At 40.3% G+C, this 144,179-nt stretch overlaps 3 protein-coding genes across 4 annotated transcripts in view; 1 reads left to right on the top strand and 2 right to left on the bottom strand.

The window, feature by feature from the left end:
- LOC139371483 (synapsin-2-like) overlaps positions 1 to 39,444 on the top strand; it is a 218,542-nt gene extending 179,098 nt beyond the window's left edge. Inside the window, 3 exon segments of the mRNA XM_071111936.1 lie at positions 140 to 191; positions 31,372 to 32,776; positions 37,898 to 39,444. Coding sequence (XP_070968037.1) covers positions 140 to 191; positions 31,372 to 32,776; positions 37,898 to 38,054 — 1,614 coding nt within the window. The 3' untranslated portion in view covers positions 38,055 to 39,444.
- Positions 39,445 to 44,678: 5,234 nt separating this feature from the next.
- Positions 44,679 to 108,630, bottom strand: LOC139371482 (E3 ubiquitin-protein ligase makorin-2-like). Of its 2 annotated transcripts, XM_071111934.1 has the most exons (9): positions 108,516 to 108,622; positions 96,973 to 97,704; positions 90,905 to 91,033; positions 90,583 to 90,773; positions 74,544 to 74,863; positions 74,106 to 74,311; positions 73,539 to 73,649; positions 66,332 to 66,476; positions 44,679 to 46,018 (listed from the first exon to the last, which is right to left on the bottom strand). In XM_071111934.1, the coding sequence occupies exons 2-9, from the start codon at positions 97,284 to 97,286 to the stop codon at positions 45,860 to 45,862; spliced, it is 1,575 nt and encodes a 524-aa protein (XP_070968035.1). In that variant the 5' UTR covers positions 97,287 to 97,704; positions 108,516 to 108,622; the 3' UTR covers positions 44,679 to 45,859. The 2 variants fall into 2 exon arrangements, with proteins under 2 accessions (XP_070968035.1, XP_070968036.1); XM_071111935.1 differs by lacking the exon at positions 96,973 to 97,704 and having other exon boundaries at positions 108,516 to 108,630.
- Positions 108,631 to 110,686: 2,056 nt separating this feature from the next.
- LOC139371481 (ISY1 splicing factor homolog) lies at positions 110,687 to 142,679 on the bottom strand. The gene is made up of 10 exons (XM_071111933.1): positions 142,543 to 142,679; positions 138,969 to 138,991; positions 130,563 to 130,614; positions 130,306 to 130,414; positions 130,098 to 130,210; positions 118,107 to 118,224; positions 117,886 to 118,008; positions 111,972 to 112,084; positions 111,728 to 111,820; positions 110,687 to 111,169 (listed from the first exon to the last, which is right to left on the bottom strand). Exons 1-10 carry the CDS (start codon positions 142,543 to 142,545, stop codon positions 111,062 to 111,064), a joined length of 855 nt encoding a protein of 284 aa, XP_070968034.1. The 5' UTR covers positions 142,546 to 142,679; the 3' UTR covers positions 110,687 to 111,061.
- Between the last annotated feature and the right edge of the window lie 1,500 nt (positions 142,680 to 144,179).

The raw sequence follows: 144,179 nt of genomic DNA, 5'->3' as shown, positions 1-144,179 counted from the left end.
ACTATGCCCGTGCTACCTGATACCTGAGCTATTCCACCATGTAACTATACCTGTGCTACCTGTTACCTGAGCTATTCCACCATGTAACTATACCCGTGCTACCTGTCATGATGTATGTCTATGTCTCTGTCTGTTTCAGAGGGAAGTGGCAGAGCCAACCAAGAACCCCGGACAGTGGCGCCAATCTCAAGGTTGTTTACATTACATCCTAGACCGTAATGGTGTTACTGTAGAAACCAGTCAGGTTCAGGCCAAGTGATTGGCCAGTTAGAAATCTCAGGCTGGCCTCCTGAGTGGCACAGTGGTCAAATGAACTGCATCGCAGTGCTTGAGGCATCACTACAGACCGGGTTTGATCCCAGGCTGGCCATGACCGGGAGACCTATGAGGCGGCGCACAATTGGCCCAGCGTCGCCCTGGTTAGGCGATGGTTTGGCCGGCTGGGATGTCCTTGTCCTGTCGGGCTCTAGCGACTCCTTGCGGCGGGCCAGACGCATGCAAGCTGACTTCAGTCACCAGGTGTACGTGTTTCCTGCGACACATTGGTAAGCTGGCTTGCGGTTTAAGCGAGGAGTGTGTAAAGAAGTAGTGCGGCTTGGCAGGGTCGTGTTTCGGAGGACGCACGCAAAAGTGCACTGTATACTGTATGTAACTGTTATGAATTTTGTATTGTCAATTTGTTGTCTACTGTATTAAAACCACCACTTTAAACATGTACATGTTACTGCAACAAAATGTCCCCATGGGGATTATAAGCAAAGTAAAGAAAGAGCCATAAATGTTTAAGCCATCTGAAATATTTCTATGAGAATTAGAAAACAACGTACATTTAGTTTTTCCTGCATTTAAGTACCAATTTTAAATCAACCAGGATTTGATCAATCCGATTTCAGCCCCAACATAGCCTGGTCAGCGATAAGGGCAATAGCGTACATAGCAGTGTAATCTGCATACAGATGAATGTTACAGGTTTTTGCAGATAGACTGACATTATTTTTCTAATTAGTAAAGAGGACAGGTCCCAAAATCGATCCCTGCAAGACACCTTTAGTAATATTGAGGTAACTTCATTTGACACCATCAGATTGCACACATTGTGCCTTATCTGACAGACAGTTCCCAAACCACTTGCAAGAAACCTGTTGGAGGCCCATTTCAGACAACCTTTGAATGAGTAGGGGATGGTCGACAGTATCAAAAGCCTTGGATAGGTTTATAAATATGTCAGCACAGTGATTCCTATGATCTAAGCAATTTAATACAACATTTAAGACAAGCATAGCAGCTGAAACAGTGCTATGTCCAGGTCTAAAACCAGACTGGTGCACATTAAGAATATCATTTGAAGTTTAAAAAGTTCCTAGCTGAGAGTTTGCCAGTGTTTCTAATATTTTTGCAATGCATGATAGTTTAGACATCGGATGGTTGTTATCTCGGTCAGATGGACCCCCACTTTATAAAGGGGAGGATATGTTCCAACTTCCAGATCATGGATAGCATCAGTAGCCATTGTTAAATAAAAATGTGGGTCAAAGGTTATACAATGAGGGGGCAGAAAGCTGCAGTAGAAAGAGATCAAGCAAATCAGCTCCTGTGGATTTTTTTGCATAACTTTTTTGCAATTGAAATGTTTCAAACGGAAAAAAGAGTGAGTGGAGGGGCATTATTCTCAACTATCTTTTTAGCAGTGAATAAAGGACTTCCTAGTGGAACTTGAGGTATTTTCAGAAACCATTCTTTCAAACAGATGGCCAGCTGAGGAAAAATGGTTATCAAAAATACCACAAATGAGGAGGGGAGTTTATTTATCAAAGATTTGACCACTTTCAAGAATTGAACTGGATTTCCACCACTCTCAGATACACAATTCAATCTGTCAATCTAGCCTTAGCCCAAGCTAAATGTCTTACCTTAATATCTTATATGGATCATGCTTATCTACATGTCTTAAATTAATGACGGACTGTCGTTTCTCTTTGCTTATTTGAGCTGTTCTTGCTATAATTCCACAAATGTACTTTTATGAAGGCACACCTGTTAATAATGTAAATGCATTCCAGATGACTACCTCATGAAGCTGGTTGAGAGAATGCCAAGAGTATGCAAAGCTGTCATCAAGGCAAAGGGTGGCTGTTTGAAGAATCTCAAATATAAAATATATTTTGATTTGTGTAACACTTTTTTGGTTGCTACATGATTCCATATGTGTTATTTCATAGTTTTGAAGTCTTCACTATTATTCTACAATGTGGTAAAACTTTTTACTGGTAGTGTACATAGTACAGTAATACATACAATAATACGTAGTACCGTAATACATTAATTAATACAAAGTACAGTAAAACATAGTACAGTACAACGGCTGGCCATGCCTTCCTCCTGGCTTCTCCAACCTCGGCCAACAGCTCCACCCCCCCCCCCCCCGCAGCTACTCGCCCAAGCCTCTCCAGGTTCTCCTTTACCCAGATCAAGATAGCAGATGTTCTGAAAGAGCTGCAAAACCTGGACCCGTACAAATCAGCTGGGCTTGACAATCTGGACCCTCTATTTCTGAAACTATCCGCCGCCATTGTCGCAACCCCTATTACCAGCCTGTTCAACCTCTCTTTCATATCGTCTGAGATCCCCAAGGATTGGAAAGCTGTCGCAGTCATCCCCCTCTTCAAAGGGGGAGACACCCTGGACCCAAACTGTTACAGACCTATATCCATCCTGCCCAGCCTATCTAAGGTCTTCGAAAGCCAAGTCAACAAACAGGTCACTGACCATCTCGAATCCCACCGTACCTTCTCTGCTGTGCAATCTGGTTTCCGAGCCGGTCACGGGTGCACCTCAGCAACGCTCAAGGTACTAAACGATATCATAACTGCCATCGATAAAAGACAGTACTGTGCAGCCGTCTTCATCGACCTTGCCAAGGCTTTCGACTCTGTCAATCACCATATTCTTATCGGCAGACTCAGTAGCCTCGGTGTTTCTGATGACTGCCTTGCCTGTTTCACCAACTAATTTGCAGACAGAGTTCAGTGTGTCAAATCGGAGGGCATGCTGTCCGGTCCTCTGGCAGTCTCTATGGGGGTGCCACAGGGTTCAATTCTCGGGCCGACTCTTTTCTCTGTATATATCAATGATGTTGCTCTTGCTGCGGGCGATTCCCTGATCCACCTCTACACAGACGATACCATTCTGTATACTTCCGACCCGTCCTTGGACACTGTGCTATCTAACCTCCAAACGAGCTTCAATGCCATACAACACTCCTTCCGTGGCCTCCAACTGCTCTTAAACGCTAGTAAAACCAAATGCATGCTTTTCAACCATTCGCTGCCTGCACCCGCACGCCCGACTAGCATCACCACCCTGGATGGTTCCGACCTAGAATATGTGGACATCTATAAGTACCTAGGTGTCTGGCTAGACTGTAAACTCTCCTTCCAGACTCATATCAAACATCTCCAATCTAAAATCAAATCTAGAGTCGGCTTTCTATTCCGCAACAAAGCCTCCTTCACTCACGCCGCCAAACTTACCCTAGTAAAACTGACTATCCTACCGATCCTCGACTTCGGCGATGTCATCTACAAAATAGCTTCCAATACTCTACTCAGTAAACTGGATGCAGTTTATCACAGTGCCATCCGTTTTGTTACTAAAGCACCTTATACCACCCACCACTGCGACATGTATGCTCTAGTCGGCTGGCCCTCGCTACATATTCGTCGCCAGACCCACTGGCTCCAGGTCATCTACAAGTCCATGCTAGGTAAAGCTCCGCCTTATCTCAGTTCACTGGTCACGATGGCAACACCCACCCGTAGCACGCGCTCCAGCAGGTGTATCTCACTGATCATCCCTAAAGCCAACACGTCATTTGGCCGCCTTTCGTTCCAGTTTTCTGCTGCCTGTGACTGGAACGAATTGCAAAAATCGCTGAAGTTGGAGACTTTTATCTCCCTCACCAACTTCAAACATCTGATATCTGAGCAGCTAACCGATCGCTGCAGCTGTACATAGTCTATCGGTAAATAGCCCACCCAATTTTACCTACCTCATCCCCATACTGTTTATATTTATTTACTTTTCTGCTCTTTTGCACACCAATATCTCTACCTGTACATGACCATCTGATCATTTATCACTCCAGTGTTAATCTGCAAAATTGTAATTATATAGACTGTCTTTTTTTTCTACTGTGTTATTGACTTGTTAATTGTTTACTCCATGTGTAACTCTGTGTTGTCTGTTCACACTGCTATGCTTTATCTTGGCCAGGTCGCAGTTGTAAATGAGAACTTGTTCTCAACTAGCCTACCTGGTTAAATAAAGGTGAAATAAAAAAATAAAAAAATAAAAAAATAAAGTTAAACACAATATAATACATAGTACAGTAATACATAGTACAGTAGTACATACAACAATACATTGTACTGTAACACAGTACAGTAATACATAGTACATTTATATATAAAGTAATACATAGTACAGTTAAACATAGTAGAGTAATACATATAATAATACATAGTACCGTAATATGTAATAGATACTACAGTAATACATACAGTAATATATAGTACAGTAAAAAATAGTATGATAATAAATACAGTAATACATAGTACAGTAATACATAAATTAACATATGGTACAGAAATGAATAGTAGAGAAATACATACAATAATACGTAGTACAATAATTCTTACAGTAATACATAATACAGTAAAACAAACAGTAATACATACAGTAATTCATACTGTAGTAATACATAGTAGAGTAATACACACAATAGTAATACATACAGTAACACATAGTAGAGTAATACATACAGTAATACATAGTAAAGTAATACATACAGTAATACACAGTAGAGTAATACATACATAGTACTACATACAGTAATACAAAGTACAGTAATAAAGAGTACAGTAATACAAACATTAATACATACTACTAGCAATACATAGTACAATAATAAATACAGTCAAATATAGTGGTATATGGTAATACATAGTACCTTAGTACATACGTTAATTCATAGTACAGTAATATATATAATAATACATATTACTGTAATACGTGCAGTCATGCGTAGTACAACAATACATATTACATTACTACATACAGCAGTACATAGTACAGTAAAACATACAGTCGTGGCCAAAAGTTTTGAGAATGACACAAATATTAATTTCCACAAAGTCTGCTGCTTCAGTGTCTAGATATTTTTGTCAGATGTTACTATGGAATACTGAAGTATAATCACAAGCATTTCATAAGTGTCAAAGGCTATTATTGACAATTACATGAAGTTGATGCAATATTTGTAGTGTTGACCCTTCTTTTTCAAGACCACTGCAATCCGCCCTGGCATGCTGTCAATTAACTTCTGGGCCACATCCTGACTGATGGCAGCCCAGTCTTGCATAATCAATGCTTGGAGTTCAGAATTTGTGGGGTTTTGTTTGTCCACCCGCCTCTTGAGGATTGACCACAAGTTCTCAATGGGATTGAGGTCTGGGGAGTTTCCTGGCCATGGTCCCAAAATCTCGATGTTTTGTTCCCCCGAGCCACTTAGTTATCACTTTTGCCTTATGGCAAGGTGCTCCATCATGCTGGAAAAGGCATTGTTCGTCACCAAACTGTTCCTGGACGGTTGGGAGAAGTTGCTCTCGGAGGATGTGTTGATACCATTCTTTATTCATGGATGTGTTCTTAGGCAACACTGTGAGTGAGCCCACTCCCTTGGCTGAGAAGCAACCCCACACATGAATGGTCTCAGGATGCTTTACTGTTGGCATGACACAGGACTGATGGTAGCGCTCACCTTGTCTTCTCCGGACAAGATTTTTTACGGATGCCCCTAACAATCGAAAAGGGGATTCATCAGAGAAAATGACTTTACCCCAGTCCTCAGCAGTCCAATCCCTGTACCTTTTGCAGAATATCAGTCTCCCTGATGTTTTTCCTGGAGAGAAGTGGCTTCTTTGCTGCCCTTCTTGACACCAGGCCATCCTCCAAAAGTCTAATTCATAGTACAGTAATACATAGTCAGTAATACATATTGTAATACATAGTAGAGCAAAACAAATAGCAATACATAGTAAAGTTACACATACAGTAATACATTGTACAGTAATTCTTAGTACAGTAATACATACAGAAATACATGTTAGGGTAATACATAGTACTGTAATACATTTTACAGTAATACATTGTACAGTAATACATAGTAGAGTAATACATACTTTAATATATAGTGCAGTAATACATACAGTAATACATACAGTAATACATAGTACAGTAATACATAGTGCAGTAATACATACAGTAATACATACAGTAATACATAGTACAGTAATACATAGTGCAGTAATACATACAGTAATACATAGTGCAGTAATACATACAGTAATACATAGTGCAGTAATACATACAGTAATACATAGTGCAGTAATACATAGTGCAGTAATACATACAGTAATACATAGTGTAGTAATACATAGTGCAGTAATACATACAGTAATACATAGTGCAGTAATACATAGTGCAGTAATACATACAGTAATACATAGTGCAGTAATACATACAGTAATACATACAGTAATACATAGTGCAGTAATACATAGTGCAGTAATACATAGTGCAGTAATACATAGTGCAGTAATACATACAGTAATACATAGTGCAGTAATACATAGTGCAGTAATACATAGTGCAGTAATACATAGTGCAGTAATACATACAGTAATACATACAGTAATACATAGTGCAGTAATACATAGTGCAGTAATACATAGTGCAGTAATACATAGTGCAGTAATACATACAGTAATACATAGTGCAGTAATACATACAGTAATACATAGTGCAGTAATACATACAGTAATACATAGTGCAGTAATACATAGTACAGTAATACATAGTGCAGTAATACATAGTACAGTAATACATAGTACAGTAATACATAGTACAGTAATACATAGTGCAGTAATACATACAGTAATACATAGTACAGTAATACATAGTACAGTAATACATAGTGCAGTAATACATACAGTAATACATAGTACAGTAATACATAGTGCAGTAATACATAGTGCAGTAATACATAGTACAGTAATACATAGTGCAGTAATACATAGTACAGTAATACATAGTGCAGTAATACATACAGTAATACATAGTACAGTAATACATAGTACAGTAATACATAGTGCAGTAATACATACAGTAATACATAGTACAGTAATACATAGTGCAGTAATACATACAGTAATACATAGTGCAGTAATACATACAGTAATACATAGTGTAGTAATACATACAGTAATACATAGTGCAGTAATACATACAGTAATACATAGTGCAGTAATACATACAGTAATACATAGTGCAGTAATACATAGTACATAAATACATAGTACAGTAATACATAGTGCAGTAATACATAGTGCAGTAATACATAGTACAGTAATACATAGTGCAGTAATACATAGTACAGTAATACATAGTACAGTAATACATAGTACAGTAATACATAGTGCAGTAATACATACAGTAATACATAGTGCAGTAATACATACAGTAATACATGCAGTAATACATAGTGTAGTAATACATGCAGTAATACATAGTGTAGTAATACATACAGTAATACATGCAGTAATACATACAGTAATACATACAGTAATACATAGTGCAGTAATACATACAGTAATACATAGTGTAGTAATACATACAGTAATACATGCAGTAATACATAGTGTAGTAATACATACAGTAATACATAGTGCAGTAATACATAGTACAGTAATACATACAGTAATACATAGTAAAGTAATACACACAGTAATACGTAATACATTAATACATAGTACATTAATAAATAGTACAGTAACACATAGTGCAGTAATACATAGTGCAGTAATACATAGTGTAGTAATACATACAGTAATACATAGTGCAGTAATACATAGTACAGTAATACATACAGTAATACATAGTAAAGTAATACACACAGTAATATGTAATACATTAATACATAGTACATTAATAAATAGTACAGTAACACATAGTGCAGTAATACATAGTGTAGTAATACATAGTGCAGTAATACATAGTACAATAATTCATAGTATTTATAGTACATAAATACATAGTACAGTAATACATAGTGCAGTAATACATACAGTAATACATAGTGTAGTAATACATAGTGCAGTAATACATAATTATAGTAAAACAAATAGTAATACATAGTAAAGTTACACATACAGTAATACATACAGTAATGCTTAATAATACATATAGAAATACATGTTAGTAATACATAGTACTGTAATACATAGTACAGTAATACATTTTACAGTAATACATAATACATAGTACAGTAACACATAGTGCAGTAATACATACAGTAATACATAGTGCAGTAATACATAGTGCAGTAATACATAGTGTAGTAATACATAGTGCAGTAATACATACAGTAATACATAGTGCAGTAATACATAGTGCAGTAATACATACAGTAATACATAGTGTAGTAATACATAGTGCAGTAATACATACAGTAATACATAGTACAGTAATACATAGTACAGTAATACATAGTGCAGTAATACATAGTGCAGTAATACATAGTGCAGTAATACATAGTGCAGTAATACATAGTGCAGTAATACATACAGTAATACATAGTACAGTAATACATAGTACAGTAATACAGTAATACATAGTGCAGTAATACATAGTGCAGTAATACATACAGTAATACATAGTGCAGTAATACATACAGTAATACATAGTGCAGTAATACATACAGTAATACATAGTGCAGTAATACATACAGTAATACATAGTGCAGTAATACATACAGTAATACATAGTGCAGTAATACATACAGTAATACATAGTGCAGTAATACATACAGTAATACATGCAGTAATACATACAGTAATACATAGTGCAGTAATACATACAGTAATACATAGTGCAGTAATACATAGTAATACATAGTGCAGTAATACATAGTGCAGTAGTAATACATAGTGCAGTAATACATACAGTAATACATAGTGCAGTAATACATAGTGCAGTAATACATAGTGCAGTAATACATAGTGCAGTAATACATACAGTAATACATACAGTAATACATAGTGCAGTAATACATAGTGCAGTAATACATAGTGCAGTAATACATAGTGCAGTAATACATACAGTAATACATAGGTATAGTAATACATAGTGTAGTAATACATAGTGCAGTAATACATACAGTAATACATAGTACAGTAATACATACAGTAATACATAGTACAGTAATACATACAGTAATACATAGTGCAGTAATACATAGTACAGTAATACATAGTGCAGTAATACATACAGTAATACATAGTGCAGTAATACATACAGTAATACATAGTGCAGTAATACATACAGTAATACATAGTGCAGTAATACATACAGTAATACATAGTGCAGTAATACATAGTGCAGTAATACATACAGTAATACATAGTGCAGTAATACATAGTGCAGTAATACATAGTGCAGTAATACATAGTGCAGTAATACATACAGTAATACATAGTGCAGTAATACATAGTGCAGTAATACATAGTGCAGTAATACATAGTGCAGTAATACATAGTGCAGTAATACATACAGTAATACATACAGTAATACATAGTGCAGTAATACATAGTGCAGTAATACATAGTGCAGTAATACATAGTGCAGTAATACATACAGTAATACATGGTATAGTAATACATAGTGTAGTAATACATAGTGCAGTAATACATACAGTAATACATAGTGCAGTAATACATACAGTAATACATAGTGTAGTAATACATACAGTAATACATAGTGTAGTAATACATAGTAACACAGTGCAGTAATACATAGTAGACAGTAATACATACAGTAATACATAGTGTAGTAATACATAGTGCATAGTACAGTAATACATACAGTAATACATAGTGCAGTAATACATACAGTAATACATAGTGTAGTAATACATAGTGCAGTAATACATACAGTAATACATAGTGCAGTAATACATAGTGCAGTAATACATACAGTAATACATACAGTAATACATAGTGCAGTAATACATAGTACAGTAATACATACAGTAATACATAGTACAGTAATACATACAGTAATACATAGTGCAGTAATACATAGTACAGTAATACATAGTGCAGTAATACATAGTAGAGTAATACATACAGTAATACATAGTACAGTAATACATACAGTAATACATAGTACAGTAATACATACAGTAATACATAGTGCAGTAATACATACAGTAATACATAGTGCAGTAATACATAGTGTAGTAATACATACAGTAATACATAGTGCAGTAATACATACAGTAATACATAGTACAGTAATACATACAGTAATACATAGTGCAGTAATACATACAGTAATACATAGTACAGTAATACATACAGTAATACATAGTACAGTAATACATACAGTAATACATAGTGCAGTAATACATACAGTAATACATGCAGTAATACATAGTGTAGTAATACATACAGTAATACATAGTGCAGTAATACATAGTGCAGTAATACATACAGTAATACATAGTGCAGTAATACATACAGTAATACATACAGTAATACATAGTGCAGTAATACATAGTACAGTAATACATAGTACAGTAATACATAGTGCAGTAATACATAGTACAGTAATACATAGTACAGTAATACATAGTACAGTAATACATACAGTAATACATAGTGCAGTAATACATACAGTAATACATAGTACAGTAATACATAGTACAGTAATACATAGTACAGTAATACATAGTACAGTAATACATACAGTAATACATAGTGCAGTAATACATACAGTAATACATAGTACAGTAATACATACAGTAATACATAGTACAGTAATACATACAGTAATACATAGTGCAGTAATACATAGTGCAGTAATACATAGTGCAGTAATACATAGTGCAGTAATACATACAGTAATACATAGTGCAGTAATACATAGTGCAGTAATACATAGTGCAGTAATACATAGTGCAGTAATACATACAGTAATACATGGTATAGTAATACATAGTGTAGTAATACATAGTGCAGTAATACATACAGTAATACATAGTGCAGTAATACATACAGTAATACATAGTGTAGTAATACATACAGTAATACATAGTGTAGTAATACATAGTGCAGTAATACATACAGTAATACATAGTGTAGTAATACATAGTGCAGTAATACATACAGTAATACATAGTGCAGTAATACATACAGTAATACATAGTGTAGTAATACATAGTGCAGTAATACATACAGTAATACATAGTGCAGTAATACATAGTGCAGTAATACATACAGTAATACATAGTGCAGTAATACATAGTGCAGTAATACATAGTGTAGTAATACATAGTGCAGTAATACATACAGTAATACATAGTGCAGTAATACATAGTGCAGTAATACATACAGTAATACATAGTGTAGTAATACATAGTGCAGTAATACATACAGTAATACATAGTGCAGTAATACATAGTGCAGTAATACATAGTGCAGTAATACATAGTGCAGTAATACATAGTGCAGTAATACATACAGTAATACATACAGTAATACATAGTGCAGTAATACATAGTGCAGTAATACATAGTGCAGTAATACATAGTGCAGTAATACATACAGTAATACATAGTGCAGTAATACATAGTACAGTAATACATAGTGCAGTAATACATACAGTAATACATAGTGCAGTAATACATACAGTAATACATAGTGCAGTAATACATACAGTAATACATAGTGCAGTAATACATACAGTAATACATAGTGCAGTAATACATAGTGCAGTAATACATAGTGCAGTAATACATAGTGCAGTAATACATACAGTAATACATAGTGCAGTAATACATAGTGCAGTAATACATAGTGCAGTAATACATAGTGCAGTAATACATACAGTAATACATACAGTAATACATAGTGCAGTAATACATAGTACAGTAATACATAGTGCAGTAATACATAGTGCAGTAATACATACAGTAATACATGGTACAGTAATACATAGTGTAGTAATACATAGTGCAGTAATACATACAGTAATACATAGTGCAGTAATACATACAGTAATACATAGTGCAGTAATACATACAGTAATACATAGTGCAGTAATACATAGTACAGTAATACATAGTGCAGTAATACATACAGTAATACATAGTGCAGTAATACATACAGTAATACATAGTGCAGTAATACATACAGTAATACATAGTGCAGTAATACATACAGTAATACATAGTGCAGTAATACATAGTGCAGTAATACATACAGTAATACATAGTGCAGTAATACATAGTGCAGTAATACATAGTGCAGTAATACATAGTAATACATACAGTAATACATAGTGCAGTAATACATAGTGCAGTAATACATAGTGCAGTAATACATAGTGCAGTAATACATAGTAATACATACAGTAATACATAGTGCAGTAATACATAGTGCAGTAATACATAGTGCAGTAATACATAGTGCAGTAATACATAGTGCAGTAATACATACAGTAATACATAGTGCAGTAATACATAGTGCAGTAATACAGTAATACATAGTGCAGTATAGTAATACATAGTGTAGTAATACATAGTGCAGTAATACATACAGTAATACATAGTGCAGTAATACATACAGTAATACATAGTGTAGTAATACATACAGTAATACATAGTGTAGTAATACATAGTGCAGTAATACATACAGTAATACATAGTGTAGTAATACATAGTGCAGTAATACATACAGTAATACATAGTGCAGTAATACATACAGTAATACATACAGTAATACATAGTAATACATAGTAGTAATACATAGTGCAGTAATACATACAGTAATACAGTAATACATAGTGCAGTAATACATAGTGCAGTAATACATAGTGCAGTAATACATAGTGCAGTAATACATACAGTAATACATAGTGCAGTAATACATAGTACAGTAATACATAGTGCAGTAATACATAGTGTAGTAATACATAGTAATACAGTAATACATACAGTAATACATAGTGCAGTAATACATACAGTAATACATAGTGCAGTAATACATACAGTAATACATAGTGCAGTAATACATAGTGTAGTAATACATACAGTAATACATAGTGCAGTAATACATACAGTAATACATAGTGCAGTAATACATACAGTAATACATAGTGCAGTAATACATAGTGTAGTAATACATACAGTAATACATAGTGCAGTAATACATACAGTAATACATAGTGCAGTAATACATACAGTAATACATAGTGCAGTAATACATACAGTAATACATAGTGCAGTAATACATACAGTAATACATAGTGCAGTAATACATACAGTAATACATAGTGCAGTAATACATACAGTAATACATAGTGCAGTAATACATAGTGTAGTAATACATACAGTAATACATAGTGCAGTAATACATAGTGCAGTAATACATACAGTAATACATAGTGCAGTAATACATACAGTAATACATACAGTAATACATAGTGCAGTAATACATAGTGCAGTAATACATACAGTAATACATAGTGCAGTAATACATACAGTAATACATGCAGTAATACATAGTGTAGTAATACATACAGTAATACATAGTGTAGTAATACATACAGTAATACATAGTGCAGTAATACATAGTGCAGTAATACATACAGTAATACATAGTGCAGTAATACATACAGTAATACATAGTGCAGTAATACATACAGTAATACATAGTGCAGTAATACATAGTGCAGTAATACATACAGTAATACATAGTGCAGTAATACATACAGTAATACATGCAGTAATACATAGTGTAGTAATACATACAGTAATACATAGTGCAGTAATACATAGTACAGTAATACATAGTAAAGTAATACACACAGTAATATGTAGTACATTAATACATAGTACATTAATAAATAGTACAGTAACACATAGTGCAGTAATACATAGTGCAGTAATACATAGTGCAGTAATACATAGTACAATAATTCATAGTATTTAGAGTACATAAATACATAGTACAGTAATACATAGTGCAGTAATACATGGTACAGTACTACATATAATAACACATAGTGCAGTAATACAAATTATAGTAAAACAAATAGTAATACATAGTAAAGTTACACATACAGTAATACAATGTACAGTAATGCTTAATAATACATATAGAAATACATGTTAGGGTAATACATAGTACTGTAATTCATAGTACAGTAATACATTTTACAGTAATACATTGTACAGCAATACATACAGTAATACATAGTACAGTAACACATAGTGCAGTAATACATATTACAGTAATTCATAGTACTGTAATACATAGTACATAAATACATAGTACAGTAATACATAGTGCAGTAATACATGGTACAGTACTACATATAATAACACTTAGTGCATAGTATAGTAATACATACAGTAATACATTGTATAGTAATACATACAGTAATACATAGTATAGTAATACATACAGTAATACATAGTATAGTAATACATACAGTAATACATAGTAGAGTATTACATACAGTAATACATAGTGCTGTAATACATATAGTAAAATATAGGACAGTAATACATACAGTAGTACATATTGCAGTAATACATACAGTAGTACATAGTAGAGTAATACATAGTGCAGTAATACATAGTGCAGTAATACATACAGTAATACATAGTGTAGTAATACATAGTGCAGTAATACATACAGTAATACATAGTGTAGTAATACATACAGTAATACATAGTGTAGTAATACATACAGTAACACAGTGCAGTAATACATACAGTAATACATAGTGCAGTAATACATAGTGCAGTAATACATAGTGCAGTAATACATAGTGCAGTAATACATACAGTAATACATGGTATAGTAATACATAGTGTAGTAATACATAGTGCAGTAATACATACAGTAATACATAGTGCAGTAATACATACAGTAATACATAGTGTAGTAATACATACAGTAATACATAGTGTAGTAATACATAGTGCAGTAATACATACAGTAATACATAGTGTAGTAATACATAGTGCAGTAATACATACAGTAATACATAGTGCAGTAATACATACAGTAATACATAGTGTAGTAATACATAGTGCAGTAATACATACAGTAATACATAGTGCAGTAATACATAGTGCAGTAATACATACAGTAATACATACAGTAATACATAGTGCAGTAATACATAGTGCAGTAATACATAGTGCAGTAATACATAGTGCAGTAATACATACAGTAATACATAGTGCAGTAATACATAGTACAGTAATACATAGTGCAGTAATACATAGTGTAGTAATACATACAGTAATACATAGTGTAGTAATACATACAGTAATACATAGTGCAGTAATACATACAGTAATACATAGTGCAGTAATACATACAGTAATACATAGTGCAGTAATACATAGTGTAGTAATACATACAGTAATACATAGTGCAGTAATACATACAGTAATACATAGTGCAGTAATACATACAGTAATACATAGTGCAGTAATACATACAGTAATACATAGTGCAGTAATACATACAGTAATACATAGTGCAGTAATACATACAGTAATACATAGTGCAGTAATACATACAGTAATACATAGTGCAGTAATACATAGTGTAGTAATACATACAGTAATACATAGTGCAGTAATACATAGTGCAGTAATACATACAGTAATACATAGTGCAGTAATACATACAGTAATACATACAGTAATACATAGTGCAGTAATACATAGTGCAGTAATACATACAGTAATACATAGTGCAGTAATACATACAGTAATACATGCAGTAATACATAGTGTAGTAATACATACAGTAATACATAGTGTAGTAATACATACAGTAATACATAGTGCAGTAATACATAGTGCAGTAATACATAGTACAGTAATACATAGTGCAGTAATACATACAGTAATACATAGTGCAGTAATACATACAGTAATACATAGTGCAGTAATACATACAGTAATACATAGTGCAGTAATACATACAGTAATACATAGTGCAGTAATACATAGTGCAGTAATACATAGTGCAGTAATACATAGTGCAGTAATACATACAGTAATACATAGTGCAGTAATACATAGTGCAGTAATACATAGTGCAGTAATACATAGTGCAGTAATACATACAGTAATACATGGTATAGTAATACATAGTGTAGTAATACATAGTGCAGTAATACATACAGTAATACATAGTGCAGTAATACATACAGTAATACATAGTGTAGTAATACATACAGTAATACATAGTGTAGTAATACATAGTGCAGTAATACATACAGTAATACATAGTGTAGTAATACATAGTGCAGTAATACATACAGTAATACATAGTGCAGTAATACATACAGTAATACATAGTGTAGTAATACATAGTGCAGTAATACATACAGTAATACATAGTGCAGTAATACATAGTGCAGTAATACATACAGTAATACATAGTGCAGTAATACATAGTGCAGTAATACATAGTGTAGTAATACATAGTGCAGTAATACATACAGTAATACATGCAGTAATACATAGTGCAGTAATACATACAGTAATACATAGTGTAGTAATACATAGTACAGTAATACATACAGTAATACATAGTACAGTAATACATACAGTAATACATAGTGCAGTAATACATAGTGCAGTAATACATAGTACAGTAATACATACAGTAATACATAGTACAGTAATACATACAGTAATACATAGTGCAGTAATACATAGTGCAGTAATACATAGTGCAGTAATACATACAGTAATACATAGTGCAGTAATACATAGTACAGTAATACATAGTGCAGTAATACATACAGTAATACATAGTGCAGTAATACATACAGTAATACATAGTGCAGTAATACATACAGTAATACATAGTAATACAGTAATACATACAGTAATACATAGTGCAGTAATACATAGTGCAGTAATACATAGTGCAGTAATACATAGTGCAGTAATACATACAGTAATACATAGTAATACATAGTGCAGTAATACATAGTGCAGTAATACATAGTGCAGTAATACATAGTGCAGTAATACATACAGTAATACATACAGTAATACATAGTGCAGTAATACATAGTGCAGTAATACATAGTGCAGTAATACATAGTGCAGTAATACATACAGTAATACATGGTATAGTAATACATAGTGTAGTAATACATAGTGCAGTAATACATACAGTAATACATAGTGCAGTAATACATACAGTAATACATAGTGCAGTAATACATACAGTAATACATAGTGCAGTAATACATAGTACAGTAATACATAGTGCAGTAATACATACAGTAATACATAGTGCAGTAATACATACAGTAATACATAGTGCAGTAATACATACAGTAATACATAGTGCAGTAATACATACAGTAATACATAGTGCAGTAATACATAGTGCAGTAATACATACAGTAATACATAGTGCAGTAATACATAGTGCAGTAATACATAGTGCAGTAATACATAGTGCAGTAATACATACAGTAATACATAGTGCAGTAATACATAGTGCAGTAATACATAGTGCAGTAATACATAGTGCAGTAATACATAGTGCAGTAATACATACAGTAATACATACAGTAATACATAGTGCAGTAATACATAGTGCAGTAATACATAGTGCAGTAATACATAGTGCAGTAATACATACAGTAATACATAGTATAGTAATACATAGTGTAGTAATACATAGTGCAGTAATACATACAGTAATACATAGTGCAGTAATACATACAGTAATACATAGTGTAGTAATACATACAGTAATACATAGTGTAGTAATACATAGTGCAGTAATACATACAGTAATACATAGTGTAGTAATACATAGTGCAGTAATACATACAGTAATACATAGTGCAGTAATACATACAGTAATACATAGTGTAGTAATACATAGTGCAGTAATACATAGTACAGTAATACATAGTGCAGTAATACATAGTGCAGTAATACATACAGTAATACATACAGTAATACATAGTGCAGTAATACATAGTGCAGTAATACATAGTGCAGTAATACATAGTGCAGTAATACATACAGTAATACATAGTGCAGTAATACATAGTACAGTAATACATAGTGCAGTAATACATAGTGTAGTAATACATACAGTAATACATAGTGTAGTAATACATACAGTAATACATAGTGCAGTAATACATACAGTAATACATAGTGCAGTAATACATACAGTAATACATAGTGCAGTAATACATAGTGTAGTAATACATACAGTAATACATAGTGCAGTAATACATACAGTAATACATAGTGCAGTAATACATACAGTAATACATAGTGCAGTAATACATACAGTAATACATAGTGCAGTAATACATACAGTAATACATAGTGCAGTAATACATACAGTAATACATAGTGCAGTAATACATACAGTAATACATAGTGCAGTAATACATAGTGTAGTAATACATACAGTAATACATAGTGCAGTAATACATAGTGCAGTAATACATACAGTAATACATAGTGCAGTAATACATACAGTAATACATACAGTAATACATAGTGCAGTAATACATAGTGCAGTAATACATACAGTAATACATAGTGCAGTAATACATACAGTAATACATGCAGTAATACATAGTGTAGTAATACATACAGTAATACATAGTGTAGTAATACATACAGTAATACATAGTGCAGTAATACATAGTGCAGTAATACATACAGTAATACATAGTGCAGTAATACATACAGTAATACATAGTGCAGTAATACATACAGTAATACATAGTGCAGTAATACATAGTGCAGTAATACATACAGTAATACATAGTGCAGTAATACATACAGTAATACATGCAGTAATACATAGTGTAGTAATACATACAGTAATACATAGTGCAGTAATACATAGTACAGTAATACATAGTAAAGTAATACACACAGTAATATGTAGTACATTAATACATAGTACATTAATAAATAGTACAGTAACACATAGTGCAGTAATACATAGTGCAGTAATACATAGTGCAGTAATACATAGTACAATAATTCATAGTATTTAGAGTACATAAATACATAGTACAGTAATACATAGTGCAGTAATACATGGTACAGTACTACATATAATAACACATAGTGCAGTAATACAAATTATAGTAAAACAAATAGTAATACATAGTAAAGTTACACATACAGTAATACAATGTACAGTAATGCTTAATAATACATATAGAAATACATGTTAGGGTAATACATAGTACTGTAATTCATAGTACAGTAATACATTTTACAGTAATACATTGTACAGCAATACATACAGTAATACATAGTACAGTAACACATAGTGCAGTAATACATATTACAGTAATTCATAGTACTGTAATACATAGTACATAAATACATAGTACAGTAATACATAGTGCAGTAATACATGGTACAGTACTACATATAATAACACTTAGTGCATAGTATAGTAATACATACAGTAATACATTGTATAGTAATACATACAGTAATACATAGTATAGTAATACATACAGTAATACATAGTATAGTAATACATACAGTAATACATAGTAGAGTATTACATACAGTAATACATAGTGCTGTAATACATATAGTAAAATATAGGACAGTAATACATACAGTAGTACATATTGCAGTAATACATACAGTAGTACATAGTAGAGTAATACATAGTGCAGTAATACATAGTGCAGTAATACATACAGTAATACATAGTGTAGTAATACATAGTGCAGTAATACATACAGTAATACATAGTGTAGTAATACATACAGTAATACATAGTGTAGTAATACATACAGTAACACAGTGCAGTAATACATACAGTAATACATAGTGCAGTAATACATAGTGCAGTAATACATAGTGCAGTAATACATAGTGCAGTAATACATAGTGTAGTAATACATAGTGTAGTAATACATACAGTAACACAGTGCAGTAATACATACAGTAATACATAGTACAGTAATACATAGTGCAGTAATACATAGTGCAGTAATACATAGTGCAGTAATACATAGTGTAGTAATACATAGTAGAGTAATACATACAGTAATACATAGTGCAGTAATACATAGTGCAGTAATACATAGTGCAGTAATACATACAGTAATACATACAGTAATACATAGTGCAGTAATACATAGTGTAGTAATACATAGTACAGTAATACATAGTAGAGTAATACATACAGTAACACAGTGCAGTAATACATAGTAGAGTAATACATACAGTAATACATAGTAGAGTAATACATACAGTAATACATAGTGCAGTAATACATAGTAGAGTAAAACATGCAGTAATACATATTAGAGTAATACATACAGTAATACATAGTCGAGTAATACATAGTACAGTAATACATAGTGCAGTAATACATAGTACAGTAATACATACAGTAATACATAGTGCAGTAATACATACAGTAATACATAGTGTAGTAATACATAGTGCAGTAATACATACAGTAATACATAGTGCAGTAATACATAGTGCAGTAATACATAGTGCAGTAATACATAGTGCAGTAATACATACAGTAATACATACAGTAATACATAGTGTAGTAATACATAGTGCAGTAATACATACAGTAATACATAGTGTAGTAATACATAGTGCAGTAATACATACAGTAATACATAGTGCAGTAATACATAGTGCAGTAATACATAGTGCAGTAATACATAGTGCAGTAATACATACAGTAATACATACAGTAATACATACAGTAATACATAGTGCAGTAATACATAGTGTAGTAATACATAGTGCAGTAATACATACAGTAATACATAGTGCAGTAATACATACAGTAATACATACAGTAATACATAGTGCAATAATACATAGTGCAGTAATACATAGTGCAGTAATACATAGTGTAGTAATACATACAGTAATACATAGTGCAGTAATACATACAGTAATACATAGTGCAGTAATACATAGTGCAGTAATACATAGTGCAGTAATACATACAGTAATACATAGTGCAGTAATACATAGTACAGTAATACATAGTGCAGTAATACATACAGTAATACATAGTGCAGTAATACATACAGTAATACATAGTGCAGTAATACATACAGTAATACATAGTGCAGTAATACATACAGTAATACATAGTGCAGTAATACATAGTGCAGTAATACATAGTGCAGTAATACATAGTGCAGTAATACATACAGTAATACATAGTGCAGTAATACATAGTGCAGTAATACATAGTGCAGTAATACATAGTGCAGTAATACATACAGTAATACATGGTATAGTAATACATAGTGTAGTAATACATAGTGCAGTAATACATACAGTAATACATAGTGCAGTAATACATACAGTAATACATAGTGTAGTAATACATACAGTAATACATAGTGTAGTAATACATAGTGCAGTAATACATACAGTAATACATAGTGTAGTAATACATAGTGCAGTAATACATACAGTAATACATAGTGCAGTAATACATACAGTAATACATAGTGTAGTAATACATAGTGCAGTAATACATACAGTAATACATAGTGCAGTAATACATAGTGCAGTAATACATACAGTAATACATAGTGCAGTAATACATAGTGCAGTAATACATAGTGTAGTAATACATAGTGCAGTAATACATACAGTAATACATAGTGCAGTAATACATAGTGCAGTAATACATACAGTAATACATAGTGTAGTAATACATAGTGCAGTAATACATACAGTAATACATAGTGCAGTAATACATAGTGCAGTAATACATAGTGCAGTAATACATAGTGCAGTAATACATAGTGCAGTAATACATACAGTAATACATACAGTAATACATAGTGCAGTAATACATAGTGCAGTAATACATAGTGCAGTAATACATAGTGCAGTAATACATACAGTAATACATAGTGCAGTAATACATACAGTAATACATAGTGCAGTAATACATACAGTAATACATAGTGCAGTAATACATACAGTAATACATAGTGCAGTAATACATACAGTAATACATAGTGCAGTAATACATAGTGCAGTAATACATAGTGCAGTAATACATAGTGCAGTAATACATACAGTAATACATAGTGCAGTAATACATAGTGCAGTAATACATAGTGCAGTAATACATAGTGCAGTAATACATACAGTAATACATACAGTAATACATAGTGCAGTAATACATAGTGCAGTAATACATAGTGCAGTAATACATAGTGCAGTAATACATACAGTAATACATGGTATAGTAATACATAGTGTAGTAATACATAGTGCAGTAATACATACAGTAATACATAGTGCAGTAATACATACAGTAATACATAGTGCAGTAATACATACAGTAATACATAGTGCAGTAATACATAGTACAGTAATACATAGTGCAGTAATACATACAGTAATACATAGTGCAGTAATACATACAGTAATACATAGTGCAGTAATACATACAGTAATACATAGTGCAGTAATACATACAGTAATACATAGTGCAGTAATACATAGTGCAGTAATACATAGTGCAGTAATACATAGTGCAGTAATACATACAGTAATACATAGTGCAGTAATACATAGTGCAGTAATACATAGTGCAGTAATACATAGTGCAGTAATACATAGTGCAGTAATACATAGTGCAGTAATACATACAGTAATACATACAGTAATACATAGTGCAGTAATACATAGTGCAGTAATACATAGTGCAGTAATACATAGTGCAGTAATACATACAGTAATACATGGTATAGTAATACATAGTGTAGTAATACATAGTGCAGTAATACATACAGTAATACATAGTGCAGTAATACATACAGTAATACATAGTGTAGTAATACATACAGTAATACATAGTGTAGTAATACATAGTGCAGTAATACATACAGTAATACATAGTGTAGTAATACATACAGTAATACATAGTGTAGTAATACATACAGTAATACATAGTGCAGTAATACATAGTGCAGTAATACATACAGTAATACATAGTGCAGTAATACATACAGTAATACATAGTGCAGTAATACATAGTGCAGTAATACATAGTGCAGTAATACATACAGTAATACATAGTGTAGTAATACATACAGTAATACATAGTGTAGTAATACATAGTGCAGTAATACATACAGTAATACATAGTGTAGTAATACATAGTGCAGTAATACATACAGTAATACATAGTGCAGTAATACATACAGTAATACATAGTGTAGTAATACATAGTGCAGTAATACATAGTGCAGTAATACATACAGTAATACATACAGTAATACATAGTGCAGTAATACATAGTGCAGTAATACATAGTGCAGTAATACATAGTGCAGTAATACATACAGTAATACATAGTGCAGTAATACATAGTACAGTAATACATAGTGCAGTAATACATAGTGTAGTAATACATACAGTAATACATAGTGTAGTAATACATACAGTAATACATAGTGCAGTAATACATACAGTAATACATAGTGCAGTAATACATACAGTAATACATAGTGCAGTAATACATAGTGTAGTAATACATACAGTAATACATAGTGCAGTAATACATACAGTAATACATAGTGCAGTAATACATACAGTAATACATAGTGCAGTAATACATACAGTAATACATAGTGCAGTAATACATACAGTAATACATAGTGCAGTAATACATACAGTAATACATAGTGCAGTAATACATAGTGTAGTAATACATACAGTAATACATAGTGCAGTAATACATAGTGCAGTAATACATACAGTAATACATAGTGCAGTAATACATACAGTAATACATACAGTAATACATAGTGCAGTAATACATAGTGCAGTAATACATACAGTAATACATAGTGCAGTAATACATACAGTAATACATGCAGTAATACATAGTGTAGTAATACATACAGTAATACATAGTGTAGTAATACATACAGTAATACATAGTGCAGTAATACATAGTGCAGTAATACATACAGTAATACATAGTGCAGTAATACATACAGTAATACATAGTGCAGTAATACATACAGTAATACATAGTGCAGTAATACATAGTGCAGTAATACATACAGTAATACATAGTGCAGTAATACATACAGTAATACATGCAGTAATACATAGTGTAGTAATACATACAGTAATACATAGTGCAGTAATACATAGTACAGTAATACATAGTAAAGTAATACACACAGTAATATGTAGTACATTAATACATAGTACATTAATAAATAGTACAGTAACACATAGTGCAGTAATACATAGTGCAGTAATACATAGTGCAGTAATACATAGTACAATAATTCATAGTATTTAGAGTACATAAATACATAGTACAGTAATACATAGTGCAGTAATACATGGTACAGTACTACATATAATAACACATAGTGCAGTAATACAAATTATAGTAAAACAAATAGTAATACATAGTAAAGTTACACATACAGTAATACAATGTACAGTAATGCTTAATAATACATATAGAAATACATGTTAGGGTAATACATAGTACTGTAATTCATAGTACAGTAATACATTTTACAGTAATACATTGTACAGCAATACATACAGTAATACATAGTACAGTAACACATACTGCAGTAATACATATTACAGTAATTCATAGTACTGTAATACATAGTACATAAATACATAGTACAGTAATACATAGTGCAGTAATACATGGTACAGTACTACATATAATAACACTTAGTGCATAGTATAGTAATACATACAGTAATACATTGTATAGTAATACATACAGTAATACATAGTATAGTAATACATACAGTAATACATAGTATAGTAATACATACAGTAATACATAGTAGAGTATTACATACAGTAATACATAGTGCTGTAATACATATAGTAAAATATAGGACAGTAATACATACAGTAGTACATATTGCAGTAATACATACAGTAGTACATAGTAGAGTAATACATAGTACAGTAATACATAGTAGAGTAATACATACAGTAACACAGTGCAGTAATACATAGTAGAGTAATACATACAGTAATACATAGTGCAGTAATACATAGTGCAGTAATACATACAGTAATACATAGTGTAGTAATACATAGTGCAGTAATACATACAGTAATACATAGTGTAGTAATACATACAGTAATACATAGTGTAGTAATACATACAGTAACACAGTGCAGTAATACATACAGTAATACATAGTGCAGTAATACATAGTGCAGTAATACATAGTGCAGTAATACATAGTGCAGTAATACATAGTGTAGTAATACATAGTAGAGTAATACATACAGTAATACATAGTGCAGTAATACATAGTGCAGTAATACATAGTGCAGTAATACATACAGTAATACATACAGTAATACATAGTGCAGTAATACATAGTGTAGTAATACATAGTACAGTAATACATAGTAGAGTAATACATACAGTAACACAGTGCAGTAATACATAGTAGAGTAATACATACAGTAATACATAGTAGAGTAATACATACAGTAATACATAGTGCAGTAATACATAGTAGAGTAAAACATGCAGTAATACATATTAGAGTAATACATACAGTAATACATAGTCGAGTAATACATAGTACAGTAATACATAGTGCAGTAATACATAGTACAGTAATACATACAGTAATACATAGTGCAGTAATACATACAGTAATACATAGTGTAGTAATACATAGTGCAGTAATACATACAGTAATACATAGTGCAGTAATACATAGTGCAGTAATACATAGTGCAGTAATACATAGTGCAGTAATACATAGTGCAGTAATACATACAGTAATACATAGTGTAGTAATACATAGTGCAGTAATACATACAGTAATACATAGTGCAGTAATACATAGTGCAGTAATACATAGTGCAGTAATACATAGTGCAGTAATACATACAGTAATACATACAGTAATACATACAGTAATACATAGTGCAGTAATACATAGTGTAGTAATACATAGTGCAGTAATACATACAGTAATACATAGTGCAGTAATACATACAGTAATACATACAGTAATACATAGTGCAGTAATACATAGTGCAGTAATACATACAGTAATACATAGTGCAGTAATACATACAGTAATACATACAGTAATACATAGTGCAGTAATACATAGTGCAGTAATACATACAGTAATACATAGTGCAGTAATACATACAGTAATACATAGTGCAGTAATACATACAGTAACACAGTGCAGTAATACATACAGTAATACATAGTGCAGTAATACATAGTGCAGTAATACATAGTGCAGTAATACATAGTGCAGTAATACATACAGTAATACATAGTGCAGTAATACATACAGTAATACATAGTGCAGTAATACATAGTGCAGTAATACATACTTCAGTAATACATAGTGCAGTAATACATAGTGCAGTAATACATAGTGCAGTAATACATACAGTAATACATACAGTAATACATAGTGCAGTAATACATAGTGCAGTAATACATAGTGCAGTAATACATAGTGCAGTAATACATACAGTAATACATAGTGCAGTAATACATAGTGCAGTAATACATACAGTAATACATAGTGCAGTAATACATACAGTAATACATAGTGCAGTAATACATAGTGTAGTAATACATACAGTAATACATAGTGCAGTAATACATAGTGCAGTAATACATACAGTAGTACATAGTGCAGTAATACATACAGTAATACATACAGTAATACATAGTGCAGTAATACATAGTGCAGTAATACATACAGTAATACATAGTGCAGTAATACATACAGTAATACATGCAGTAATACATAGTGTAGTAATACATACAGTAATACATAGTGTAGTAATACATACAGTAATACATAGTGCAGTAATACATAGTGCAGTAATACATACAGTAATACATAGTGCAGTAATACATACAGTAATACATAGTGCAGTAATACATACAGTAATACATAGTGCAGTAATACATAGTGCAGTAATACATACAGTAATACATAGTGCAGTAATACATACAGTAATACATGCAGTAATACATAGTGTAGTAATACATACAGTAATACATAGTGCAGTAATGCATAGTACAGTAATACATAGTAAAGTAATACACACAGTAATATGTAGTACATTAATACATAGTACATTAATAAATAGTACAGTAACACATAGTGCAGTAATACATAGTGCAGTAATACATAGTGCAGTAATACATAGTACAATAATTCATAGTATTTAGAGTACATAAATACATAGTACAGTAATACATAGTGCAGTAATACATGGTACAGTACTACATATAATAACACATAGTGCAGTAATACAAATTATAGTAAAACAAATAGTAATACATAGTAAAGTTACACATACAGTAATACAATGTACAGTAATGCTTAATAATACATATAGAAATACATGTTAGGGTAATACATAGTACTGTAATTCATAGTACAGTAATACATTTTACAGTAATACATTGTACAGCAATACATACAGTAATACATAGTACAGTAACACATAGTGCAGTAATACATATTACAGTAATTCATAGTACTGTAATACATAGTACATAAATACATAGTACAGTAATACATAGTGCAGTAATACATGGTACAGTACTACATATAATAACACTTAGTGCATAGTATAGTAATACATACAGTAATACATTGTATAGTAATACATACAGTAATACATAGTATAGTAATACATACAGTAATACATAGTATAGTAATACATACAGTAATACATAGTAGAGTATTACATACAATAATACATAGTGCTGTAATACATATAGTAAAATATAGGACAGTAATACATACAGTAGTACATATTGCAGTAATACATACAGTAGTACATAGTAGAGTAATACATAGTACAGTAATACATAGTAGAGTAATACATACAGTAACACAGTGCAGTAATACATAGTAGAGTAATACATACAGTAATACATAGTGCAGTAATACATAGTGCAGTAATACATACAGTAATACATAGTGTAGTAATACATAGTGCAGTAATACATACAGTAATACATAGTGTAGTAATACATACAGTAATACATAGTGTAGTAATACATACAGTAACACAGTGCAGTAATACATACAGTAATACATAGTGCAGTAATACATAGTGCAGTAATACATAGTGCAGTAATACATAGTGCAGTAATACATAGTGTAGTAATACATATTAGAGTAATACATACAGTAATACATAGTGCAGTAATACATAGTGCAGTAATACATAGTGCAGTAATACATACAGTAATACATACAGTAATACATAGTGCAGTAATACATACAGTAATACATAGTACAGTAATACATAGTAGAGTAATACATACAGTAACACAGTGCAGTAATACATAGTAGAGTAATACATACAGTAATACATAGTAGAGTAATACATACAGTAATACATAGTGCAGTAATACATAGTAGACATAGTAAAACATGCAGTAATACATATTAGAGTAATACATGCAGTAATACATAGTACAGTAATACATACAGTAATACATAGTGCAGTAATACATACAGTAATACATACAGTAATACATAGTGCAGTAATACATACAGTAATACATAGTGTAGTAATACATAGTGCAGTAATACATACAGTAATACATAGTGCAGTAATACATAGTGCAGTAATACATAGTGCAGTAATACATAGTGCAGTAATACATAGTGCAGTAATACATACAGTAATACATAGTGTAGTAATACATAGTGCAGTAATACATACAGTAATACATAGTGCAGTAATACATAGTGCAGTAATACATAGTGCAGTAATACATAGTGCAGTAATACATACAGTAATACATACAGTAATACATACAGTAATACATAGTGCAGTAATACATAGTGTAGTAATACATAGTGCAGTAATACATACAGTAATACATAGTGCAGTAATACATACAGTAATACATACAGTAATACATAGTGCAGTAATACATAGTGCAGTAATACATACAGTAATACATAGTGCAGTAATACATACAGTAATACATACAGTAATACATAGTGCAGTAATACATAGTGCAGTAATACATACAGTAATACATAGTGCAGTAATACATACAGTAATACATAGTGCAGTAATACATACAGTAACACAGTGCAGTAATACATACAGTAATACATAGTGCAGTAATACATAGTGCAGTAATACATAGTGCAGTAATACATAGTGCAGTAATACATACAGTAATACATAGTGCAGTAATACATACAGTAATACATAGTGCAGTAATACATAGTGCAGTAATACATAGTGCAGTAATACATAGTGCAGTAATACATAGTGCAGTAATACATACAGTAATACATACAGTAATACATAGTGCAGTAATACATAGTGCAGTAATACATAGTGCAGTAATACATACAGTAATACATACAGTAATACATAGTGCAGTAATACATAGTGCAGTAATACATAGTGCAGTAATACATAGTGTAGTAATACATAGTGCAGTAATACATACAGTAATACATAGTGCAGTAATACATACAGTAATACATAGTGCAGTAATACATAGTGCAGTAATACATACAGTAATACATAGTGCAGTAATACATACAGTAATACATAGTGCAGTAATACATACAGTAATACATAGTGCAGTAATACATACAGTAATACATAGTGCAGTAATACATACAGTAATACATAGTGCAGTAATACATAGTGCAGTAATACATAGTGCAGTAATACATAGTGCAGTAATACATAGTGTAGTAATACATACAGTAATACATAGTGCAGTAATACATAGTGTAGTAATACATACAGTAATACATAGTGCAGTAATACATAGTGCAGTAATACATAGTGCAGTAATACATACAGTAATACATACAGTAATACATAGTGCAGTAATACATAGTGTAGTAATACATAGTACAGTAATACATAGTAGAGTAATACATACAGTAACACAGTGCAGTAATACATAGTAGAGTAATACATACAGTAATACATAGTAGAGTAATACATACAGTAATACATAGTGCAGTAATACATAGTAGAGTAAAACATGCAGTAATACATATTAGAGTAATACATACAGTAATACATAGTCGAGTAATACATAGTACAGTAATACATAGTACAGTAATATATTGTACAGTAATACAGTGTACAGTAATACATACAGTAATACATGGTATAGTAAGTAATACATTGTACAGTAATACATAGTACAGTAATGTAGACCACATATTATGCTCTGCTCCTTCATCTCAGTTGATGAGACATATTTTCAGATGAATTATAGTTTGATTCTCTGCTTGTGTTTATACATTGCAGACATAAATTGGAATATTACGGTATGTCTGTTCAACCTCCCCAAGTTCTCCCATGTCACCCCGCTCCTTGTACACTCTACTGGCTTCCAGTTGATGCTCTCATTCACTTTAGAACCTGTAGCTGCAATACTTTTTATATGAGTATACTACATATGGAATGTATAAAGATATAATCTACTACATATAGAACTACATAGAATACAACATATAGAAGAGGTTACATATACGATATTCAACACATTATCCCACATCTCCCTGCATAAAACCACATTATGTTTTTTCATGTATCTGTTGGTGTAAATTATGTTTTAATGATGTCTTTAAGTCTTATTTGAGTCACAAGCAACCATTGGGATGTTTATGACATACATTGATGAACATAAGACTATTGATCCCATAGGGCAGGCTAACCACCATGTTGATCTGGTCAATCCTCCTGTTATGTTGATCCACACCACGACCTGCAGGCTCCCCCTGCTGGAGACACCACAACCTGCAGGCTCCCCCTGCTGGAGACACCACAACCTGCAGGCTCCCCCTGCTGGAGACACCACAACCTGCAGGCTGCCCCTGCTGGAGACACCAGAACCTGCAGGCTCCCCCTGCTGGAGATACTAGAACCTTCAGCCTCTAACCCTCTTAACCCTCCAACACATTGACTCTATTCCCTTGCTGAGACCAGTGATGTCTGCCTGTCTGTTTGCCTGTCTGTCTGCCTGTCTGCCTGTCTGTCTGCCTGTCTGTCTCCATACACTTGATTTAGAAAGATTTTAAACAAAATCTTTTTGGTTTTTGTTAGGGTTTTTCTTTATTTTGTGTTTTGTATTGTATTTTCCAGTATGTATTATAACATGATACTGTTCTGTGTCCTACATTTAGGGGGTGCCGTGCAGGCCCAGCTCACTCAGCCACAGAGTGTGGAGCCTCCAGCAGAGTTGGCCGCCAAGGTGTCCCCTCCGCCAAAGCCAGCACCCCCTCTAGTTTTAAGAGCGGCCACCATCCCCATTCAAAAGCAAGCCTCCACTCCAGTGGCAAAACCATACTCTGCTCCAGTCTCTAGGCCATTCCCTGCCCCAGTGCAAAAGCAATCCTCTTCCCCTCCACCAAAGCCACCCCCTCCTGCGGTGGTAAAGACGACCTCTGCTCAAGTACCAAAGCCTATCCCTTCCCCGGTGCAAAAGCCTGCTCCAGCTCCAGCTCCAGCCCTTGCCCCAGCCCATGTCTCAGCCCCAGTCCTATCCCCAAACCTGGCCACTGTATCAGTCCCTGCTCCTGTCTCACCCCCAGCACCAGCTCCAGCCCCAGCCCGTGTCTCTGCCCCAGTCCTATCCCCAAACCTGGCCACTGTCTCAGTCCCTGCTCCTGTCTCACCCCCAGCACCAGCACCAGCTCCAGCCCCAGCCTGTGTCTCAGCCCCAGTCCTATCCCCAATCCTGGCCCCTGTCTCAGTCCCTGCCCCTGTCTCACCCCCAGCCCCAGCTGCTGCCCCTGTCTCAGCTCCAACCTCCAGCCTAGCAGCCGCCTTACTCCCAGTCCTATCCCCGACCCCTTCTCCTGTCTCACCCCCAGTTCCACCCCCTGCCTCACACCCAACCCCTGCCCCCACTACACAGCAGCCCAAGCCCCAGCCTCAGGTGTCTCCATCAGCAGCCCCTCCCCCAGGAAAGCCAGCAGAGCTGCCCCCTCTGCCTCCCAAGCCCAAGCCTATACCTCCTATACGCCGCAACTCCAAGCCCCTGATACAGCCCAAACCACAGACCCCCCTTCCACCCCTTGGCCTGAAGCCCAGTCCTGATGCTGTGTTTTCATCCAGAGCGCCAGGCCAGTCCCTGTCCCCAAAGAGGTCCCCTGGGAGGGTGCAGTCCCCTTTCTTGCCCCAGTCTCCAGCTAAAGCTCAGCCACCAACGGTCCTTTCCCCAGACTTTCACCCAGACCCTACCCCTATTATGATGCCCATGTCCTCCACTGGCACTGCCATGGCACCTGAGCCTGCTCCAGAGCCTACTCCAGTCTCAGTTTCAGCCTCATTCCCATCCCCATTCTCATCCCCAGTCTCAGCCTCATCCCCAGCTCCAGTCTCAGCCTCATCCCCAGCCCCAGTCTCAGCCCCAGTCTCAGCCCCAGTCTCAGCCTCATCCCCAGCTCCAGTCTCAGCCTCATTCGCAGCCCCAGTCTCAGCCCCAGTCTCAGCCTCATCCCCACTACCAGTCTCAGCCCCAGAATCAGCTAAAGCTGAACCTCTGGTTGAAGAACCACCAGCACCCAAGGGCCATCCACTGCTGAAGTAAGAGCTTTAGCTACATTAAACAAAAATGGTGACATGGTGATAATGTTGTCAGAGCCATTACCCTGATGTACTGTGTGTTTGTTCTAGTAAGCTTTAGGGTTAGATTTAAGGTCAGGTTTAATGTGATGTCTCTGCAGTAAGTCCCTGACCAGGCTAGCTTTAGGGTTTAAGGTCAGGATTAATGTGATGTCTCTGTCTCTGCAGTAAGTCCCTGACCAGGTTAGCTTTAGGGTTTAAGGTCAGGATTAATGTGATGTCTCTGTCTCTGCAGTAAGCCCCTGACCAGGTTAGCTTTAGGGTTTAAGGTCAGGATTAATGTGATGTCTCTGTCTCTGCAGTAAATCCCAGTCCCTAACCAGGTTAACTTTAGGGTTAGGGTTTAAGGTCAGGTTTAATGTGATGTCTCTGTCTTTGCAGCAAATCCCTGACCAGGTTAGCTTCAGGGTTTAAGGTCAGGTTTAACGTGATGTCTCTGTCTCAGCAGTAAATCTCAGTCCCTGACCAGGTTAGCTTCAGGGTTTAAGGTCAGGTTTAACGTGATGTCTCTGTCTCAGCAGTAAATCTCAGTCCCTGACCAGGTTAGCTTTAGGGTCCTCTATGGGCTCGATGTCCCTATACTGGGACGGTTGTTGATAACGTGCGCTAATGTGACTAGAATGACGTTGTAACAACAAACTTTCCAGGACATAGGCGTATCTTATATTGGCAGAAAGCTTCAATTCTTGTTAATCTAACTTCAGTGTCCAATTTACAGTAGCTATTACAGTGAAAACATACCATACTATTGTTTGAGGAGAGTGCAAAACAACAAAACACTTTAATCACGGCAACTGGTTTGATACATTCACCTCTGAAGGTAAATAATGTACTGACATTCAGTAATCTTGCTCTTTGTCATCTTGAGGGTCCCAGAAATAAAATGTAGCATAGTTTTGTTGATAAAATCTATTTTTATTTTCAAATGTAGGAACTGGGTTCTACAGTTTGAACCCCCTCTGGCTCCACAACCACCCCGTCCGGCCATCTATAGTTGAAGTCGGAAGTTTATTTACACTTAGGTTGGAGTCATTAAAACTCGTTTATCAACCACTCCACAAATTTCAATCAATCAATCAATCAAATTTATTTTATATAGCCCTTCGTACATCAGCTGATATCTCAAAGTGCTGTACAGAAACCCAGCCTAAAACCCCAAACAGCAAGCAATGCAGGTGAAGAAGCACGGTGGCTAGGAAAAACTCCCTAGAAAGGCCAAAACCTAGGAAGAAACCTAGAGAGGAACCAGGCTATGTGGGGTGGCCAGTCCTCTTCTGGCTGTGCCGGGTGGAGATTATAACAAAACATGGTCAAGATGTTCAAATGTTCATAAATGACCAGCATGGTCGAATAATAATAAGGCAGAATAGTTGAAACTGGAGCAGCAGCACAGTCAGGTGGACTGGGGACAGCAAGGAGTCATCATGTCAGGTATTCCTGGGGCATGGTCCTAGGGCTCAGGTCCTCCGAGAGAGAGAAAGAAAGAGAGAATTAGAGAGAGCATATGTGGGATGGCCAGTCCTCTTCTGGCTGTGCCGGGTGGAGATTATAACAGAACATGGCCAAGATGTTCAAATGTTCATAAATGATCAGCATGGTCGAATAATAATAAGGCAGAACAGTTGAAACTGGAGCAGCAGCACAGCCAGGTGGACTGGGGACAGCAAGGAGTCATCATGTCAGGTAGTCCTGGGGCATGGTCCTAGGGCTCAGGTCCTCCGAGAGAGAGAAAGAGAGAAGGAGAGAATTAGAGAACGCACACTTAGATTCGAATAGGACAGGAGAAGTACTCCAGATATAACAAACTGACCCTAGCCCCCCGACACATAAACTACTGCAGCATAAATACTGGAGGCTGAGACAGGAGGGGTCAGGAGACACTGTGGCCCACTCCGAGGACACCCCCGGACAGGGCCAAACAGGAAGGATATAACCCCACCCACTTTGCCAAAGCACAGCCCCCACACCACTAGAGGGATATCTTCAACCACCAACTTACCATCCTGAGACAAGGCTGAGTATAGCCCACAAAGACCTCCGCCACGGCACAACTTAAGGGGGGGGGGGGGGGGGGGGGGGCGCCAACCCAGACAGGATGACCACATCAGTGACTCAACCCACTCAGGTGACGCACCTCCTCCAGGGACGGCATGAGAGAGCCCCAGTAAAGCCAGTGACTCAGCCCCTGTAATAGGGTTAGAGGCAGAGAATCCCAGTGGAAAGAGGGGAACCGGCCAGGCAGAGACAGCAAGGGTGGTTCGTTGCTCCAGAGCCTTTCCGTTCACCCTCCCACTCCTGGGCCAGACTACACTCAATCATATGACCCACTGAAGAGATGAGTCTTCAGTAGAGACTTAAAGGTTGAGACCGAGTTTGCGTCTCTGACATGGGTAGGCAGACCGTTCCATAAAAATGGAGCTCTATAGGAGAAAGCCCTGCCTCCAGCTGTTTGCTTAAAAATTCTAGGGACAATTAGGAGGCCTGCGTCTTGTGACCGTAGCGTACGTGTAGGTATGTACGGCAGGACCAAATCAGAGAGATAGATAGGAGCAAGCCCATGTAATGCTTTGTAGGTTAGCAGTAAAACCTTGAAATCAGCCCTTGCTTTGACAGGAAGCCAGTGTAGAGAGGCTAGCACTGGAGTAATATGATCAAATTTTTTGGTTCTAGTCAGGATTCTAGCAGCCGTATTTAGCACCAACTGAAGTTTATTTAGTGCTTTATCCGGGTAGCCGGAAAGTAGAGCATTGCAGTAGTCTAACCTGGAAGTGACAAAAGCATGGATTAATTTTTCTGCATCATTTTTGGACAGAAAGTTCCTGATTTTTGCAATGTTACGTAGATGGAAAAAAGCTGTCCTTGAAATGGTCTTGATATGTTCTTCAAAAGAGAGATCAGGGTCCAGAGTAACGCCGAGGTCCTTCACAGTTTTATTTGAGACGACTGTACAACCATTAAGATTAATTTCTTGATAATAAATTTCTTGATAATAACTATAGTTTTAGCAAGTCGGTTAGGACATCTACTTTGTGCATGACACAAGTAATTTTTCCAACAATTGTTTACAGACAGATTATTTCACTTATAATTCACTGTATCACAATTCCAGTGGGTCAGAAGTTTACATACACTAAGTTGACTGCGCCTTTAAACAGCTTAGAAAATTCCAGAAAATTATGTCATGACTTTAGAAGCTTCTGATTTACATAATTTGAGTCAATTGGAGGTGTACCTGTGGATGTATTTAAAGGCCTACCTTCAAACTCAGTGCATCTTTGCTTGACATCATGGGAAAATCAAAAGAAATCAGCCAAGACCTAAAAAAAATGTAGACCTACACAAGTCTGGTTCATCATTGGGAGCAACTTTAAAACGCCTGAAGGCACCACGTTCATCTGTACAAACAATAGTACGCAAGTATAAACACCATGGGACCACGCAGCCGTCATACCACTCAGGAAGGAGACGCATTTTGTCTCTCAGAGATTAACATACTTTGGTGCAAAAAGTGCAAATCAATCCCAGAACAACAGCAAAAGACCTTGTGAAGATGCTGGAGGAAACGGGTACAAAAGTATCTATATCCACAGTAAAGCGAGTCCTATATCGACATAACCTGAAAGGCCGCTCAGGAAGGAAGAAGCCACTGCTCCAAATCCGCCATAAAAAGTCAGACTACAGTTTGCAACTGCACATGGGGACAAAGGAAAAATGTCCTCTGGTCTGATGAAACAAAAATAAAACTGTTTGGCCATAATGACCATCGTTATGTTAGAATGAAAAAGAGGGAGGCTTGCAAGCTGAAGAACACCATCCCAACTGTGAAGCACGGGGGTGGCAGCATCATGTTGTGGGGGTGCTTTGCTGCAGGAGGGACTGGTGCACTTCACAAAATAGATGGCTTCATGAGGACGGAAAATTATGTGGATATATTGAAGCAACATCTCAAGACATCAGTCAGGAAGTTAAAGCTTGGTCGCAAATGGGTCTTCCAAATGGACAATGACCCCAAGCATACTTCCAAAGTTGTGGCAAAATGGCTTAAGGACAACAAAGTCAAAGTATTGGAGTGGCCATCACAAATCCCTGACCTCAATCCTATAGAACATTTGTGGGCAGAACTGAAAAGGCGAATGAGAGCAAGGAGGCCTACAAACCTGACTCAGTTACACCAGCTCTGTCAGGAGGAATGGGCCAAAATTCACCCAACTTATTGTGGGAAGCTTGTTGAGGGCTACGTGAAACGTTTGACCCAAGTTAAACAATTTAAAGACAATGCACCAAATACAAATTGAGTGTATGTAAACTTCTGACCCACTGGAAATGTGATGAAATAAGTAAAAGTTGAAATAAATCATTCTCTCTACTATTATTCTGATATTTCACATTCTTAAAATAAAGTGGTGATCCTAACTAATCTAAAACAGGGAATTTTTACTCTGATTAAATGTCAGGAATTGTGAAAAACTCAGTTTAAATGTGTTTGACTAAGGTGTATGTAAACTTCCAACTTCACCTGTAGATGTGTGAACGTCAGTGTATAAGCTAATGATCCATCATGTATGACATTCCTGGGAGTGTGTAAACTTAAATGTTGTATTACCATAGGATTCTTGTATGCTCTCTGTAGTTATGTAGTTGAAAATGTATCAATTGACAAATTCGGCACATTTGGGCAGACTTGATGCAAAATACTGTGAAACTATGCACACACCCCGCTAAATTGCGCAAAACCAGTATTATATTATGGCCTTTCTCTTGCATTTCAAAGATGATGAAAATAATAATAATAGAAAACGCATGTTTTTTTGTTTGTATTATCTTTTACCAGATCTAATGTGTTATATTCTCCTACATTCATTTCACATTTCCACAAACTTCAAAGTGTTTCCATTCAAAGGTTTAATGTGATGTCTCTGCGGTAAGTCCCAGTCTCTGACCAGGTTAGCTTTAGTGTTAGAGTTTAAAGTCAGGTTTAATGTGATGTCTCTGTCTCTGCAGTAAATACCAGTCCCTGGCCAGGTTAGGAGTTAAGGTTAGGAGTTATTGTTAGGGTTAACGGTATGTCTCTGTCTGTTTCAGTAAGTCCCAGTCCCTGACCAATGCATTCAGCGCGTTGGGAGATGCGTCGTTCTTCCGCTCCAGCTCGACCAGCTCCTCTGCGGGTGGAGAGGACGAAGCCAAGGCCGAGACCATCCGGAACATCCGCAAGTCCTTCGCCAGCCTATTCTCCGATTAGTCCTCTCCCACATGCTCTAGGATTGGCAGATGACTTCATTGACATAAACGTGACCCAGTCTGAGATTAACTGTGTGTAACTGTATAACTCCCAAGTCCCGCCTCCATCCCCTGCCTCTCTGTGTCTCTGAGGACTCAATTGGCAAGTTGAGTGTGATGATGTCAAAGTGCCAGCTACCTGTAACTACCTGTAGCTAGCTACCTGTGTGAAGCTTGGCCCTCGGTCAGTGTGTGAGGAGGAGGAGATATATATGATGGTCTAATGCATGAAGATGACGGCTCCATCAGTAGGTGTTGTGGAGCAGAATGGATGTTTGTGTTGAGTTGATGTTACCCATTGCCTCTAGATGTTGTAGCCTTAATGTGATGATGTGTTTTATTACAGATTCGTGACTGTGAGTGGTGACCCCTGACTCCTGTATCACCATTTGTACTTCCTGTGTAGTACAAATGTCTGCAGTACGTTCTTCATCATTAACAGTTGTTCAATAATAATACCTCTGTTGTGGCTGTTGACCACAGTCACTCATACATACAAGTATACCTTTCCTTTAATCAGTCAAACTTCTCCTTTAAGGTGTCAGACCCCTCCTTTAATCAGTCAGACGCCTCCTTTAGTCAGTCAGACCTCTCCTTTAATCAATCAGACCCCTCCTTTAATCAGTCAAACCTCTCCTTTAATCAGTCAAACCCCTCCTTTAATCTGTCAAACCTCTATTTAATCAGTCAGACCGCTCCTTTAACTTGGTTAGACCCCTCCTTTAATCAGTCAGACCCCTCCTTTAGTCAGTCAGACCCTTCCTTTAATCAGTCAGACCCCTCCTTTAATCTGTCAAACCTCTCCTTTAAGGTGTCAGACCCCTCCTTTAATCAGTCAGACCCCTCCTTTAATCAGTCAGACCCCTCCTTTAGTCAGTCAGACCCCTCCTTTAATCAGTCAGACCCCTCCTTTAGTCACTCAGACCCCTCCTTTAGTCAGTCAGACCTCTCCTTTAGTCAGTCAGACCCCTCCTTTAATCAATCAGACCCCTTCTTTAAGGTGTCAACACCAGAACCGGTCAGTTTCAATAACGTTTCAGATCATCTGTCCTGTAAACACCTTTGTGTCCAGCAGTTCTACCAACCTGTCAGTTTATATCAACTATATCAACAGCCATCTAACATGTTATATTGTTTAATTGATGCTTTGTAAATGTTGTATTGTACCGTTACTGTATGTGAGTCATCCAGGAGTTTATTTTGTAATAATGAATCATTGATAATGTATTGAAGGTTCCTGTACTGTTTTATTTGTCTGTATGCAGTACTGCCTTGCATGACCAATATGACCCAGTGACCCTTGGTACCATAGTAATGTTACCTGTACATAAATGATAATAAATAAAGATGTGGTAAATCGTTCCACTAATGTATCTGTATTATTGACTCCTCCATTTACAATGACTAACTTGTTCTGTTATAAATGGATAAATGCAGCTGTTCTTTTTGTCCAGAAGGTGGTGGAAGGGACCATTAATGTGATATATTGTGGTAGATATCTCTATGACTGATATATTGTGGTAGATATCTCTACGACTGATATATTGTGGTAGATATCTCTATGACTGATATATTGTGGTAGATATCTCTATGACTGATATATTGTGGTAGATATCTCTACGACTGATATATTGTGGTAGATATCTCTATGACTGATATATTGTGGTAGATATCTCTACGACTGATATATTGTGGTAGATATCTCTATGACTGATATATTGTGGTAGATATCTCTATGACTGATATATTGTGGTAGATATCTCTACAACTGATATATTGTGGTAGATATCTCTATGACTGATATATTGTGGTAGATATCTCTACGACTATATATTGTGGTAGATATCTCTATGACTATATATTGTGGTAGATATCTCTATGACTGATATATTGTGGTAGATATCTCTATGACTGATATATTGTGGTAGATATATTGTGGTAGATATCTCTATGACTGATATATTGTGGTAGATATCTCTACGACTGATATATTGTGGTAGATATCTCTATGACTGATATATTGTGGTAGATATCTCGATGACCGATATACTGTGGTAGATATCTCTTTCGGATGGGACGTTAAACAGGTGTCCTGACTCTGTGGTCACCAAAGGTCCCATGGCACTTATCGTAAGAGTAGGGTTGTTAACTCCGGTGTCCTGGCTAAATTCCCAAACTGGACTTGATACGATCCTGGCCACCTAATCATCCCCAGCTTACAATTGGCTCATTCATCCCTTCTCCCAATCACTGGCCACTTTAATAACTGGATCACCTGTCACTTTAAACAATGCCACTTTAAATAATGCCACTTGAATAATGTTTACATATCTTACATTACTCATATCATATGTATATACTGTATTTTATACCATCTATTGCACCTTGCCTATGCTGCTCGGCCATCGCTCATCCATATATTTATATATACATATTCTCATTCACCCCTTTAGATTTGTGTGTATTAGGTAGTTGTTGGGGAATTGTTAGATTACTTTTTAGATATTACTGCACTGTCGGAACTAGAAGCACAAGCGTATCGCTACACTCGCATTAACATCTGCTAACCATGTGTATGTGACCAATACAATTTGATTTGAAGAGCCCTCACTGCTGCTTGATCAACCTATTTTTCCAACTTAATTGAGGAGAATAAGAAAAATCCGAAATGTATTTTTGATACTGTTGCAAAGCTAACTAAAAAGCAACATTCCCCAAGAGAGGATGTCTTTCTCTTCAGCAGTGATGAATTCATGAACTTCTTTGACGAAAAGATCATGATCATCAGAAAACAAATGATGGATTCCTCTTTGAATCTGTCTTTCTCCTGTCTATAACCCCTAACCCTAACCCTAACCCCCCTAACCCCAACCCCCCTAACCCCTAACTCCCCTAACCCTAACACTAAACCTAACCCAAATGACGGACTCCTCTTTGAATCTGTCTTTCTCCTGTCTATAACCCATAACCCTAACCCCCCTAACCCCAACCCCCCTAACCCCTAACTCCCCTAACCCTAACACTAAACCTAACCCAAATGACGGACTCCTCTTTGAATCTGTCTTTCTCCTGTCTATAACCCCTAACCCTAACCCTAACCCCCCTAACCCCAACCCCCCTAACCCCTAACTCCCCTAACCCTAACACTAAACCTAACCCAAATGACAGACTCCTCTTTGAATCTGTCTTTCTCATGTCTATAACCACTAACCCTAACCCCCCTAACCTCAACCCCCCTAACCCCTAACTCCCCTAACCCTAACACTAAACCTAACCCAAATGACGGACTCCTCTTTGAATCTGTCTTTCTCCTGTCTATAACCCTAACCCCTAACCGTAACCCCTAACCCCCCTAACCCCAACCCCCCTAACCCCTAACTCCCCTAACCCTAACACTAAACCTAACCCAAATGACGGACTCCTCTTTGAATCTGTCTATTTCTCTTGTCTATAACCCTAACCCCCCCTAACCTAACCCTAACCCCTAACCCCTAACCCTAACCCCCTAACCCTAAACCCAAATGACGGACTCCTCTTTGAATCTGTCTATTTCTCCAAAGTTCCGTTGTCCTGAGTCTGCACGAATCAAATCAAATTGTATTGGTCACATACACATAGTTAGCAGATGTTGATGCGAGTGTATCGAAATGCTTGTGCTTGTAGTTCTGACCGTGCAGTAATATCTAACAAGTAAGCTAACAATTTCACAACAACTACCTTATACACACAAGTGTAAGGAATGAATAAGAATATGTCCATATAAATATATGGATGAGCGCTGGCCGAACGACATAGGCAAGATGCAGTAGATGGTATAGAATACAGTATATACATATGAGATGAGTAATGTAGAGTATTTAAACATTATATAAAGTGGCATTGTTCCGTTGTCCTGAGTCTGCACAACACTGCCAGGACCTAGAATCAATGGACTCACTCAAGTTTTTTAATCCTATGTCTCTTGACACATTCATAAAAATAGTCATGGCCTCTAAACCTTCAAGCTGGACCCTTTTCCAATTAAACTACTGAAAGAGCGGTTTCCTGTGCTTGGCCCCCCTATGTTGAACATAATAAACGGCTCCCTATCCACCTGATGTGTACCAAACTCACTAAAAGTGGCAGTAATAAAGCCTCTATCTTGAAAAAGCCAAACCTTGACCCGGAAAATGTAATAAACTAACGGCCTATATCGAATCTCCCATTCCTCTCAAAGATTTTAGAAAAAGCTACCTTCCTGAAGACACACATTGTATATGAAACCGTTCAGTCTGGTTTAGACCCCATCATAGCACTGAGACTGCACTCGTGAAGTTGGTAAATTACCTTTTAATGGTGTCAGACCAAGGCTCTGCACCTGTCCTCATGCTCCTAGACCTTAGTGCTGCATTTGACACCATCGAGCACCACATTCTTTTGGAGAGATTGCAAACCCTAATTGGTCTATACGGACATGTTCTGGCGTGGTTTAGATCTTATCTGTCGGAAAGATATCAGTTTGTCTCTGTGGACGGTTTGTCCTCTGACAAATCAATTGTAAGTGTCGGTGTTCCTCAAGGTTCTGTTTTAGGACCACTTTTGTTTTCACTATATATTTTACCTCTTGGTGATGTCATTCAGAAACATAACGTTAACTTTTGCGGACGATCCACATCTGTAGAGAGACGCAGACTTGGTCTCGACCTTTATTGAAGACTCATCTCTTCAGTAGGTCCTATGATTGAGTGTAGTCTGGCCCAGGGGTGCGAAGGTGAAAAGAAAGGCACTGGAGCGACGAACCGCCCTTGCTGTTTTCTGCCTGGCAGGTTCCCTTCTATCCACTGGGATTATCTGCCTCTGACCCTATTATGGGGGCTGAGTCACTGGCTTACTGGTGCTCTTCCATGCTGCCCGCAGGAGGGGTGCCGGGTTGGCATACAGGAAGATCGTGCCGTGGGGGAGAGCTTCCTGGGTTATACTAAGCCTTGTCTCAGGGTAATACGTTGGTGGTTTGCGGATATACCTCTAGTGTTGTGGGGTCTGTGCTTTTACCTGAGCCCTGGGACCATGCCTCAGGACTACCTGGCCTGATGACTCATTTGCTGTCCCCAGTCCACCTGGCCGCGCTGTTGCTCCAGTTTCACCTGCTTTTCCTGCGGCTATGGAACTCTGACCTGTTCACTGGACGTGCTACCTTTTCCCGGACCTGCTGTTTCCGACTCTCTCTCTCTACACCTTACCTGCTGTCTCGAACTCTGAATGCTCGGCTATGAAAAGCCAACTGACATTTACTCTTGAGGTACCTGTTGCACCCTCGACAACCTTTGTAATTATTATTATTTGACCTTGCTGGTCATCTATTAATTTTTGAACATCTTGGCCATGTACTGTTATATTCTCAACCCAGCACAGCCAGAAGAGGACTGGCCAACCCTCAAAGCCCTTTTCCTCTCTAGGTTTTTTCTAGGGAGTTTTTCCAAGCCACCGTGCTTCGACATCTGCATTGCCTGCTTTTTGCCATTTTAGGATGGGTTTCTGTATGGCACTTTGTGACATCGACTGATGTGAAAAGGGCTTTATAAAAACATTTGATTGATTGGACACATGATGCACCTGAGTTCAATTGCAAGCCTCATAGCAAAGGGTTTGAATACTTGTGTAAATAAATAAATACATATTTCTAAAAACCTATTTTCACTTTGTCATTATGGGGTATTGTGTGTAGATTAAATTAATTGTTTTCCTCATTAATCCATTTTGAATAAGGCTGTAATATAACCAAATGTAGAAAAGGTCAAGGGGTCTGAATACTTTCAGAATGCACTGTAAATGTATGTTGGTATTACTGACGGTGGCTCGCAATAATGTCTAATATTTAACATGACACAAATTGTAAAATAAAACTGAGAAAGGTATATAATTAAAACATTCTGAAGTGTCAACTTGGCATGTTGGGCCCTACAGAAACCTATAGCTTGGGTTCAGCCCTACAGAAGCCAATAGCTTGGAGTCGGCCCACAGAAGAATAAGAATAACGACACAGCTATGTATAGCCTACTTCACTATGGAAAAGGAGTCACAATACATGTCATGTTGATAGGACTTTCAGTTTGCTTCCAAATAACTGGTTTCACATTCATCTCTAGGGATCATAAGGAAAACTCATGTAAAACAATGAATGTGTATTTACAAACCCCTTCTCCAAACAGATGACTCATTTACCTAGCTCTTATCAATAGATCTCATCAATTTATAAATTACAATGCATGGAGAATGCTATTTCTATCAGGAAAAAGGAGATGCTTTTCCCACTTGGAAACGGAAGGTTCGCTCCACCGTATTCATGGTTTCCTCGCGCGTAGGGGGGGAATTAATAGCAATTATAGCATTACTATAGCAACACCTTCATTTCTTAGATATCCACCCAGAACAATTAGCAGGTGAATAGCATGCTATCGTCAAAAACTACGACACACCCACCCACACCATTCCAGCCGTACAACCAGGGTTGTGAACCGCAGGATATAAAGCAGTACTATATTGTCTGGCCTCAATCTATACATTAACCCCTATGTTAAAGGGAGGTGAAATAACACTCATATTCCTCTGCTGTCAAACATTTTCTTTATTGAATGAATGGACTGCTGCTATTGAACTTCTTTTTGGAAATAATCATTCAAACTGAAAAGAAATTGGATAAATAAAAGCCAACATAGTGATTCTGATTTCCCATAGAATATACATTAAACACGGTAGTATAATATTATCTAACACTATAGTTTAGTCTCCCCAGGCAGCTTCACTCAATACATTAGATAATAGAGACGACTACTGGTAGGAGCTCATTCCTCTGCAACTCTACAGGCTGACTGATAGATCACCCAGGGTCTGCTTTATTCTCTTACTATAGATGAATGATGTAGGATAATAAGGTCAACATCATAATTTTATACCATTAAAAGGATAAAGTCACTAAACCTCATAATGTGAGCATCCATCAACACTAAATAGTTCCTATAGAAGGAACTAGTTGCAACGTAAATGTAAAAGCCTCTAAATGAACACACCATACCTTCATGGACAACGAGTATGTAACAGACTTGGGGCTCTATTCAATCCGTATTGTGGAAGTTCAGCGTTACAGCGGGATTTAAATTTAAAGCCAATGTTACTGCGTCAGCAGAGACCGCATTCACAGTGAACACTGAATATGTCGACTCAATCGAAAATGAAAGTAATTCCTATCACTTCAGCAATCCAGCTTGAATAGAGCCCCTGGGTGCATTGATTTGAATTCCACGTTTTGTTTCTTTTAAAAATGTCTATATGTGATCTAACTGTAACACATGTTGTGGCCTGGCTGAGAGGCTGTCTGATCTATCTATACAACCTCAAACTGATTCTATAGATCCAATGAAAAGAAAGTAAAGGCATTTCACTGTACTTGAAAACTATGACCTTATGGTTCATTCTATAGATGTCTACCCCATTCATATAAAAAGCCTTCTAGAGATAAATTATCTAAAACATTTCTGGAAAATATAGCAGCTTCTCTAACAGAACCATTACAGCTCTATGTACAGATTTACTATGTTATTTTCCACACAAATGTACCATGAGTAAAAATATCATTTAAAAAAAGCCTGAAACCATCAACATGAAAGGCTTACTAGTGAGTACATTTTATTGTCCAGTGTCGTATGTATGTTTGCAATTTGATATGAGCCGTTGGTCAAAGGGCTGGGGCTAGGCCTGGATAACGGGTAGTTAGGGCCCCAGGTTGAGGGCTCAGGGCTGGGCAGACACTGCACTGCTCTCCTCCCCTCCTGGACCAGACATCTGCATGAAGAGTTCTCTCAGTTCGCTGACCTCATCTTCCTGCGGCTGGGCAACACTGCGCTGCTCGCGCTCCTCGATGAAGTCCCACAGACGGACAGAGTTCAGGAACTACAAGACAACACAGGAGAAATCACACCAACTACTTTAATTTTTGTACCGGTTTAGTATTAGCATCATGTTAGTGTTGTATAGAGGTTCAGTATTAGCAATGGGCCCCCGAGTGGCGCAGCGGTCCAAGGCAATGTATATCAGTGCTAGAGGCGCCACTAACGACCCTGGTTCGATTTCAGGGTGTATCACAACCGGCCGTGATTGAGGGCCCAGCGTCATCCAGGTTAGGGTTTGGCCGGTGTAGGCAGTCATTGTTCTTGACTGACTTGCCTAGTTAAATAAAGTTTAAATGGGGGACAAAATGGCGCCGTAGAGAGAACACGGTGTTTCAGCGAGCTCTTGTGGCATTCGTAAATTTATATTTTTACATTAATCTCATAGCTTGAAAAAGTGGTAGAATTGGCTAAATAAGTTACCATATAATGAGTCTTGACGGCTATTTCGCAAAAATATCCGACAACATGCCCAACAGAACTACTAAGAAGTCGACCAAAACCACCACCCCTGTGGATGTGCATGCCATTCAGCTGAACTACAGAGGGTTGTGAAACGTGTTGTTGAGGCGGAAGGAAGAATTGATGCAGTGGAAACTTCAACTACATCTATGGACGCTAAGATAAAAGCACTTGAGAAACAGGTGCGCGAAATGGCGGAGCACATTGACGACTTGGATAATCGAGGACACAGATGCAATATTCGTGTTGTGGGACTCCCGGAAAATTCTGAAGGGACACGTTCAGTAAAATTCTTTGAGGAATGGATCCCTGGCTACCTACAAATGGACACTAAGGCTGGTCGTGTGAAGCTGGACAGAGCCCATCGCTCTCAAGCACCGATACCCGGTCCCAATCAGCGCCCACGGCCGGTGGTTATAAAGTTCCACAACTTCACCGACAAGCAGCGCGTCATGGACGCGGCTAGAAACATCGGCTCTGATGGTAGTCAACGTAAAAGTCCTAAGGTTTTATTCTTCAATGATTATTCCACTGCGGTTGTACGAAGACGCAAAGCGTTTGATGAGGCGAAGGCTCGACTCAGGAGAATGAAGATGGACTACGCACTGTTGTACCCGGCCACATTGAAGATTATGGTCAACGGATCGCCTAAAAAGCTCTACACACCTGAAGAGGCTGCTGCGTTTATTGACTCTCTCGGGTAAATAACTTTTAAGCTGCACCTCCGCAGCATTGGATAACTTTGTTTATTTTTGGTTGAATCTGATCATGAAACAGTGGTGGGAGTCCTCACGTACTCCGGCTCAGTGATATTTGTATCTTTATTATTTTTCTTGCTAAAGTAATAGCCGCTATAGCTCAGGCTGAGATATGTGTGAATCCATATTGGTGCCCAGGCTTGGTTTTAGGTGGAAGAGCCTCAATCTTCTTCTATTGAGTTTTCTTTTCCATACATATAAAGGATGAGGCTATGGAGCGGCGATGCAGACTTAAGAGTCTACATTGGAGAGTTGAAATCCCCTGCATGTTAGCTAGTGGGAAAACCCCCTTTTGGATCTTTACATGTTTAATTTTTGGGTTTAGTATAGTTCGAGTTCAGGGTTCATATCGTTTGTTTATGCTCAGGGAGATAGAGGAGAGTTCAACACATGGAAAAAGGTACCACCCCACTTTTACAATGGGATCCAGCCTGGATATTGAATGGTCAAGATACAATGGCAGGTAACGGACTGCGTGTATGTACATGGAACATTAGAGGGAGCCATAACCCCATTAAGAGGAAGAAGGTACTGTCTTGTTTGAAAAAATAAAATATTGATATTGCCCTGTTGCAAGAAACTCATTTGGATGATAAGGAGCACCTGGAATTACAACAAGGGGGGTTTGGTCAAGTGTTTTTCTCATCATTTACATCCAGAAGTAGAGGGGTAACAATTCTGGTGAAAAATAACTTACCACTTAAGGTCTTGAATTGTGTGAAAGATAAATTTGGTCGCTTTGTTATAATTAATGGTACTTTACAAGGGCAGAACATTTCTATAATGAATATTTACTTCCCCCCTGCTCACCCCCCTGATTTCCTCACTAAGGTATTTCTAGACTTTTCAGAATTAAACTCGGACACTGCAGTGGTTGGAGGAGATTTTAACTGCTTGTTGAACCCCCTTATTGATAGGTTTCCCAGTGGTATAGCTTCACTCTCTCCTCAAGCTAAGTCACTTAAAGCTATTTGTGATGATCTGGGGTATGCTGATGTCTGGAGAGCTTTTCATCCCTCCAACAGAGAGTTCACTTTTTTCTCTGCACCTCATGGATGTCAGACTAGAATAGATTATTTTTTTATGCCCAGGACGTCTCTGCAGTCTGTTTTATCCGCTAGGATAGGAAGCATAGTCATATCTGATCATGCTGAGGTGATCCTGGACATAAAACTCAACGGGGCATTCAATCGGTCAAGACATTGGAGGTTGAACACAACCATTCTTAAAGACCATACATTCACATCATATTTTATTTCAGAGTTTAAAGCATTTTTCTCTATTAACTCTCAATCAACAGATAACCCCTCGCTCCTTTGGGAGACCTGTAAAGCGTATGCCAGGGGTCTGATTATGTCATACACCGCTACTAAGAGATGGAAAAAGCGTGAAAAGCAATAAATGTTAGAGGGTGAATTAGGAACTAAAGAGAAGGACTACATTAAAACGCCCACTCCTGCCCGATTAAAGGAAATATCAGTCATTAGATCAACGTTAGACTCTCTCCTAACACAGGACGCTGAAAAGAAAATGAGATTTGTCAGGCAAAAGCTATATGAACATGGCGATAAGCCAGGAAAGTACTTGGCATACTTAGCTAAAAAGAGAGCTGACTCTCAGTCAATTGCTACTATACTGATTCTGATGGTAATCATTTATATGAAAATAAATTGATAAGTGACTCATTTAAGACATTTTATACAAACCTTTATGCCTCAGAACTGCCAAATGATGCACCCAAATTAATGGAAAACTTATTTTGTAAGATTGAGCTCCCTACTATCTCCAAAGAGCAGAGGTCCCTCCTTAATGCCCCTATTACCAAGGAAGAGATCATGTTCGCAATTAAGAATCTGGAAAATGGTAAGGCCCCAGGACCAGACGGGTTTTGTAGTGAGTTCTATAAAGAGTTCCATGGCCTGATCCTTGAGCCACTGCGTGATATGTTTAATCACTCATTTTCAAATGACCAACTCCCTCAAACGCTGAGAGAAGCCAACATTTCACTTATTCTCAAAAAGGGAAAATGTCCAGTCTTGTTCCTCGTACAGACCAATTTCCCTTCTCAATGTGGATAGAAAATTGCTTTCTAAAATTCTAGCCACAAGATTAGAGGACTCACTGCCACTAATTGTGAAAGGAGACCAAACTGGCTTCATTAAGGGCCGTAAGTCATGCAACAATGTCAGGCGGCTTCTTAATGTAATTCAAGCCTACCAACAAAGTGCTGTGGATGGTCTTGTGCTCTCCCTAGATGCTGAGAAAGCATTTGATCGTGTGGAGTGGTCTTACCTATTATTTGCTCTAAATAAATTTGGTCTGGGTGACAACTTTATAAAATGGGTGAAAGTTTTATATGATGATCCTCAGGCTGCTGTCCTTACTAATGGGCTAAGGTCAAATAGCTTCTCTATACACAGATGTACCAGACAGGGCTGTCCTTTATCCCCCCTCCTCTTTGCACTCGTTATGGAACCACTGGCCGAGGCCATCAGGGCAACGCCTGCTATACAGGGGCTGCTCATTGGTGATGTTCACCATAAAATAAGCTTGTATGCTGATGATGTCCTGATATTAATCTCTAGTCCCGAGACTTCAATTACATCTCTTATTAATATTATTGAATTATTCAGCGAATTCTCAGGCTACAAGATTAACCTAACTAAGTCAGAGGCTATGCCACTTGGTAGCCTACACTCTGTACCTAATACTTCTCCCCCCTTCCCTTTTAAATGGTCTCCCTCAGGTTTCATGTATCTGGGTATATTTGTAACTCCTAAATTCCAGCAAATGTACAAAGCCAATTTTGTTCCCTTGTTTGATACAATAAGACAGGATCTGGAGCGCTGGAACTCTCTCCCGATTTCTTGGTTGGGTAGGATATCCCTCTTGAAAATGAACATTTTACCTAGACTACTTTACCCAATCCAAATGATCCCAGTATTACTCTCCAATAAGGTAATAAAGGATGTAAATGGATGGCTAAGTTCCTTTATATGGAGTAAACGCAAGCCAAGACTTAAGATGGCAATATTGCAGCTGCCAAGTTCTATGGGCGGCTTGGACCTGCCCAATATCAGGTTCTATCAATGGTGTGCCCACCTTTGTTATATTTCTGACTGGATCACAAATGATGACTCCTCTATTTGGTTAGACATTGAGACTTCTCTTTCAAAATACCCCTTACAGGATCTTTTATTTTTCAGAAGTTTCAAGTCTGTAGAAGATCACTGCAATAATCCCGTTACACTTAACACACTCAAAGTATGGAGGTCAGTTCAACGCTTCCTGGAAAGGTCCAAACTAACCTCTGCTCTTACCCCAATTCTTAACAACCCAGATTTCAGTCCAGGATTGCTGGATGCTGGCTTTAACTTTTGGCTTAATAAGGGCATACGCAGGCTAAATGACTTATTTGCTGATAAAATTTTGTTGTCATTTGAGCAGATGGTCGAGAAATATCAACTCCCAAAACAGGACTTTTTCCACTTACTACAAGTAAGACATTATATTCTGAAGAGCACCACCTTAATTGGTAACCCTGATGTATCTGTCATTGAAATAATGCTTTTTTTCCCACAAAGGAAAATGTCTGTAAGTCTGTTTTATGATACTTTAAGGTCCTTTTCTGCTGTAAACACAGAGGGTGAAACAAGTGTGGGAGAAAGAATTGTCTGTTACTATTGACGAAGAGATGTGGGAGGACATTTGGAGATATGCAAAAACAATATCTATATGTAATCGTACTAGAGCAATCCAATTAAGAATAATACACAGATTGCATATATCCCCAAATCGCAGACATGCTTTTAGCCCCACTTCCCCTCAGTGTCTTAAATGCAAAACTGATACAGGCACCCTAACACATTGTTTATGGTCATGTACCAAAATACAAAGATACTGGTCTGGTGTTCTGCAAGAAATTGAAAAGACCCTAGGGGTTGATCTAGAATTGGACCCAGTTTCTTTACTGTTAGGTCTCCCTAGTAGGCATGTTACTTCTGTGGGTAAAAGGAGGCTTTACAACATCCTTACCTTCTCAGCGAGGAAAAACATCCTTTTACAGTGGATTAGTGATAAGGTTCCTTCTATTAAAGATTGGCATAAGATACTATTTGAATGGGTGCCTCTGGAATATCTGACATGTACATTGCATTCTAAAACAGACCAGTTCTACAAAGTATGGGAACCTTATCTAAATTACCTAGAACCTGAGGTATCAGCTATTATGCTGCAAGGATTCTCGTAGAATGGCGGGGATCTATGTATTTCAGAACTACACTGTACGTTCCATGTGTGGACCCTAACCTCTTGGTTTAAACTGAGCTTTTTTTGTTTAATTTCTGTTTGTAAGTTTGTTTAAAATGTATGTATTGAGAGACGCAATGATGGTGATGGGGTGAGAGAAGCACCGAGCGGGAAGAGGAAAATGGTGTAAATATGTATGGGTGTGTATGTGTGTGTGTGCGTATGTGTGTGTATATGCATGAGTGTATGTATGCATATGTATGGGTGTGTGTATGTATGTATATACAGTGCCTTGCGAAATTATTCGGCCCCCTTGAACTTTGCGACCTTTTGCCACATTTCAGGCTTCAAACATAAAGATATAAAACTGTATTTTTTTGTGAAGAATCAACAACAAGTGGGACACAATCATGAAGTGGAACGACATTTATTGGATATTTCAAACTTTTTTAACAAATCAAAAACTGAAAAATTGGCCGTGCAAAATTATTCAGCCCTTTACTTTCAGTGCAGCAAACTCTCTCCAGAAGTTCAGTGAGGATCTCTGAATGATCCAATGTTGACCTAAATGACTAATGATGATAAATACAATCCACCTGTGTGTAATCAAGTCTCCGTATAAATGCACCTGCAGTGTGATAGTCTCAGAGGTCCGTTAAAAGCGCAGAGAGCATCATGAAGAACAAGGAACACACCAGGCAGGTCCGAGATACTGTTGTGAAGAAGTTTAAAGCCGGATTTGGATACAAAAAGATTTCCCAAGCTTTAAACATCCCAAGGAGCACTGTGCAAGCGATAATATTGAAATGGAAGGAGTATCAGACCACTGCAAATCTACCAAGACCTGGCCGTCCCTCTAAACTTTCAGCTCATACAAGGAGAAGACTGATCAGAGATGCAGCCAAGAGGCCCATGATCACTCTGGATGAACTGCAGAGATCTACAGCTGAGGTGGGAGACTCTGTCCATAGGACAACAATCAGTCGTATATTGCACAAATCTGGCCTTTATGGAAGAGTGGCAAGAAGAAAGCCATTTCTTAAAGATATCCATAAAAAGTGTTGTTTAAAGTTTGCCACAAGCCACCTGGGAGACACACCAAACATGTGGAAGAAGGTGCTCTGGTCAGATGAAACCAAAATTGAACTTTTTGGCAACAATGCAAAACGTTATGTTTGGCGTAAAAGCAACACAGCTCATCACCCTGAACACATCGTCCCCACTGTCAAACATGGTGGTGGCAGCATCATGGTTTGGGCCTGCTTTTCTTCAGCAGGGACAGGGAAGATGGTTAAAATTGATGGGAAGATGGATGGAGCCAAATACAGGACCATTCTGGAAGAAAACCTGATGGAGTCTGCAAAAGACCTGAGACTGGGACGGAGATTTGTCTTCCAACAAGACAATGATCCAAAACATAAAGCAAAATCTACAATGGAATGGTTCAAAAATAAACATATCCAGGTGTTAGAATGTCAAAGTCCAGACCTGAATCCAATCGAGAATCTGTGGAAAGAACTGAAAACTGCTGTTCACAAATGCTCTCCATCCAACCTCACTGAGCTCGAGCTGTTTTGCAAGGAGGAATGGTAAAAAATGTCAGTCTCTCGATGTGCAAAACTGACAGAGACATACTCCAAGCGACTTACAGCTGTAATCGCAGCAAAAGGTGGCGCTACAAAGTATTAACTTAAGGGGGCTGAATAATTTTGCACGCCCAATTTCAGTTTTTGATTTGTTAAAAGTTTGAAATATCCAATAAATGTCGTTCCACTTCATGATTGTGTCCCACTTGTTGTTGATTCTTCACAAAAAAATACAGTTTTATATCTTTATGTTTGAAGCCTGAAATGTGGCAAAAGGTCGCAAAGTTCAAAGGGGCCGAATACTTTCGCAAGGCACTGTATGTATGTATGTATGTATATGTGTATATATATATATATATATATATATACGCGTAGATATGTGTAAGTGGGTGCCGTTTATCTTGTTTTTTTTCTGTGTGCTTGGTCTCTGTTGTTGTATATCTTAATATGGGTGAAAATTGTGAAATTCCAATAAAAATACTGTTACAAAATAAAGTTTAAATAAATAAAAATCAAATCATGGTAGTGGCTCAGTCTTAGCATCATGGTAGTGTTGTATCGAGGCTCAGTATTAGCATCATGGTAGTGTTGTATAGAGGCTCAGTATTAGCATCATGGTAGTGTTGTATAGAGGCTCAGTATTAGCATCATGGTAGTGTTGTATAGAGGCTCAGTTTTAGCATCATGGTAGTGTTGTATAGAGGTTCAGTATTAGCAATGTTGTGCTGCTATTTTATTGACCTGGCCAAAGCTTTTGATACGGTAGACCATTCTTGTGGGCTGGCTAAGGAGTATTGGTATCCCCAATGGTCTTTGGCCTGGTTTGCTAACTACCTCTCTCAAAGAGTGCAGTGTGTAAAGTCAGAAAATCTGCAGTCTCAGCCACTGCCTGTCACCAAAGGAGTACCCCAAGGCTCCATCCTAGGCCCCACGCTCTTCTCAATTTACATCAACAACATAGCGCAGGCAGTAGAAAGCTCTCTCATCCATTTATATGCAGATGATACAGTCTTATACTCAGCTGGCCCCTCCCCGGATTCTGGGTTAAATGCTCTACAACAAAGATTTCTTAGTGTCTAACAAGCTTTCTCTACCCTTAACCTTGTTCTGAACACCTCCAAAACAAAGGTCATGTGGTTTGGTAAGAAGAATGCCCGTCTCCTCACAGGTACTATGTCTGGGACACATGATTCCATTTCTGTTAGTCACATGTCTGTGGAACTTGTTCAGTTTATGTCTCAGTTGTTGAATCTTATGTTCATACAAATATTTACACATGTTAAGTTTGCTGACAAACGCAGTTGACAGTGAGAGGACGTTTCTTTTTTTGCCTGTCCCCGCAGGAGGCATTTTGCCTTTTGGTAGGCCATCATTGTAAATAATAATTTGTTCTTAACTGACTTAGTTAAATAAATGTTCAATAAAAAAATTAAAAATAAATTGCATCATGGTAGTGTTGAATAGAGTTTCAGTATTGTATTGGTCACAAACACATGGTTATCAGATGTTATTGGTCACATACACATGGTTAGCAGATGTTATTGGTCACATGGTTAGCAGATGGTATTGGTCACATGGTTAGCAGATGGTATTGGTCACATGGTTAGCAGATGGTATTGGTCACATGGTTAGCAGATGTTATTGGTCACATGGTTAGCAGATGTTATTGGTCACATGGTTAGCAGATGTTATTGGTCACATACACATGGTTAGCAGATGTTATTGGTCACATACACATGTTTAGCGGATGTTATTGGTCACATATGACTGCGTGTATTGGTTCCTGACTTCCCTGAACAGTTGCATATCGCGGGGACTATTCGATGCTATTGCAGTCCGCCACAGGATGTTTTTGTGCTGGTCGAGGGCAGTCAGGTCTGGAGTGAACCAAGGGCTATATCTGTTCTTAGTTCTGCATTTTTTTAACTGAGCATGCTTATCTAAAATGGTGAGGAAGTTACTTTTAAAGAATGACCAGGCATCCTCAACTGACGGGATGAGGTCAATATCCTTCCAGGATACCCGGGCCAGGTCGATTAGAAAGGCCTGCTCACAGAAGTGTTTCAGGGAGCGTTTGACAGTGATGAGGGGTGGTCGTTTGACTGCGGATGCATAGCGGATACAGGCAATGAGGCAGTGATCGCTGAGATCCTGGTTGAAGACAGCGGAGGTGTATTTGGAGGGCCAGTTGGTCAGGATGACGTCTATGAGGGTGCCCTTGTTTACAGATTTAGGGTTGTACCTGGTGGGTTCCTTGATGATTTGTGTGAGATTGAGGGCATCTAGCTTAGATTGTAGGACTGCCGGGGTGTTAAGCATATCCCAGTTTAGGTCACCTAACAGAACAAACTCTGAAGCTAGATGGGGGGCGATCAATTCACAAATGGTGTCCAGGGCACAGCTGGGAGCTGAGGGGGGTCGGTAGCAGGCGGCAACAGTGAGAGAGACGTATTTCTGGAGAGAGTAATTTTTTTAATTAGTAGTTCGAACTGTTTGGGTGTGGACCTGGAAAGTATGACATTACTTTGCAGGCTATCTCTGCAGTAGACTGCAACTCCTCCCCCTGGCAGTTCTGTCTTGGAAAATGTTATAGTTGGGTATGGAAATCTCATAATTTTTGGTGGCCTTCCTGAGCCAGGATTCAGACACGGCAAGGACATCAGGGTTAGCAGAGTGTGCTAAAGCAGTGAGTAAAACAAACTTAGGGAGGAGGCTTCTGATGTTGACATGCATGAAACCAAGGCTTTTTCGATCACAGAAGTCAACAAATGAGGGTGCCTGGGGGACATGCAGGGCCTGGGTTTACCTCCACATCACCGGCGGAACAGAGGAGGAGTAGTATGAGGGTGCGGCTAAAGGCTATCAAAACTGGTCGCCTAGAGCGTTGGGGACAAAGAATAAAAGGAGCAGATTTCTGGGCATGGTAGAATATATTCAGGGCATAATGCGCAGACAGGGGTATGGTGGGGTGCGGGTACAGCGGAGGTAAGCCCAGGCACTGGGTGATGATAAGAGAGGTTGCATCTCTGGACATGCTGGTTGTAATGGGTGAGGTCACCGCATGTGTGGGAGGTGGGACAAAGGAGGTATCAGGGGTATGAAGAGTGGAACTAGGGGCTCCATGTAAACTAAAACAATGATAACTAACCTGAACAACAGTATACAAGGCATATTGACATTTGAGAGAGACATACAGCGAGGCATACAGTAATCACAGGTGCTGAATGGGAGTTATCTTTGCCTTCTAGGGTACAGGAACAATGGTGGCCATCTTGAAGTATGTGTGGACAGCGATTGAATATGTCCGTAAACACACCAGCCACCCCCGGACTCCGATAGTATATCTCGAGAGAGCCATGTTTCCGTGAATCAGAAGAAGTTACAATCCCCGATGTCTCTCTGGAAAGCAAGCCTTGCCCTAATTTCGTCTACCTTGTTATTTAGAGACTGGACATTCGCGAGTAATATACTCAGAAGCGGTGGGTGGTTTGCGCGCCTCTGAAGTTTGACCTTAAGACTGCTCCCTCTACCTCTTCTCTGGTGATGTTGTTTTGGGTCAGCCTCTGGAATCGGTACAAATGCGCTGGGTGGTTCTGACAAAGGATCCGCTTCGGGAAAGTCGTATTCCTGGTCGTGGTGCTGGTAAATTGACCTTACTCTGATATCCAATAGTTCTTCACGGCTGTATGTGTTAACACTTAAGATTTATGGGCTAACAATGTAAGAAATAATACATAAATAAACAAAATAATGCAGTTTCCTTAGGACTAGAAGCAAGGCGGTGCCGGTGCCATTTGGGATTAGCATCATGGTAGTGTTGTATAGAGGTTCAGTATTAGCAATGGTACCATCTCGGAGTAATGACCTAGTGTTTAGAGCGTTGGGCCAGTAACTATATATCTATTTTGCCAATTGGATTGATCCCCTCTACCACACGGAACCCCACTAATCTACCGACGGAAACGCATGAGGTGTCTAAAAACAGACCTCCATCCTATGCTAGCTTGCTACCGATGGCCCAGCTAGCTGTCTGAATCGCCATGACCCCAACCAACCTCACTACTCACTGGCCCCTTATGATCACTCGACTAAGCATGCCTCTCCTTAATGTCAATATGCCTTGTCCATTGCTCTTCTGGTTAGTGTTTATTGGCTTATTTCACTGTAGAGCCTCTAGCCCTGCTCATTATACCTTATCCAACCTTTCAGTTCTACCACCCACACGTGGGTTTCAATGATGTTTCTAGAGACAATATCTCTCTCATCATCACTCATTATCTAGGTTTACCTCCAGTGTATTCACATCCTACCATACCTTTGTCTGTACATTATAACTTGAAGCTATTTAATCGCCCCCAGAAACCTCCTTTTACTCTCCGTTCCAGCCGTTCTAGACAACCAATTCTCATAGCTTTTAGCCGTACCCTTACCCTTCTCCTCCTCTGTTCCTCTGCTGATGTAAAGGTTAATCCAGGCCCTGCAGTGCTCCCTGCAGTGCCACTCCTTTCCCCAGGCGCTCTCTTTTGATGACTTCTGTAACAGTAATAGCCTTGGTTTCATGCATGTTAACATTAGAAACAAAGAGATCTTCTGTTGAATCTGACAATTAATCTTAATGGTTGTACAGTCGTCTCAAATAAAACTGTGAAGGACCTCGGCGTTACTCTGGACCCTGATCTCTCTTTTGAAGAACATATCAAGACCATTTCAAGGACAGCTTTTTTCCATCTACATAACATTGCAAAAATCTGAAACTTTCTGTCCAAAAATGATGCAGAAAAATTGGTCCATGCTTTTGTCACTTCTAGGTTGGACTACTGCAATGCTCTACTTTCCGGCTACCCGGATAAAGCACTAAATAAACTTCAGTTAGTGCTAAATACGGCTGCTAGAATCCTGACTAGAACCAAAAAATTTGATCATATTACTCCAGTACTAGCCTCTCTACACTGGTTTCCTGTCAAAGCAAGGGCTGATTTCAAGGTTTTACTGCTAACCTACAATGCATTACATGGGCTTGCTCCTACCTATCTCTCTGATTTGGTCCTGCCGTACATACCTACACGTACGCTACAGTCACAAGACGCAGGCCTCCTAATTGTCCCTAGAATTTCTAAGCAAACAGCTGTAGGCAGGGCTTTCTCCTATTTTAGAGCTCCATTTTTATGGAACGGTCTGCCTACCCATGTCAGAGACGCAAAATCGGTCTCAACCTTTAAGTCTTTACTGAAGACTCATCTCTTCAGTGGGTCATATGATTGAGTGTAGTCTGGCCCAGGAGTGGGAAGGTGAACGGAAAGGCTCTGGAGCAACGAACCGCCCTTGCTGTCTCTGCCTGGCCGGTTCCCCTCTTTCCACTGGGATTCTCTGCCTCTAACCCTATTACAGGGGCTGAGTCACTGGCTTACTGGGGCTCTATCATGCCGTCCCTGGAGGGGGTGCGTCACCTGAGTGGGTTGATTCACTGATGTGGTCATCCTGTCTGGGTTGGCCCCCCCCTTGGGTTGTGCCATGGCGGAGGTCTTTGTGGGCTATACTCAGCCTTGTCTCAGGATGGTAAGTTGGTGGTTGAAGATATCCCTCTAGTGGTGTGGGGGCTGTGCTTTGGCAAAGTGGGTGGGGTTATATCCTTCCTGTTTGGCCCTGTCCGGGGGTGTCCTCGGATGGGGCCACAGTGTCTCCTGACCCCTCCTGCCTCAGCCTCCAGTATTTATGCTGCAGTAGTTTATGTGTCGGGGGGCTAGGGTCAGTTTGTTATATCTGGAGTACTTCTCCTGTCCTATTCTGTGTCCTGTGTAAATCTAAGTGTGCGTTCTCTAATTCTCTTCTTCTCTCTTTCTTTCTCTCTCTCGGAGGACCGGAGCCCTAGGACCATGCCCCAGGAATACCTGACATGATGACTCCTTGCTGTCCCCAGTCCACCTGGCCGTGCTGCTGCTCCAGTTTCAACTGTTCTGCCTTATTATTATTCGACCATGCTGGTCATTTATGAACATTTGAACATCTTGGCCATGTTCTGTTATAATCTCCACCCGGCACAGCCAGAAGAGGACTGGCCACCCCACATATGCTCTCTCTGATTCTCTCTTTCTTTCTCTCTCTCGGAGGACCTGAGCCCTAGGACCATGCCCCAGGAATACCTGACATGATGACTCCTTGCTGTCCCCAGTCCACCTGACCGTGCTGCTGCTCCAGTTTCAACTGTTCTGCCTTATTATTATTCGACCATGCTGGTCATTTATGAACATTTGAACATCTTGGCCATGTTCTGTTATAATCTCCACCCGGCACAGCCAGAAGAGGACTGGCCACCCCACATATGCTCTCTCTGATTCTCTCTTTCTTTCTCTCTCTCGGAGGACCTGAGCCCTAGGACCATGCCCCAGGAATACCTGACATGATGACTCCTTGCTGTCCCCAGTCCACCTGACCGTGCTGCTGCTCCAGTTTCAACTGTTCTGCCTTATTATTATTCGACCATGCTGGTCATTTATGAACATTTGAACATCTTGGCCATGTTCTGTTATAATCTCCACCCGGCACAGCCAGAAGAGGGCTGGCCACCCCACATAGCCTGGTTCCTCTCTAGGTTTCTTCCTATGTTTTGGCCCTTCTAGGGAGTTTTTCTTAGCCACCGTGCTTCTACACCTGCATTGCTTGCTGTTTGGGGTTTTAGGCTGGGTTTCTGTACAGCACTTTGAGATATCAGCTGATGTACGAAGGGCTATATAAATTTGATTTGATTTGAGAAGCCTCCTCCCTAACTTTGTTTTATTCACTTCTTTAGCACACTCTGCCAACCCAGATGTTCTAGCCGTGTCTGAATCCTGGCTTAGGAAGACCACCAAAAATTCTGAAATCTACAACACTTTCAGACTAGATAGAACGGCCAAAGGGGGGCAGTGTTGCAATCTACTGCAAAGATAGCCTGCAGAGTTCTGTCCTACTATCCAGGCCTGTACCCATCTCTCTAAAAACAAGTCTCTCACCGTTGCCGCCTGCTATAGACCACCCTCTGCCCCCAGCTGTGCTCTGGACACCATATGTGAACTGATTGCCCCCCATCTATCTTCAGAGCTCGTGCTGCTAGGCGACCTAAACTGGAACATGCTTAACACCCCAGCCATCCTACAATCTAAGTTTGATGCCCTCAATCTCACACAAATGATCAATGAACCTACCAGGTACCACCCCAAAGCCGTAAACAAGGGCACCCTCATAGATATCATCCTAACCAACTTGCCCTCTAAATACACCTCTGCTGTCTTCAACCAAGATCTCAGCGATCACTGCCTCATTGCCTGCATCCATAATGGGTCAGTGGTCAAACGACCTCCACTCATCACTATCAAACGCTCCCTGAAACACTTCAGCGAGCAGGCCTTTCTAATCGACCTGGCAGGGGTATCCTGGAAGGATATTGATCTCATCCCGTCTGTATCTGTAGAGGATGCCTGATTTTTATTTTTTAAATGCCTTCCCCACCATCTTAAATAAGCATGCCCCATTCAAGAAATGTAGAACCAGGAACAGATATAGCCCTTGGTTCTCTCCAGACCTGTGTCATGACGTTGCCCTCTTTGGGTACAGCAAGCCCCATCCCCCTCTCCCTGCCTCCTTCAACTAGGCTGCTGTGGTCAGAGAGAGGTCGTACATTCCTGAGGAGAAGACCCTGCCTCATGGCCACACAGTATAAGAGACAGAATGAATTTTCATAGAGAACAAAGGAATTTCTTCCACTTCACAGAACTTGAGGTCCGAACAAATTTCATGTTCCGGAGAAGGTATAAAAGATTGGTGAAGAATCAAGCTACGAACTGGTCCATTTGTCACAACTTGGGGAAGCTCATGGGAGACGGTGTGGCCACATTACCATAATGCTGTTTATATAATAGCCTCAGATATGAGGTTTACATCTAATCGTCGTAAAAGATGAATGAGTGAGTATGATACTGTTTACACGATTTTACAATGTGATTTTGGACTGTTTAATGAAGGAAACTCCAATTCCCTTTTGAGTTTAACTAAATCAGAGGACCGCCCCTGAGCCCAGTTAGGGTCAGGCATCCTGGGACAGCCCCTTCTCTGCAAATCCGAATAAAACCCAACTTTGAGATATTATCATCAGACCATGTTTCTCTCAAAGTACAACGATTGCAGACCATTGCTGAATCTTTTAACCATACCACATGGTTAAACTCTTAGACTATTGATACCGACAGAATAAGAACAAGTCTTTGATATTAATTACTAGTCTGCAGCTAGGAATTCGGTTTCATTGAATGTGAAGAACGACAACCATTCTACAACAACACGAATGAATGTCACTCTGAACTATCCACTATAACAACAACAGAGAGCGAGACGGACAATTCTACAAAATAAACAAACTTTTCACCAGAGATCAATACGACACACTGAGCGTAAATATATATATTGATTGCAATTGTTCCCGAATGAGTGAGCGTTCATGTGTAAAGGATTAGCATTTCAATTGTTATAATTATCAACTCTTTAGTGACTTCTCAGCTGACCCCCACTCCCCATTTTGTCCACCAAGCCGCGATGCCGGTTTAGCCCACTAGGGCACATTCCCTTATCATTTCTTGTAACCATATTGACTTTGTTTGTTTATGCATTTCTGTGAATTACTTCGTTAGTAATAAATAAATTATTTTAAGACAATTGATGTATGGATGACTCATAGTGAAGACTGGGTTCGTGCAGATAACCAACAATTTAATACGTTTGGAATGAGACTAACGTGAGATACAATAAATAATTAATTAATCAGAAGACTATTTGATCAGATATAAAATATCTGAAAAATTATTTTAAGAAATGATAACTTTGTAATCTGAATATTTTCCTTGGTGCCCCGACTTCCTAGTTAATTAACAGTTAAATGATTAATCAGTTTAATCGGTTGCAGTGCATGGTCATCCTAGTCTGGTATGTTAATGCTTTATACCCTCGGGTAGAAAGAGGTGTTTCTGTCTTGCTGGCAGGCTCTCTGGGTTCCCTGGGGCGTAGCTAGTTACGAGGCAAGGTATCACAATTTACTATGATCTGATAGACAACCCACATTTTTTTTAAAATTTTATTTCACCTATATTTAACCAGGTAGGCTAGTTGAGAACAAGTTCTCATTTGCAACTGCGACCTGGCCAAGATAAAGCATAGCAGTGTGAACAGACAACACAGAGTTACACATGGAGTAAACAATTAACAAGTCAATAACACAGTAGAAAAAAAAGAGTCTATATACATTGTGTGCAAAAGGCATGAGGAGGTAGGCGAATAATTACAATTTAGCAGATTAACACTGGAGTGATAAATGATCAGATGGTCATGTACAGGTAGAGATATTGGTGTGCAAAAGAGCAGAAAAGTAAATAAATTAAAACAGTATGGGGATGAGGTAGGTAAAATTGGGTGGGCCATTTACCTATAGACTATGTACAGCTGCAGCGATCGGTTAGCTGCTCAGATAGCAGATGTTTGAAGTTGGTGAGGGAGATAAGTCTCCAACTTCAGCGATTTTTGCAATTCGTTCCAGTCACAGGCAGCAGAGAACTGGAACGAAAGGCGGCCAAATGAGGTGTTGGCTTTAGGGATGATCAGTGAGATACACCTGCTGGAGCGCGTGCTACGAGTGGGTGTTGCCATCGTGACCAGTGAACTGAGATAAGGCGGAGCTTTACCTAGCATGGACTTGTAGATGACCTGGAGCCAGTGGGTCTGGCGACGAATATGTAGCGAGGGCCAGCCGACTAGAGCATACAGGTCGCAGTGGTGGGTGGTATAAGGTGCTTTAGTAACAAAACGGATGGCACTGTGATAAACTGCATCCAGTTTGCTGAGTAGAGTGTTGGAAGCTATTTTGTAGATGACATCGCCGAAGTCGAGGATCGGTAGGATAGTCAGTTTTACTAGGGTAAGTTTGGCGGCGTGAGTGAAGGAGGCTTTGTTGCGGAAATAGAAAGCCGACTCTAGATTTGATTTTAGATTGGAGATGTTCGATATGTGTCTGGAAGTAGAGTTTACAGTCTAGCCAGACACCTAGGTACTTATAGATGTCCACATATTCTAGGTCGGAACCATCCAGGGTGGTGATGCTAGTAGGGCGTGCGGGTGCAGGCAGCGAATGGTTGAAAAGCATGCATTTGGTTTTACTAGCGTTTAAGAGCAGTTGGAGGCCACGGAAGGAGTGTTGTATGGCATTGAAGCTCGTTTGGAGGTTAGATAGCACAGTGTCCAAGGACGGGCCGGAAGTATACAGAATGGTGTCGTCTGTGTAGAGGTGGATCAGGGAATCGCCCGCAGCAAGAGCAACATCATTGATATATACAGAGAAAAGAGTCGGCCCGAGAATTGAACCCTGTGGCACCCCCATAGAGACTGCCAGAGGACCGGACAGCATGCCCTCCGATTTGACACACTGAACTCTGTCTGCAAAGTAGTTGGTGAACCAGGCAAGGCAGTCATCAGAAAAACCGAGGCTACTGAGTCTGCCGATAAGAATATGGTGATTGACAGAGTCGAAAGCCGTGTCCATTGTTTGATGTGGTAGTTTTGGGCTGTAAACTCTACATAAAGGCACAAAGACATTCCAGTCGCCTATGCTAGAGCATAAAGGAATCATCTGCTGCCTTACAATTTATAAATGGGCGTGAGGTGTCATAAAAACCCCATCATCCCAATCCATCTTCCCCTCTGTGGGAGAGACAGAGAGTTCTGTAGAGCTGATACACTGTAACCTGATCCTTTGGATCCTCACAGGAGAGTCATGACACAGTGCATGCCAGAGCAAAAACCAAGCCATGAGGTCAACGGAATTGTCCGTAGAGCTACGAGAAAGGATTGTGTCGAGGCACAGATCTGGGGAAAGGTACTACATTTTTTGCAGCATTGAAGGTCCCCTAGAACACAGTGACCTTAATCATTCTTAAATGGAAGACATTTGGAACCACCAAGACTCTTCCTATAGCTGGCCGCCCGGCCAAACTGAGCAATCAGGGGAGAAGGGCCTTGCTCAGGGAGGTGACCAAGAACCCGATGGTCACTCTGACAGAGCTCCAGAGTTCCTCTGTGGAGATGAAAGAACCTTCCAGAAGGACAACCATCTCTGCAGCACTCCACCAATCAGGTCTTTATGGTCGAGTGGCCATATGGAAGACACTCCTCAGTAAAAGGCACATAACATCCCCGTTGGAGTTTGCCAAAAGGCACCTAAAGGACTCAGACCATGAGAAACAAGATTCTCTGGTTTGATGAATCCAAGATTGTGGCTTCGGGACAAGTCTCTGAATGTCCTTGAGTGACCCAGCCAGAGCCCAGACGTGAACATCTCTGGAGAGACCTGAAATTAGCTGGGTAGCGACACTCCCCACCCAACCTGAGGGAGCTTGAGAGGATCTGCAGAGAAGAATGGGAGAAACTCTCCAAATACAAGTGTGCCAAGCTTGTAGCATCATACCCAAGGCTGTAATTGTTGCCAAAGGTGCTTCAACAAAGTACTGACTTAAGGGTCTGAATATTATTTAAAATTATGTAAATGGGTCTGAATACTTTCCGAATGCACTGTATGTTGCTTGGCATTTTATAAACACATTTCATGCAATTCTAATTCACTTTATGTACAAAAACACATTTAAGCGGTACTGACCCAACAATGATAAAGAGTCAATATGTGCACTCACCGGGGATAAGGATAATGCTCTCTGCTGTATAGCCAATAAGACAGGCTACACTGTTCAGTCAATTAAGTCTAGAATGAATAACTGCAAAAGACAGTGTTTCTCATTCTTCACAGTAATAGCTATTTGCTTTCCAAACTATGATGAAATATTGCGAAATGCCTGGCTGGGCCTCTTTACTGACCAACGCAACTCCAAAAATTGTGGGCCCTTCCGACTGTAGGCAATGCAATTTAAAACAATCCACAGCTTATTCCTTTTAAAGAAGCTAATGATTCTCTGTGGCTAAATCATGGTATAGTAGCATATTCTGAATTATTACATTTATGTCTGTATAGACAGGAGTCTGATAATTCGGCTACATAATTTCGGCGATGTAATTCAAATGTACTTTAGGGGAAGATGGACAGGCCGCCTACAGTATGTCTGTAGTGCACTTGTGACTGAGTTTTCAAAACAAATGGCCACTCGATTGATGCAAATAATCATGATTCTGCCAGGTAGGCATATGCTACTTTGTAGTTACCTTTTAAATTGCCTTTCCTTCTACTCAAAGACTGTTAGGCTATCATTGGTATTGCTAGCAGCTACACAGTGGTAGACATATAGGCCCTACGCACACTGCACACAAACAGAAAGGGGCATTCCCATGCGGTTGTTGCCACTTCAGAATGCTGGCTTATTTTTTGGGTCAATTAAACATTACTGTTTGAATAAATCATGACAATAAAAAAAGCTAATTGTGAAATAAAAACGAACCATGACCAGGTACATGTTTTCCCTTGGACCCTGGCGAGCAATTCAAATTGTGTTGCACTGCCAAAGAAAAAACGATCACAAACGCAACCGTTTTGGTCTCAGTATCGAACCGAGTGGTGATAGTGTTGTCACAGCAGAGTCATTGAGTAATGATAGTAGTAGTGATGTCTAAATCAGAACAGAGCCATTGAGTAATGATAGTAGTAGTGATGTCTAAATCAGAACAGAGTCATTGAGTAATGATAGTAGTAGTGATGTCTAAATCAGAACAGAGTCATTGAGTAATGATAGTAGTAGTGATGTCTAAATCAGAACAGAGTCATTGAGTAATGATAGTAGTAGTGAGGTCTAAATCAGAACAGAGTCATTGAGTAATGATAGTAGTAGTGATGTCTAAATCAGAACAGAGTCATTGAGTAATGATAGTAGTAGTGATGTCTAAATCAGAACAGAGTCATTGAGTAATGATAGTAGTAGTGATGTCTAAATCAGAACAGAGTCATTGAGTAATGATAGTAGTAGTTAAGTCTAAATCAGAACAGAGTCATTGAGTAATGATAGTAGTAGTGATGTCTAAATCAGAACAGAGTCATTGAGTAATGATAGCATTAGTGATGTCTAAATCAGAACAGAGTCATTGAGTAATGATAGTAGTAGTGATGTCTAAATCAGAACAGAGTCATTGAGTAATGATAGTAGTAGTGATGTCTAAATCAGAACAGAGTCATTGAGTAATGATAGTAGTAGTTAAGTCTAAATCAGAACAGAGTCATTGAGTAATGATAGTAGTAGTGATGCGTCTTACCCTCACGTTCCCCTCAGAGCCCAGCTGCTTGCGGGGTTTGTCCGGCTCGGCCCGTGTTCCGTCAGGGTAAGCATGCATGTAGAAACACTTCCCTCCAAACGGACAGGTTCCCCGGCCCTGGTCAAAGTACTTACACGCCTTCTTACTACAGAAGGAAGACAACAGGACAGGAGAGAACAGGACACTGGGCAGGGTTAGAGTTAGGGACCAGCACCCTGGTCAAAGTATTTGTATGGCTAACTGCAGAAGGAAGACAATAACTTTTCAACGATCCAAGACCAGCTCAGTTAATCCCTACCATGACAATGAGTCATCATAAGGCTGCATCAAATTTACATGATCCTAGGGGCATTGACAAACACAATGTAAGAAACACAATTTACAGTGCCTTGCGAAAGTATTCGGCCCCCTTGAACTTTGCGACCTTTTGCCACATTTCAGGCTTCAAACATAAAGATATAAAACTGTATTTTTTTGTGAAGAATCAACAACAAGTGGAACACAATCATGAAGTGGAACGACATTTATTGGATATTTCAAACTTTGTTAACAAATCAAAAACTGAAAAATTGGGCGTGCAAAATTATTCAGCCCCCTTAAGTTAATACTTTGTAGCGTCACCTTTTGCTGCGATTACAGCTGTAAGTCGCTTGGGGTATGTCTCTATCAGTTTTGCACATCGAGAGATTGACATTTTTTTCCCATTCCTCCTTGCAAAACAGCTCGAGCTCAGTGAGGTTGGATGGAGAGCATTTATGAACAGCAGTTTTCAGTTCTTTCCACAGATTCTCGATTGGATTCAGGTCTGGACTTTGACTTGGCCATTCTAACACCTGGATATGTTTATTTTTGAACCATTCCATTGTAGATTTTGCTTTATGTTTTGGATCATTGTCTTGTTGGAAGACAAATCTTCGTCCCAGTCTCAGGTCTTTTGCAGACTCCATCAGGTTTTCTTCCAGAATGGTCCTGTATTTGGCTCCATCCATCTTCCCATCAATTTTAACCATCTTCCCTGTCCCTGCTGAAGAGATGCTACCACCACCATGTTTGACAGTGGGGATGGTGTGTTTAGCTGTGTTGCTTTTACGCCAAACATAACGTTTTGCATTGTTGCCAAAAAGTTCAATTTTGGTTTCATCTGACCAGAGCACCTTCTTCCACATGTTTGGTGTGTCTCCCAGGTGGCTTGTGGCAAACTTTAAACGACACTTTTTATGGATATCTTTAAGAAATGGCTTTCTTCTTGCAACTCTTCCATAAAGGCCAGATTTGTGCAATATACGACTGGATTGTTGTCCTATGGACAGTCTCCCACCTCAGCTGTAGATCTCTGCAGTTCATCCAGAGTGATCATGGGCCTCTTGGCTGCATCTCTGATCAGTCTTCTCCTTGTATGAGCTGAAAGTTTAGAGGGACGGCCAGGTCTTGGTAGATTTGCAGTGGTCTGATACTCCTTCTATTTCAATATTATCGCTTGCACAGTGCTCCTTGGGATGTTTAAAGCTTGGGAAATCTTTTTGTATCCAAATCCGGCTTTAAACTTCTTCACAACAGTATCTCGGACCTGCCTGGTGTGTTCCTTGTTCTTCATGATGCTCTCTGCGCTTTTGACGGACCTCTGAGACTATCACAGTGCAGGTGCATTTATACGAAGACTTGATTACACACAGGTGGATTGTATTTATCATCATTAGTCATTTAGGTCAACATTGGATCATTCAGAGATCCTCACTGAACTTCTGGAGAGAGTTTGCTGCACTGAAAGTAAAGGGGCTGAATAATTTTGCACGCCCAATTTTTCAGTTTTTGATTTGTTAAAAAAGTTTGAAATATCCAATAAATGTCGTTCCACTTCATGATTGTGTCCCACTTGTTGTTGATTCTTCACAAAAAAATACAGTTTTATATCTTTATGTTTGAAGCCTGAAATGTGGCAAAAGGTCGCAAAGTTCAAGGGGGCCGAATACTTTCGCAAGGCACTGTATGTGCCCCTACTTGCACGGAATACCTCTGTTTATCCTACAGCTATCGTAAGCAGTAATCATGAGCCGATGAACCAGAGTTACACTGTTAGCACTGAGGCGGTGTGCAATAGTAGGAAGACCACATTATGCAGCTCACCCTGCACTATCAACTCCAATGTAAATAACATGAGTAAGTCTACCTCTGATAAGCTTCCGCAGTAAAACATTAAAAACAATCAAGCAACCCAGAAAAGTGCTAAGAATAACCCATATTAACATATGTAGCCTAAGAAACAAGGTCCATGAAATGAATAAATTAAAATAAAATAAAATGACTGGTCACATACACATGGTTAGCAGAAGTTTTATTGCGAGTGTAGTGAAATGCTTGTGCTTTTAGTTCTGACAGTGCAGCAATATCTAACAAGTAATATCTAATAATTCCATAACAACTACCTCATACACACAAATCTAAGTAAGGAATGGAATAAGAACATATAATATATGGATGAGCAATGTCAGAGCGGCATAGACTAAGCTGCAAATGATAGCATAGAATACAGTATATACAGTGGGGCAAAAAAGTATTTAGTCGGCCACCAATTGTGCAAGTTCTCCCACTTAAAAAGATGAGAGGCCTGTAGTGTTCATCATAGGTACACTTCAACTATGACAGACAAAATGAGGAAAAAAAATCCAGAAAATCACATTGTAGGATTTTTTATGAATTGATTTGCAAATTATGGTGGTAAATAAGTATTTGGCCAATAACAAAAGTTTATCTCAATACTTTGTTATATACCCATTGTAGGCAATGACAGAGGTCAAATGTTTTCTGTAAGTCTTCACAAGGTTTTCACACACTGTTGCTGGTATTTTGGCCCATTCCTCCATGCAGATCTCCTCTAGAGCAGTGATGTTTTGGGGCTGTTTCTGGGCAACACGGACTTTCAACTCCCTCCAAAGATTTTCTATGGGGTTTGAAATGATTTGAAATTATTCTTACGAAGCCACTCCTTCGTTGCCCGGGCGGTGTGTTTGGGGTCATTGTCATGCTGAAAGACCCAGCCACGTTTCATCTTCAATGCCCTTGCTGATGGGAGGAGGTTTTCACTCAAAATCTCACGATACATGGCCCCATTCATTCTTTCCTTTACACGGATCAGTCGTCCTGGTCCCTTTGCAGAAAAACAGCCCCAAAGCATGATGTTTCCACCCCCATGCTTCACAGTAGGTATGGTGTTCGTTGGATGCAACTCAGCATTCTTTGTCCTCCAAACACGACGAGTTGAGTTTTTACCAAAAAGTTATATTTTGGTTTCATCTGACCATATGCCATTCTCCCAATCTTCTTCTGGATCATGCTCTCTAGCAAACTTCAGACGGGCCTGGACATGTACTGGCTTAAGCAGGGGGACACGTCTGGCACTGCAGGATTTGTGTCCCTGGCGGCGTAGTGTGTTACTGATGGTAGGCTTTGTTACTTTGGTCCCAGCTCTCTGCAGGTCATTCACTAGGTCCCCCCGTGTGGTTCTGGAATGTTTGCTCACCGTTCTTGTGATCATTTTGACCCCACGGGGTGAGATCTTGCGTGGAGCCCCAGATCGAGGGAGATTATCAGTGGTCTTGTATGTCTTCCATTTTCTAATAATTGCTCCCACAGTTGATTTCTTCAAACCAAGCTGCTTACCTATTGCAGATTCAGTCTTCCCAGCCTGGTGCAGGTCTACAATTTTGTTTCTGGTGTCCTTTGACAGCTCTTTGGTCTTGGCCATAGTGGAGTTTGGAGTGTGACTGTTTGAGGTTGTGGACAGGTGTCTTTTATACTGATAACAAGTTCAAACAGGTGCCATTAATACAGGTAACGAGTGGAGGACAGAGGAGCCTCTTAAAGAAGAAGTTACAGGTCTGTGAGAGCCAGAAATCTTGCTTGTTTGTAGGTGACCAAATACTTATTTCCCACCATAATTTGCAAATAAATTCATTAAAAATCCTACAATGTGATTTTCTGGAATTTTTTTCTCTCATTTTGTCTGTCATAGTTGAAGTGTACCTATGATGAACACTACAGGCCTCTCTCATATTTTTAAGTGGAAGAACTTGCACAATTGGTGGCTGACTAAATACTTTTTTGCCCCACTATGTTGTTCCGCTATGAGATTAGCTGGTATTACATAGTTCCACTATGAGGTTAGCTGGTATTATGTTGTTCTGAGGTTAGCTGGTATTATGTTGTTCCACTATGAGGTTAGCTGGTATCATGTTGTTCTGAGGTTAGCTGGTATTACGTTGTTCCACCATGAGGTTAGCTGGTATTACGTTGTTCTTCTATGAGCAAACAACCACTCCAAGGCTCAGAGCGAGCGAGTGACGTTTGAAACGCTATTAGCGCACGCTAACTAGCCAGCCATTTCACTTCGGTTACACCAGCCTCATCTCGGGAGTTGATATGCTTGAAGTCATAAACAGCGCAATGCTTGACGCACAACGAAGAGCTGCTGGCAAAACGCACGAAAATGCTGTTTGAATGAATGTTTACGCGCCTGCTTCTGCCTATCACCGCTCAGTCAGATACTTAGATACTTGTATGCCTGTATGCTCAGTCAGATTATACGCACTGCATGACACGCTAGATAATATCTAGTAATATCATCAACCATGTGTAGTTAACTAGTGATTATGATTGATTGTTTTTTATAAGATAAGTTTAATGCTAGCTAGCAACTTACCTTGGCTTACTGCATTCGCGTAACAGGCAGTCTGCTTGTGGAGTGCAACAAGAGGCAGGTCGTTATTGCGTTGGACTAGTTAACTGTAAGGTTGCAAGATTGGATCCCGCGATCTGACAAGGTGAAAATCTGCCGTTCTGCCCCTGAACGAGGTAGTTAACCCCCGTCATTGAAAATAAGAATGTGTTCTTAACTGACTTGCCTAGTTTAATAAAGATTAAATAAAGGTTTAAAAAATTTTAAAAAACGGCAAAATCGGTGTCTAAAAATAGCGATTTCCGATTGGTATGAAAGCTTGAAATCGGCCCTAATTAATCGGCCATTCCGATTAATCGGTCGACCTCTAATCCAGATACTGACTGTTAGCACTTGGTGGTCTATAGCAGCTTCCCACAAGAATGGGCTTTAGGTGAGGCAGATGAACCTGTAGCATATTACTTCCAACAGTATTTAACATTAGATCGTCTTTAAGCTTTACAGGAATGTGGTTCTGAATATAGACCGCAACACCGCCTCCGTTGGCAGTTCTGTCTTTTCTGTAGATGTTATAGCCATGTATTGCTACCAATGTATCATCAAAGGTGTCATCTAAGTGAGTTTCAGAGATAGTCAGAATATGAATGTGTACCAGTCAAAAGTCCATCATTACTATATATATATATATATATATATATATATATATATATACACACAGTGCCTTGCGAAAGTAATATATATATATATATATATATATATATATATATATATATATACACACAGTGCCTTGCGAAAGTAATATATATATATATATATATATATATATATATATATATATATATATATATCACACACAGTGCCTTGCGAAAGTATTCGGCCCCCTTGAACTTTGCGACCTTTTGCCACATTTCAGGCTTCAAACATAAAGATATAAAACTGTATTTTTTTGTGAAGAATCAACAACAAGTGGGACACAATCATGAAGTGGAACAACATTTATTGGATATTTCAAACTTTTTTAACAAATCAAAAACTGAAAAATTGGGCGTGCAAAATTATTCAGCCCCTTTACTTTCAGTGCAGCAAACTCTCTCCAGAAGTTCAGTGAGGATCTCTGAATGATCCAATGTTGACCTAAATGACTAATGATGATAAATACAATCCACCTGTGTGTAATCCAGTCTCCGTATAAATGCACCTGCACTGTGATAGTCTCAGAGGTCCGTTAAAAGCGCAGAGAGCATAATGAAGAACAAGGAACACACCAGGCAGGTCCGAGATACTGTTGTGAAGAAGTTTAAAGCCGGATTTGGATACAAAAATATTTCCCAAGCTTTAAACATCCCAAGGAGCACTGTGCAAGCGATAATATTGAAATGGAAGGAGTATCAGACCAATGCAAATCTACCAAGACCTGGCCGTCCCTCTAAACTTTCAGCTCATACAAGGAGAAGACTGATCAGAGATGCAGCCAAGAGGCCCATGATCACTCTGGATGAACTGCAGAGATCTACAGCTGAGGTGGGAGACTCTGTCCATAGGACAACAATCAGTCGTATATTGCACAAATCTGGCCTTTATGGAAGAGTGGCAAGAAGAAAGCCATTTCTTAACGATATCCATAAAAAGTGTCGTTTAAAGTTTGCCACAAGCCACCTGGGAGACACACCAAACATGTGGAAGAAGGTGCTCTGGTCAGATGAAACCAAAATTGAACTTTTTGGCAACAATGCAAAATGTTATGTTTGGCGTAAAAGCAATACAGCTCATCACCCTGAACACACCATCCCCACTGTCAAACATGGTGGTGGCAGCATCATGGTTTGGGCCTGCTTTTCTTCAGCAGGGACAGGGAAGATGGTTAAAATTGATGGGAAGATGGATGGAGCCAAATACAGGACCATTCTGGAAGAAAACCTGATGGAGTCTGCAAAAGACCTGAGACTGGGACGGAGATTTGTCTTCCAACAAGACAATGATCCAAAACATAAAGCAAAATCTACAATGGAATGGTTCAAAAATAAACATATCCAGGTGTTAGAATGGCCAAGTCAAAGTCCAGACCTGAATCCAATCGAGAATCTGTGGAAAGAACTGAAAACTGCTGTTCACAAATGCTCTCCATCCAACCTCACTGAGCTCGAGCTGTTTTGCAAGGAGGAATGGGAAAAAAATTCAGTCTCTCGATGTGCAAAACTGATAGAGACATACCCCAAGCGACTTACAGCTGTAATCGCAGCAAAAGGTGGCGCTACAAAGTATTAACTTAAGGGGGCTGAATAATTTTGCACGCCCAATTTTTCAGTTTTTGATTTGTTAAAAAAGTTTGAAATATCCAATAAATGTCGTTCCACTTCATGATTGTGTCCCACTTGTTGTTGATTCTTCACAAAAAAATACAGTTTTATATCTTTATGTTTGAAGCCTGAAATGTGGCAAAAGGTCGCAAAGTTCAAGGGGGCCGAATACTTTCGCAAGGCACTGTATATATATATATATATATATATATATTGAGATAGATAAACACACACACACCTGACTCCAGACTTGAAGTCCTCTATCAGTCTGTTCTTCTCATCCTGGTCCTCCACCCAGAAACCACTGGGGATGACAAACTCAGACACCACTCTGCACTCTGGACATGACCTGACCACAGACAGACAGAGACACACACACACAGTTACCCACAACATTGTATACTATGTCCAGTCATTCTGTGCTACTTCAGTGGCATCCTGTTGAAACTCTCTGAAGTGATCAGGGTTACATGATTAACTGATACAGTATTACTCAGTAATTACAGTGGAGGTTAGACATGCCTTTATATTAGCCCCCTGGTGGTTACTGTGGTAAATCAACTATCACATCCTCACTATTATGTAGAAGCTCCACTACCACAGTATATTAGCAACCATCAACACTTGATGATCTTGTTCTCAAACTGCTTGGTGTTTATAGTAGTTATAAACTCACTTGTTCTCAAACTGCTTGGTGTTTATAGTAGTTATCAACTCACTTGTTCTCAAACTGCTTGGTGTTTATAGTAGTTATCAACTCACTTGTTCTCAAACTGCTTGGTGTTTATAGTAGTTATCAACTCACTTGTTCTCAAACTGCTTGGCGCAGCGCCACTGGCGGATGCAGGAGAGGCAGTATGTGTGGCAGCAGGAAGAGAGGATCCCGAAGCGTCTCTCTGAGGCAGCAGCTTTCTCATAAACCACCTCCATACAGATAGAACACACCTTGTCCTGGCTGTGCTGCGCTGCAAACGCCTTCTCCATGTCCGCCTCAAACACCAACATACACATCTGACAGAGGCGGGTGATACATGTACCTATTAATATCCTAAACAGTATCATCTTCAGACAACAGTTTTGTTTGACTTGTCCATTGTCCTCCACATAGGACACAATTCTATCAACATAAAGATGCATCAGACAGTGTAATTAGAGACTACAGAACCACGTGGCCTCATACCTTCTGGCGAGCTCTCCTCTGATCGTGGTCATGTCGGGGCTAGGGTTAAAATATGGGTCCTACCTTCTCGTGAGCTCTCCTCTGCTCAGGGTTGTGTGGGTGGAGCACCTGCAGACGGCAGATGTCACACATATCACCGTGGAGATAGGGACAGGTGTTTCCGTAGTTACACTGTCCTGCAGCGGCGTAGGGACAGAGCTGTGGCTGGGGGCCAGCGACATGGTAGGGGCCGGCCGTGGCAGAACACTCCAGACCGGTCCTGATGGCATCTAGGTAGGAGTGTGGAGGTTTGGCATGGGCACTGTTGTCATGGTACTCCGTCCAACAGTCCGCCTCTGAGCCACCCCCACCGAAGGGCATCATTGTACTGTCACACCCCAGGACTGGAACACACAGGCACAAACAGAGAGAGAAATACAGTTAAAGTCAAGACCACAGAACACTGGATTCACCATTGATACTACTGGCTGCATCACATGGACACCTTCTAGTGACAAACTACATACTAAAACGATTGGTTTAAATTTGAGACATCTATACAGTTGAAGTCAGAAGTTCACATACACTTAGGTTGGAGTCATTAAAACTCGCTTTTCAACCACTACACAAATTTCTTGTTAACAAAGTATAGTCTTGGCAAGTCGGTTAGAACATCTACTTTGTGCATGACACAAGTCATTTTTCCAACAATTATTTACAGACAGATTATTTCACATATAATTCACTATATCACAATTCAAGTAGGTGAGAAGTTTACATATACTAAGTTGACAGTGCCTTTAAGCAGCTTGGATAAATTCCAGAAAATGATATCATGGCTTTAGAAGCTTCTGATAGGCTAATAGACATTATTTGTGTCAAATGGAGGTGTACCTGTGGATGTATTTGGAGGTGTACCTGTGGATCTATTTGAAGGCCTATCTTCAAACTCAGTGCCTCTTTGCTTGACATCATGTAATAATGAAAAGAAATCAGCCTAGACCTCAGAAAATAAATTGTAGACCTCCACAAGTCTGGTTCATCATTGGGAGCAATTTCCAAACGCCTGAAGGTACCATGTTCATCTGTACAAACAATAGTACGCAAGTATAAACACCATGGGACCACGCAGCCGCCATATCAAATCAATCCCAGAACAAAAGCAAAGGACCTTGTGAAGATGCTGGAGGAAACAGGTACAAAAGTATCTATATCCACAGTAAAACAAGTCCTATATCGACATAACCTGAAAGTCCTCTCAGCAAGGAAGAAGCCACTGCTCCAAAACCACAATAAAAAGGCCAGACTAAGATCTCCAGACCTGAATCCAATTGAGCACATCTGGGAAATCATGTCGTGCTCCATCCACCAACGCCACGTTGCACCACAGACTGTCCAGGAGTTGGCGGATGCTTTAGTCCAGGTCTGGGAGGAGATCCCTCAGGAGACCATCCGCCACCTCATCAGGAGCATGCCCAGGCGTTGTAGGGAGGTCATACAGGCACGTGGAGGCCACACACACTACTGAGCCTCATTTTGACTTGTTTTAAGGACATTACATCAAAGTTGGATCAGCCTGTAGTGTGGTGTTCCACTTTAATTTTGAGTGTGACTCCAAATCCAGAGCTCCATGGGTTGATAAATTTGATTTCCATTGATAATTTTTGTGTGATTTTGTTGTCAGCACATTCAACTATGTAAAAAAAAAATATTTAATAAGAATATTTCATTCATTCAGATCTAGGATGTGTTATTTTAGTGTTCCCTTTATTTTTTTGAGCAGTATATCCAAACAGGTCACGGACAAAGTTGTGGCGAGGTACAGATCAGGGTTGGGTTTTAAAAACATCAGAAACTTTGAACATCCCACGGAAGACCATTATATCCATTATTAGAAAATGGAAAGATTATGGCAACACAACAAACTTGCCTAGAGAGGGCCGCAAACCAAACTCACGGACCAGGCAAGGAGGGCATTAACCTCTCTGATCTCCCCATCCCGGATCCGGTATCGTGAATACAGACTCAAGCTCATTACCATAACGCAACGTTAACTATTCATGAAAATCGCAAATGAAATGAAATAAATATGCCATCTCTCAAGCTTAGCCTTTTGTAAACAACACTGTCATCTCAGATTTTCTAAATATGCTTCTCAACCATAGGAAAACAATCATTTGTGTAACAGTAGCTAGCTAGCGTAGCATTTAGCGTTAGCATTAGCGTTAGCATCTAGCAGGCAACATTTCAACAACAACAAGAAAAGCCTTCAAATAAAATAATTTACCTTTGAAGAACTTCAGATGTTTTCAATGAGGAGACTCTCAGTTAGATAGCAAATGCTCAGTTTTTCCAAAAAGATTCTTTGTGTATTAGAAATAGCTCCGTTTTGTACATCACATTTGGCTACCAAAAAAACCAGAAAATTCAGTCCTCAAAACTTTTTTCCCAACTTTTTTCCAAATGAACTCCATAATATCGACATGGCAAACGTTGTTTAGAATCAATCCTCAAGGTGTTTTTCACATATCTCTTCGATGATATATCGTTCGTGGAAGCCTGGTTTCTCCTCTCTATCAAATGGAAAAATACTTGCACCTGGCTTTTGCGCACCAATTTCGACGCAGGACACCAGGCGGACACTTGGAAAATGTAGTCTCTTATGGTCAATCTTCCAATGATATGCCTACAAATACGTCACAATGCTGCAGACATCTTGATGAAACAATAGAAAGCACATGGTCGTTCCTGCTGCATTCACAGCCATATAAGGAGACATTTGAAAACAGAGCTTCAGAGATTCTGCTCATTTCCTGTTTGACGTTTCATCTTGGTTTCGCCTGTAGAATTCTGAGTTCTGTGGCACGCACAGATAATATCTTTGCAGTTCTGGAAACGTTAGAATGTTTTCTTTCCAAAGCTGTCAATTCTATGCATAGTCGAGCATCTTTTCGTGACAAAATATTGCGCTTAAAACGGGCACGTTTTTTTTATCCAATAATGAAATAGCGCCCCTATAGACTTAACTGGTTTGAGAGAGCCAACAAAGAGAACAAAGATAACCCTGAAGGAGCTGCAAAGCTCCACAGCGGAGATTGGAGTATCGGTCCATAGGACCACTTTAAGCTGTACACTCCACAGAGCTGGGCTTTACGGAAGTGTGGCCAGAAATAAAATCATTGCTTAACTTCTTCGATATAGGGGGCGCTCTTTTAATTTTTGGATTAAAAAAACATTCCCGTTTTAAACAAGATGTTTTGTCACGAAAAGATGCTCGACTATGTATATAATTGACAGCTTTGACGTTTCCAAAACTGCAAAGATATTATCTGTGAGTGCCACAGAACTGATGCTACAGGCGAAACCAAGATGAAATTTCAAACAGGAAATGCCCCAGATTTTGAAGGCGCTGTGTTCCAATGTCTCCTTATATGGCTGTGAATGCGCCAGGAATGAGCTTACACTTTCTGTCGTTTCCCCAAGGTGTCTGCAGCATTGTGACGTATTTGTAGGCATATCATTGGAAGATTGACCATAAGAGACTACATTTACCAGGTGCTCGCTTTGTGTCCTCCGTCGAAATTATTGCGTAATCTCCAGCTGCGTGTATTTTTCCATTTGCTTCCGAGGAGAAACCCATCTGCCACGAATGATTTATCATCGAATAGATATGTGAAAAACACCTTGAGGATCGATTCTAAACAACGTTCGCCATGTGTCTGTCGATATTATGGAGTTAATTTGGAAAAAAGTTTGGCGTTGTAATGATTGAATTTTCGGGTTTTTTTTCTTAGCCAAACGCGATGAACAAATGGAGCGATTTCTCCTACACAAATAATATTTTTGGAAAAACTGAACATTTGCTATCTAACTGAGAGTCTCCTCATTGAAAACATCCGAAGTTCTTCAAAGGTAAATTATTTTATTTGAATGCTTTTCTTGTTTTTGTGAAAATGTTGCCTGCTGAATGCTAGGCTTAATGCTATGCTAGCTATCAATACTCTTACACAAATGCTTGTGTAGCTATGGTTGAAAAGCATATTTAGAAAATCTGAGATGACAGTGTTGTTAACAAAAGGGTAAGCTTGTGAGTGAATATATTTCTTTCATTTCATTTGCGATTTTCATGAATAGTTAACGTTGCGTTATGGTAATGAGCTTGAGGCTATGATTACGCTCCCGGATACGGGATTGCTCGACGCAAGAAGTTAAAGAAGAAAAATAAGCAAGCACGTTTGGTGTTCGCCAAAAGGCATGTGGGAGACTCCCAAAACATATGGAAGAAGGTACTCTGGTCAGATGAGCGTAAAATTGAGCTTTTTGGCCATCATGGAAAACGCTATGTCTGGCGCAAACCCAACACCTCTCATCACCCAGAGAACACAATCCCACTGCAATTTCACTGGCTGTTGGCGAGGTGGGACGCTAGCGTCCCACATATCCCAGAGAAGTTAAAACACTCGAGTGTTGCTTTAGCAGTATGCATAGGGTCATTGTCCTGCTGGAAGGTGAACCTCCATCCCAGTCTCAAATCTCTGGGAGTCTGAAACAGGCATCCCTCAAGAATGTCCCTGTATTTAGCTCCATCCATCATTCCTTCAATTCTGACCAGTCCCTGTTGATGAAAAACATCCCCACAGCATGATGCTGCAACCGCTATGCTTCATGCGTCAAATTCAAAACAGAAATCCCATAATTAAAATTCCTCAAACATACAAGTATTTTACACCATTTTAAAGATAAACTTCTTGTAAATCCAGCCAGTGTCCGATTTCAAATAGGCTTTACGCGAAAGCACACCAAACATTTTATGTTAGGTCAGCACCTAGTCACAAAAAACCATACAGCAATTTTCCAGCCAAGGAGAGTGCTCACAAAAATCAGAAATAGCGATTAAATTAAATCACTAACCTTTGATGATCTTCATCAGATGGCACTCACAGGACTTCATGTTACACAATAAATGTGTGTTTTGTTCGATAAAGTTAATCTTTATGTCCAAAAACCTCATTTGAAATTGGTATGTTATGATCAGAAATGCATGGTCTCAAACAAACATCCTGTGAAAGTGCAGAGAGCCACGTCAAATTACAGGAATACTCATAATAAAGTTTGATAAAAGATACAAGTGTTATGCATGGAAATATAGATACACTTCTCCTTAATGCAACCGCTGTCAGATTTCAAAAAGGCTTTACGGCGAAAGCATACCTTGCGATTATGTTAGGTCAGCGCTAGTCACAGAAAAACATCCAGCCATTTTCCAAAGAAGGAGAGGTGTCAGAAAAGTCAGAAATAGTGTTATAAATATTCACTAACCTTTGATGATCTTTATCGGAATGCACTCTCAGGAATCCCAGTTCCACAATAAATGTTTGTTTTGTTTCATCATTCATTTATGTCCAAATGCTTCCTTTTTGTTAGAGTGTTTAGCCCAGTAATCCAAATGCATAATGCGCGATCACTTGTTCAGACGAAATATCAAAAAAGTTCTATTACAGTTCGTAGAAACATGTCAAACAATGTATAGAATCAATCTTTAGGATGTTTTTATCATAAATCTTCAATAATGTTCTAACCGGAGAATTCCTTTGTCTTTAGAAATGCAAATGGAACGCAGCTACCTCTCATGGGCGCACGTGTGATCAGCTAATGGCACTCTGCCAGACCTCTGGTTCAAACAGCTCTCTTTCTCTCCCCCTTCACAGCAGAAGCCTGAAACAAGGTTCTAAAGACTGTTGACATCTAGTGGAAGCCTTAGTAAGTGCAATATGAACGCATAGACACTGTGTATTCGATAGGCAATGACTTGAAAAACTACAAACCTCAGATTTCCCACTTCCTGGTTCGATTCTTTTCTCAGGTTTTTGCCTGTCATATGAGTTCTGTTATACTCACAGACAACATTCAAACAGTTTTAGAAACTTCCGAGTGTTTTCTATCCAAATCTACTAAGTATATGCATATTCTAGCTTTTGGGCCTGAGTAGCAGGCAGTTTACCCTGGGCATATTTTTATCCAAGCTACTCAATACTGCCGCCCAGTCCCAAAGAAGTTAAGGGGAAACATTTAAATGTCTTGGAATGGCCTAGTCAAAGCCCAGACCTCAACCCAATTGGGAATCTGTGGTATGACTTAAAGATTGAAGTACACCAGCAGAACCCATCCAACTGGAAGGATCTGGAGCAGTTTTGCCTTGAAAAATGGGCAAAAAACCCAGGGGCTAGATGTGCCAAGCTTATAGAGACATACCCCAAGAGACTTGCAGCTGTAATTGCTGCAAAAGGTGCCTCTACAAAGTATTGACTTTGGGGTGGTGAATAGTTATGCACACTCAAGTTCCGTTTTTTTGTCTTATTTCTTGTTTGTTTCACAATGAAAAATATTTTGCATCTTCAAAGTGGTAGGCATGTTGTGTAAATCAAATGATACAACCCCCCCCCAAAAAATCATTTTTAATTCCAGGCAACAAAATAGGAAAAATGCTAAGGGGGTGAATACTTTCACAAGCCACTGTAGATGTTGGAACATCACTCCTAAGTGGCGCAGCAGTCTAAGGCACTGCATCTCAGTGCTAGAGGCATCACTACAGACCCTGGTTCGATTCCAGGCTGTATCACAACTGGACGTGATTGGGAGTCCCGTAGGGCAGCGCACAATTGGCCCAGCGTCATCCGGGTTCGGCCGGGTTGGGCAGTCATTGTAAATAGATAGTTAAATAAAAGTTAAATAAATTTAAAACATCGCTGTGGGGACTTGCTTCTATTCAGCCACAACAGCATCAGCGTTCCAATTCAGTCGGCGTTCCAATTCATCCCAAAGGTGTTCAATGGGGTTTAGATCAGGGCTCTGTGCAGGCCAGTCAAGTTCTTCTACACCAATCGCAATAAACCATTTCAATTTGGACCTCACTTTGTGCATGGGGGAATTGTCATGCTGAAACAGGAAAGGTCCTTCTCTAAACTGTTTCCACAAAGTTGTCTAGAATGTCATTGTATGCTGGAGCATTAAGATGTCCTTTCACTGGAACTAAGAGGCTTAGCCTGAATCATGAAAAACAGCCCCAGACCATTATTCATCCTCCAAACTTTACAGTTGCCACTATGCATTCGGGCAAGTAGCATTCTCCTGGCATCCACCAACCCAGATTTGTCCATCATACTGCAAGGTGGTATTCATAGTTAAATAAAAGTTAAATAAATTTCCACTGCTCCAGAGTCCAATAGCAGTGAGCTTTACACAACTCCATCCAACTTTTGGCATTGCACATGGTGATCTTAGGCTTGTGTGCGGCTGCTCGGCGATGGAAACTCATTTCATGAAGCTCCCGACGAACAGTTATTGTGCTGACGTTGCTTCCAGAGGCTGTTTGGAACTTGGTACTGAGTGTTACAACTGAGGACAGACGCGCTACAGCACTCTGCGGTCCCGCTCTGTGAGCTTGTGTGGCCTAACACTTCGCGGCTGAGCCGTTGAAGCTCCTAGACGTTTCCACCTCCCAATAACAGCACTTACAATTGACTGGAACAGCTCAAGCAGGGAAGAAATTTGATGAACTGACTTGTTGGAAAGGTGGCATCCTATAACGGTGCCATGTCACTAAGCTCTTAATTTAAACATTGGCATTAGAATGGCCTGTCTATGAAGATTGCATGGCTATGTGAATAAATGTGTTTCTTAGTTCTCAGCTTTTCATTTCCTTAAAACCAGTCAAACTCATGACATTTGGACATTTTGCACAGGAACAATCTTTCCACTGTTTTGGAGTTAATGCTTTTTCTCCCCGGTCCCTAAAGGAAACAACTCAACTTCACAGGTGTAACTAGATTACTAAACGCATTCATTAGATCAATGTAAGACCATCTTGAAGTCTAATTTATTTAGTCTTCTAGGCCAGGTCAACAAGTTAAGACAGAAGAGAAGCTGCATGTATCTAACTATAGTTGACAAACAAATGGCCAACCAAATGTTGGAAATTATAAGCAGAAACTTAATTTAAATGATAGTAAATTAATGATAGTAGGCTAAATATCTATGGTGGGTAACCTACTTCCTACTTGGGTAACCTACTGCGCAGGTAACCTACTTCCTACTTGGGTAACCTACTGCGCAGGTAACCTACTTCCTACTTGGGTAACCTACTGCGCAGGTAACCTACTTTCTGAAGTGATCTTTTTGAAAATAGAAGAATATTTCAAAGATAAAGACACAACGCAGAGACAGAGGACGAAGGGTCAAGAGGACGAGAAGTCAATAGACAACGATCAACGGAAATAGTGGTTTTTCTGTAATATGGAATCATTTATCAAATGGGTCAGAGACATATGAGGAATTTGTCTATGCAGTGAGCCTGAAATAGGATACTTGTCATTGGGCCATTGGCTCAGTTGTACTGTAAGCACTTCTAATTGGTCAACCACAGGCTAGGGTTTTAAAACTAGATCCTGTCCCTTTGATCTGTGCAGATAATCACAGTGGAGAACCACAGGAGAGCATCACTGGAGAGCATCACTGGAGAGTATCACTGAGGACAGGGGAGAATTGCCATCTACTTCCAAGCATGATTTGTCCTATTTGAATAAACCTATTATTTTCCTCCCCTGATTTTCTTTGGGGTCTGTGTTATTAAAGAATAACATAAACTGCTAACAACAATCAGATGAAAACATCACACAACACCTATGACATTTTTTATTTCACCTTTATTTAACCAGGTAGGCCAGTTGAGAACAAGTTCTCATTGACAACTGCGACCTGGCCGAGATAAAGCAAAGCTGTGCCGACAAAAACAACACAGAATTACACATAAATAAACGTACAGTCAAAAACACAATAGAAAAGAAACATAGAAAGATCTATGTACAGTGTGTGCAAATGTAGAAGAGTCGGGAGGTAGGCAATAAATAGGCCATAGAGGCGAAATAATTACAATTTAGCATTAATAATGGAGTGATTGATGTGCAGATGATGATGTGCAGGCTGAGATACTGGGGTGAAAAAGAGCAAGAGAAGAGCAAGAGGGTAAGTAATGATGGGCTCACCTTGGGGTCATGATAGGGGCTGCACCAAATGTTTGATGTATTATAATAATTGATTGAGTTTGAGTTTATTTTTTACAGGGACAGTGCACATTAACCAACGTTTCAGTAAAGGCGCCGGTTTTAGCCAGCCAGCTAATTTTCAACCGCAGTCCCTGATTATGCTTTTGTTGTATTAATAGAAGGGGAAGAGCTATAATACCCCTCCTCCACTACATTTATAGGGTCCTGGACTACAGATTAGCAGTATATATATATGCATTGTAAGGTTTAATATTGTTCCACAGTTCTTTTCTAGTCTCTGCCTCTAAGAAACGGTCTGAGAGATGTGTGAGTTATTGCAGTCAAAATAGGGTGTCTGTGAGAAAGCACCTCAAGGATAAAGGAGATTCATAGACACAGAACCCTGCAAAGGAGTGAAAGAGATAAGAGACAAGTCAGACATACCACTATAAAGCCACACGGGAGTGGAAAATTACTGCTGAGCCCTTAGAAAACACTGGAACTATTGTTCTCTCCTGCAAGTTTGTAAAACTGTTATTGTTCACTGTCTTTTTTACTGTTGTTTACCTTTTTTGCACTGTTGGTTAGAGCCTGTAAGTAGGCATTTCACTGTAAGGTCTACACCTGTTGAATTCGGAGCACGTGACAAATAAACTTTGATTTGATATGCATGGGCTTGGTCTCATGCGAAGAAGGTTTTGAAGTAGGCAGTTACATCACTAGGGGTTGACTAAAAGCAACTTTTCCTATTTTGCAGAACTCAGGAGAGAAATCATTGTATGTTTGATCCTTGACTTCTGTCTACAGCTGTATTTTGATTAAAATGTATATGATTTATAAGTGCACATTGAGAATTCATTATTAAATAGAAGCCCAAGAAAAGAAGCCCAACAGTAATAATATGGGGATGAGGTAGTAGGGTGTGCTATTTACACATTGGATGTGTACAGGTACAATGATGGGTAAGCTGCTCTGACAGCTGATGCATAAAGTTAGAGAGGGAGATATAAGACTCCAACTTCAGAGATTTTTGCAATTCGTTCCAGGAAGGAAAGGTGGCAAAAGTAAGTGTTGGCTTTGGGGATGACCAGTGCAATGTACCTTCCGGAGCGCGTGCTATGGGTGGGTGTTGCTATGGTGACCAGTGAGCTGAGATAAGGCAGGGCTTTACCTAGCAAAGACTTATAGACCTGGAGCCAGTGGGTTTGGCGACAGATATTTATAGTGAGGGCCAGCCAACGAGAGCACGCGCTCCGGAAGGTACATTGCACTGGTCATCCCCAAAGCCAACACTTACTTTTGCCACCTTTCCTTCCTGGAACGAATTGCAAAAATCTCTGAAGTTGGAGTCTTATATCTCCCTCTCTAACTTTATGCATCAGCTGTCAGAGCAGCTTACCCATCATTGTACCTGTACACATCCAATGCTTACTTACAGGCTCTAACCAACAGTGCAAAAAGGGTAAACAACAGTAAAAAAGACAGTGAACAATAACAGTTTTACAAACTTGCAGGAGAGAACAATAGTTCCAGTGTTTTCTAAGGGCTCAGCAGTAATTTTCCACTCCCGTGTGGCTTTATAGTGGTATGTCTGACTTGTCTCTTATCTCTTTCACTCCTTTGCAGGGTTCTGTGTCTATGAATCTCCTTTATCCTTGAGGTGCTTTCTCACAGACACCCTATTTTGACTGCAATAACTCACACATCTCTCAGACCGTTAGTGGTGGGTAGTATATGGGGCTTTGGTGACAAAACGGGTAGCCAGTTTGCTGAGTAGAGTGTTGGGGGCTATTTTGTAAATGACATCACCAAAGTCAAGGATAGGTAGGATAGTCAGTTTTACGAGGGTATTTATCTTATTTTATTTTTGTTTGTTTAACCTTTATTTAACTAGGCAAGTCAGTTAAGAACAAATTCTTATTTTCAATGAAGGCCTAGTTAACTTAACTGCCTGTTCAGGGGCAGAACGACAGATTTGTACCTTGTCAGCTCAGGGATTTGAACTTGCAACCTTCCGGTTACTAGTCCAACGCTCTAACCACTAGGCTACCCTGCCCCATGTTTGGCAGCATGACTGAAGGAGGCTTTGTTGCGAAATAGGAAGCTGATTTCTAATTTTGGATTGGAGATGCTTAATGTGAGTCTGGAAGGAGAGTTTACAGTCTAACCAGACACCTAGGTATTTGTTGTTGTCCACATATTTGAGGTCAGAACCGTCCAGAGTAGTGATGCTAGTCAGGCGGGAGGGTGCGGGCAGAAATTGGTTGAAGAGCATACATTTAGTTTCACTAGCATTTAAAAGGAGTTAGAGGCCATGGAAGGAGTGTTGTATGTCGTTGAAGCTCGTTTGGAGGTTTGCTAGCACAGTGTCCAAAAGGCCTGATGTAGACAGAATGGTGTCGTCTGCGCAGAGGTGGATCAGAGAATCACCAGCAGCAAGAGCGACATCATTGATACAGTTGAAGTCAGAAGTGTACATACACCGTAGCCAAATGCATTTAAACACCGTTTTCACAATTCCTGACATTTAATCCTAGTAAAATTTCCCTGTCTTAGGTCAGTTAGGATCAACATTTTAAGAATGTGAAATGTCAGAATAATAGTAGAGAGAATTATTTATTTCAGCTTTTATTTCTTTCATCACATTTCCAGTGGGTCAGAAGTTTACATCCACTCAATTAGTATTTGGTTGCATTGCCTTTAAATGGTTTAACTTGGGTCAAACGTTTCGGGTAGCATTCCACAACCTTCCCACAATAAGGTGAATATTGGCCCATTCCTCCTGACAGAGCTGGTGTAACTGAGTCAGGTTTGTTGGCCTCCTTGCTCGCACACGCTTTTTCACTTCTGCCCCAAAAAATTCTATGAGATTGAGGTCAGGGCTTTGTGATGGCCACTCCAATACCTTGACTTTGTTGTCCTTAAGCCATTTTGCCACAACTTTGGAAGTATGCTTGGGGTCATTGTCCATTTGGAAGACCCATTTGCAACCAAGCTTTAACTTCCTGACTGATGTCTTGAGATGTTGCTTCAATATATCCACATCATTTTCCACCCTCATGATGCCATCTATTTTGTGAAGTGCACCAGTCCCTCCTGCAGCAAAGCACCCCCACAACATGATGCTGTCACCGCCGTGCTTCACGGTTGGGATGGTGTTCTTGAGCTTGCATGCCTCCCCCTTTTTCCTCCAAACATAATGATGGTCATTATGGCCAAATAGTTATATTTTTGTTTCATCAGACCAGAGGACATTTCTCCAAAAAGTATGATCTTTGTCCCCATGTGCAGTTGCAAACCGTAGTCTGGCTTTTTTTATGGCGGTTTTGGAGCAGTGGCTTCTTCCTTGCTGAGAGGACTTTCAGGTTATGTCGATGTAGGACTTGTTTTACTGTGGATATAGATACTTTTGTTCCTGTTTCCTCCAGCATCTTCACAAGGTCCTTTGCTGTTGTTCTGGGATTGATTTGCACTTTTCACACCAAAGTACGTTCATCTCTAGGAGACAGACTGAGTCTCCTTCCTGAGCAGTATAACGGCTGCGTGGTCACAAAGTGTTTATACTTACGTACTATTATTTGTACAGATGAACGTGGTATCTTCAGGCGTTTGGAAATTGTCCCAAGGACGAACCAGACTTGTGGAGGTTGACAATTTATTTTCTGAGGTCTTGGCTGATTTATTTTGATTTCCCCATGATTTCAAGCAAGCAAAGAGGGACTGAGTTTGAAGGTAGGCCTTGAAATACATCCACAGGTACACCTCCAATTGACTCAAATGATGTCAATTAGCCTATCAGAAGCCTTCTAAAGCCATGACATCATTTTCTGGAATTTTCCAAGCTGTTTAACTACTTGGCGCACCCATCCCGTTAGCGGGATCATTTTCCTCAACATCAGCTGGATTGCAGAGCACCAACTTCAATTTAAATTACTAAAAATATTTGATTTTCATGAAATCACAAGTGAAATATAGAAAAACACAGCGTAGCTTGTTGTTAATCCACCTGGCGTGTCAGATTTCAAAAAAGCTTTACAGCTAAAGCAAACCAAGCGTTTATGTAAGGACATCTCTCTCAGCAGACAAAACATTACAAACAGCTAGCAGCAAAGTAGATTGCTTTTCTGACTTTCGTGACCAATCAAATAAATCGCTTACCTTTGATGATCTTTGGATGTTTGCACTCACGAGACTCCCAGTTACACAATAAATGTTCCTTTTGTTCCATAAAGATTATTTTTATATCCAAAATACCTCCATTTGGTTGGCGCGTTATGTTCAGTAATCCACAGGCTCGAGCGGTCACGACATTGCCAGGTCTCTGACCTCCTCCCTATAGGCTGTCTCATCGTTGTCAGTGATCAGGCCTACCACCAGGCCTACCACTGTTGTGTCACCAGCAAACTTAATGGTGTCGGACTCGTGCTTGGCCAAGCAGTCGTGGGTGAAGAGGGAGTACAGGAGGGGACTAAGCACACACCCCTGAGGGGCCCCGTGTTAAGGATCAGTGTGGCAGATATGATGCCGCCTACCCTTACCACCTGGGGGCGGTCCGTCAGGAAGTCCAGGATCCAGTTGCAGAGGGAGTTGCAGAGGGAGGGGGTTCAGTGCCAGGGTCCTTAGCTTAGTGATGAGCTTTGTGGGTGCAATAGGTTGAAAACAAAGTCACTATAAACAGACACCCCTTATTATTTTTAACTAATTTGTTTATGCATTTGTCTTAATCTAAATTGTATATTCCACATGCTTTAGCATTATGCTTTGTCCATGCTTTAGTCATTATGCTTTAGAACACGCTTTAGTCCATCAGGCCAATAGATGGCGCTGTTGCACTGTGGCAGTAGGAGAAACAGCAAGTTCTGGCCAAGCATGCGCTCCATTTTTCAGAATAAAGAAAAAGCCAGAACCATGCAGACGTAAACTTGTGTCCGTTCTTTCTACCATTACAGGTACGCAACAGAACTTTCTAAAACATCAAAATATTGAAAGAATATGTACTAACATGCTATTTAACAACTTTGTCAAGGTATTATCACGTTCAGAAAGGTTTGTTGTTTTTGTGTCCGTTTCCCTGCCACATCCGACGAGCGTCAGAATCAGTGTGGTGGGATTCAATCTTAGTCCTGTATTGACACTTTTCATGTTTGATGGTTCGACTGAGGGCATAGCGGGATTTGTTATAAGCGTCTGGATTAGTGTCCCCATCCTTGAAAGGTGCAGCTCTGTTGCCTGTAATCCATGGCTTCTGGTTGGGATATGTACGTACGGTCACTGTGGGAACGACATCGTCGATGCACTTATTGATGAAGCCGATGACTGAGGTGGTATACTCCTCAATGCCATTGGATGAATCCTGAAACATATTCGAGTCTGTGCCCGCAAAACAGTCCTGTAGCGTAGTATCCGCGTCATCTGACGAGTCCCTCCTGCTTTAGTTTTTGCTTGTAAGCAGGAATCAGGATAGAATTATGGTCAGATTTGTATGCGTCTCTGTGTGTAGAGTAAAGGTGGTCTAGAATTTTTTTTTATCTCTGGTTACACATGTAACATGCTGGTAGAAATGAGGTAAAACTGATTTAAGTTCCCCTGCATTAAAGTCCCCGGCCACTAGGAGCGCCGCTTCTGGATAAGCATTTTCTTGTTTGCTTATGGCCTTATACAGCTGGTTGAGTGTGGTCTTAGTGCCAGCATCGGTTTGTGGTGGTAAATAAACGCCTACGAAAAATATAGATGAAAACTCTCTTAACTCTCTTGGTAGATAGTGTGGAAAACACTTGGTAGACCAGCTGTTATTGACAAATAGTTTCACACCCACCCCTCGTCCTACCAGACATAGCTGTTCCGTCCTGCCGATGCACAGAAAACCCAGCCAAAATAATATTATCCGTTCGTTGTTCATCCACGACTCGTGAAACATAAAATATTACATTTTTATGTCCCGTTGGTAGGATAGTCTCAGGCGGAGATCATCCAGTTTATTTTCCAGTGATTGCACGTTGGCCAATAGAATGGATGGTAGAGGCAGGTTACCCACTCGCAGACAAATGCTCACAAGGCCCCCTGAATTTCCTTTTTTTCTTCACACGAATGACTGAGATTTGGGCCTGGTCTCGGAGAGGCAGTATATCCTTTGCGTCGGACTTAAAAGAAAAAAAATCTTAACTCCAGTTCGAAGTGAGTATTCGCTGTTCTGATTTCCAGAAGATCTTTTCAATCATAAGAGACGGTGGCAGCAACATTATGTACAAAATAAGTTAAATAATGCGGGGGAAAAAAGCAATACAAAAATATATATAATTGTGTTTTATGCTTATTGCAGACTAGGCAGATAGTATTACAGTGGTACCCCAACGCTGTGCGGGACAAACTGAGCATTCATTTTCAATAATCAATGTTCATTGATACTACTAAAACAAGAGTGTCTGCTCTGCGTGCATTTTGAGTAGTTGAGACAAAAAGGGTAGAAAAGTTCATTTTACTGTACTAGAGGAGAAGTTGACTGATATGGCTGATTCTGTTGGACCAAACCTCAAATGCAACTAGCGAGTTGAAACCGCTTTTTCACAGGGGAAGATGTGACCTCTCAACGTTGTTGGCGTGAGAGGAAGGGGTAGGGGCTTGGTGTGGTGTGTAAACCATAGAGGAAGGTGCAAAGCGAGAGGTTTCACTCTTGATAAAATCTGTCCAAAATAAGGCCAAAGCTTTTCTATGGGCTTATTTTGTCCTTAAGCTTGTCGCCTGCCTTCCTACCTTTGAGACGACTCCCATTGTTAGGACGGAGACGTGAGCATCTCGTCATTATATACAGATCTCTGGTGTAAATGGGAAGATGCACAGCACAGAAGGAGCGAACGAGACAAGACCAAAAAGACAACATGAGAACAAGCGGACAAACGTTCATAAAAGTGAAAAATAACAAAACCTTGATTCTTGGTACAGGCATTTCGAATATCGCGCAAAAACATACATTTAAATGAATGAAATTAATTTGATATATCGCCCAGTCCTAGCGTCATCTCAAAAACAGAATAATAATACTGGTGTGCATGTAAATGTGGTCAGTGAGATTCCACCTTGCATACCTCGATCTCTCAGCACCAGCGGTTTCTTCCCCCCCTGATGCCTGGCTTGGGGTGCAGTGGGGGCGAGAGGTCCAGGCACCCCAGGGGGGATGAAGGCCCCAGCAGTGATGGGGTTTCTGTTAGGGAGGTCCATGGACACACCTCTCCCTCCTCCTCCACCACCACCACCAGATGGCTTGATGTGGTCATACCTACAACACAACAGTCCAAACACACACAATGATAATAAACACACATTTACTGAACACTATAGATGAGCATAAAACTCATACAGTAACTGTACATTCCAGCCCATCAGTGTGGTCAGTATATTGGATCTTACCTGCAGCGGTCTCCGTAGGCACACACACCTCTCTGGTAGAACTTACAAATGGTTGAAGGTTTACTGGTGGTCAGGTCATGAGAGAACATGCACCTATTCCCCTCTCGGCAGACTCCATGGAGAAAATACCTGCATAGCAACACACAAAAAAACAGCAGAATAAGCAAGCTAGCTAGCGTGTGGATTAGAGGTCGACCGATTATGATTTTTCAACGGCGATAACGATTATTAGAGGACCAAAAAACCCGATATAAAAATACAAAATAAATAAAATATATATATATTTTTTAAAATCGGCCGATTTAATTGGTATTTATTTGGAATAATAAAAATTACAACAATACTTAATTAATACTTATTTTTACTTAATATAATACATCAATAAAATCTATTTAGCCTCAAATAAATAATGAAACATGTTCAATTTGGTTTAAATAATGCAAAAACAAAGTGTTGGAGAAGAAAGTAAAAGAGCAATATGTGCCATGTAAAAAAAGCTAACGTTTAAGTTCCTTGCTCAACATATGAGAACATATGACAGCTGGTGGTTCCTTTTAACATGAGTCTTCAATATTCCCAGGTAAGAAGTTTTAGGTTGTAGTTATTATAGGAATTATAGGACTATTTCCCTCTATAACATTTGTATTTCATTAACCTTTGACTATTGGATGTTCTTATAGGCACTTTAGTATTGCCAGTGTAACAGTATAGCTTCCGTCCCTGTCCTCGCTCCTCCCTGGGCTCGAACCAGGAACACAACGACAACAGCCACCCTCGAAGCAGCGTTACCCATGCAGAGCAAGGAGAACAACCACTCCAAGTCTCAGAGCGAGTGACGTTTGAAAAGCAATTAGCGCACACCCCGCTAACTAGCTAGCCATTTCACATCGGTTACACCAGCCTCATAAACAGCGCAATGCTTGACGCACAACAAAGAGCTGCTGACAAAACGCAACGAAGTGCTGTTTGAATGAATGTTTACGAGCCTGCTGCTGCCTACCACCGCTCAGTCAGACTTGTATGCTCAGTCAGATTATATGCAACGCAGGACACGCTAGATAAACTAGTAATATCGTTAACTAGTGGTTATGATTTTTTTATAAGATAAGTTTAATGCTAGCTAGCAACTTACCTTGGCTTACTGCATCCGCGTAACAGGCAGTCTCCTTGGAGTGCAACGAGAGGCAGGTGGCTATAGCGTTGGACTAGTTAACTATAAGGTTGCAAGATTGGATCCCCCGAGCTGACAAGGTGAAAATCTGCCGTTCTGCCCCTGAACGAGGCAGTTAACCCACCGTTCCTAGGCAGTCATTGAAAATAAGAACGTGTTCTTAACTGACTTGCCTAGTTAAATAAAAAGGTATAAAAATAATAATATATATTTTTTTTTCTCTTTAAATCGGCGCCAAAAATACAGATTTACGATTGTTATGAAAACTTGAAATCGGCCCTAATTAATCGGCCATTCCGATTAATCGGTCGACCTCTCACACACACGCGCGTCAAAAGTGTGGACACGCCTACTCATCCAAGGGTTTTTCTTTATTTTTACTAATTTTCTACATTGTAGAATAATAGTGAAGACATCAAAACTATGAAATAACACATATGGAATAATGTAGTAACCAAAAAAAGTGTTAAACAAATCAAATATGATTTATATTTGAGATTCTTCAAAGTAGTCACCCTTTGCCTTGATGACAGCTTTGCACACTCTTACAATTCTTTCAACCAGCTTCACCTGGAATGCTTTTCCAACAGTCTTGAAGAAGTTCCCACATATGCTGAGCACTTGGCTGCTTTTCCTTTGCTCTGCGGTCCAACTCATCTCAATTGGGTTGAGGTCTGGTGATTGTGGAGGCCAGGTCATCTGATGCACTACTCCATCACTCTCCTTGGTGAAATAGCTCTTACACAGCCTGGAGGTGTGTTTTGGGTCATTGTCCTGTTAAAAAAAATATATATATAGTCCCACTAAACGCAAACCAAATGGGATGTCGTATCGCTGCAGAATGCTGTGGTTGCCATGCTGGTTAAGTGTGCCTTGAAATCTAAATAAATCAGTGTCACCAGCAAAGCACCCCCACACCATCTTCATGCTTCATGGTGGGAACAACACATGTGGAGATCATCCGTTCACCTACTCGGTGTCTCACAAAGACACGACGGTTGGAACCAAAAATCTCAAATTTGGACTCATCAAACCAAAGACAGATTTTCCACAGGTATAAATGTCCATTGCTCGTGTTTCTTGGCCTAAGCAAGTCTCTTCTTATTGGTGTCCTTTAGTAGAGGTTTCTTTGCAGCAATTCGACCAATAATGCCTGATTCACAGTCTCCTCTGAACAGTTTCTGTTGAGATGTCTGTTACTTGAACTCTGTGAAGCATTTATTTGTGCTGCAATATGAGGTGCAGTTAACTAATGAACCTATCCTCTGCAGCAGAGGTAACTCTGGGTCTTCCTTTCCTGTGGCGGTCATCATGAGAGCCAGTTTCATCATAACGCTTGATGGTTTTTGCGACTGCACTTAAAGAATATTTCAAAGTTCTTGAAATGTTCCAGATTGACTGACCTTCATGTCTTAAAGTAATGATGGACTGACCTTCATGTCCTTAAGTAGTGATGGACTGACCTTCATATCTTATAGTAATGATGGACTGTCATTTCTCTTTGCTTATTTCAGCTGTTCTTGCTATAATATGGACTTAGTCATTAACCAAATAGGGTTATCTTCTGTATACCACCCCTACCTTGTCACAACACAACTGATTGGCTCAAATGCATTAAGAAAATAAATTCCACAAATGAACTTAACATATCAAATTTTATTAGTCACATACACATGGCTAGCAGATGTTATTGCGGTTGTAGCGAAATGCTTGTGCTTCTAGTTCCGACTGTGCAGAAATATCTAACAAGTAATTAGCAATTTCACAACATATACCCAATACACACAAATCTAAGCAAAGAATGGAATTAGGAATATATAAATATATGGACGATCAATGTCAGAGCGGCATAGACTAAGACACAGTAAAATAGAATACAGTATATTCTATATATAATATATATAATACAGTATATAATACAATAGAATACGAGATGAGTAATGCATGATACGTTTTTTTTTACACCTTTATTTAACTAGGCAAGTCAGTTAAGATCAAATTCTTATTTACAATGATGGCCTACCACAGCCGACAATGGGCCAATTGGGACTCCCAATCACGGCCGGATGTGATGCAGCCTGGATTCGAACCAGGGACTGCAGTGACAGTATGGAGATATTATTAAAGTGACTAGTGTTCAATTTATTAAAGTGGCCAATGATTTCAAGTCTGTGTATATGAGAAGCAGCCTCTCTGTGCTAGTGGTGGCTATTTAACAGTCTGATGGCCTTGAGACAGCTGTTTCCCTGTCTCTCAGTCCCAGCTTTGATGCACCTTTACTGATCTCGCCTTCTGGATGGTAGCAGGGTGAACAGGCAGTAGCTCGGGGGGTTGTTGTCCTTGATGACCTTTTTGGCCTTCCTGTGACATCGGGTGCTGTAGGTGTCCTGGAGAGCAGGTAGTTTGCCCCCGGTGATGCGTTGTGCAGACCGCACCAACCTCTGGAGAACCCTGCAGTTGAGGGCTGTGCAGTTGCCCTACCAGGCGGTGATACAGCCTGACAGGATGCTCTCAATTGCGCATCTGTAAAAGTTTGTGAGGGTTTTAGGTGACAAGCCAAATTTCTTCAGCCTCCTGAGGTTGAAGAGGCGCTGTTGTGCCTTCACCACACTGTCTGTGTGGGTGGACCATTTCAGTTGGTCTGTGATGTGTACGCCGAGAAACTTGAAGCTTTCCACCTTCTCCACTGCTGTCCCATCGATGTGGATAGGGGGGTGCTCCCTCTGCTGTTTCCTGAAGTCCACGATCATCTCCTTTGTTGATGTTAAGTGAGAGGTTGTTTTCCTGACACCACACTCTGAGAGCCCTCACCTCCTCCCTGTAGGCGGTCTCGTCGTTGCTGGTAATCAAGCCTACCACTGTTGTGTCATCTGCAAACTTGATGATTGAGTTGGAGGCATGCTTAGTCATGGGTGAACAGGGAGTACAGTTGGGGGCTGAGTACACACTTTTATGGGCCCCAGTGTTGAGGATCAGCGAAGTGGAGATCTTGTTTCCTACCTTCACCACCTGGGGGTGGCCCGTCAGGAAGTTCAGGACCCAATTGCACAGGGCAGGGTTCAGACACAGGGTCTCAAGCTTAATGATGAGCAGCATTCCTCATCCAGATGGGATAGGGCAGTGTGATGGCGACTGCATCGTCTGTGGACCTATTTGGGCGGTAAGCAAATTGAAGTGGGTCTAGAGTGACAAGTAAGATGATCCTTGACTAGTTTCTCAAAACACTTCATGATGACAGAAGTGAGTGCTACGGGGCGATAGTCATTTATATCAGTTACCTTTGCATTCTTAGGTACAGGAACAATGGTTGCCATCTTGAAGCATGTGAGGACAGCAGACTGGCATAGGGAGAGATTTAATATGGCAGTAAACACACCAGCCAACTGGTCTGCACATGCTCTGAGAACGTGGCTAGGGATGCCTTCTGGGCTGGCAGCCTTGCGAGAGTTAACATGTTTAAATTTCTTACTCACATCGGCCACAGAGAAGGAGAGCCCACAGTCCTTGGTAGTGTGCCGAGTCGGTGGCACTGTGTTATCCTCAAAGCGGGCAAAGAAGGTGTTTAGCTTGGCCGGAAGCAAGATGTTGGTGTCCGCGACGTGGCTGGTTTTCCTTTCGTATTTCGTGATTGTCTGTAGACCCTGCCACATACTTCTCGTGTCTAAGCTGTTGAATTGCAACTCCACTTAGTCTCTATACTCAACAGGGAATACCTGTTAATTGAAATGCATTCCAGGTGACTACCTCATGAAGCTGGTTGAGAGAATGCCAAGCGTGTGCAAAGCTGTCATCAAGGCAAAGGGTGGTTACTTTGAAGAATCTCAAATATAAAACATTTTGATTTATTTAACACTTTTTTGTTATTACATGATTCCATGTGTTATTTCGTAATTTTGATGTCTTCACTATTATTCTACAATGTAGAAAATAGTCAAAATAAATAGAAACCCCCCCCCCACACACACACACACACACACACACACACACACACACACACACTTTGAAATTGTGGTGCCAGTGTAGGCCAGTGACAACAACAAAAAATCTCATTTAAAAAAAAATTGAATTCAAGCTGCAACACAACAAAAAGTGGAATAACTCAAGGGGTGTGAATACTTTCTGAAGGCACGGTTTAGTCTAGTGAGTGTGCGTAGGGTTAGTGTAAGAGCGAATCAGTGCAGATAGTCAATTAATGGTACTCAAACTAATTAGCAGTCCAGCTATTTAGCAGTCTTATGGCTTGGGGGGTATAAGCTGTCATGGAGCCTGTTGGTCCAAGAGCCGATCCTCCGGTACTGTTTGCCGGATGAAAGCAGAGTGAACAGTTGATGGATGGGTGGCTGGAGTCTTTGGGAATTTTTTGGGCCTTCCTCTGATGCCGCCTGATATAAAGTTCCTGGATGGCAGAGAGCTCGGCACCAATGATGTACTGGGCTGTCCGCACCACCATCTGAGGCTCTTTTATTTTTTTATTTGTCTTTACCTTTATTTAACTAGCCAAGTCAGTTAAGAACACATTCTTATTTTCAATGACGGTCTAGGAACAGTGGGTTAACTGCCTTGTTCAGGGGCATAATGACAGATTTTGACCTTGTCAGCTCGGGGATTCGATCTTGCAACCTTCTGGTTACTAGTCCAACGCTCTAACCACTAGGCTATCTGCCTCTCTTTGCGGTCAAGGACGATGCATTTGCCATATCCAAGCGGTGATGAAGCCAGTCAAGATGCTCTCAATGGCGCAGCTGTTGAACTTGAGGATGCGGGGGCCCATGCCACATTTTTTCAGCCTCTTGAGGGGGAAGCGGCGCTGTCATGCCCTCTTCATGACGGTGTGGGTGTGTGTGTACCATGTTAGTTCGTTAGTGATGTGGACGCCAAGAAACTCGAAGCTACTGACCTGCTCCACAACAGCCTTGTCAATGTGTATGGGGCGTGCTCTCCCCTATTTCTCCTATGGTCCACAATCAGCTCCTTGGTCTTACTGATGTTGAGGGAGAGGTTGTTGTCCTGGAACCACACTGCTAAGTCTCTGACCTCCTCCCTGTAGGCTGAATCATTGCCGTCGGTGATCAGGCCTACCACCGTCGTGTCGTTAGCAAACTTAATGATGGTGTTGGAGTCCTGAGTGGCCAGACAGTCATGGGTGAACAGGGAGTACAGGAAGTGACTAGGCACACACCCCTGAGGGGCCCCCGTGTTGAGGGTCAACATGGCGTAGTTGCCTACCCTCACCACCTGGGGCCGGCCCGTCAGGAAGTCCAGGATCCAGTCACAGAGGGATGGGTCAGTCCCAGGGTTCCTAGCTTGGTAATGAGCTGGGAAGGGACTATTGTGTTGAATGCTGAACTGTAGTCTATGAACAGCATTCTCACATAGTTGTGTCCCCTCGTCCAGGTGGGAGAGGGCAGTGTGAAGCGCAACTGAGGTTGCATCATCTTTGGAATGCGAATTGGAGTGGGTCTAGGGTGTCTGGGATGATGGTGTTGAAGTGTGTCATAATCAGCCGTTCAAAGCCCTTCATAATTACAGATGTGAGTCCTACAGGGCAACAGTCATTTAGGCAGGTTACCTTGAAGCGCTTGGGAACAGGGACAATGATGGTCAGCTTGAAACATGTTGGGATTACAGACTAGGACAAAGACAGATTGAAAATCACATGATTAAATAGCTATATTATTGGTTCTTTGTTCTCTCATGTCCAAATATTAATGTTTTCTGGAACCCGACAGCTTCACTGGAATGATCAAACGGCAAGAGACAAACAGGTCGTATAGGCACGTTTAATTGAGACTCTTCACAGGTAGGCTGGTAGTATTTTTCTGAAATGATTATTTTTCACCTGATTTACAGTACACCTGTCTTAACTGAAAATTGACATAAATTTCATTAGCTGGCTAAGGTTAGCATGCTAGCTAGCTACACTGACAGCTGTCAGGCTAAGGTTAGCATGCTAGCTAGCTACACTGACAGCTGTCAGTCAGTGGCCTATTTGTGGTTATTTCTCTGCTAAATGTGGAAATCCCCACAACTTTCCCACTTCCAATTCCTGAATATATATTTGCAGCCTGCATCAGTCTTAGAGGTGGAACCCAAAAAATTATTTCCACTCTTGGACAGGAATTACTGGAAATGGGTGCAGCAACTTCCTCTTAGGACGGCCTTTTAGTAATCCAACAATGTGTACGCCGTCATCTTGTCTATTTCAAAAATCTCATTGATCAAGACAGGCAAGTGTCATCATGGCGAGGCACTTTGGGGTGGACCCAACTGTCTCACTCAATGAGAAGATTTGAAATGGACAGATGGCGGCGTACACATTGTTGGATTACATAGAGGAAAATGCATTTTCTAAATTCAAATGCGCCACCTGCAACTAGACACCGACATTTTAAAAGATACATGTTTGGCCGAAACGAGAACAAAGATAGTATCGCCAAGTTAAGGTTGGCCGAAAATTCTCTGTGCTACATCACAGTACCTAACTTGTAACTCCCAGTAATGGACACCATAAATCTTTGGTTAAATCACATGATCTGTTGTAACAATCTGTAGCTGCACTTTTTATAGCCTAGGCAGCCAATAGCGGGCAGTAGATCTGCACTATCATCTAGGATTGATGTGGATTCCAGGCAATACACTGGTGTTCCGGCTTGTACATAAAGCATTCAGGCTGCAAAGGAATCACTTTCCTCCTTAACGTCCTAATAAAACCAGTTTTCCATTAACTTAGGACGTTGCACACCCTTGGCTGGACGTGGTGTGCAACATCCTAAATTGTCCGAAAATGGTGGACATTTTTTTTTATTAAGACAGTGCACATTTTTCCCGTTTTTTTCCCCCCAACAGCTGCCATTATAGCTAGATAGGGAGGGAAATTATGTGTTTGCAGTAGAGGTCGACCGATTAATCGGAATGGCCGATTAATTAGGGCCGTTTTCAAGTTTTCATAACAATCGGAAATCTGTATTTTTGGGCGCCGATTTACGTTTTTTTAATTTTATTTTAATTTTTATACCTTTTATTTAACTAGGCAAGTCAGTTAAGAACACATTCTTATTTTCAATGACTGCCTAGGAACTGTTGGTTAACTGCCTTGTTCAGGGGCAGAACAACAGATTATTACCTTGTCAGCTCAGGGGTTCCAGTCCTGCAACCGCACAGTTAACTAGTCCAACGCTCTAACCATTGCACTCCACGAGTAGCCTGCCTGTTACGCTAATGTAGTAGAAGCCAAGGTAAATTGCTAGCTAGCATTAAACTTATCTTATAAAAGACAATCAATCATAATCACTAGTTATAACTACTAATCCAGTTTAGCAGGCAATATCAACCAGGTGAAATTGTGTCACTTCTCTTGCGTTCATTGCACGCAGAGTCAGGGTATATGCAACAGTTTGGGCTGCCTGGCTTATTGCAATTTTACGTAATTATGACATACATTGACTTAGGGATGCCACCCGTTAGATAAAATACCGAACGGTTCCGTATTTCACTGAAATAATAAACGTTTTGTTTTCGAAATGATAGTTTCCGGATTCGATCATATTAATGACCAAATTAAGTCTGATTTGATAGAGCAGTCTGACTGAGCAGCAGCAGGCCCTTAATCATTCATTCAAACAGCACTTTTGTGCGTTTCACCAGCAGCTCTTCACAAGCACAGCGCTGTTTATGACTTCAAGCCTATCAGCCTAATGGCTGGTGTAACCAATGTGAAATGGCTAGCTAGTTAGCTGGGGGTGCGCTAATACTGTTTCAAACGTCACTCGCCGTTAGATTTGGAGTAGTTATTCCCCTTGCGCTGCAAGGGGAGCGATGGGTAACGATACTTCGAGTATGGCTGTTGTCTATGTGTTCCTGGTTCGAGCCCAGGTAGGGGCAAGGAGGGGGACGAAAGCTATACTGTTACACTGGCAATAGTATAGTGCCTATAAGAACATCCAATAGTCAAAGGTATATGAAATACAAATGGTATAGAGAGAAATAGTCCTATAAATACTATATTACCTACAACCTAAAACCTCTTACCTTGGAATATTGAAGTCTCATGTTAAAAGGAACCACCAACTTTCATATGTTCTCATGTTCTGAGCAAGGAACACATTTTTACATGGCACATATTACTTTCTTCTCCAACACTTTGTTTTTGCATTATTTAAACCAAATTGAACATGTTTTATTATTTATGTGAGGCTAAATTGAGTTTATTGATGTTTTATATTAAGTTAAAAAAAGTGTTAATTCAGTATTGTTGCAATTGTCATTATTACAAAAAAAAAAAAAATGGGCGATTAATCGTTATTGGCTTTTTTGGTCCTCCAATAATCGGTATCGGTGTTGAAAAATCATAATCGGTCGACCTTTAGTTTGCAGCCTGAATTGAGGATGCTTTATATAAGCCTGGACAATAGAACGAGTCAAAATTCACCCAAGGCTAAAAAAAACGGCAAAAGAAAGTTGGCTAAGCTGGAACACTAGCGCGAGTCCACAGCAAATGAATGGAATCGAATGTTAGCCGAGCCTGTTTTGACTGGAGTGATGCTTCGGAATTCCATTTCACCTAAATAGCACAAAAAAAATGTATCTCCTTTTATTTACCACTACAATCTGTTTGTCGGACAAAATAGGAAAAAAAAAAAAAAAAAAAACTTGTGTATAAAGTAAACATCTGTACCTTGATGGTGTCAACTGTGTTTGTCTGCGTAATGAGAAAGCAGGAAAAAAAATGAAAACTTTGGACTATTTCTGGTTTAGTGATCAGTGACAACTGAGCTCGCTGCCTAAACTTAGATAATTACAAAGAGGAGATTCTCCTGATTAAAATGGTGCCTGACTTGAAAAAAATCTAAATATACATAGTGAGATATTTGGTGAAATAGACCGGCATGCATCTCCATAGGAAAACAATGGGGGGAGCTCAGCGTTCCAAGGGCAAAAAGTATTTTGGGCTAGCATTGGATGACAACAGAGCTCGCTGCCTAGACTTACATGATTAGAAAGAGGAGATTCTCATGATTAAAATGGTGTCCGACTTGAAAAAAAATTGAAATATGCACATTGTGAGATATTTCCATATAGGAAACAATGGGACGACCAGAGTTCAATGAGTCATTTGTTGTTGTTGTTTACAATTTAACTACCAGCAACGTGGGCAGGTCTCACATCATGACCACACCCACACTGCAAAATAAATGTACACATACACGTTATTCAATTATTGCTTGCGCGCCTCAGCGAGAGAATGCGTGGTCAGGCGTTAAAATAGAAATAGGTTCTATTTGTGATGCTCAACACGCTGCAAGTCCAGCCTCTCCCATCTCCTCATTGACACCGGTTATATTGCACTCCACGAGGAAACTACTGTGGCAGGCTGACCACCTGTTACGCGAGTACAGCAAGGAGCCAAGGTAAGTTGCTAGCATTAAACTTATCTTATAAAAAAAACGATCAATAATCACTAATTAACTACACATGGTTGATATGAATTAACTAGCTTGTCCTGTGTTGCATATAATCAATGCGGTGCCTGTTAATTTGTCATCGAATCACAGCCTACTTCGCCAAACGGGTGATGATTCGCGGGGGAAAAAAAGCACAATCGTTGCACAAATGTACCTAACCATAAACATGCCTTTCTTTTTCTTTTCTTTTTTTAAACCTGCGTATTTAGTTAAAAGAAATTCATGTTAACAGGCAATATTAACTAGGGAAATTGTGTCTCTTCTCTTGCGTTCATTGCACGCAGAGTCAGGGTATATGCAATAGGTTGGGCCGCCTGGCTCGTTGCAAACTAATTTGCAAGATTTTTACATAATATTGCAGGTTGTGCCATGTAACAGCAATATTTAGACTTAGGGTTACCAACCGTTAGATAAAATACGGAACGGTTCCGTATTTCACAGAAAGAATAAACGTTTTATTTTCGAAATGATAGTTTCCATATGATAGTGACCATATCAATGACCTAAGGCTCGTATTTCTGTGTTTATTATAATTAAGTCTGATTTGACATTTGATAGAGCAGTCTGACTGAGCGGTGGTAGGCAGCAGCAGGCACGTAATCATTTAGTCAAACAGAAGCTCATAGCAATGCTGGGATGAACAGCGCTGTTTATGACTTCAAGCCTATCAACTCCCGAGATTAGGCTGGCAATACTAAAGTACCTATTACAACGTCCAATAGTCAAAGATATGAAATACAAATGGTATAGAGAGAAATAGTTATAATTGCTAATTCTTATTAAATACTTTTTTCTTTACATAGTTGAATGTGCTGACAACAAAATCACACAAAAATTCTCAATGGAAATCAAATTTATCAACCCATGGAGGTCTGGATTTGGAGTCACACTCAAAATTAAAGTGGAAAACCACACTACAGGCTGATCCAACTTTGATGTAATGTCCTTAAAACAAGTCAAAATGAGGCTCAGTAGTGTGTGTGGCCTCCACGTGCCTGTATGACCTCCCTACAATGCCTGGGCATGCTCCTGATGAGGTGGCGGATGGTCTCCTGAGGGATCTCCTCCCAGACCTGAAGCATCCGCCAACTCCTGGACAGTGCAACGTGGTGTTGGTGGATGGAGCGAGACATGATGTCCCAGATGTGCTCAATTGGATTCAGGTCTGGGGAACGGGCGGGCCAGTCCATAGCATCAATGCCTTCCTCTTGCAGGAACTGCTGACACACTCCAGCCACATGAGGTCTAGCATTATCTTGCATTAGGAGGAACCCAGGGTCAACCACACCAGCATATGGTCTCACAAGGGGTCTGAGGATCTCATCTCGGTACCTAATGGCAGTCAGGCTACCTCTGGCAAGCAAATGGAGGGCTGTGCGGCCCCCCAAAGAAATGCCACCCCACACCATGACTGACCAAACCGGTCATGTTGGAGGATGTTGCAGGCAGCAGAACGTTCTCCACGGCATCTCCAGACTGTCACGTTTTTCAGGGCTCTGGCAGTGCTCCTCCTTGCACAAAGGCGGAGGTAGCGGTCCTGCTGCTGGGTTGTTGCCCTCCTACGGCCTCCTCCACGTCTCCTGATGTATTGGCCTGTCTCCTGGTAGCACCTCCATGCTCTGGACACTACGCTGACAGACACAGCAAACCTTCTTGCCACAGTTCACATTGATGTCCCATCCTGGATGAGCTGCACTACCTGAGTCACTGGGTTGTAGACTCCATCTCATGCTACCACTAGAGTGAAAGCACCGCCAGCATTCAAAAGTGACCAAAACATCAGCCAGGAAGCATAGGAACTGAGAAGTGGTCTGTGGTTACCACCTGCAGAACCACTCCTTTATTGGGGGTGTCTTGCCAATTGCCTATAATTTCCACCTGTTGTCTATTCCATTTGCACAACAGCATGTGGAATGTATTGTCAATCAGTGGACAGTTTGATTTCACAGAAGTGTGATTGACTTGGAGTTACATTGTGTTGTTTAAGTGTTCCCTTTATTTTTTTGAGCAGTGTATATACATACACACACATATATATATATATACACATACACACACAAATATACACATATATATACAAATATATATACAGTGGGGCAAACAAGTATTTAGTCAGCCACCAATTGTGCAAGTTCTCCCACTTAAAAAGATGAGGCCTGTAATTTATCATAGGTACACTTCAACTATGACAGACAAAATGAGAAAAAAATTCCAGAAAATCACATTGTAGGATTTTTAATGAATTTATTTGCAAATTATGGTGGAAAATAAGTATTTGGTCACCTACAAACAAGCAAGATTTCTGGCTCTCACAGACCTGTAACTTCTTCTTTAAGAGGCTCCTCTGTCCTCCACTTGTTACCTGTATTACTGGCACCTGTTTGAACTTGTTATCAGTATAAAAGACACCTGTCTACAACCTCAAACAGTCACACTCCAAACTCCATTATGGCCAAGACCAAAGAGCTGTCAAAGGACACCAGAAACAAAATTGTAGACCTGCACCAGGCTGGGAAGACTGAATCTGCAATAGGTAAGCAGCTTGGATTGAAAAATGTGTGGGGTCAAAATTATCACAAGAACGGTGAGCAAAAATCCCAGAACCACACGGGGGGACCTAGTGAATGACCTGCAGAGAGCTGGGACCAAAGTCTACCATCAGTAACACACTACGCCGCCAGGGACTCAGATCCTGCAGAGCCAGACGTGTCCCCCTGCTTAAACCAGTACATGTCCAGGCCCGTCTGAAGTTTGCTAGATAGCATTTAGATGATCCAGAAGAAGATTGGGAGAATGTCATATGGTCAGATGAAACCAAAATATAACTTTTTGGTAAAAACTCAACTCGTCGTGTTTGGAGGACAAAGAATGCTGAGTTGCATCCAAAGAACACCATACCTACTGTGAAGCATGGGGGTAGAAACATCATGCTTTGGGGCTGTTTTTCTGCAAAGGGACCAGGACGACTGATCCGTGTAAAGGAAAGAATGAATGGGGCCATGTATCGTGAGATTTTGAGTTAAAACCTCCTTCCATCAGCAAGGGCATTGAAGATGAAACGTGGCTGGGTCTTTCAGCATGACAATGATCCCAAACACACCGCCCGGGCAACGAAGGAGTGGCTTCGTAAGAAGCATTTCAAGGTCCTGGAGTGGCCTAGCCAGTCTCAAGATCTCAACCCCATAGAAAGTCTTTGGAGGGAGTTGAAAGTCCGTGTTGCCCAGCAACAGCCCCAAAACATCACTGCTCTAGAGGAGATCTGCATGGAGGAATGGGCCAAAATACCAGCAACAGTGTGTGAAGACTTACAGAAAACATTTGACTTCTGTCATTGCCAACAAAGGGTATATAACAAAGTATTGAGATAAACTTTTGTTATTGACCAAATACTTATTTTCCACCATAATTTGCAAATAAATTCATTAAAAATCCTACAATGTGATTTTCTGGATTTTTTTTCTCATTTTGTCTGTCATAGTTGAAGTGTACCTATGCTGAAAATTACAGGCCTCTCTCATCTTTAAGTGGGAGAACTTGCACAATTGGTGGCTGACTAAATACTTTTTTGCCCCACTGTGTGTGTGTGTGTGTGTGTATACACACACACACACACAGTTGAAGTCAGAAGTTCACATACACCTTAACCAAATACGTTTAAAATCCGTTTTTCACAATGTCTGACATTTAATCCTGGTACAAATCCTGTTTCAGGTCAGTTAAGATCACCACTTTATTTTAAGAATGTGAAATGTCAGAATAATAGTAGAGAGAATGATTTACACATACAGTTGAAGTCGGAAGTTTACATACACTTAGGTTGGAGTCATTAAAACTCGTTTTTCAACCACTCCACACATTGCTTGTTAACAAACTATAGTCTTGGCAAGTGGGTTAGGACATCTACTTTGTGCATGACACAAGTAATTTTTCCAACAATTGTTTACAGACAGATTATTTCACTGTATCACAATTCCAGTGGGTCAGAAGTTTACATACACTAAGTTGACTGTGGCATTAAACAGCTTGGAAAATTCCAGAAAATTATGTCATGGCTTTAGAAGCTTCTGACATCATTCAAGTCAATTGGAGGTGTACCCGTGGATGTATTTAAAAGCATACCTTCAAACTCAGTGCCTCCTTGCTTGACATAATGGGTAAATCTAAATAAATCAGCCAAGATCTCAGAAAAAAAAATTGTAGACCTACACAAGTCTGGTTCATCCTTGGGAGCAATTTCCAGATGCCTGAAGGTACAACGTTCCATCTGTACAAACAACAGTACGCAAGTATAAACACTTTGGGACCATGCAGCCGTCATACCGCTCAGGAAGGAGACACGTTCTGTCTCCTAGAGATGAACATACTTTGGTGCAAAAAGTGCAAATCAATCCCAATAACAGCGAAGGACCTTGTGAAGATGCTGGAGGAAACACGTACAAAAGTATCTGTATCCACAGTAATATCAGTCCTATAATCGGCATAACCTGAAAGGCCGCTCAGCAAGGAAGAAGCCACTGCTCCAAAACCACCATAAAAAAACAGATTACGGTTTGCAACTGCACATGGGGACAAAGATCGTACTTTGGTCTTTGGAAATGTCCTCTGGTCTGACGAAACAAACAGAACTGTTTGGCCATAATGACCATCGTTATGTTTGGAGGAAAAGGGGAGGCTTGCAAGCCAAAGAACACCATCCGAATCATGAAGCACGGGGGTGGCAGCATCATGTTGTGGGGGTGCTTTGCTGCAGTATGGACTGGTGCACTTCATAAAATAGATGGCATCATGATGACGGAAAATTATGTGGATATATTGAAGCAACAAACGGCTTAAGGACAACAAAGTCAAAGTATTGGAGTGGCCATCACAAAGCCCTGACCTCAATCCAATAGAACAAAGCGTGTGCGAGCAAGGAGGCCTACAAACCTGACTCAGTTACACCAGCTCTGTCAGGAGGAATGGGCCAAAATTCACCCAACTTATTGTGGGAAGCTTGTGGAAGCTACCTGAAACATTTGACCCAAATTAAACAATTTAAAGGCAATGCTACCAAATACTAATTGAGTGCATGTAAACTTCTGACCCACTGGGAAAGTGATGAAAGAAATAAAAGCTGAAATAAATCACTCTCCTATTATTCTGACATTTCACATTCTTAAAATAAAGTGATGATCCTAACTGACCTAACTAAAACAGGGAATTTTTACTAGGATTAAATGTCAGGAATTGTGAAAAAAGAGATCTTAAATGTATTTGGCTAAGGTGAATGTAAACTTACAACTTCAACTTATATATATATATATATATATATATAAATAAATAAATAAATAAATAAATAAAACGGCCGATTCATCGGTATCAGCTTTTTTTGGTCCTCCAATAAATCGGCATCGGTGTTGAAAAATCATAATCAGTTGACCTCTAGTAAAGTTGGTTGCCAACCGCCATATAAAGTCCAAAAAAGTAAAGTAAAAAAAGAAGCCTGAGGAAGGAGGAGAGATGATGAGAAAGGAATTTGGTTTACAGTTTTAACTGTGGATTAATTGTTGGAGTAGAGGACCTTGTGTATTTCAGGTAAAATAACAAACCAATGTTTATATCCCAGGACAAATTAGCTAGCAACAGCAAGCTAGCTAGCTAAATTACCATAAACGTTTAATGCATTTTGACTTCTCCCCAAATTAATAGAATTGGTTCAGTTTGTTTTGATATTTACAGCTGCATGTCCTGATCGTGTCTGGTGTGGGGGTACAAAAATCAACATCCGGTCGCGCGCCACCATTCGCACATTGATTTTGTCCCCCTACACCAAACGCAATCACGACACACGGGTTGAAATATCAAAAACTCTGAACCAATTATTTTAATTTGGGGACAGGTCAAAGAGCATTAAACATTTATGGCAATTTAGCTAGCTGGCTTGCAGTTTCTAGCTAATTTGTCCTATTTAGCTAGCTTGCGGTTGCTAGCTAATTTGTCCTGGGATATAAACATTGAGTTATTTTAGCTGAAATGCATAAGGTCCTCCACTCCGACAATTAATCCACTCATAAAACAGTCAACCGAATCATTTCTAGTCATCATTACTAACTTTCATGGTTACCATGACAACCGACCTAACTTAGTTCATCTTTCAATCAAACACGTGGGTATAACCAATGAGGAGATGGGAGAAGGCAGGACTTGCACCGAGTTCAGCGTCACAAATAGAACTGACTTCTTATTTTAGTGCTTGGCAAAGAAGAGCTCATTGGTGCAATAATTATATAACATGCATGTTTAAATTTATTTTGTAATGCTCGTGGATGCGAGCGGTGTAGTCAGCATGATTGCGAACAATAGCTAAGCAGAAATTGTGACATAGAACAATGGGCTGGGAATTGTACATTCAGAAGGAGAGTTGGTGCCATGGTGCTCAATATAACTAATAGGAGCTGGTAGGGTGAAAAATGCCCTAAAATAAGGCCTGTTTTTCGTGATTACTTCAAAAGTACAGCAAGCAGCTGAGAATTATGGTCATATTATGAAACCGGGCTCCACGGTGGATGCAATGAACTAGTTATCTGAAAAGATTTGTTAAATGTCATGTGTCCAGCCTATTTATATAAAACCGGTCCAACTGGCGTCATCATCAACCCTAGTTGATTATAATGCAGATCTAGCGCCCACTATCGGCTGCCTAGGCTACACTTTAGTGTTAACTAGCCAACAAAAGCACCAATCGCGTGATCCATGGACATGTTTAATCTGAGCAACACACTACCGCATGTTCTCATTTGTCGCACCAGACTGGTCTCAGCTTCAACGCTAACGTTAGGAAGCTAACTAGCAACGGTTAAGAGTTAGCTAATGTTGGCCAGCCAACCAGCCAGCTAGCTAAGAAGCTAGTTAACATTTCCTAATTGCAAGACCGGAAACATCACACAGCTCGAGGCAAGAAACGTACTCAAGGAATAGTAAAACCATTAAACAGTTCTACCTGCAGGTGACTTGCTTCGTGCTCATTTTTGTTCATCAATAACATTGGCGCAACAGTATTTATGTTATCGTTGTCACGTTTGAGTGCAAACCGAAACACCCGCCTATGAACCCCCAGAACCAATTAAAATAAGGTTCCGATGTTAAGGTTCCGGACGCGTTGTTGGCAGACTGGTCGCCGGGGAAATGGCCGAAGCAGAAGTGTCGTTTGAAGCGAAAAGCTGAAAGCACGTCCAGTACAGTTAGCGAGAAAGATTAGTGGACAACAGTGAAGTCTTAGAATTGATTTATTTGGGGAAACCCGTTTGAAGTCAAGAGGATGGTGAAGAAGGCGTTGGGAAAAGTGGATGCAGACAAAGTAACCAGGAGGTGGATGGTGTTATCACTGGAGTCCTGTTGGACATTGATAAACAATATCATAGGCTAAAAATTCCAGAAGTAGTTAAATGCACGTCTAATGACCCGTATGGGGAAAGGGAGCAAAGTGTATCTGTATTACTGATGTTTGATGAGTATTAACCACTCTATGTAAAGTTGGGATATAAAAAATACATGCCAGAGCATTCGTGCAAACCCCAATGCAATGCAAGAAGTGTAAAAAGGGTCAGAGTTTGAGCCCCACATGTTTAGTGTAATCTTATTTATTTTTTGCCTGTTTTGAATGTTATTTTGGCATTAATAGGTGTCAGTATCAGTTTACAAACTGAAAAAAAAACACAATAATAATTTAGTTAATATAGCTGCGAACAAACATGTTCTCTTTTTTGCTGTCTTGAGTAAGGCAGCTCCAAAATGCAACAAAGCTGCAATGCAACAATACGAACAATGCATTTTCCAGCATGATGGAGCACCTTGCCATAAGGCAAAAGTGATAATTAAGTGACTCAGGGAACAAAACATCGATATTTTGGGTCCATGGCCAGGAAACTCCCCAGACCTTAATCCCATTGAGAACTTGTGGTCAATCCTCAAGAGGCGGGTAGACAAAAAAAAACACATTCTGACAAACTCCAATCATTGATTATGCAAGAATGGGCTGCCATCAGTCAGGATGTGGCCCAGAAGTTAATTGACAGCATGCCAGGGCAGATTGCAGTGGTCTTGAAAAAGAAGGGTCAACACTGCAAATATTGACTCTTTGCATCAACTTCATGTAATTGCCAATAAAAGCCTTTGACACTTTTGAAATGCTTGCAATTATACTTCAGTATTCCATAGTAACATCTGACAAAAATATCTAAAGACACTGAAGCAGCAGACTTTGTGAAAATGTATATTTGTGTCATTCAAAACTTTTGGCCACAACTGTACAGTATATATAGACCTAATAGTACACAACAATAATACATAATTGACAGTTACCAGCTAGACCAAAATTGTCAAATTGAGGGTTCTCTCATATGTGTCTGGAAGTAGCTAGCCAATATTAGCCAGTTAGCTTGAGTGCTGTTGTGAGGCAGCAGCGTAGCCTAGTGTGCTCTGAACTTACAGCTTTGTCACTGAAATCTGGACAATAATATTACGTTAAGAAACTGTATACAATTCCTTTTTATATATACATTTTAGAGTATTCTTTCCGATTGATAAGATTAGTATGTGAAATTAACTTCTTGTTCAAGTTGGCTGGATGTCCTTTGGGTGGTTGACCATTCTTGATACACACGGAAAACTGTTGAGCGTGAAAAAGCAGCATTGCAGTTCTTAACACAAACCGGTGCGCCTGGCACCTACTACCATACCCCTTTCAAAGGAACTTCAATCTTTTGTCTTGCCCACTAACCATTTGAATGGCACACATACACAATCTATGTCTAAATTGACTCAAGGTTTAGAAATCCTTCTTTAACCTGTCTCCTCCCCTTCATTTACACTGATTGAAGTGGATTTAGCAAGTGACATCAATAAGGAATCAAAGTTTTCACCTGGATTCACCTGGTCAGTCTGTCATGGAAATAACATGTTGTCCACTCAGTGTATATTTAAGTCCTGCTGGGGAGTGAGACACTAGTTCCTATGGTCTTACTGTCACATGACCTAGCCTCCTCCAATCTGTTTGCAGGTCAGTACAGGGTGATGGGAGGCACGAGGGACTAAAGCAGAAACATTCAACTGGTCAATAATGGGAATGCTAGAATCAACACTACCAGTAATGGAAAGGAATGATGGACAATATTTATTCAGATGAAAATAGAGTTTACTTCGGAAAATGTAAAATTGTAAAAAAAAAAAAAGTTATTTATTTACAAGGCTTGTAACATTACATCATGATATAACACAATGTGGTTCTGTACCTCCAACAGACCAAACAAGACATTATCCCATTCACATGACTAACCTGGTCCCAGGTCTGTTCCTGCTACAGCCAAATCTCTGATTAGTTTAGTACTAGCACTAAGAATAAGAAGGAGCTGGTTATATAGTCTGGGAAAAGCAGGCCATGACACCTCATCCCAACATTAATACAGTCCTTCAGCCCTAGACCTATAGATAGATCTCTCCTCCCTCTCTCCACTACAGCCTATTCAGTCCTAGATCTCCATCTCTCCACTACAGCCCCAGTAGTGTCTTGGCCTCCTCACTTTGGGCCATCAGGGTCTCACTGGCGTACTTCTGAAGGAGCTCCATCTTCTTCCTTCTCACCAACGCCTCCTCAATCTAGAAACAAAGATTTATTCAAGAGGCTCTTAGCCAGTAGTTCTGAAAGTAGCGTTCACGTCCCAGAAAACAGTGTACGTCATCGCTCTGCTGTGTGTGTGTGTATGATGTGCCTCTTGCTAGCTGTCACTCAAATGGCGAGGGGCTGAAGCTCATTGGCTAGAATTCAAACTGCTAGGGTGCTGGCCCATATAGGGAAAAATGGTGCCGCAGTTTCCAGAAAACAGTCACCTTCAAACTAGGGATTTCATTCCTAATTGAGGTAAAACAGTAAGTCTGCTCATAGATTACGCATGTATGAATTACACATTAACAAATCCAGCCCAAAGCGTTTAAAAAAATACTTTGTCGACTACTAAGTTCCTGGGCATGTTTTTAACTTAACCCTACTCAATCTGAAGAGGATCAAAGACATATCATTAAACTAGCCCTAACCATCCCCAATCTGGAAACAGAGATTTACATACTAATAGATTAGCATTAATATACTGAGCCACACTCAGACTAGTTGGAACATGACTTTCTACAGTCTAGAGATCTGTGTGTGAATGCAGGCACCTCTTTCTGAGACGGCACAGGGACGTGAGCGATAAAGGATGTGAGAGTTCCATCCTCTCCTTCCATCTGTTCTCTAGTCTCGTCATCTGAATGCTGAGAGACAGATCAAAACGTTAGGTTATCATCTGAATGCTGACAGACAGATAAATGTTATGCCTACAAGTAGGCCACACATGGGAATACCTTTTGACTTTAAATGGCCAGTAAATGGGACCAGAGTCCGTATGTTTTGACTGATATTCACCTCATCCTCCTTTACAGCATACATATGTTCCTCCTCTTCCTCGACCTCCTCTCTTCCTCCTGCAAGACGCGCTTCTCTCTCCGTTTTCCATTTCTCCACTGCCTTCAATATCACTGACACACACACATACGTTTCTTGAGGCGACCATGTGTATTGGGTTAGGGTTAAATATAGAGTTGTATTGGGTTATGTATAGGATATTGGGTTAAGTATTGTGTATTGGGTTAAGTAGAGTTGTATTGGGTTATGTGTAGTGTATAGGGTTAAGTATAGTGTATTGGGTTGTAAGTATTGTGTATTGGCTTAAGTAGAGTGTATTGGGTTGTAAGTGTTGTGTATTGGGTTAAGTATAGTGTATTGCGTTAAGTATAGCGTATTGGGTTAAGGATAGCGTATTGAGTTAAGGATAGCGTATTGGGTTAAGGATAGCGTATTGGGTTAAGTATAGCGTATTGGGTTAAGTATAGCGTATTGGGTTAAGTATAGTGTATTGGGTTAAGTATAGTGTATTGGGTTAAGTAGAGTGTATTGAGTTAAGTAGAGTGTATTGGGTTGTAAGTATTGTGTATTGGGTTGTAAGTAGAGTGTATTGGGTTAAGTAGAGTGTATTGGGTTAAGTATAGTGTATTGGGTTGTAAGTATAGTGTATTGGGTTGTAAGTATAGTGTATTGGGTTGTAAGTATAGTGTATTGGGTTGTAAGTATTGTGTATTGGGTTGTAAGTATTGTGTATTGGGTTGTAAGTATTGTGTATTGGGTTGTAAGTATTGTGTATTGGGTTGTAAGTATTGTGTATTGGGTTGTAAGTATTGTGTATTGGGTTGTAAGTATTGTGTATTGGGTTGTAAGTATAGTGTATTGGGTTGTAAGTATAGTGTATTGGGTTGTAAGTATAGTGTATTGGGTTGTAAGTATAGTGTATTGGGTTGTAAGTATTGTGTATTGGGTTGTAAGTATTGTGTATTGGGTTGTAAGTATTGTGTATTGGGTTGTAAGTATTGTGTATTGGGTTGTAAGTCTTGTGTATTGGGTTGTAAGTCTTGTGTATTGGGTTGTAAGTATTGTGTATTGGGTTGTAAGTATAGTGTATTGGGTTGTAAGTCTTGTGTATTGGGTTGTAAGTATTGTGTATTGGGTTATTTTTTATTTAACTAAGCAAGTCAGTTAAGAACAAATTCTTATTTACAATGGACGGCCTACACTGGCCAAACCCGGACTACACTGGGCCAATTGTGCGCCGGCCTATGGGACTCCCAATCACGGCCGGTTGTGATACAGCCTGGGTTGGATTGTATCGGGTTAAGTATTGTGTATTGGGCTAAGTACTGTGTCTTGGGTTATATTGTGCTGAGTATTGTGTGTTGGGTTAAATATTGGGCTAAGTATTGGTTTAAGTACAGGGTTGTTTTGGGCTAAGTATTGTGTAGTATTGGGTTAAGTATTGGACTAGTGAAGATGGCGCCGGAGGGGATGGCTGCCGTCTTATTGGCTCTGAACCAACCATGCTATTTTGTTTGTAACTTGTTTTGAACACAATTTCAACCCCTCCCTGACGGAGTCTGTAATACCAACATGTTTCAAGCAGACCACCATAGTCCCTGTGCCCAAGAACACTAAGGTAACTTGCCTAAATGACTAGCGACCGGTAGCACTCACGTCTGTAGCCAGAAAGTGCTTTGAAAGGCTGGTCATGGCTCACATCAATGCCATTATCCCAGAAACCCTAGACCCACTCCAATTTGCATACCTCCCAAACAGATCCTCAGATGATGCAATCGCTATTGCACTCCACACTGCCCTTTCCCAACTGGTCAAGGGGAACACTTACGTGAGAATGCTATACATTGACTACAGCTCAGCATTCAACACCATAGTACCCTCAAAGCTCATCACTAAAGTAAGGATCCTGGGACTAAACACCTCCCTAAGCAACTGGATCCTGGACTTCCTGACGGGCCGCCCCCAGGTGGTAAGGGTAGGTAACAATACATCCGCCACGCTGATCCTCAACACAGGGGCCCTCAGGGGTGCGTGCTCAGTACCCTCCTGATCTCCCTGTTCACCCACAACTGCATGGCCAGGCACGACTCCAAAACCATCATTAAGTTTGCAGACGATACAACAGTGGTAGGCCTGATCACCGACAACGACGAGACAGCCTATAGGGAGGAGGTCAGAGACCTGGCCGGGTGGTGCCAGAATAACAACCTCTCCCTCAACGTAACCAAGACTAAGGAGATGATTGTGACTACAGGAAAAAGAGGACCGAGCACGTCCCCATTCTCATCGACGGGGCTGTAGTGGAGCAGGTTGAGAGCGTCCACCTCAACAAACTAACATGGTCCAAGCACACCAAGACAGTCGTGAAAAGGGCACGACAAACCTATTCCCCCTCAGGAGACTGAAAAGATTTGGCATGGGTCCTCAGATTCTCAAAAGGTTTTACAGCTGCAACATCGAGAGCATCCTGACTGGTTGCATCACTGCCTGGTACGGCAACTGCTCGGCTTCTGACCGCATGGCACGACAGAGCGTACGGCCCAGTACATCACCGGGGCCAAGCTGCCTGCCATCCAGCACCTCTATACCAAGAGATGTCAGAGGAAGGCCCTAAAAATGGTAAAAGACTCCAGTCACCCTTGTCATAGACTGTTCTCTCTGGTACCGCATTGCAAGTCAGGGTCCAAGAGGATTCTAAACAGCTTCTACCCCCAAGCTATAAGACTCCTGAACAGCTAATGAAATGGCGACCCAGACAATTTGCATTGCCCCCAACCCCCTCCCTACGTTGCTACTCTGTTATCTATGCATAGTCACTTTAATAATTCTACCTAGATGTACAAATTACCATCTGTATATAGCCTGCTATTATTTACTGCTGCACTTTCATTTTTTGTCATTCTTTTTTTAACTGCATTGTTGGTTAAGGGCTTGTAAGTAAGCATTTCACTGCATGTGACAAATAAAATGTGATTTGATTGGCCTAAGTATTGTGTAGTATTGGCCTAAGTATTGTGTAGTATTGGGTTAAGTATTGGCCTAAGTATTGTGTAGTATTGGGTTAAGTATTGGCCTAAGTATTGTGTAGTATTGGGTTAAGTATTGGGTTAAGTATTGTGTAGTATTGGGTTCAAGTGGGTTAATTGTGTATTGGGTTGTATCGGGTTAAGTATTGTTTTTTGTGGGGGTTTTTAAATCTTTATTTAACTAGGCAAATCAGTTAAGAACAAATTCTTATTTACAATGACAGCCTAGGAACAGTGGGTTAACTGCCTGTTCAGGGGCAGAATGACAGATGTTTAACTTTGTCAGCTCGGGGATTTGATCTAGCAACCCTTCGGTTACTGGCCCAGCACTGCCACCCCTTATTGGGCTAAGAATTGTGCATTGGGCTGTATTGGGCTAAATATTGTATATTGTGTTAAATATTGTGTATTGGCTAAATATTGTGTATTGGGCTAAGTATTGTGTATTGGGCTAAGTATTGTGTATTGGGTTGTTTAAGGCACAAATTCAGGGGAGAGATACCATGACACCAACAATACTGCTTTGTTCCAGAATATCATGATGAAACAGAAAGCAGGAGACATGGAGAGTGAATGAGAGATTTGAGTTGAGTCTAGAGGCCAGCCTCCTCTAGTTGAGGCTAGAAGCCAGCCTCCTCTAGTTGAGGCTAGAGGCTATAGTTGAGGCTAGAGGCCAGCCTCCTCTAGTTGAGGCTATAGAGGCCACCATCTTCTAGTTGAGGCTATAGAGGCCAGCCTCCTCTAGTTGAGGCTATAGAGGCCACCATCCTCTAGTTGAGGCTATAGAGGCCAGCCTCCTCTAGTTGAGCCTAGAGGTCTCATGAGAGCCATTAGTGGTCCTGTGCTCCATGTATAAGACTATAATATTAGACATTTACTCTAATAGGGAACACATGGTCTCTGAGCTCCATCACATCACCAATTACTATCAGATCACAAGACCACAGCAGGATACAGCTGGATAGAGCTCCTACACAGACAGCCTCCCTCTCCACCGGGACAACAGAGGGACAGCCTAATGTCACAATCTGGGACAGCAGAGGGGAAGGCTAAAGTCACAACCTGGGACAACAGAGGGGAAGACTAATGTCACAACATGGGACAACAGAGGGGAAGACTAATGTCACAACCTGGGACAACAGAGGGGAAGACTAATGTCACAACAGAGGGGAAGGCGAATGTCACAACAGAGGGGAAGGCGAATGTCACAACAGAGGGGAAGGCGAATGTCACAACAGAGGGGAAGGCGAATGTCACAACAGAGGGGAAGGCGAATGTCACAACAGAGGGGAAGGCTAATGTCACAACAGAGGGGAAGGCTAATGTCACAACCTGGGACAACAGAGGGGAAGGTTAAAGTCTGGGACAATAGAGGGGAAGGCTAAAGTCACAACCTGGGACAACAGAGGGGAAGGCTAAAGTCACAACCTGGGACAGCAGAGGGGAAGGCTAATGTCACAACCTGGGACAATAGAGGGGAAGGCTAAAGTCACAACCTGGGACAGCAGAGGGGAAGACTAATGTCCCAACCTGGGACAACAGAGGGGAAGACTAATGTCACAACCTGGGACAACAGAGGGGAAGGCTAATGTCACAACCTGGGACAGCAGAGGGGAAGGCTATTGTTACAACCTGGGACAACAGAGGGGAAGGCTAATGTCACAACCTGGGACAACAGAGGGGAAGGCTAATGTCACAACAGAGGGGAATGCTAATGTCACAACCTGGGACAGCAGAGGGGAAGGCTAATGTCACAACCTGGGACAATAGAGGGGAAGGCTAAAGTCACAACCTGGGACAGCAGAGGGGAAGGCTAATGTCACAACAGAGGGGAAGACTAATGTCACAACCTGGGACAACAGAGGGGAAGGCTAATGTCACAACCTGGGACAACAGAGGGGAAGGCTAATGTCACAACCTGGGACAACAGAGGGAAGACTAATGTTACAACCTGGGACAACAGAGGGGATGGCTAATGTCACAACAGAGGGGAAGGCTAATGTCACAACCTGGGACAACAGAGGGGAAGGCTAATGTCACAACAGAGGGGAAGGCTAATGTCACAACCTGGGACAACAGAGGGGAAGGCTAATGTCACAACAGAGGGGAAGGCTAATGTCACAACAGAGGGGAAGGCTAATGTCACAACAGAGGGGAAGGCTAATGTCACAACCTGGGACAACAGGGGGAAGGCTAATGTCACAACAGAGGGGAAGGCTAATGTCACAACAGAGGGGAAGGCTAATGGTACAACCTGGGACAAAAGAGGGGAAGGCTAATGTCATAACCTAGAGTCATGTTTACTAAAGTCTTGTGCTGACACGGTCCCTTTCCAGAGACACAGGAGGACTCCTGACTGACCTACCCTACTCCTCACCATGGCCTCAGTACCACACACCCAGCAGGGAGGATATTAATCTACTGCAGAGGGGTGTCACGCAGCAGGGAGGATATTAATCTACTGCAGAGGGGTGTCACGCAGCAGGGAGGATATTAATATACTGTAGAGTGGTGTCACCCAGCAGGGAGGATATTCATCTACTGCAGAGGGGTGTCACCCAGCAGGGAGGATATAAATCTACTGCAGAGGGGTGTCACCCAGCAGGGAGGATATTCATCTACTGCAGAGGGGTGTCACCCAGCAGGGAGGATATTCATCTACTGCAGAGGGGTGTCACCCAGCAGGGAGGATATTCATCTACTGCAGAGGGGTGTCACCTAGCAGGGAGGATATTCATCTACTGCAGAGGGGTGTCACCCAGCAGGGAGGATATTCATCTACTGCAGAGGGGTGTCACCCAGCAGGGAGGATATTCATCTACTGCAGAGGGGTGTCACCTAGCAGGGAGGATATTACTGCAGAGGGGTGTTACAGAGCAGGGGACTACCTTCTTTTTCGTACTCTTGCTCCAGAGGGACCAGCGCCCCATCATCCTCATCTCTGTATCCGTAGTACTCAGCATCGATGTCCTTCATCAGCTCCGCTCTGCTCTTCCTGGGGGGAGGGATGGCTGGGGGGGTGATCAGTACACATTCCATAGTGGTATCAAACATGGTATTAACCTAAACTGGATATCATCCATGGAGTATCAATTGCCAGTAAACCTACGTTCTTTCTCAAACAGCTCTCTGACTCCAGGCAGGTCTTTAGCTGCTCCAAAGTATTTATATCCTCTGTTTCCTGGGACCTCCTTCCCTTCATGGTCCAGCATCTTTGGTCCCACTCTCTGGAAGATAGATACAAGAGAACATAAAGATTGTTCAGGACAAGACTAACACTGTACTGAGAGTCACTTAATATCTCATTAACATTACATCAGTGATCAGGTAATGACTTGACTAGCTGTTTGATTTGGCTTTGGAATTTAGCCATTTTACCGGTGTCATGGTTGTCTTCATGTGTTTCGTTCAGCTTTTTCACTTTGAACTTATCTGCTCCACCACACACCTGTTTGGTAAGGTTGAACACGACTTGTCCTACTCAGCTTCACGACAAAAACTTCTCCCACTAGTGTGTGAAACCTACTCCCGTTGCCTGGTGCTTGGATTACACCTGGCGATCTGTTCACCGTCTGCCCTTGTCTGGTACAGGTACCCCCGCCACACTCCCTTCTGTCTCTCCCAAGCTTTTGCTCACCTCCAGCACATACGCACTTACACACACACCGCAGACTTTGGACTGATCAGAATTTTAGGGAGGCTAATTAACTTGAAGCTTATTATGTGAGCTTACTCAGAAACACTTTAATTAACTAGTATAGACCTAGAGAGCTACTCTCTCAAGTTATCTTGTTGGGACGAGTGACTCTTTGAACTTACAATGGCCCCAAGTCATTACATTATTTTTCTTGTCCTTTAAGGTATTTGCCTCATGACTCCTGCACGCTTTGTTGACTATGAACTTGCTTGTTTACCCAGCCGTGGGACAGAATGTGTTTGTTCCCACACTCGCGACTGACCCTCTATTGGTTACACAGACTCTTGCCTCCCATCCTATTTTAACCACCTCTCGCTGGGTTTGTATTAATGTTACCTGATGAAATTGCTGTACAATATGACCTTGTTGCCATCTGATGCACAATCAAATGTCATAAATCAACACTGCAGAGCTCTCTCTGTCCTCTGCCGTGCCCTGATTGTATTACTGTTGATGATATCTGGAAATGTGCATGTACAGCCTGGCCCATCTACGGTTGCTAGCCCCAATTCTGACTTGTGCTCCGATTTCTGCTTTGTGGATTTTTGCTCTTGTACGTGTTTGTGAGAGTCTCACCTTTCCACAGATGGTGTGTGTAGCCCAAACTGTTAGGACACCACATATAGAAGTTGTCAGATTGGCTGGTCCAACTTCAGACGAGTCCCAAGACGCTTGTGGGGGTTGGAGAACACCATAGTGTTTGTGGGAGTCTCATTTCTCCATAGATGGTTCATAATAGTTTGTAAGCCAAACCGTTCGTACACTACAGACGATTTTGTGAGAATACCGATTTTCGAGATGCCTCATGGTCTGACAAACACCAGTCTAACTCTGTCACCTTTCACCGCAGATGCGGAAGAGTGACATAGGCAGATGCAATGGATTGAGACGCTCAAGGGCAGACAGATTTTTCACCTTGTCGGCTCGGGTATTCAAACCAGCAACCTTTTTCATACTTCCATAGAAGGTTTTGGAATGATAGAGTAAGGCATGTGACAATTCCAGAGCAATAAAAATGTGTCTTGTCCAGGCCACAGAGCAGTGCGCCATAGCCAATCAGAGCTACAGTAGGCCTAAATGCAAGCAAGCCATTTGCCGCAGTCATATTGACAGTAGCACTCTCGCCGGTAAAACACCGGATCACTGCTGCTCTAACTTCCGTGATGCATACAAGGCCCTCCTTCGTCCTCCTTTCGGGCAAATCTGATCACGACTCCATTTTTCTCCTCCCTTTCTATAGGCAGAAACTCAAAACAGGATGTACCTGTGCTAAGGACTATTCAAAGCTGGACTGGCCAATCAGAATCGACGCTTCAAGATTGTTTTGATCATATGGACTGGGACATGTTCCGGGTAGCCTCAGAATAATATTGGCGTATACGCTGAGTCGGTGAGTGAGTTTATAAGGAAGAGTATAAGAGATGTTGTACCTACTGTGACTATTAAAACCTACCCTAACCAGAAACCGTTGATAGATGGCGGAATTCGTGCAAAACAAAGCGCGAACCACCGCATTTAACCATGGAAGGTTGACTGAGAATATGAATAGTTATTCACTCCGCAAGGCAATCAAACAAGCGAAATGTCAGTATAGAGAAAAAATGGATTCGCAAATCAACGGCTCAGACGCAAGACGTATGTGGCAGGGTCTACAGACAATCACGGACCACAAAAGGAAAACCAGCCACGTCACGGACACCTACGTCTTGCTTCCAGACAATCTAAACACCTTCTTTGCCCGCTGTGAGGATAGCACAGTGCCACCGACGCAGCGTTGTTTGCATTAACTTCTTAGGCAGTTTCACCAAAACCCCATTGTGAGGTAGTGCTATGATGCGTCTTACCCAGTAGGGTTGGTCGATACTAATGCTATGATGCGTCTTACCCAGTAGGGTTGGTCAATACTAATGCTATAATGCGTCTTACCCCATAGGGTTGGTCGATACTAATGCTATAATGCGTCTTACCCAGTAGGGTTGGTCGATAATAATGCTATGATGCGTCTTACCCCATAGGGTTGGTCGATACTAATGCTATGATGCGTCTTACCCAGTAGGGTTGACCGATACTAATGCTATGATGCGTCTTACCCCATAGGGTTGACCGATACTAATGCTATGATGCGTCTTACCCCATAGGGTTGACCGATACTAATGCTATAATGCGTCTTACCCCATAGGGTTGGTTGGAACTAATGCTATGATGCGTCTTACCCCATAGGGTTGGTCGATACTAATGCTATGATGCGTCTTACCCCATAGGGTTGGTCGATACTAATGCTATGATGCGTCTTACCCAGTAGGGTTGGTTGGAACTAATGCTATGATGCGTCTTACCCCGTAGGGTTGGTCGATACTAATGCTATGATGCGTCTTACCCAGTAGGGTTGGTTGATACTAATGCTATAATGCATCTTACCCCGTAGGGTTGGTCGATACTAATGCTATGATGCGTCTTACCCCATAGGGTTGGTCGATACTAATGCTATGATGCGTCTTACCCAGTAGGGTTGGTTGATACTAATGCTATAATGCATCTTACCCCGTAGGGTTGGTCGATACTAATGCTATGATGCGTCTTACCCCATAGGGTTGGTTGGAACTAATGCTATGATGCGTCTTAACCCATAGGCTTGGTCGATACTAATGCTATGATGCGTCTTACCCCATAGGGTTGGTTGGAACTAATGCTATGATGCGTCTTAACCCATAGGGTTGGTCGATACTAATGCTATAATGTGTCTTACCCAGTAGGGTTGGTCGATAATAATGCTATGATGCGTCTTACCCAGTAGGGTTGACCGATACTAATGCTATGATGCGTCTTACCCCATAGGGTTGACCGATAGTAATGCTATAATGCGTCTTACCCCATAGGGTTGGTCGATACTAATGCTATGATGCGTCTTACCCCGTAGGGTTGGTTGATACTAATGCTATGATGCGTCTTACCCCGTAGGGTTGGTTGATACTAATGCTATGATGCGTCTTAACCCATAGAGTTGGTCGATACTAATGCTATGATGCGTCTTACCCAATAGGGTTGGTCGATACTCATTTTTTATTTTAATTTATTTCACCTTTATTTAACCAGGTAGGCAAGTTGAGAACAAGTTCTCATTTACAATTGCGACCTGGCCAAGATAAAGCAAAGCAGTTCGACAGATACAACGACACAGAGTTACACATGGAGTAAAACAAACATACAGTCAATAATACAGTATAAACACGTCTATATACGATGTGAGCAAATGAGGTGAGAAGGGAGGTAAAGGCAAAAAAAGGCCATGGTGGCAAAGTAAATACAATATAGCAAGTAAAACACTGGAATGGTAGATTTGCAATGGAAGAATGTGCAAAGTAGAAATAAAAATAATGGGGTGCAAAGAAGCAAAATAAATAAATAAATAAATAAAATACAGTAGGGAAAGAGGTAGTTGTTTGGGCTAAATTATAGGTGGGCTATGTACAGGTGCAGTAATCTGTGAGCTGCTCTGACAGTTGGTGCTTAAAGCTAGTGAGGGAGATAAGTGTTTCCAGTTTCAGAGATTTTTGTAGTTCGTTCCAGTCATTGGCAGCAGAGAACTGGAAAGAGAGGCGGCCAAAGAAAGAATTGGTTTTGGGGGTGACTAGAGAGATATACCTGCTGGAGTGTGTGCTACAGGTGGGAGATGCTATGGTGACCAGCGAGCTGAGATAAGGGGGGACTTTACCTAGCAGGGTCTTGTAGATGACATGGAGCCAGTGGGTTTGGCGACGAGTATGAAGCGAGGGCCAGCCAACGAGAGCGTACAGGTCGCAATGGTGGGTAGTATATGGGGCTTTGGTGACAAAACGGATTGCACTGTGATAGACTGCATCCAATTTGTTGAGTAGGGTATTGGAGGCTATTTTGTAAATGACATCGCCAAAGTCGAGGATTGGTAGGATGGTCAGTTTTACAAGGGTATGTTTGGCAGCATGAGTGAAGGATGCTTTGTTGCGAAATAGGAAGCCAATTCTAGATTTAACTTTGGATTGGAGATGTTTGATATGGGTCTGGAAGGAGAGTTTACAGTCTAACCAGACACCTAAGTATTTGTAGTTGTCCACATATTCTAAGTCAGAGCCGTCCAGAGTAGTGATGTTGGACAGGCGGGTAGGTGCAGGTAGCGATCGGTTGAAGAGCATGCATTTAGTTGTACTTGTATTTAAGAGCAATTGGAGGCCACGGAAGGAGAGTTGTATGGCATTGAAGCTTGCCTGGAGGGTTGTTAACACAGTGTCCAAAGAAGGGCCAGAAGTATACAGAATGGCGTCGTCTGCGTAGAGGTGGATCAGAGACTCACCAGCAGCAAGAGCGACCTCATTGATGTATACAGAGAAGAGAGTCGGTCCAAGAATTGAACCCTGTGGCACCCCCATAGAGACTGCCAGAGGTCCGGACAGCAGACCCTCCGATTTGACACACTGAACTCTATCAGAGAAGTAGTTGGTGAACCAGGCGAGGCAATCATTTGAGAAACCAAGGCTGTCGAGTCTGCCGATGAGGATGTGGTGATTGACAGAGTCGAAAGCCTTGGCCAGATCAATGAATACGGCTGCACAGTAATGTTTCTTATCGATGGCGGTTAAGATATCGTTTAGGACCTTGAGCGTGGCTGAGGTGCACCCATCACCAGCTCTGAAACCAGATTGCATAGCAGAGAAGGTATGGTGAGATTCGAAATGGTCAGTAATCTGTTTGTTGACTTGGCTTTCGAAGACCTTAGAAAGGCATGGTAGGATAGATATAGGTCTGTAGCAGTTTGGGTCAAGAGTGTCCCTCCCTTTGAAGAGGGGGATGACCGCAGCTGCTTTCCAATCTTTGGGAATCTCAGACGACACGAGAGAGAGGTTGAACAGGCTAGTAATAGGGGTGGCAACAATTTTGGAAGATAATTTTAGAAAGAAAGGGTCCAGATTGTCTAGCCCGGCTGATTTGTAGGGGTCCAGATTTTCAGCTGAACGGATTTGGGAGAAGGAGAAATGGGGAAGGCTTGGGCGAGTTTCTGTGGGGGGTGCAGTGCTGTTGACCGGGGTAGGAGTAGCCAGGTGGAAAGCATGGCCAGCCGTAGAAAAATGCTTATTGAAATTCTCAATTATGGTGGATTTATCAGTGGTGACAGTGTTTCCTATCTTCAGTGCAGTGGGCAGCTGGGAGGAGGTGTTCTTATTCTCCATGAACTTTACAGTGTCCCAGAACTTTTTTGAGTTAGTGTTGCAGGAAGCAAATTTCTGCTTGAAAAAGCTAGCCTTGGCTTTTCTAATTGCCTGTGTATAATGGTTTCTAGCTTCCCTGAACAGCTGCATATCACGAGGGCTGTTCGATGCTAATGCAGAACGCCATAGGATGTTTTTGTGTTGGTTAAGGGCAGTCAGGTCTGGGGAGAACCAAGGGCTATATCTGCTCCTGGTTCTAAATTTCTTGAATGGGGCATATTTAAAATATCCGGGCATCCTCTACTGACGGGATGAGATCAATATCCTTCCAGGATACCCCGGCCAGGTCGATTAGAAAGGCCTGCTCGCTGAAGTGTTTCAGGAAGCGTTTTACAGTGATGAGTGGAGGTCGTTTGACCGCTGACCCATTACGGATGCAGGCAATGAGGCAGTGATCGCTGAGATCTTGGTTGAAGACAGCAGAGGTGTATTTAGAGGGCAAGTTGATTAGGATGATATCTATGAGGGTGCCCGTGTTTAAGGCTTTGGGGAGGTACCTGGTAGGTTCATTGATAATTTGTGTGAGATTGAGGGCATCAAACTTAGATTGTAGGATGGCTAGGGTGTTAAGCATTTTCCAGTTTAGGTCGCCTAGCAGCACGAGCTCTGAAGATAGATGCGGGGCAATCAGATCACATATGGTGTCCAGAGCACAGCTGGGGGCAGAGGGTGGTCTATAGCAGGTGGCAACGGTGAGAGACTTGTTTTTAGAGAGGTGGATTTTTAAAAGTAGAAGTTCAAATTGTTTGGGTACAGACCTGGATAGTAGGACAGAACTCTGCAGGCTATCTTTGCAGTAGATTGCAACAGAGAATGCTATGATGCGTCTTACCCAGTAGGGTTGGTCGATACTAATGCTATGATGCGTCTTACCCAGTAGGGTTGGTCGATACTAATGCTATGATGCGTCTTACAGTAGAAAAATAAGTCTATATACAATGTGAGCAAATGAGGTCATGGTGGCTAAGTAAATACAATATGGCAAGTAAAAAAAAGTTTTTTTAAATAAATAAATGTTGTCCTATAACCTAACTCACTACAGTAAGACAGCCTGTTCCTCAAGATTTGCCATTGCCTGCACTTGGCATCTGCCCAGGCTTTCAACATTATCATATTTTGTCATGATTCACCCAATTGCATTCTATTTCGCACAATATCATTTTTTATTTTTGTTCCTATAAGGCACAGAGGGGGACTGAGGATGCTACACTGACCTTGGTGAACATGGTGGCTAGTCACCTTCAACATGCTAAATCATATCACATTTTATTTATTGATTTTAGTTTACTCCTCATGTTCAAATGACCAGACTGTCATATTGAATGTAAGGTTGCTCTCCACCAGCTCAGATTACCAGACTGTCATATTGAATGTGAGGTTGCTCTCCACCGTTGACGTTCAGCTTTCAATACAATGCAAAACCACACACTGCTGAAACAACTACTGGACCTGAACGTCAACGGAGGCCTGGCAATTTGGATGAAGGACTTCAACTGATCGCCCAGAGGGTCCTCGTGAATGGGATGAACTGACCTGAACACAGGGGGGCCTCATGAATGGGCCCTCTCTGATGAACTGATCCTGAACACAGGGGGACCCCGGGCTGTGTCCCCTCTCTGATGAACTGACCCTGAACACAGGGGCGCCCCAGGGCTGTGTCATTTCACCGTTGTTGGTCTTTATCTCCAAGGAAACAATGTGAGCCTTTTCAAGTACGCGGATGACATGGCTCTGGTAGAACTCTTTATTAAAGATGCTACGTCAGATGGGGACAGCTATTTATAAACAGACCAACAACCTTCAAGAATGGTGCCGGTCAAGTGCCCTCCACATCAATGTGGAAGAGACAAAGGAGCTCATCATCAATGGCAACAACCTGCTAATGTCTCAACCACTGTCTCTGAACGACCAACCAGTGTTTCAAATACCCAGGGACACAAATTGATAACAAAATGAGTTGAGTTTTACAGAGAATACAGACTTAAAATAAATACAAAGCAAGTCAGCGCCTGTTTTTAAATCAGGAAATTGAAGGGGTTTGGGGTCAGCCAGGATGTTCTGGAGGATGTACAGCAGTCTGGTGGAGAGCATCCTCACGTTCAATATGACAGTCTGGTAATCTGAGCTGGTGGAGAGCAACCTCACATTCATTATGACAGTCTGGTAATCTGAGCTGGTGGAGAGCAACCTCACATTCAGTATGACAGTCTGGTAATCTGAGCTGGTGAAGAGGATCCTCACATTCAATATGACAGTCTGGTAATCTGAGCTGGTGGAGAGCAACCTCACATTCAATATGACAGTCTGGTAATCTGAGCTGGTGAAGAGGATCCTCACATTCAATATGACAGTCTGGTAATCTGAGCTGGTGGAGAGCAACCTCACATTCATTATGACATTCTGGTAATCTGAGCTGGTGAAGAGGATCCTCACATTCAATATGACAGTCTGGTAATCTGAGCTGGTGGAGAGCAACCTCACATTCAATATGACAGTCTGGTAATCTGAGCTGGTGGAGAGCAACCTTACATTCAATATGACAGTCTGGTCATTTGAACATGAGGAGTAAAAGAAAACGGACCAGAATAGTAAACACAGCCAGCAAAGTAGTTGGTCAACCACAGTCACATTTGAGCAGTTTGTTCAGCAAGGCAACCAAAAGGAAGGCACTGGCTGTCATTGGCGACCCCTCCCACCCTCTCCACACCTTCAGTTTGAGAGGCTTCCCTCTGGCCGGCGCTTCAGAATGCCCATGGCCAAGAAGAATGTGTTCTAACATTCATTCCTTACTTGTGCTGTTGGACTACTAAATGCAAAGTCAATTGTATCGGTATTTGTACTTACAGTTGAAGTCGGAAGTTTACATACACCTTAGCCAATTACGTTTAAACTCAATTTTCACAATTCCTGACATTTAATCCTAGTAATAATTCCCTGTTTTAGGGTCAGTTAGGATCACCAATGTGAAATGTCAGAATAATAGTTGAGAGAATGATTTATTTTAGCTTTTATTTATTTCATCACATTCCCAGTGGGTCAGAAGTTCATGCACTCAATTAGTATTTGGTAGTATTGCCTTTAAATTGTTTAACTTGCCTCAAACGTTTTGAGTAGCCTTCCACATGCTTCTCACAATACATTGGGTGAATTTTGGCCTCTTTGCTCGCACACGCTTTTTCAGTTCTGCCCACAAATTTTCTATAGGATTGAGGTCAGGGTTTTGTGATGGCCCCTTCAATACCTTGACTTTGTTGTACTTAAGCCATTTTTCCACAACTTTTGGAAGTATGCTTGAGGTCATTGTCCATTTAGAAGACCTATTTGCGACCAAGCTTTAACTTCCTGACTAATGTCTTGAGATGTTGCTTCAATATATCCACATATTTTTCCTACCTCATGATGCCATCTATTTTTTTTAAGTGCACCAGTCCCTTCTGCAGCAAAGCACCCCCACAACATGATGCTGCTTCAAGGTTGGGATGGTGTTCTTCGACTTGCAAGCATCCCCCTTTTTCCTCCAAACATAACGATTGTCATTATGGCCAAAAATATATATTTTTGTTTCATCAAACGAGGAAGTTTCTCCAAAAAGTACAACCTTTGTCCCCATGTGCAGGTGCAAACTGTAGTCTGGCTTTTTATGGCGGTTTTGGAGCAGTGGCTTCTTCCTTGCTGAGCAGCCTTCCAGGTTAAATCGAGTTAGGACTCGCTTTACTGTGGATATAGACACTTTGTACCTGTTTTCTCCTGTTTTCTCTTGCTGTTGTTCTGGGATCGATTTGCACATTTCGCACCAAAGTATGTTCATCTCTAGGAGACAGAATGAGTCTCCTTCCTGAGCGGTATGACGGCTGCGTGGTCCCATGGTGTTTATACTTACGTACTATTGTTTGTACAGATGAACGTGGTACCTTCAGGCGTTTGGAAATTGCTCCCAAGGTTGAACCAGACTTGTGGAGGTCTACAATTGTTTTTTCTTCTGAGGTCTTGGCTGATTTCTTTGGATTTTCCCATTATGCCAAGCAAAGAGGCACTGAGTTTGAAGGTAGGCCTTGAAATACATCCACAGGTACACCTCCAATTGACTCAAATTATGTCAATTAGCCTATCAGAAGGTTCTAAAGCCATGACATATATTTCTGGAATTTTCCAAGCTGTTTAAAGGCAGAGTCAACTTAGTATATGTAAACTTTGACCCACTGGAATTGTGATAGTGAAAAATAACTTGTGTCATGCACAAAGTAAATGTCCTAACTGACTTGCCAAAACTGTAGTTTGTTAACAAGAAATCTGTGGAGTGGTTGAAAAACAAGTTGTTAGTGAATGTATAAATGTCCTCTGTGTTGTTAGTGAATGTATAAATGTCTTCTGTTAGTGTATGTATTAATGTCCTCTGTGTTGTTAGTGTATGTGTTAATGTCCTCTGTGTTGTTAGTGAATGTATTAATGTCCTCTGTGTTGTTAGTGAATGTATTAATGTCCTCTGTGTTGTTAGTGAATGTATTAATGTCCTCTGTGTTGTTAGTGTATGTGTTAATGTCCTCTGTGTTGTTAGTGAATGTATTAATGTCCTCTGTGTTGTTAGTGAATGTATTAATGTCTTCTGTTAGTGTATGTATTAATGTCCTCTGTGTTAGTGAATGTGTTAATGTCCTCTGTGTTGTTAGTGAATGTATTAATGTCCTCTGTTAGTGTATGTATTAATGTCCTCTGTGTTGTTAGTGAATGTGTTAATGTCCTCTGTGTTGTTAGTGAATGTATTAATGTCCTCTGTGTTGTTAGTGAATGTGTTAATGTCCTCTGTGTTGTTAGTGAATGTATTAATGTCCTCTGTGTTGTTAGTGAATGTATTAATGTCCTCTGTGTTGTTAGTGAATGTATTAATGTCCTCTGTGTTGTTAGTGAATGTATTAATGTCCTCTGTGTTGTTAGTGAATGTATTAATGTCCTCTGTGTTGTTAGTGAATGTATAAATGTCCTCTGTGTTGTTAGTGAATGTATTAATGTCCTCTGTGTTGTTAGTGAATGTATTAATGTCCTCTGTTAGTGTATGTATTAATGTCCTCTGTGTTGTTAGTGTATGTGTTAATGTCCTCTGTGTTGTTAGTGAATGTATTAATGTCCTCTGTGTTGTTAGTGAATGTATTAATGTCCTCTGTGTTGTTAGTGTATGTATTAATGTCCTCCGTGTTGTTAGTGAATGTATTAATGTCCTCTGTATTGTTAGTGAATGTATTAATGTCCTCTGTGTTGTTAGTGAATGTATTAATGTCCTCTGTGTTGTTAGTGAATGTATTAATGTCCTCTGTGTTAGTGAATGTGTTAATGTCCTCTGTGTTGTTAGTGAATGTATTAATGTCTTCTGTTAGTGTATGTATTAATGTCCTCTGTGTTGTTAGTGAATGTATAAATGTCCTCTGTGTTGTTAGTGAATGTATTAATGTCCTCTGTGTTGTTAGTGAATGTATTAATGTCCTCTGTGTTGTTAGTGAATGTATTAATGTCCTCTGTGTTGTTAGTGAATGTATTAATGTCCTCTGTGTTGTTAGTGAATGTATTAATGTCCTCTGTGTTGTTAGTGAATGTATTAATGTCCTCTGTGTTGTTAGTGAATGTATTAATGTCCTCTGTGTTGTTAGTGAATGTATTAATGTCCTCTGTGTTGTTAGTGAATGTATTAATGTCCTCTGTGTTGTTAGTGAATGTATTAATGTCCTCTGTGTTGTTAGTGAATGTATTAATGTCCTCTGTGTTGTTAGTGAATGTATTAATGTCCTCTGTGTTGTTAGTGAATGTATTAATGTCCTCTGTGTTGTTAGTGAATGTATTAATGTCCTCTGTGTTGTTAGTGAATGTATTAATGTCCTCTGTGTTGTTAGTGAATGTATTAATGTCCTCTGTGTTGTTAGTGAATGTATTAATGTCCTCTGTGTTGTTAGTGAATGTATTAATGTCCTCTGTGTTGTTAGTGAATGTATTAATGTCCTCTGTTGTTAGTGAATGTAACATGATGGACTGACTGGTTTAAATATGATGATGTAAGAATGTATTTGTATGTGATCCTTTTAATGGAAGGTGATATAAAATAAACAATTCCATCCTGGATGGAGGGGGGGCACATAACCACCATAGGATAAAGGTTGAAATCTCCCAACTCTATTACCCCGTAGTCAGGTCCTCCCAGCTCCTTGATCCTGACCTCCCAGTGACCTTTCTCTCTCAGCAGCTTATTGATCTCATCGTTCAGGTCCCGGATCTTAAACTCTCCCAGACCAGCTATCAGAGAATAACAGGCAAACACATGGATGAGGTTATGCTCTTCATTCATAAACATTTATTAACGGTTCAATGTCACATGTAGGACACCTCACCATTTTGAATCTGAGCAACTTTCTTGGAGATCTCACTGATAATCTGTCGTCTCCACTTCTCTGCTTTAGGCAGCTCAGTACATTCTGAGGCCAGGAACGGTCTCCTCTCCTGGAACAGTCAACAAACATGTCAGGATAACAACACAAGAGCCACGACGACATGACTTTATGGTGGTTAGTGAACTCTGGGACAAGAAATCTAAAATTTGTAATCATTCCCCTAAAGGACATAAGGACATCATCATCATCTTCCTCACCCTGACTTTGCCCTCCTCCAGCTGAGCATTTCTGAACCGGGCCAAGGCCGTCCTGGGGAGACGAGGTGTATTTCACAAGTTAATACAAATACATACTGATAAATAATACATTCATGACCAGTACATAGAGTAGCCAGCCAGGCGCCCCCGGCCAGGGGGACTTGGCCACTTTGGGTTCACATCTGGTGCACCCAAATGCCCCCCTGGTGCACCCAAATGCCCCCCTGGTGCATCCAAATGCCCCCCTGGTGCATCCAAATGCCCCCTGGTGCATCCAAATGCATTGGTTCAATCTGAAATACACAGAGAAACTGAATACTTAATTGAATTTACCTCTCAGATTGGGAACATGTGTTGTGGTATTGTGTAGAAAGACATTACTTCACAATTGAAATAACTGAAAGTTGCTAGTTGTTCTGGATATGGTCTAGGTCTAGGCCAATGTGACCAGGACTATTTTCTAAGTAAGAGAACAGTAAACCTTTAACATTTAAATTGTCTTCTCTTGCAATTAAAATATTCTTTACAGTTTTACAGCAAAATATGAATTGCCACAAAGATGTTTGTTTTTCAAATTATGAATTATATAAATTTGAGTAAATAGCCCACATTATCTTGAAAAATAAATTAAAAGTTTTGTTTTCCCACGTTTCCGTTTATAGCATGATTTTTTTTTACAGAAAAACAACTAAATGGAATGTTAAGTCCACAACAATGCTTAAACCACATGAGGAAACCACTTTTGAGAAATGTATTTGTGGTTTTAGTTATCCTTTAATTTAAGTGAGCACCAAGCAAGAGGCCATTTAGCTGGGTTTTTGTAGTTCACGAGTGATGGTAGAGTTTGTCAAACAAACACCCACTGGTTGATGAAAATCATCATTATATCATTCTGCCAGGTAAACATAGGCTACTTTGCAGGTTTTTGGGAAAACTTTCCCTCTCCCAGAAGACTGTTTTCATTAGTATCATCGCTAACGGCTATATAAACGCAGGGGCATTCTGGTTGCCTATTCAGAAATTTGCAGGAAATACGAATCACTGAAGCATTCGGTTCATGTCTTATGATAAACTTGGGAAAATGAATAAGTGTTCAATACATTCAGTTGATTCCCTACTAAGGTCAATACATTTCTGAAGATGGTTTCATTCTGTTTTAATGTGTGGATTCTGTGAGGGCCCTAACGATCATATTTGGACCAGAATGAGGCTCTCCACTACCAACAGTGATGATTCACCATCTTCATGGAATATTTTCATAATTTATCTGCAGATGTTCACCAAAAAGTCCACCAGTATCCTATGAAAATGAGGGTGCCAAATGAACAGCTTTCTCACCGATGTGATTCGGTGGGCTATACTGACTAACGAGAGTCTCGCACTTTGCCATCATTGTCTGGCAAGCCCAAATATCCTAGGAAAGGAAACCTAGGAATTATTTTGGTTTACTTGTCCCGATGCGATTCGTTAAGTATTCAATCCCCTTTACTTTTTCCACATTTTGTTACAGCCTTCTTCTAAAATTGTTAAAGTTTTTTTTTCCCCTTCACCAATAGACACACAATACACACACACACACCATAACGACAAAGCAAAATCCTTGGATTACCAGGACGTGGGTTAGGGTTAGAACTCAAAGCATGCGGCAGGGTAGCCTAGTGGTTAGAGCGTTGGACTAGTAACCGGAAGTTTGCAAGTTCAAATCCCCGAGCTGACAAGGTACAAATCTGTCGTTCTGCCCCTGAACAGGCAGTTAACCCACTGTTCCTAGGCCGTCATTGAAAATAAGAATTTGTTCTTAACTGACTTGCCTAGTTAAATAAAGGTCAAATAAAAAATATAATGCATGGACCGCCTGGCAAGTGTCTTCACTGACATGTTCAACCTCTCCCTGACTGAGTCTGTTATACCTACATGTTTCAAGTAGACCACCATAGTCCCTGTGCCCAAGGAAGCGAAAGTAACCACCACATTAACAGCATCCTCCCGGACACCCTAAACCCACTCCAAATCGCATACCGCCCCAACAGATCCACAGATCCGCACTGCCCTTTCCCACCTGGACAAAGGGAACACCTATGTGAGAATGCTGTTCATTGACTACAGCTCAACACCAGAGTGCCCACAAAGTTCATCACTAAGCTAAGGACTCTGGGACCCACCTCCCTCTGCAACTGGATCCTGGACTTTCTGACAAGCCGCCCCAGGTGGTAAGGGTAGGCAACAACACGTCTGCCACGCTGATCCTCAAAACTGGGGCCACACAGGGGTGTGAACTTTAGTCCCCTCCTGTACTCCCTGTTCACCCACGAGTCAATACCATCATTAAGTTTGCTGACGACAACAGCGGTCATGCCTGATCACAGACAATGATGAGAGCCTATAGTGAGGTGGTCAGAGAACTGGCAGTGTGGAGCCAGGACAAAAACCTCTCCCTCAATGTGAGCAAGACAACAGCCTGTAGTGGAGCGTGTTGAGAGTTTCCTTGGCGTCCACGTCACCAATGAACTATCTTGGTCCAAACACAACAAGACAGTTGTGAAGAGGGCACGACAACACTTTTTCCCCTTCAGGAGACTGAAAAGATTTGGCATGGGTCCCCAGATGCTCAAAACGTTCTACAGCTGCACCACCAAGAGCATCACTGCCTGGTATGGCAACTGCTCGGTATCTGACCTTAAGGCGGCAGAGGGTAGTGCGAATGGTCCAGTACATCACTGGGGACAAGCTTCCAGCCAACCAGGACCTATACATTAGGCGGTGTCAGAGGAAGGCCCATAAAATTGTCAGAGACTCCCGTCACCCAAGTCATAGAATGTTCTCTGCTACCGCACGGCAAGCTGTTCCAGAGCGCCAAGTCTAGGACCAAAAGGCTCCTAAACAGCTTCTACCCCCAAGCCATAAGATTGCTGAACAATTAATCAAATGGCCTGTACCCCAGCAAACTGACTCGGTACCGGTACCCCCTGTATACAGCCTCGTTATGTTACTTTATTTTTTTGTAAATATTTTCTTAACTCTTCTTGAACTGCACTGTTGGTTAAGGGCTTGTAAGTAAGCATTTCACAGTAAGCTCTACACTTGTATTTGGCACATGTGACAAATACATCTTGATTTGATTGAAAAAACAGGATTTTAGACATTTGGGCAAATGTATATATAAAAAACTGATATGACATAAGTATTCAGACCCTTTACTCAGTATTTTGTTGAAGCACCTTTGGCAGCGATTACAGCCTTCGAGTCTTCGTGGGTATAACCATACAAGGTTGGCACACCTGTATTTGGGGAGTTTCTCTCATTCTTCTCTGCAGATCCTCAAGCTCTGTCAGGTTGGATGGGGAGCGTTGCTGCAAAGCTATTTTTAGGTCTCTCCAGAGATGTTCGATCGGGTTCAAGTCCGGGCTCTGGCTGGGCCACTCAAGGACATTCAGAGACTTGTCCCGAAGACCATACTGCGTTGTCTTGGCTCTGTGCTTAGGGTCGTTGTCCTGTTGGAAGATTAACCTTCGTCCCAGTCTGAGGTCCTGAGTGCTCTGGAGCAGGTGTTCATCAAGGATCTCTCAGTACTTTGCTCCGTTCACCTTTGCCAGTCCCTGCCGCTGAAAAACATCCCCACAGCATGATGCTGCCACCACCATGCTTCACCGTAGGGATGGTGCCAGGTCTCCTCCAGACGTGACACCTGGCATTTCAGGCCAAAGAGTTCAATCTTAGTTTCATCAAATTAAAATTGTATTTGTCACATGCGCCGAAAACAACAGGTGTAGGTAGACCTTACAGTGAAATGCTTACTTACAAGCCCTTAACCAACAATGCAGTTAAGAAAAAATAAGTGTAAAGTAAAAAAAATTAAATAACAGTAACAAATAATTAAAGAGCAGCAAGAAAATATCAATAGCGTGGCTATATATAGGGGGTACCGGTCAGTCGAGGTAATATGTACATGTAGGTAGAGGTACAGTGACTATGCATCAGACAAGATAACCTTGTTTCTCATGGTCAGAGTCCTTTAGGTGCCTTTTACTGAGGAGTGGCTTCTGGCCACTCTACCATAAAGGCCTGATTGGTAGAGTGCTGCAGAGATGGTTGTCCTTCTGGAAGGTTCTCCCATCTCCACAGAGGAACTCTGGAGCTCTGTCAGTGGCCATAGGGTTCTTGGTCACCTTCCTGAGTAAGGCCCTTCTCCCCCCGATTGCTCAGTTTGGCCGGGTGGCCAGCTCTAGGAAGAGTCTTGGTGGTTTGAAACTTCTTCCATTTCAGAATGATGGAGGCCACTGTGTTCTTGGGGACCTTTAATGCTGCAGAAATGTTTTGGTACCCTTCCCAGGATCTGTGCCTCGACACAATCCTGTCTCGGAGCTCTACGGACAATTCCTTTGACCTCATGGCTTGGTTTTTGCTCTGACATGCGCTGTCAACTGTGGGACATTATATAGACAAGTGTGTGTCTTTCCAAATCATGTCCAATCAACTGAATTTACCACAGGTGACTCCAATCAAGTTGTGTAAACATCAAGGATGATCAACGGAAACAGAATGCACCTGAGCATAATTTAAATTTCTCATAGCAAAGGGTCTGAATACTTATGGAAATAAGGTATCCGTTTTTTTATTTGTAATAGTTTTGCAAAATTTTCTAAACACCGGTTTTCACTTTGTCATCATGGGGCATTGTGTGTAGATTGATGAGGATGTTATTTATTTAATACATTTTAGAATAAGGCTGTTTTTTGTAACATAACAAAATGTGGAAAAAGTCAAGGGGTCTGAATACTTCCCGAATGCACTGTACATGGCATGATTTAAGATTTTATTTTTAACTAGGCAAGTCACTTTTTATTTTTATTTTATTTTTTTAATTAACTTAATTACAATGACAGCCTAGGAACAGACACCCAGGAATAGTGGGTCAACTGCCTTGTTCAGGGACAGATTTCTAACCTTGTCGGCTCGGGGATTCGATCTAGCAACCTTTCGGTTACTGGCCCAGCGCTCTAACCACTAGGCTACCTACTGTCCCAGAGACTTTATTCAGTCAGTTTAACACCTTCTATATAAACTAGTCAGCACTTGCTGTTCAGTTTAGAGGTCGACCGATTATGATTTTTCAATGCCGATGCCAATTAAAACAGGTCATTTTTTTTTCTTTCTTTCTTTCTTTGTAATGACAATTACAACAATACTGAATGAACACTTATTTTAACTTAATATAATACATCAATAAAATCAATTTAGCCTCAAATAAATAATGAAACATGTTCAATTTGGTTTAAATAATGCAAAAACAAAGTAAAAGAGCAATATGTGCCATGTAGAAAAGCTAACGTTTAAGTTCCTTGCTCAGAACATATGAAAGGTTCCTTTTAACATGAGTCTTTAATATTCCCAGGTAACAAGTTTTAGGTTGTAGTTATTATAGGAATTATAGGACTATTTCTCTCTATATCATTTTGTATTTCATATACCTTTGACTATTGGATGTTCTTATAGGCACTTTAGTATTGCCAGTGTAACAGCATAGCTTCCGTCCCTCTCCTCGCTCCTACCTGGGCTCGAACCAGGAACACATCGACAACAGCCACCCTCGAAGCATTGTTACCCATCGCTCCACAAAAGCCGTGGCCCATGCAGAATAAGGGGAACAACTACTTCAAGGTCTCAGAGCGAGTGACGTCACCGATTGAAAAGCTATCAGCGCGCACCCCGCTAACTAGCTAGCCATTTCACATTGGTTACACCAGCCTCATCTCGGGAGTTGATAGGCTTGAAGTCATAAACAGCTCAATACTTGAAGCACAGCGAAGAGCTGCTGGAATGAATGCTTTAGCCTGCTGCCTACCACCGCTCAGTCAGACTGCTCTATCAAATCATAGACTTAATTATAACATAATAACACACAGAAATACAAGCCTTAGGTCATTAATATGGTCAAATCCGGAAACTATCATTTCGAAAACAAAACGTTTACTTTTTCAGTGAAATACGGAACCGTTCCGTATTTTATCCAACGGGCGGCATCCATAAGTCTAAATATTGCTGTTACATTGCACAACCTTCAATGTTATTCAATGTTAAATAAACTTCAGTTAGTGCTAAATATGGCTGCTAGAATCCTGACTAGAAACAAAAAATTTGATCATATTACTCCAGTGCTAGCCTCCCTACACTGGCTTCCTGTCAAAGCAAGGGCTGATTTCAAGGTTTTACTGCTAACCTACAAAGCATTACATGGGCTTGCTCCTACCTATCTCTCTGATTTGGTCCTGCCGTACATACCTACACGAACGCTACGGTCACAAGACGCAGGCCTCCTAATTGTCCATAGAATTTCTAAGCAAACAGCTGGAGGCAGGGCTTTCTCCTATAGAGCTCCATTTTTATGGATTGGTCTGCCTACCCATGTCAGAGACGCAAATTCGGTCTCAACCTTTAAGTCTTTACTGAAGACTTATCTCTTCAGTGGGTCATATGATTGAGTGTAGTCTGGTCCAGGAGTGGGAAGGTGAACGGAAAGGCTCTGGAGCAACGAACCGCCCTTGCTGTCTCTGCCTGGCCGGTTCCCCTCTTTACACTGGGATTCTCTGCCTCTAACCCTATTACAGGGGCTGAGTCACTGGCTTACTGGGGCTCTCTCATGCCGTCCCTGGAAGGGGTGCGTCACCTGAGTGGGTTGATTCACTGATGTGGTCATCCTGTCTGGGTTGGCGCCCACCCTTGGGTTGTACCATGGCGGAGATCTTTGTGGGCTATACTCAGCCTTGTCTCAGGATGGTAAGTTGGTGGTTGAAGATATCCCTCTTGTGGTGTGGGGGCTGTGCTTTGGCAAAGTGGGTGGGGTTATATCCTTCCTGTTTGGCCCTGTCCGGGGGTGTCCTCGGATGGGGCCTCAGTGTCTCCTGACCCCTCCTGTCTCAGCCTCCAGTATTTATGCTGCAGTAGTTTATGTGTCGGGGGGCTAGGGTCAGTTTGTTATATCTGGAGTACTTCTCCTGTCCTATTCGGTGTCCTGTGTGAATTTAAGTTTGCTTTCTCTAATTCTCTCTTTCTCTCTTCTTTCTCTCTCGGAGGACCTGAGCCCTAGGACCATGCCTCAGGACTACCTGACATGATGACTCCTTGCTGTCCCCAGTCCACCTGGCCGTGATGCTGCTCCAGTTTCAACTGTTCTGCCTTATTATTATTCGACCATGCTGGTCATTTATGAACATTTGAACATCTTGGCCATGTTCTGTTATAATCTCCACCTGGCACAGCCAGAAGAGGACTGGCCACCCCACATAGCCTGGTTCCTCTAGGTTTCTTCCTAGGTTTTGGCCTTTCTAGGGAGTTTTTCCTAGCCACCGTGCTTCTACACCTGCATTGCTTGCTGTTTGGGGTTTTAGGCTGGGTTTCTGTACAGCACTTTGAGATAACAGCTGATGTACGAAGGGCTATATAAATCAATTTGATGTCATAATTACGTAAAATTCTGGCAAATTAGTTTTCAACGAGCCAGGCGGCCCAAACTGTTCCATATACCCTGACTCTGCATGCAATGAACGCAAGAGAAGTGACACAATTTCCCTAGTTAAAAGAAATTCATGTTAACAGGCAATATTAACTAAATATGCAGGTTTAAAAATATATACTTGTGTATTGATTTTAAGAAAGGCGTTGATGTTTATGGTTAGGTACACATTGGTGCAACGACTGCTTTTTTACCGAATGCGCTTGTTAAATAACTATTTGGCGAAGTAGTCTATGATTCAATGGTAAATTAACAGGCATCGATTATATGCAACGCAGGACAAGCTAGATAAACTAGTAATATCATCGACCATATCATCCACGAGCATCATGCTCTCTCTTCCTCCTTGGTGTAAAGAAATTCAACTGCAACTAGAGATGTGAGCATCTCATTATATACACTTCTCCACCCTAACAATGGGATTAAGTCCATAGAAATGCATAGGGCTTATTTTGGACAGATTTTGGCGAGAGTGAAACCTGTCGCGTCGCCTCTTCCTCTCTGCTGTGATTCCGTTATCGCTGGCTTTGTGACTGACTGTCCAATCAATAGATCACCTGGAGATGCATATTGTTCATTCTAGCAGGAAAGGACTCGACAGACTAGCGAATTGAAACTTTTAAAAGAAAAGTAGCCTAGTTAATATGAAATGGAAAACGTAGCTTGACTGAAAATGAGCCTGTAACCAGCTGATTAGTCGACAGCCGGCGTGAATAGAAAACACTGTATCAGTTAGACACCAGAGCATAACATAGTGAGCGACGTGTTCAGTGGCTACATGACAGAGACACCACGTAGACTATAAACAGAAATAGCATCAGTATTCTCTCACATTAATTTATGACAGTGGGCCTATGGCTCAATATAATCACAATATAAGACAAGAATATACTTACATGGCCTTCTCTGCATTACGAGCCTATTAGAAAGAAAACAACAAATGGTCAATCCATTTGAACCCAATCACTTTGACAGCACCCCTTTCTATTTGAACAAAACTTTCCATACATATTTGCCCATTATAGAAGTGCTCAGAGAGTTCATTTTTGCACCTAAATGCCAAAACAAACGATAACAGGGTTTTTAACTTGTGCGAAAAAGAGTCCATAACACCATCGGCCAAACGGGTGACTGAAAACTAGTAAAGTACATAGGAGGGATCTGAAATAATTGTCTGCGCTTGGTTGGTGACCACCGCCATAGACAATGTTAACGCCCCCTAGCGGCCAGCTATAAAAGAAAATGTACCATAAAAAAGACTGCTGTAGTCTAGGTCTATCTGGTACTATAGAGATGTGTAGTAGTCTAGGTCTATCTGGTACTATAGAGATGTGTAGTAGTCTAGGCCTATCTGGTACTATAGAGATGTGTAGTAGTCTAGGCCTATCTGGTACTATAGAGATGTGTAGTAGTCTATCTGGTACTATAGAGATGTGTAGTAATCTAGGTCTATCTGGTACTATAGAGATGTGTAGTAGTCTGGGTCTATCTGGTACTATAGAGATGTGTAGAAGTCTAGGTCTGATCTGTGGTAGCAGCGTGCAGATAGAGCAGGTGACAGTCAAGGAGCCTCGCTGGCTGTTCGTCTTGTGATGGTTGAATGGTCATCATGGGCTGCAGAGCAACTCTACTGTCCTCAGAACTGAATCACTATAATCTGATCCCATGTTTTCCTCCTTTCTTAGGCCTAGGCTACTATGTGTTGTAGTTGGTTGCATATTGCTAGAATAATCTGGAAATAGGCTACAGCGGAGGAAAACTGAGGAAAGAAACACGTAGCTGGCCGTGGCCTAAGTTTTGTTTTGACTCATTAGGTTCACCTGGCCGTGCTGCTGCTCCAGTTTCAACTGTTCTGACTTATTATTATTCGACCATGCTGGTCATTTATGAACATTTGAACATCTTGGCCATGTTCTGTTATAATCTCCACCCGGCACAGCCAGAAGAGGACTGACCACCCCACATAGCCTGGTTCCTCTCTAGGTTTCTTCCTAGGTTTTGGCCTTTCTAGGGAGTTTTTCCTAGCCACCGTGCTTCTACACCTGCATTGCTTGCTGTTTGGGGTTTTAGGCTGGGTTTCTGTACAGCACTTTGAGATATCAGCTGATGTACGAAGGGCTATATAAATACATTTGATTTTTCCCATTATTGTATTGTTTGTTCAATTTCACTTCACTTATTAGACCAGGTCATATCAACTGAGGGGTTTAATAGACCAGGTCATATCCACTGAGGGGTTTAATAGACCAGGTCATATCCACTGAGGGGTTTAATAGACCAGGTCATATTCATATTCACTGAGGGGTTTAATAGACCAGGTCATATACACTGAGGGGTTTAATAGACCAGGTCATATACACTGAGGGGTTTAATAGACCAGGTCATATTCATATTCACTGAGGGGTTTAATAGACCAGGTCATATACACTGAGGGGTTTAATAGACCAGGTCATATTCATATTCACTGAGGGGTTTAATAGGCCAGGTCATATACACTGAGGGGTTTAATAGACCAGGTCATATCCACTGAGTGGTTTAATAGACCAGGTCATACTCATATCCACTGAGGGGTTTAATAGACCAGGTCATATTCATATCCACTGAGTGGTTTAATAGACCAGGTCATATCCACCGAGGGGTTTAATAGACCAGGTCATATCCACTGAGTGGTTTAATAGACCAGGTCATATCCACTGAGGGGATTAATAGACCAGGTCATATTCACTGAGGGGTTTAATAGACCAGGTCATATTCATATTCACTGAGTGGTTTAATAGGCCAGGTCATACCCACTGAGTGGTTTAATAGACCAGGTCATATTCATATCCACTGAGTGGTTTAATAGGCCAGGTCAAATATATGGACTGATACAACAATCAGACAGACACTGGAGTGTCCACTAGAAAAATAACCTAGATCATCCAACATTCAAGAGAGAGAAACAACATTTTCTGACCGGATATTTTGCACCGCTTTGGTGAGACTAGCTGTGTCCACATTGTTCCCTTGCTTTGTGTAAATATAACATGAATTGACATGGGCTAAAGCAAATAGGAATATAGGCAATTTACTCAGAAAGTAAACTATGCACTGCCCCGCTGTGTGCTGCGGCAGCGCCACTGCCTGATCGGAGTAATAGTTTGATAGTGATTTTCTTACTTGTCCATTCGAACATCTGAAATGTATATTCTGGTTGTCCAACCCCCCCATTTACCCCAGACAAGTAGACAACTCTTCAATTTATTATTAACGTGTATTTATTCAGGGTAGCCCAACTGAGACCAGCGTCTCATTCCCAATGGTGTCCTGAGTACAAACATTTTGTCACAACATGAAGAACAATTAAGATCACAATTAAAACAAGAATAAAAATAACAAGGCACAACCTCACCACAAATTCAACAAATATACCACTACAATAAAAACAACTGCAATCCTCAATGAATTCACTTAACAACAAAGTCCTAAACTGCACTAGGGGATCAAGATGCAATGAATTTTGTAGGTTATTCCAACAATTTGGAGCAAATAAGCTAAAGGAGGATTTTCCTCAATTGGAAGAGACCAGAGGGACCTCAAGAGTTAACCAATCCTGCTAGTGGGTATGGCATCTCATCTAACATTTTATATGTTAGCAACAGAGTTAGGGAAGTTGGAAGCTTGTGCGGTAGGCGTTTGAAAAAAAATGGAATAATTAATTGATCTACAGGACTTTAATGAGGACCAGCCAACCTGTTGATACCAGTGATAAAACAAATGGCGCCATCGTAGACAGCATCCAAAGGTTTAAGAGTTGTAGCTGCTGCAATCTGGTAAATGGTGTCACCATAATCAAGAACTGGCAAGTTGACTGTACTCTGCTTCCTGCTATTTAGGGAGAGGCGATATCTATTTCAAAACAACAACCCCACTTTAAATCTGAACTTTTTGACTAGCTGGAATCCCTCGAGCAGTCTAAGTGTCAAATCTGTTGATGTGCCCTTGAGCAAGGCACTTTACCCTAATTTCTCCTTTAATTCGCTCTGGGTATGAACGTCTGCTAAATGACTCAAATGTAAATGCATGCAATAAGGGTCAACTTTGAGCACCTATATCTTCTGAATGTTTTGGCAACCAGGTCCAAAAGGTAACGTTCTGACCACATCTCCCATAGGCAAACATGTATGGAAAGTTGTTTGAATCAAAAGAGATGCTGTCAAAAAGTGATGGATTTAACCTAAGTTAAAAGTTAGTTGTGCGTTTCTTACAGCTATGAAAATCAGTAGCATCACGTGGTCCATGGGAAATTAACTCAAACAATTAGCTAGTTAGTCGAGGAACATTTTTTAAAAACATTTGTGATAACAAGCTAGCTTCTAGGGCTAGCAGCTAAAGTTAGCCAGCTAGCTAAAAGCAAGATTGATAGCTACATTAACTTCTTAAATTATTACTTATCTCTGACTAAATACATGAAGTACGTTTATTACTTACCATATATATTGATTATCTAGCTAAAGTAGTTACTTCAGTCTTTGAACACCTCTTCCAAAACGTTTGCTAGATGTTTTCCACAAGTTGAAAGCGGGTGCACCAAAGACAGTACCGTATGAAGATAGGCTAAAACTGCTTCTGCAATAGAAAGCCCCATTCACACGTGTAGGCGATGTCATGGCGACGTTGGCTAGATAAGCTCATGCGCAGAAACTAGCCGTCTGATCTAACGGTCGTATCGCGCCAAACTGCGCATGTGCAGGCCGTCAATTCAAAATAATTTCAGTCAGTTTGTCACTTTCACATGTTCAACTACTTAAGACATTGTCTCGAATCTAGGTTATGCCTTTAGATTTCGCGAAAATTAACAACTAAGGAAGTATTTTTCACTTTTCTCAGTGACTTCTCAAACCCCAAACTCTGAGCATGTCTGTTTCGCAAGCGTTCCCGGAAGTCTCGGGATGTTGCGCCTCTGAATTTAGAAACTCTTTGGTGAACGCTGCGAAACCAACAGGAAGTAGAACGTTGCGTTCTGGTGTCAAAGTTGAAAGTTGACGCAAAGGCACCCAAACGTGCAGAAATTCGGATTTTTGTTTTAGTTTATACATAACGCATTTTTTTATGATCAAATAGTCCAGATTTGTTGAAAAGCCTTCATAAACAATCGAACTGAATCTCATGGTGTAAGCTGTTTCTTTATCTTTGTATGACTCTGACAGTGTGTTTGTTGCATTCTTTCTGTGCATTTTTACCTCAACTGCCTACATTCATGATATATTGTGGGTATATTGTAAGAATGCTACACAAAACTGTGAATATTGCGTAGCCATCATGTCTAAGAATTGTCCTGATGGTGCTTGTTTACTATTCACACAGCTGAAATAGCCTAGATAACTGTTATGTTTGTCGTGGTGTTCATTAAGAATCAGCTGTCAGAGCAGTTTACCGATCACTACCTGAACACAGCCAATCTGTAAATAGCACACTCAACTACCTCACCCCCATATTATTTACTTACCCTCTTGCACCCTAGTATCTCTACTTGCACATCATCATCTGCACATCCATCACTCTAGTGTTAATGCTCAATTGTAATTATTTCGCCTCTATGGCCTATTTATTGCCTTACCTCCCTACTCTTCTACATTTGCACACACTGTACATATATTTTTTCTATTGTGTTATTGACTGTACGTTTGTTTATTCCATGTGTAACTCTGTGTTGTTTGTTTTTGTCGCACTGCTTTGCTTTATCTCGGCCAGGTCGCAGTTGTAAATGAGAACTTGTTCTCAACTGTCCTACCTGGTGAAATAAATAAAAAATTAAGCATCGACTATAAAACATTGATTCATTTTCCTTTGCTCCCCTACAGGTTCTGAAAGTAATCTGAACGTTATGTCAGATCTCTACAAGGACAGGTTGCAGCTATTGTTCACCCTTTTTAATTACATTTTTATTTTATTTTGCTGTTTAAATAAATAACATTATAACCTGTGTGTGTGTGTTTAAGACTCCACGATGTGAGGGGCCTTTAATATAAAGGGGTTATCCTATCCCCACGATGTGAGGGGCCTTTAATATAAAGGAGTTGTCCTATCCCCACTATGTGAGGGGTCTTTAATATAAAGGAGTTGTC

Source organism: Oncorhynchus clarkii, chromosome 17 (assembly GCF_045791955.1).
Source record: "Oncorhynchus clarkii lewisi isolate Uvic-CL-2024 chromosome 17, UVic_Ocla_1.0, whole genome shotgun sequence".
Lineage (NCBI taxonomy): Eukaryota > Metazoa > Chordata > Actinopteri > Salmoniformes > Salmonidae > Oncorhynchus > Oncorhynchus clarkii.
The sequence above is the reverse complement of the archived record's forward strand: the minus strand, read 5'-3'. Positions and strand labels throughout refer to the sequence as shown.

What these genes read in the sequence shown, in the direction of transcription:
- LOC139371481 (XM_071111933.1), bottom strand. An exon ending in TGGAGGAGGGCAAAGTCAGG is followed by an intron (nt 130,415 to 130,562) that starts GTGAGGAAGATG and finishes TGACTGTTCCAG; the next exon opens with GAGAGGAGACCGTTCCTGGC. An exon ending in GCAAGAGTACGAAAAAGAAG is followed by an intron (nt 112,085 to 117,885) that starts GTAGTCCCCTGC and finishes TGTGTGTGTCAG; the next exon opens with TGATATTGAAGGCAGTGGAG.
- LOC139371482 (XM_071111934.1), bottom strand. Translation starts at nt 97,286, where the DNA reads ATGTTGACCCTCAACACGGGGGCCCCTCAGGGGTGTGTGCCTAGTCAC. An exon ending in GCCTACGGAGACCGCTGCAG is followed by an intron (nt 90,774 to 90,904) that starts GTAAGATCCAAT and finishes GTTGTGTTGTAG; the next exon opens with GTATGACCACATCAAGCCAT. An exon ending in GCCAAGCAGTTTGAGAACAA is followed by an intron (nt 73,650 to 74,105) that starts GTGAGTTGATAA and finishes GTCTGTGGTCAG; the next exon opens with GTCATGTCCAGAGTGCAGAG.